This window comes from Macrosteles quadrilineatus, unplaced genomic scaffold (assembly GCF_028750875.1).
Source record: "Macrosteles quadrilineatus isolate MER2022 unplaced genomic scaffold, UCM_ALF_1.0 Scaffold_6__1_contigs__length_79288215, whole genome shotgun sequence".
Taxonomy (NCBI): Eukaryota; Metazoa; Arthropoda; class Insecta; order Hemiptera; family Cicadellidae; genus Macrosteles; species Macrosteles quadrilineatus.
The window spans coordinates 25,128,249-25,251,507 of NW_026542599.1; the positions used below are offsets into that span (position 1 = coordinate 25,128,249).

At 34.9% G+C, this 123,259-nt stretch overlaps 1 protein-coding gene across 1 annotated transcript; it reads left to right on the forward strand.

Moving 5' to 3' along the window:
- Positions 1–5,393: 5,393 nt before the first annotated feature.
- On the forward strand, positions 5,394–79,224 carry LOC128997407 (retinal homeobox protein Rx1-like). Its single transcript, XM_054423045.1, has 3 exons — positions 5,394–5,583; positions 54,084–54,400; positions 78,827–79,224. Exons 1-3 carry the CDS (start codon positions 5,394–5,396, stop codon positions 79,211–79,213), a joined length of 894 nt encoding a protein of 297 aa, XP_054279020.1. The 3' UTR covers positions 79,214–79,224.
- Positions 79,225–123,259: the final 44,035 nt, after the last annotated feature.

Here is a 123,259-nt window from a genome sequence, read left to right on the forward strand (position 1 = left end):
ACCTTTGTACTGTACCGGCTCACCCCTTGCTTTGCTGGATACGTTCCGCGGCAGTGGATATACGGGCAGTTAGTCTATGCGGACGGGATAATGCAAGATTAAAAGGTGCCGCCAACCTATAAAAAAAATGCTTTTATACTTTTATTTATGTTTTGGGGATAACAAAGATACCTTAGTGCTCTTTATCAATGTAAAGAGGAAATTCTAAGGAATACAAAAAAAATAAAAATAAAATAATGTTATACTGCCCTAGGATAATAACACTTGTTTCCGAGTCAAAACGAATTATTTCATACCCATTTACTTTCAAAGATTTTGTTTGGTGTATACAACTTCAAATGTATAATAAATTAAATATGTTGCTTGTAGATCTATAAAGCGTGATTTACCTAGGTACATCAATGTGGTCGACATGATCACTAAACCAAGCCTAGACTATTTCTAATAAATTTTCATTAACTATTCCGTCCCTGTATACCATCTGAATATGGTTAAACATCAAACTGAAGGACCAACTGTTATTAATTTACAGTTCAAATTTAAAACCGGTATAAAGAAATTTGTTCAGCATTTTGGATCTTTAACAGTAAACTGTATAAATCTAACACAGGAGATAAAGCCCTATTAAATCACTTTTTTAGTTACCATCTCCTCTAGTTAATAAGCTTTAAAATTATATCTCAGTCGAAAAATCGGTTAAATAGGACAGCTGGAAATGGTATTAAGGAGAAAACCCCGTTGTTACTGACTAAGATTACTTGTTTTTCGCTGTCTTAAAATTATGTTTACATACATTTTTGCTAGTGTCAAACCATCAGTATTTAAAAGTCTATGGTCAGACATAGATGTATACATTAAAAGGGTAAATGTAAATGTTTATTAACACAATAATGTTAATGTTTAAGACGCATTTAAGTACGAATCCACGATCAAATTCAAGTAGGAATCCTCTGATCAAAACATTTCTTGATCTTAAAGTCATGACATATATTTTTAATAATAAAATCTATCGTATTGATTGGTGGGACGTTTGAAACATTTTTTAAAATCTTTTAATTTTGAGTCATATGTCTGTTGCTACACAAAGGTTGTAAATAGAATCAGCTGTTTTGGTTAAATATGCAGGTAAAAAAGATATTTACCATTACATGGCCACTTTCAAGGGCTGTAGGACGGAACTGGATTTTTGCCAGCCTTGTGACCAACTCCAATCCAATCTATTTAGTGGCCAAATACCCCATATTCAAATAAAAAAATCTAATATTCGTTGACGAAAAAAAGTTTGTCCGTCTATGCGCTTGTTATAGAAATCAATCTCTGTAATAATAGAGATCGATGGTTATAGATTATAGGATTACTATAGACAATAAAAAATAAGAACTACACATATAAGACATCGGTACATAAAAACAGGAACAATAATTGAGGTCTAAAAAAACATTTAAACTAGCGTTATATTAAATTGCTCTGTAAAGTTATATTACTTGATGACTTGAAACAGAATAATATCATAACCTACATAATCTATTTTTGTTTGAGTTGACGAATACATAATTCTTACAGAAAGTCTCTTAGCAGAATCGTAGGTCCATTTATTTGCAAATTAAACTCAGTTTTCTCGTTTGGATTGATATAAATGGCAATTTTAGAAACTGCTAATTGACAATCAAGACTCAGCTAATTCAATTGCATTTCAATCACTATCCAAGACAGAGAGCAGAGGGACAAAAGATTGCTTTACTTTCCAATTTTTGTTCTGAGATTAAAACCCCTTAGATAAACAGCTGTTGTATAAATGGATTTTACAAAATTAACAAGAATTGTCCATATTACTTTTAATTTGTAAGATTTTATGTTTATATAAGTCACTTGATTGAACAAGAGTTATTAAAACGTAAATGTAAAAAGCAAGCCAACAGAGCCCTTTTCCGAAAGCTGATGAAATAATTAATAATATTTATATTATTATTTGATTATTGATCTACTTACAAAACACAAAAATAGCTCGTATTCTGATAACTACCTTACAACATTCCGTAATTAAACATTTTAATTACTTTGGCTTGCGAATGGGTAATTTTAAGTATATTTGAAAACCCAAGAGCAATAAAACTTTCTGTCGAATACAATTATTCTAATTTCGTGGTACTGTAATATATTTTTGAAGAAACGGCCTAAACCATGGTCTCATTACTCGCCGATAATGGGAATTGTGTTTTTTATGAATGTCGTTTTACTGCTTTTGTCTTATTTTTTATAGTAAAATCTTGTAAAACTTGTATCTATGGATGTGATGACTTATACTGTATGAATATGACAGCCAAATGGCCAAAAAAAACTTTAATTAGTAGGTCGATTTTTTATGAGGTCATCCAACCAACTAAAAAGTTTATGAAATGAGTTCTTCCCATAATACAAGTTAGTGTTTTCCAACTAATCAATTAGTATTGCCCAGTGTGGCATTTACTGGTTCTCCAAATACTTTTTTCAGATGAAATGTATGTAATTCAATATTTGGTGGATTTCCATTTTGTAAGCTCTTCCAAAATAAACCTTTATCCAAACGCCCCTTTTGCCAAATAATAATGATTTAACAAGCCTAGAGGTCGTCCAGTGGTCGAAAACTCGACCAAAATATGTAATGTACAGACTTGTAAATTTTCACCCAACGCTGTAAATAAAACATACCATTGGAAATTCTTCATTTTTTTTAATTTCTGTTTATATTTCGTTGCTATTTCGTCGCCAGTATAGCAACCCTTAAGGCGCATAGTAATTTTTTTGTAATTTTGAATTCATTCTTTGTGCTTAAAGAGATTCTGCACTTCTACAAAAATAAATCTTTCTAACAGTATCCATAGCTTTTCCCTGTGATGCATTTGAGCTGAGAAAAACAGGGTCTTAAATCTAAATATTACTAGAACAGGGGGAAATAACAACTTGTTGGTTGGCTTTTGTAGTCTAGAACGAGACATCGACTTCTTTAACTTCTAGTTGGCGTTTGATAGACGTGGTGTGTGTATAAGGGGGGGGGGGAGGAGTGGAAGGGGGCAATTCAATTTGTAACTCATTTCACGAAGCTTAGTGAATATTGTTTAACAGATTATTAAATGACAATGGATAAACTAATTTCGCCCTTCTCGATTGAAGCGAAGGAGGAATAAATTACTAGTTTTTCGTATAAAGGAAATTCGTGCAGAAAAAGGAATTGGGTATTGAAGTAAAAATAGCATTGTGAGAGTAGACATACTCAATCCTGTCCTAAAATGTTGTAGTTTTATAAATGATCACTAAGACAATAATACGATTAAATGAAGTAGCCTGACACCATGTAAGATTTTTAGAAATCATAAACAAAGTTTTTATTTAGTTAATGTTTGAAAAAGTCTTAACTTTAGACTTTCTTATGAATTATATTTGATTTAAAAGCTAGTGATAACGTTATATTAGTAGAGTGAGTTAATACTTTCATTAAAAATCATGAAATGTTAAATAAAGCTGTATTTATGGATATTTTAAATCAACACTTCACGTGGACTTTTTTGTAGGTTTTCTGTTTATTTTTATAAAATCACGAATTTAAATAAGGACGTTAATAAATATGAGTGTACTTAGTGTACACTACCAAAGACGAGTTGATTTATTTCGATTTCAAATCTATGACATAGCATTACTATTTCTTCAAAAATTTTGTAATCAAAAGTAAACATCAAAAATTGAACATACCCAGAGAGGTCTATAAATTTGGATTCTAACACTCTTATAATAATAAGTACTCGGAAAACAAATCATGAGATGAATGTTCTATATAATTTATCAAAATAATCAGTTTATTGTATCAAACGCATATGGTATATTTTCTACAACACTTAGTTGACATAACCATACGATATAACTAACCACGAATGTATGATTATTGTTTAGTGATGATAAGGATGAACATACAATTAATTCTGGACAAACACGTGCCGTAACATCAAAAGAGATAATTATTCCGTTATAACGTAGGTTCTGCAATCATCGTGGAAAATCTTGTTATTTCTCCAAACATTAATCTTGTCATCTCTTTCTGTTTTTATGATTTGTATTGCCTTTACTTTCCTCGTTTTGGGCAAAATGGGCTTAAATAATTGATTTTTTTGTCCATTTGCTAAAAATATGGAAAGTTAGATTGATGGATGGATTAAAAAATAGATGAGGATAAAGCACAGACAAACGAATTAGGCAGAATAATTGTGAATGAATGGATATATTGTTAGGTTGGATAGATTTATACATTAATCATTTGTTATAAAAACAAACACATTGACGTAACTTGCTATGTGAGGCCGATTGAAGAACAAAAAGTTAAAAAATTAATGCATACTAATACAGTATACCATTACTCCTGAAGCAAGCATAGATTTAAGACAGGTTAATAATACAGTTAACAATAACAACAAAAATGTGTCATTTGTATAATCCCAGTAGCTATAGTACTGTTTGTACCATAATTGAATATTTAAATTTTTTACTTTATATTGAACTTAATGTAGATACAATCTTTGTACACTGTATTGCTTTTAAATTTTTGTGACAATTTAATTATTGGGATACCATACATTGGACGTTTTTAATAGGTAAACAATATTTAACTTGCTACCAAAAAGTATTAAGACTTTTTGTAATTACAAGGTAGACAATTTTTAAAAAAATTTATTTCCACGGCAAGCAGCCAACTTACAGAAAGACAAGTTCATTTAAAAGATTGCTTGACGTTTACATAATAACATGACAAATAATACAGACATTAATAGATTACAGGCCCATTTCGAAATAAATACATGCATTTACAAGCAAAATAAATGCAGTAGACGGACTATTGCTTTTTCATTTCATTCAATCATTTCATGCATTCATTTGCATCCAAAAGAATAAGTTACGTATTTTAATATATATTTTTTCAGTAATTACTATAAAAATCTGTGATTACAAAATACACACGAGAAACAGTAATAATTTAAGCACTTAACTTATCACGCTAACCGTCACGTCAACAACATAATCACTTCCCGCAAGTTTAAACATAAAACAACGAGCCAGTACATAATTGTCGGGCGAGTAGATAGTTTAATTACATAACCGCGTCAAACGTCAGCCTGTAGCCTGTGGTGGGGGCGTGTAATAGGCTGACAGTATAATAGGTCGCGGTTCAGCCTCATTTTCTCGAATGTGGGCTTTTAAAAGCACAAGCTCCCGTTCGGGTGGTTGTTGCTTCCATTATTGCATTCCCAAACACCCCCCACCCCGTCGTCATGGTAACGCCTTCTCCCCCCACTCGACGTGCGGTGTGCGCTGATTGGTCCGCGCTAGCTCCTCCCCCTCCACGCCGCGGCCGCTAGTCGCCAGTCAGCATGGATACGGACAGTGGTGAGGAAGGCAGGCGACACGACCTGGACATGCTACTTCAACAGCACCGTGCGGCCGTCACGGCGTTCGGGCTGTCGTTGCAGAAGAACCAGGCGGCGCCAAAGCATCACACGATAGAGAGTATACTAGGACTTCGCCCCGGCGGGTCCGAGAACCAGGGGACGGAGAGTAGTGGTGAGTTAATCACTGTCAATGTAGTTATGTACGTATTGAATAATCATTGCGAGCTGTAAAACAATCCAGAAAGAACAGAAAATGTCACTTTGTAGAAGTGATCTTAGGACCTCGAGGTACTTTCTTTTAGTTAACCTATGTAGATGGTAATAGCATAGCATAATAAGCAATAAAACACCAAAGTGTGTAATAGGTATAACAAATAATATTACAATGCAACTTAAATCTATATCAAATCACATAGCTTAGCGACTTTGAATAAGTTCCGGTTGGGCATAAGAATGTAAAAATGCACTTGCCTATTTAGTAAACACAGTTCATAGTACGCCAAGTGGAAGTCAAATAATTAATACATAAAAAACTAACTACTCAATATTCAAAAATGTTTCAATTACATTCACGCAAGTTAAGTAAGCAAAAAAAGAGAGCCGTGACCTCTTTGGAGAATAAATATTTCAAAAATGTTTCTTGTTCATTTTATAACTTGAGTTAATTTCTTTTCTTTTTCTTAATATATTTTTGTAAAACACATACATACCCTACTTGTCATTTGTTTTCTCAGCAAATCAACGTTTCAAAAAATCACACAGTTAAATTTTAGATAAATACTCCCAATAAATTCAATAAAAGAAACAATAATTGAGGATAACTTACATGTAAACCTGTAGAACCTAGAAATGAAACGCTTTTAGTAAACACAATGACATAAGTCAAAAATTAAATTGCTTTAGTGGAGAAAACTTGATTACATTTGTCATTTTCATCATCCTTTGAAGTATTTGCGCCGACAGATTACAAATATATCAATTAAGAGAGCTGTTTAGTTACGATGGTATATTAAAATGTATATTAAAACCATTGTAATGACAAAGGCGTTAGAAATATTATAGTATATGAGATCCCGCATGTCCCGCTACGGAGAGCGCTTGAATTTACCGTACCGATTTCAAAGGGATTTAAACCATGAATGATTCTTCTCAATAAGCAATCTTTAGGTGGAAGGACAATAGTTTGTGTACTTAATAATAACCTAAACATTTTAGATTTTAGTCAGTACTCAGGAGGAGATATTTATGTCCTATCTTTCTGATAGATCCCCGTATGTGAGGGATTTGCAATAGACGGTTCAACAGTGATTGTTAGGTTAGGTTAGGTAGGTTGGTAATTTTTGAATTGATCTTTGGATTTCTTTATTAGCCAAATAAATTTTTTTCAAATATTGCTGGTGTATGATTAAGATTGAAAGGGGGTTGCATCTAAATATTACATTATTGGGTAAAAGATAAGTGTTAAATACGCTTTTCTGGTTTAATCCCCCGGCTTGCCATCTATCTATCTGCAACGGATACATAAGCGTAAACATAGTAAAGCTATAAACTTGTCTGATATATTATCACATACCTTCAGCATTTGTTGAATTAATTAATTTTAACACACCAATCCCAACATAACCTGGTTCACTAAGTAACACACAAAAAATGTTTAAGACGAACCGGTTTCAAACACCGAGCTAGAGATACAACTGGATATAGCGCTGAATGAGAATTGATAAGTTGGCCACCATTTGTACTAAGGGATTTGTACATTGTAGACCAACTTAGTACATTAGACTAGGGGAAACGGATATTGTGGGATTGTGGATACATAAAGATCCCCCCCATTTGGTAACAATCTAACATACTTTTACAGCGTCTAGATTTTCTAGCATCAATGCTACATGCTAGCAGTCGTTTCATTTTCCCACCTAGTTGCAGGTACACGAAACTAATATCTTAAGGTGTCTGATAAATGAAAAAAATTGGTAATATTGTGAATCTCCGATCCACTTAAAAATTAAATTAATCACTACGCATTTTCAATTTGTTCGTTGAGAGTCGTGGTTGTAATGTTTAAAAATATTTGTAAAACAACTAGTGTTTTGAATTAATATTGATGTGAACTTGTGAAAGGGATGTCTAGCATTTACCAGCCGTCAAACGTATGTCAAGGTGACTAAAATGATTACTATAAACCCTTTATGTTATCACAAAATAAGAAAAAGTTCATGTTAATGGTCAATATGGTGATACAATTCCCATTTCTCATATAAGCCATACAAACGCTCAAAACTTGAATGTTTACTTTAAATATTAATATTAATCTTAAAAACCAAAACGAATAAGCCGTTTAGAGGGTTTTAGGTTTTATAAATTTTACCGCAATATTTATTAATATGTACTTTCTAAATATTTGCCACTGCAATACCATAAAATACAACACCCAACAATACAAAACTAAGCACTGTTAAAAATAAATCCAACCCTTTTCAGGCGATAAAGACAATTGTGTAAATAATATAAACATTATCAAGGTATGTGAAGGAGTAAGCAGACTTTTAATTACTAAAAGGAATACGAGAAGAAGATTAAATGTATGTATATCTTACAATATGACTGAGATAAAGCCATTTTATATTTTAAATTTAAATATATTTTGAAAAGTGGCTGTGATATTATGATATATCGCTCTTTATCCATGCAATGTTTTCAACATTTTGTCTGGCGAGGTTCAGTCTATTTTAATTTATGAATATTTAATGACCGATACGTTTAAAATCTTCATGCTATTTATTGTAAAGAAAAAGACAGCGGTTGAAGTTTAATTGTTTATGAATACATTTTGATCTAATTTGGCAAGTGTAATCCTATTTGTTTGATGCTATGCTGTTAACATTTTATAAAAATGCTTGGTTTTTACTCCATGTGGCATAAAACCTGAATAATCGTTGATTCCATTGTTTTTTAAAATCCGAATAGGTCTTACTTGTTTTTTTTTTTTTTTTTTTTTTTGTAAAATTGTAAGAAAACATTTTATTAAGAGCCTACTCAGGAAAATAGAAATTCGCTTCGTGTGCAGTTTTTCCCGTTGGGACATTATTTTAAATATGTGGGTATAAATGGTTTTGTACTTTTTTAATGGAAAACAATCTGATCTCCAGTCTTGTTACTATATAACATCGACTTTTAGTTAGAGTTAGATAATGACAAAATGTATGTAGGTTTTTAATCGATATAGCATGGGATCGAACCAGATACCTTTAGATTTGAAGGTGAGCACTAACCACTACACTGCTGGATGTCTCTTCCTGAAATAAAATTTCATTAATTTGTTTTCATTAAGATTCAACTAAAAGCTCGGGTTGTTCCTCAAAACAATTGGCGGAGATTTAACTAACAATGCGTTTTTCAAAGGTTTATTGCGGACATTTTCCATCACGAATGTAAAAAAACAATACACAACGTTTCGGGATCTGAAATCTGATCCCGTCCTCAGGTGAAAAAAACTTAACTAACACATTACAACTAACAATACACAAACGCCCAACCTAAGGCCCCTATTACACGAGGTAGCCTGGCGACGTCGCCAGCGGCAGTAGCTGGCGACGCACTGGCCACCAAACCTATAACCAGTTGAGTAGCCAGAATTTTACCGCCGTGGCGCCGTTGTTGTGAGTGCTTGTCTTGCACTTGTACTTGTTATGAGCGGTGTTTACAGTGAATAATGAGTGATTATAAGTATCTTCTCCTTCTGTTACTTCTGAAGAAAAGGAGGCAAAGGAAGAGAAAAATGTACGTTCATCCAATGCAAGTGAGTGCAAGAGAATCAAAAGGGTTTATATTACACCCTTTTTGATGAGCTCTGTGCGGACAATAAAAAATGTTTCAATTATTTTCGTATGTCACAATCCAGTTTCTTCGAGTCATAAAGGATGAAATAGACATTTTATCAACTGAAGTGAACAATTCACACACTCACAACACAACAGAACGCAACACAACAGTGTGCAAGTACCCCCGTGATATGAACTAACCGAGTGGCGACGTGATACTGGCGACCTAGTGTAATAAGCTCCATATGCTACAACGCAGCGTCGCCAATATGGGTAGCCAGTGGCTACCACAGTGGCGACGGGGCTCGGTAGCCAGTCGGTCGCCAAAGTGTGGCTGCGTCGCTGGCTACCCTCGTGTAATAACATCCATAAGAATCAATGCCCCATGACAAGCTGAGTAGCCAGTTTGGTCGCTGGCGACGTCGCCAGGCTACCTCGTGTAATAGGGGTCTAAGTTGGAATACACTACAGAAGGTAGCAGTCAAAAAACATGCACCCTTCACTACCCTCCCCCCCCCCTCATGCACCCTTGACTGCTACCTTCTGTAGTGTATTCCAACTTAGGTTGGGCGTTTGTGTATTGTTAGTTGTAATGTGTTAGTTAAGTTTTTTTCACCTGAGGACGGGATCAGATTTCAGATCCCGAAACGTTGTGTATTGTTTTTTTACATTCGTGATGGAAAATGTCCGCAATAAACCTTTGAACAACATTAACTCACCATCACCAACAATGAACTTCAAACAAAGAATGCGTTTTTACAGGTAACTATTCGTGCCTTTTTTATTTTTTAAAGTTTAACTAGTGCTCGTCCAGTGGTCGAAAACTCGACCAAAAATATGTAATGTACGCCCATTGACTATTGGATACTGAAGTAGACATCCCATCTATATGGACCAGCTGTCGCCATTTTTTCATTAAAAACATGTAGTTGTGTGAGCCAGTCACAGAATGTGTCTCTAAAGTTCTATTTTCTGCCTTATTTCTTTTTGTTGACAAAGCAGATGGGTCATAACAGTTGCTATAGCTCAAAAAGTCATTCAAAAAGTTTGACTTGGTATAAAGCATCGTGTATTCGACAGCAGAGCAATCTGTTGGTAGCTCAAATCAACTACGATGAACTTAATTTAAAAACTGGCGAGAACTTTAACATGGGGATGGAATGTCTAGTTGTAAGTCAAAGGTACATGCTTCTCTATCTTCACTTCACGCTGTAAATAAAACATGTGATTGTAATTTCTTAAATTTGTTTTGATTTTCTGTTTATATTTCCTTGTTATTTCATCACCAGCATGGCAACCCATAAAGCCCATGTTATTTTTTTTAATTTCAAATTAATTTTTTGTGCTTGTATTTGATCCTATTTTAGTTTTGTAAGGGGTTCTGCACATCTACAGGGAATTATCTTTCTAATAGTATGCGTAGATTTTCCCTGCGATACACACGAGCTGAGAAAAAAAAACTTCTAAAGAAACATGCTTGCCTATTAATATATAGATTGAAGAATTTGAACCGAGTTATACGATGTCAATTATTAGTGACTTTTATTGTTGAATTGCCGGCTTTTGAACTAAGTCAAACCAAAGGGACAACTTATGGTGGTATGTTTATTTCGAACATTAAATGTCATAATACAAAAACCAAAAGAGAAAAATATAATTATGTCATCGTCATGTTAAGTTTAAATTAAAAATCGGAAACAAGGTGTTCATATAAATAGGATGTTTACTTCAGTATTCCAAAGTCAATGACGAAACCTAATAGAATTCACCAACTATTTAAAAAATACAAAATCTACCAAAATAGGTTGTTTTCCACAAACATTGTTCGGTCAGCCGGGAAGCTGGTGGAGTTAGTCTAAGTAAGACCTATATTAATTAATACCGATTGATCCCTGTGAAGTGCTAATGAAGTTAATAAACAAGTTGATGTCAGACCGCTCCAATAGCTTGATAATTAATTCCCGTACCGTCAGCCCCCCCCCCCTGTGTACCCAACTACTACAGTTTGGCTGATATTATAGTTTATAATCACTTTATGTAATAAACTTTGGTGTGTTTTAATTAACTTTTAGTTTGTATGGATATACTGTTTGTTAAAAATATACAGTACGTATAGATTTTTAACCACGCGTTTATATAATTTTGGTGGGTAAATATAATTATTTCATTATGTATTCTTTGTGTTGGCTATGGTATTTTTTGATAAAATAATAGTACTAATCAAAATTATATTATACAATATATATTATTGAATTCAGCGTATTCAATGGATTTCTAAACATGCATCACATTTCAGCTAAACAACGTAACCTCAAGGACTTAAACTTGGAAAAACAAACTTTGGTCTTATTTGTGTAATTTACAATTGACAAAATTGGTACAGTAGCTAAGTTAGCATTTAGGTTTTTTTTAACAGTCATCGAAATAAATGTAGCTACTGTATTATGCTTTTCAATGCATTGCTTGCAAATTGTAGTCGTACAACTGCACGACAAATTTTGAGCAAGTTTGGATGATGCTTTGGTTATCTTACTACATCACACCCTTTCCAAACTTTGTGAAGGTGTTCTGTCTGTGATAATCAGATTTCAAAAGCATTATCAGTTATAGTAAGAGAAATTCGCTAATATGACCTAATTAACTTGATCTTAATACAAAATCCAAGAATAGATGATGTTAGATTTGTATGATCCTGACTCACTATGGTGCGCGTTTTAATCCAAAGGTAATGGATGAATTTTGAATTAATAGTAGAACAATTTTATGACTAGATCAGCTGTTTTACCCCAGAATAATTTATTAGAAGCGCAATGATCAATGACAGTAAAGTCTAGTTTTGAACCATAAATAAAAAAAAATACTTTGACTTTCATCAGGATTGAACCAGCGACCTTCTGACCAGATCACTCAGCTACCCAACGGTTTCAATCCAACTGAAAAAGTTTGTAAATTAATAAGTCAAGTGGCAAGCTATTACAGTATTTAACGGTCCTAAAGGGCAAACTAAATCATCAAGAACATCATAATACAACATATAACCCTGGGAATGTTATAATGCTCTTAGGGAGTGTTGCAACGAATCATGCTGTACCGCAGCATCAACCACGAAACTGTAGATTATTGCGAAGCTGGTCGGGTGTCAAAACTGCAATGGCGTCGAGGGGAGAATGAAGAGAAGGGCTGTTGAAGGGCAACTAGGGTGTGAGCGCAGCACACCTAGGGCGCAGGGGGGCTGCAGGGCTGCTGCTACAGGGCTTGTATCCATTTATAGTTTTCACAACGAACATGGTACTACTGAGTGAATAAAAGTATAATGTGTTTGTAGAATCCCATAGTAGACAAAAGTATTTCGTAGCGTCATAGACTTTGGATACTGCAAGTAGAATTCATACAGTCTGGTGATATTTTGTATTTGTGGTTGGGTACGCCTATGTATTTTTTAACTTTTTCGATTATAAACCACCCGACTTCTAGTCTTGTTACTACATAAAGTGGACTTTTTGTTAGCATATGGCAACATTAGAGTGTCCCTTGCACATATGTATTTCTGTTGCCAAGGGTATAGATTGGATTATTCATTGAAAACCCAATGACAAATTGAATCTGGGGTTTCAATCAATATCTGGAATTGAACCAGATACCTTCAGATTTGAAGGCGAATACTATAACCACTGTTACCAACGATTTAACTATTTCTTAGTAACATTACATGGAAGTGATGTAAGGTGTTTAGACTTTGAATGCAGCTACACGTATCAACCTGTTGTAAAATAATCTGGGTTTTGTACTCGAATGTAAAAATATTTGTTTAGGTATATTTCTTAAGGTATATTGGTGTATTTACCCAAAGGTTTATGAGTAGACATTATTGAAATGTTTCTAGCTGACAAAACATCGACACCCATTTCTCATACTGTACACTTTGGACCTTACAATTGAAGGTATTATATTAAAGCCATCGGGGAAACGATTGTATCTACGATAGTGTAAAAATGTTATAATATCCAAGTATAAAGAACCAGAGCCTACAAGACATAATCCAGTAAATAGTTATTGAAGCCAAAAACTACATATAGCAAAACATGTATAATTTTCTGAAACAGTATACATTTGTTGTACATTTCTTCTACTAATCTCACTTTATCAGTGATGATAATGACAATTAAATAATGTTCTGTACATAAATTAAACCGATTTTCAGACTTTAACTACCTTACGTGGCCTTTAATTACAAAAGAACAGCCAGTAACACTAAAAACCAAATTTCACCCACATCAAAAACCTAAAACAGCAAACTCAAAATTCTATAAATAATTTGATCAATAAACGTTTTCCCTCCCTTAGACCCTTACTACTCGTCTGAAAATACCATCCGCAATTCGGCGAAACACATTGATTCAGGCAAATCTTCTCTCACAAACATCAGCTTAATAAAACATCAAAATGCTTACATCACAACCTCATAAAAGACTTTGGACCGTTTCTGCCCCAGGCAGTCGTGTCACGTGACTAAGGGGGGTAAAGGGGGGGGGGTAAATTACCCTGGCTCAGTGATTCCATTTAATTAAGTCCTGATACATTCGAAATCAAAGTGGCTGCGCGAGTAAATAAGAAACATTATTACAGAACGAATTTCTTCCCCCTGTCCCGTCTCTGCTGTTAATTTATTTCACTTTTCTTATTTACTTTACCGCTCGCTCGGCCACGATGCTAGAGATTGCCTTTGCTGAGCAAATCTGTAAAGAGTCGATTTAGACTGATTTTCGAATTTACAAACTAGCTTTGTAAGGGATGTATGTTTTTTAACTCCACCAAATGTGTTTTCCTACACCTGACAAAGTGGGCTTCCTTGAACTGATAATAGCACAAGAAGTATCTAATTGCTGCATTTACTTACTTTTACCGCACTCATTTTTCCGCACTCCTGTATTCCAACTAAACAACACAAAACAGTGTGCTTTTATTAGCCTCGTAAGCACAATTTACTTAACATAAGAGAGGAAAATGGTTAGTTGACATTGGTGCACGCTTGATTTGAGTGCACTAATGTCAACTAACCATTTTCCTCTCTCATTTTAAGTAAATTGTAAATTGTGCTACTGTTTGGTAATAATAATATATCAGACAAAATCATACTGTTAAATGGGCACTTTCTTCTGCACATAGATGGACAAGACCATGTCAACTTTTGTATACAGTTCTATTACCTATCTCAGAGCCCCTTACGGGACCAAAGTAGTGCGCTGAAGCCTACTTAGATAGTTAGTAGGCTTAGTTCTTATTGTGTCTTATAATTATAACGGCGCAGTTTTACTTTCTGGCATTAATATTGATGGAAAATACTGATAAAGTCAAGTCATCAAACGTTTAATGTTTAATGGTTTATGGATCTTTATTTCGGTCGAAATAGATTTAAAATTGTAAAATGATAAGAAACAAATTAATTGTAAACATCGAATCGCACTGTAATGAGTGGAATCATTCCTTAAAACTGTTTTCGGATAACTAAAAAAACTATAAGGTAGTAGTTAAATCCATCATTGTGACAAATATTTTTCATATAAATAGCATAATACATTCAAGTGATTTACAGTAAAATACCGGTTTTCACACATAAACCTTTTTAACAAAGCCAAACTAAAGTGGCAGCATTTTATTAAATAATATCAGTATGTAAAAATTAATCTATATCAATCCCAGTCGTAAATACTAAAAGAGCAATATTTAATCAATTATTCAATTTATCTACGAAAAACAATGTACTGTAATAACCAAATATATCTTATAAGATATTTTACTTCACAACAACTACCTCAGTATGACAAACTGATAACTATTTCAACACGAAATTAACCTAAGTAAACCAATAATGTAATAATTAATTACGTAATTACTCCGATGTAATTACCCATGTTTGATCTGCACCACGACGCCTAGTGAAGACAATGTTGCCAATTTACGCGGTATAATACAATCTAGGGTTGTACCACGATGGTCTAGGGGGGGGGGTACCACGGTGGTCTAGGGGGGGAGGTTATCAACTACAAATTGCCCGTGTACCCGTCACTTGCCACGCGAATGAAAAACTACCAGAGCTTAATTGCCAAGCGAGTAATGGACACGAAACTCTAACCGTTAATAAGTAAATAAACCATTTTTCTCGAGCAGTTTGCGTTTTTAAAACTCCACGGCAAATTGGGCGCTAAGTACGGTAGCAATACAGTTTTGTCAAAGCAGTATTTTGTGGATAAATATTGAAGTTTGCACTGTTTTGGAGGTTCTAGTGTCATGTGATAGCGCACAGTGGGAAATAAAATTTATAATTATAGAATATGTAGATAGTCCACATTGAACTAAGTTTTTGTTAGTTTTTGCGATTGTTTATGTTATGGAGTTTGGTAAAGTGTGGGTATTTAAATGAAATGCTACATAATTCACACTGGAAACTAGGTATGGAGTACCTTTTTTAATTCAACACTGTAAAATAAATATAAATCATGATATCATATCACCGAGCCAAGGCGACCCTAGACAACTTGTCGTGCAGACAGGTCAAGATTACAGAAAAAGCTGCAGAAAGGGAATTGACTGTAATAAGCCCTTCTTAAATTGTGACTTTTATTTACAACCACATGACTAAATATATGTCGTTTATACTTTATCCTGCTGGAACTAATATAATATTTATACCACTGCAGAAGCGGTTTTGGTTAAGCTCCCTGTTTCTAAAGGTTCTTTAACTGCAGTTACATCTCTGTGAGTTATTCCAGTTATGAAAAATGTATTAAAGATATAATTATATAATTAAAGGTTCTTTAACTGCAGTTACATCTCTGTGAATTATTCCAGTTATGAAAAATGTATTAAAGATATAATTATATAATCAAATTACGGGTGTACAAATTAAAAAAATTGATATATTTTATTATTTTTACTTGTACTAGAGGTCGTCCAGTGGACGAAAATTCGACCAAAAATATGTAATGTACGTACACTCATTGACTATTGGATACTGAAGTAGACATTCCATCTATATGGACCAGCTGTCACAATTTTTTATATAAAAAAAGAACATGTAGTTGTGTGAGCCAGTCACGGAATGTGTGTCTAAAATCATATTGTCTACCTTATTTTTGTTGCTGACAAAGTTGATGGGTCGTAACAGTTGCTATAGCTCATAATAAGTCATTCCATAAGTTTGATTTAGTAAAAAACATCGTGTATTCGACAGAAATTAGTCATTTAGATCAGCGCAATCAGTTGGTGGCTCACATCAACGACGATAAATTGAATTTAAAAACTGGCTACAACTTTAACATGGGGATGTAAGTCAAAGGAGTATGTATCTATGGTCAAAGGTACAGACTTCTCTATTTTTAACCCACACTGTAAATAAAACATGTGATTGTAATTTGTTCATATGTTGTGATTTTCTGTTTATTGAGCGGAGCGAGCGAAGCGAGCGAAGCTCTTATACGTCGACTCTTATGCATTTCGTAATACGCAAACTCCTCCTAGACGGATGAATCAATCGTTTTCAAATTTGGCATGGTGATAGAGACCATATCGGTGAGTGCCAACATCTATATAGCGTTAAAAATGTCTCTCAGGAATCCGCCCCACTGGGTCTCAAAGTTTCAATGTAATCCTTATGGAAGCAGTATTTGACACATAAACAAAAACATATGATCAGCTGTTGACTTTTGAATGCAGTAGATAAAGAAATAGCTGATAGCATTAATCCACAGATATTAGAACAGAAACGGTATGGATCATAAATATAATCAAATGACGACACTAGCTTGAGGTCCGTGACGTAGGAAGTGCTAAAAAGGAAGTACTAAAGGTGAGCAGTCTGGAATGTGGAAACTATTTATGACGATGATTTAGGTATATGCATTCATAAAATTCCATTGGATGGGAGGAAGACGGGTCCGCGACGTAGGAGGTGGTGAAGGAAGTACTAAAGGTGAGCGGTCTGGAGTGTGGAAACTGTTTATAGCGATTAGATTTAGGTATCTGCATTCCTAAAATTCTATGGGAAGGGAGGAAAACGGGTCCACGACGTAAGAAGTGGTAAAGGAAGTACTAAAGGTGAGCAGTGTGGAGTGTGGAAACTGTTTATGACGATTAGATTTAGGTATCTGCATTCCAAAAATTATAAGGGAAGGGAGGAAAACAGGTCCGCGACGTAGGAAGTGATGAATGATGTAGTCAAGGCAAGCTGTCCGGAGTGTGGGAACTGCTTATGACAATTAATCCTGTGATACTATGGGAAAGGAGGGAAACAGGTCCGCGACGTAGGAAGTGGTGAAAGAAGTAGTAAAGGCGAGCAGTCCGGAGTGTGGGAACTGTTTATGACGATTAGATTGAGGTATCTGCAATCATAAAATGCTATGGGAAGGGTGGAAAACGGGTCCGCGACGTAGGAAGTGATGAAGGAAGTAGTCAAGGCGAGCTGTCCGGAATGTGGGAACTGTTTATGACGATTAGATTAAGATATCTGCAATCATAAAATGCTGTGGGATTTTAGGAAAACAGGTCCACGATAGGAAGTGGTGAAGAAAGTAGTCAAGGCAAGCTGTCCGGAGTGTGGGAACTGTTTACGACGATTAGATCAAGGTATCTGCAATCCTAAAATGCTATGGGAAGGGAGGAAAACGGGTCCGCGACGTAGGAAGTGATGAAGGAAGTAGTAAAGGCGAGCAGTCCGGAGTTTGGGAACTGTTTATGACCATTAGATTAAGGTATTTCCAATCCTATGATGCTATGGGAAGGGAGGGAAACAGGTCCGCGACGTAGGAAGTGGTGAAGGAAGTAGTAAAGGCGTGCAGTCCGGAGTGTGGGAACTGTTTATGACGATTATATTAAGGTATCTGCAATCCTAAAATGCTATGGGAAGGGAGGAAAACGGGTCCGCGACGTAGGAAGTGATGAAGGAAGTAGTCAAGGCGTGCTGTCTGGAGTGTGGGAACTGTGTATGACGATTAGATTAAGATATCTGCAATCATAAAATGCTGTGGGAAGTTAGGAAAACAGGTCCACGATGTAGGAAGTGGTGAAGGAAGTAGTAAAGGCGTGCAGTCCGGAGTGTGGGAACTGTTTATGACGAGTATATTAAGGTATCTGCAATCCTAAAATGCAATGGGAAGGGAGGTAAGCAGGTCCGTGACGTAGGAAGTGGTGAAGGAAGTAGTAAATGCGAGCAGTCTGGAGTATGGGAACAGTTTATGACAATTAGATTAAGGAATATGCAATCCTAAAATGCTATGGGAAGGGAGAGAAAAGGTCCGAGACGTATGAAGTGGTGAAGGCAGTAGTCAAGGTGAGCTGTCCGGAGTGTGGGATCTGTTTATAACGATTAGATTAAAGTATCTACAATCTTAAAATTCTATGGGAAGAGAGGGAAACAGGTCCGCGACGTAAGAAGAGGTGAAGGAAGTAGTAAGGTGAGCAGTGTGGAGTGTGGGAACTGGAAACCGTTTGTAGCAGTTAGATTAATGTATCTGCAATGCTGAAATGCTATGAGAAGGGATGGAAGCATCCCCAAAATGGTGAAAGAAGTAGTAAAGGCTAGCAGTGCTGAGTGTGGGGAAGGTTTGTGGCAATTAGATTAACGTATCTACAATACTAAATTGCTATGGGAAGTGATGAAAACAGGTCCACTATGTAGGAAATGGTTTAGAAAGTAGTAAAGTATGAGCATTGTGTGAAAACCGTCTGTGGCAGTTATATTGATGTATCTTTAATCCGAAAATGCTATGAGAAGGGAAGGAAACAAGTCTATGACGTAGGAAATGGTGAAGGAAGTACCGGTAGTAAGGCTTGCTGTGCAGAGTGTGGGAACTGTCTTTGGCAATTTGGCCTACATTAATGTATCTGCAATCCTAAAATGCTATGGGAAGAGAGGGAAATAGGTCTACGACGTAGGGGGTGGTGAAGGAAGTAGTAAAGGTGAGCGTGTTGAGTTTGGGAATGGATTAATGTATCTGCAATGCTAAAACGCTATGGGAAGAGACTGTAGACTGTAGGTTAAAATAATTACGAAGGACGAATCTATACATATTTCGATACATGCAATCGTTTACAATAGAAATTTACAACTGAGTTGAAAACATCTGATTTTTACTCCATAGAGGATAAAAACTATTGTACTTCCTAAAGAGTAAAAATGCTACTTTAGACCCGCAACGCATGCATTAAAAACGACTGGTATTACTGCAGTATGACCAAAACAATATAATATAAACCCTTGATGACTCCGCTCAATTTTGTGGATGCCTCTGCGAACGCCACCTAGTTGAGCGAAGCTCTTAACGTCGACTTTTATGCATTTCGTAATACGCAAACTCCTCCTAGACGGCTGAATCAATCGTTTTCAAATTTTGGATGGTGATAAAGACCATATCGGTGAGTGCCAACATCTATATGGCGTTAAAAATAACTCTCAGGAATCCGCCCCACTGGGTCTCATAGTTTCAATGTAATCCTTATGGAATCAGTATTTGACACATAAACAAAGACATATGATCAGCTGTTGACTTTTAAATGCAGTAGATAAAGAAATAGCTGATAGCATTATTCCACAGATATTAGAACAGAAACGGTATGAATCATAAATATAATCAAATGACGACACTAGCTTGAGGTCCGTGACGTAGGAAGTGCTAAAGGAAGTACTAAAGGTGAGCAGTCTGGAGTGTGGAAACTGTTTATGGCGATTAGATTTAGGTATCTGCATTCCAAAAATTATAAGGGAAGGGAGGAAAACGGGTCCGTGACGTAGGAAGTGGTGAAGGAAGTAGAAAAATCGAGCAGTCCGGAGTGTGGGAACTGTTTATGACGATTAGATTAAGGTATCTGCAATCATAAAATGCTATGGGAAGGGAGGATAACGGGCCCGCGACGTAGGAAGTGATGATGAAAGTAGTAAAGGCGAGCAGTCCGGAGGTTTGGAACTGTTTATGACGATTATATTAAAGTATCTGCAATCATAAAATGCTATGGGAAGGAAGGTAAACAGGTCCGTGACGTAGGAAGTGGTGAATGAAGTAGTAAAGGCAAGCAGTCCGGAGTGTGGGAACTGTTTATGACGATTAGAATAATGTATCTGCAATCATAAAATGCTATGGGAAGGGAGGAAAACGGGTCCGCGACGTAGGAATTGGTGATGGAAGTAGTAAAGGCGACCAGTCTGGACTGTGGGAACTGTTCATGACGATTAGATTAAGGTATCAACAAACATAAAATGCTATAGGAAGGGAGGAAAATGGGTCCGCGACGTAGGAAGTGATGAAGGAAGTAGTCAAGGCGAGCTGTCCGGAGTGTGGGAACTGTTTTTGACGTTTAGATTTAGGTATCTGTAATCATAAAATGCTATGGGAAGGGAGGTAAAAAGGTCCTTGACGTAGGAAGTGGTGAAGGAAGTAGTAAATGCGAGCAGTCCGGAGTGTAGAAACTGTTTATGACTATTAGACTAAGGTATTTGCAATCCTATGATGCTACGGGAAGGGAGGGAAACAGATCCATGACGTAGGAAGTGGTGAAGGAAGTAGTAAAGGCGAGCAGTCTGGAGTGTGGGAACTGTTCATGACGATTAGATTAAGGTATCAACAAACATAAAATGCTATGGGAAGGGAGGAACACGGGTCCGCGACGTAGGAATGATGAAGGAAGTAGTCAAGGCGAGCTGTCCGGAGTGTGGGAACTGTTTATGACAATAAGATTAAGGTATCTGCAATCCTTAAATGCTATGGGAAGGGAGGTAAACAGGTCCGTGACGTAGGAAGTGGTGAAGGAAGTAGTAAAGGCGAGCAGTCTGGAGTGTGGGAACTGTTTATGGCCATTAGATTGAGGTATCAACAAACATAAAATGCTATGGGATGGGAGGAAAACGGGTCCGCGACGTGATGAAGTAAGTAGTCAAGGCGAGCTGTCCGGAGTGTGGGAACTGTTTTTGACTATTAGATTAAGGTATCTGCAATCATAAAATGCTATGGAAAGGGAGGGAAACAGGTCCGTGGCGTAGGAAGTGGTGATGGAAGTAGTAAAGGCGAGCAGTCCGGAGTGTTGGAACTTTTTATGACGATTAGATTAATGTATCTGCAATCATAAAATGCTATGGGAAGGGAGGTAAACAGGTCCGCGACGTAGGAAGTGGTGAAGTGGTAAAGGTGAGCAGTGTTGAGTGTGGGAATGGATTAATGTATCTGCAATGCTAAAATGCTATGGGAAGAGACTGTATACTGTGGACTGTAGACTGTAGGTTAAAATTATTACGATGCACGAATCGATACATATTTTCGATACATGCAATCGTTTACGATCGAAATTTACAACTGAGTTGAGAACAATGGTTGAGAACAGCAGATTTTTACTCCATAGAGGATAACAACTATTTTTACTTCCTAAAGAGTAAAAATGCTACTTTAGACCCGCAACGCATGCATTAAAAACGACTGGTATTACTGCAGTATGACCAAAACAATATAATATAAGCCCTTGATGACTCCGCTCAATTTTGTGGATGCCTCTGCGAACGCCACCTAGTATTTCGTTGTTATTTGGTCACCAGCATGGCAACCCATAAGGCCATGTAAATTTTTTTTTTAATTTCAAATTAATTTTTTGTGATTATATTTGAGCCTATTTAAATTTTTAAAGGGATTCTGCACATCTACAGGAAAATATATTTCTAACAGTATGCGTAGATTTTCCCTGCGATACACACGAGCTGAGAAAGAAGGTTTTAAAGAAACATGCTTGCCTATTAATATATAGATGGATAGATACAGACTATATTGTATACATTGTACAAACTTAATAATAATTGTATAAACTTAAATTTAAAGTGAGGCATGGGACTCGCAACATACAATACTATATTGTATTGTATACAGTTTAAGACAGCTGTTACTTCAAACAAAGTCCCGTACTACAGTTAATTTGTTTAAAGTTCAATAATTAAGTCATCTACGGTTTCGAAAATATAAAAATAAACTACTTAGATTTCTCAATATCGAAACGATCTCCTGATTACCCAGCATGCACTACAACCACTCAATATCCTGTTAATAAATCAGTAGTTCACAATAAAAAGTAAAACACTGAATGAAGGTAAAATGTTGACGAACTCTTTTATTAAGTTTGTTTCCAACAAAAATTAAATAACATCTGTTCCAATAAAACATTTCTGTCTGTGATTGATGTGAAACTGGCGTCGATTTTTATGAACCTAATTTAATTGATTTTAATTAAATCTGCGCAAAGGTTGACAAATATGGATTGTAAACGTTGTTCAGGTTTTCTCTCTACAATTTAAAATTCAATTTAAAATTAACTTTTAAAGTTAGTAGGATATACAGTTTTAATGATCATCAAATCAATAAGAAATTGTTAATACAATAATATACTAGTAAGAAGCATGAAAACCTTTGTAGCCTATTGTACTATAAATCATAGCCAATTAGAGTCATGATATATAAAATGTCATTAAAAGTTTAGCGTAGTGAACAAATCAATTATAAAGTAATAATACGAGTAAATTTCTATAGAATGTGTTCAAAAACTGAACCTTAGTTTACTGCCAATGGCTTAGTTACTTAAAATAAAAAAATCCACCATATAATAACAGCATGGTAAATGTCCTTACATATTTAACACCCCACTTTACACGAACCAATTCACGTCTAAATAAAACAAAACGACAAATTTAAAACTGTTTTCCATCGTAAATAATTGTAGTTGAGAAGAATTAAAATACGAAATCCACTATTGTAATGAATAAAAAATGACTGTACTGTGCCAAATACTTCGACCCCATCTGCAATCTAACTTCGTTCCCATCTACATCATTAAGCGCATTAGAGTACTAGTAAATTTTCCTTTCGTATTTATTTAACGCAATTTTCTAACGTAACTAAAATTATGCGCCAATGAACCTCTGAAAATGATGCGCCAATGAAAATTATGAGCCTAAGCTACCTAAATATAGAACGATACATTTAAAACGATTCTTCCAACATGAGCGATTTGAAACGAATTATTGTTTAGATAACATCACCCGATGCAAACTCGCTGTTTGAGTTTTCAGAAAACGAATTGAACGAGATGGATTTCTGTTTACAAAGAAGAACGAGCAGATTATTGCTCGGGTAATTGTTTCAATTATTGCTCCTTGTGCCATTTGTATGTAAATTGCATTTTTGTGTTCGCAAATCCAAAGGACCCCGCAAACAACCCGATTTGCATTTCCCTTGTCCAAATAAATAGATTGCATTTGATCACTTTGCAAAACTCGTCCGAATTTCCTCCTGGTTTAATGGTCAGATGGTTTCAATTGAATATTTGGTAAACAAGGGGAAAGGGGTAATGTGTCTTAAATAGACGGGTTAGTGAGTGGATATGGTTGTCGTTTAATCATAAGGAAAAAGGCGATTCGATCGAAAGAATTGTCAATAGACTTTTTGAATAGTCGAAACTGTACTCATCTATCTGTTAGTATTAAGTTTTTAAGGTAATGCATGAAAACAGCTGATCTTAGTCAAAACCCCCGTTTCATTATTTCAATACTTTTCAATACACTCTTCAACATTAACATTATTGTCGTCAATCAACTATAGTTTTATCAACGAATAATAAAACTGTTCTAACGTCCGTGGTTTTTATACATAAATTTAATCATGAAACTACCGGGCAACTAATTATCCAACTCCTATAAAAATCATGAAATATGTTTTATACTTATTTGTTACAATTATTAGCCCATCCTCTAACTAATGGTTTAGTACGTGTTTATTTCACAATGTAGGCCATTGTTAAATTAACATTGTTAACATTGTTTTTCAATCAATTATTTTAGTATCTAGATTTCAGTGCTATGCTCGAAGAAAACATGTTGCATATTATACGTCGCAAATATTTTTATTCTACTCTTATGTCATCAGAGGAAAATCAGTAGTTTATATTTAGTCTGTGAGTTTACAGTCGGTAAAATACATTAAATAAAACGTAAACTGAATAGCACAATCCACATGACCCGGGGTTTGCTGAATTTGAGCCCGGGACCTCAGGGACCGTGGTAGTCCTGCGCCCTACTACTAGACCGGCTCGCACCCCATCCACATAGGTAGTGGGTAAAACTATCTAGCAAAGTAAGATGTGAACTGGTACAGTACAAGAAAACATACCTCGAAATAATCTTCATCCAATCCATTCGGAAGACAAAGAAAATAGAGAATGGGTTTAGTCTGGCCGTACTTATTTTTATGTTTAAAAATATTGACTATACTACTCAAGTGTGCTGCAAAGACGCGACGCTCTAGTCAATGCTTGTATGCAAACAATCTTGCTCGAGGTCACGTAATATATCACGTGACCCAACGACCCAGCTCACGTGACCAAGTAGCGTGACTCCAGCAGGAAAACTGCTCTATCAGGTTATTACTACTGTTGTCAAACACCGCATAAGCTGTAAATTCCGTTACTTTGCACACTGTAATCGCAAGTGTTACTTTTGTCCTAACTAGGTCTAACTTAACTGTCTGTGTCTCACGTTACTAGGTGGGAAAAGATCGCGTTTTTATTTGCATTTGCTCATCCACCTAAGTTTTGTAGGACGCTAGGTTCTAGCCTGGGATCGTTTTTCACTTTACTTCAGGCTAGATTAGGCGTCATAGGGGTTAGGCATTATCACTTGGATAAAATCCATTAGTGATTTTGCAGGTTTTGAACCCGGGACCTCGAGTGTAGGGGCCACCGGTCGTAAATTCAGGGGTTATATTTATATAATATAAACAAACCTAACCTAACCAAACTTCTATATGCGGATTAGGGCTAGAGTTGGCCGGGTTCTCCGTTTCCCCGAGACCTTAGGGAGCGTAGTCAAATCAAATCAAATCAAATCATTTATTTAGCCAAAATTTTAACAAAACAAGTTGCATTAGCTAAGTCACATTATTTTTAAAAGATGCCTTACATAGATCTACAATATATACAGGTATTTACAAAATGGCTTACATTATACTACAAATTACATCAAAGACTTATAAATCAACATTTACAGTCGCATTCCTAGAGCTGATATGATTTATGAATTCCTGGACGCTGTAAGAGGTAAAATTTATCAAAAGAGATTTTAATCGTTTTTTAAATTTTGGAAGGTTTGGTTCTAGCTTAAGAGAAAGTAGAAGAGAATTGAAAAGTTTCGCCCTTATCTAGTATCCTTGCTGAGATTTTCTTAAACCATGTTGAGAATAAATATCTATGGTCAGATAATAACAGACTCAAGAGCAAAATTGTGTTTTATTACCGATATGTTGATGACACGATTGTCCTGTTTAATGGTACAAAAAGACAACTAAAAATGCTTGGCTCATTCCTTAACAGCATACATAACAATCTAAAATTCACGTTGGAAGAAGAAAAAAACAAGTCATTAAACTTTTTGGACCTCACAATATCTAGATCAACAGATAAATTTCAATTTAAAATATACAGGAAACCGACCACATCATCCCAGACAATTCACATCAACTCACATCATCCTCTAAGTCATAAAATGGCAGCATACCACAGTTTCGTTAGCCGATTGCTATCTATCCCTATGAACGATAACGACTACAATGAAGAAATAAATACCATCAAGTTCATCGCAGTCTCTAAGGCCGGGGCCACACGACGCGGATCATCCGCGCGGACGGACCACGCGGATGATCCGCGTGGTCCGACAACACATTGAATCAAATGAGAGTGGCCACACGGGGCGATCCTAAGCCGCCTGGGCGGATTGTCCGCGCCATGTCGCGGATTGTCCGCGCGATCATAAGCCGCGTTGGAGGGGTAGTCTTATGAGAGTGGCCACACGATACGGATTGTCCGCGCGGTTGGAGCTCATTTTCAAGCATTTGTAGTGGTTTTTTTTTGTTTGTACTTGTACATTTCCGTTTATAGTTGTAAAATGTTCGGTACAGACAAATCAATAGAACTTGTTAAAGATAATGTGGGATTTCTCATGTTGTACATTTCTCATGAGTATATCTTCCTTAGTTATATGCGGTCAAAGCAATTGAAGTAGCTCGTCAAACGATGCGATAGTAACAAAAAAAGACTCCAAACTATGGTTTCGCATGTGCTCGTTAGAGGTTTGGAACACAAATGGTTTATCGGTTATGAAATGATGGACCCAATGATATCGGATTGCCTTAGGCTCTAGCTCACCACACGCTTCTAATGCACAAACTAACATACGTGTTTTTTTCCATGACTACAACGAGAACGAGTGAATTAAACCATGTTAGAATCTCAGTACGTAGGCTGGGAAACCTCAACCGGAAGCGGTTCATCCGCTCCGTGTGGCCGGGACATCGTCGCGCGGCTTATGATCGTACGATCATAAGCCGCGCGGACGATCCGCCACGTGTGGCCCCGGCCTAACGGCTATAGAAGTGATATGGTCGATAAACTAATACATAAACATAAAAACAAAAATAAAGCTTCAACCATGAATTCTGAAAAAATAGTTTTTACTTCAACAGAATACGGCATTAGTCTAAACAACACTCTAAAAAATGAGCTGTCGAAAAACAATGTCAAATTATCTTTTAGAACCTCAAACAAATTGTCATCCCTCCTAAAAGAAAAAAGAAAATCCTCATCTGATAAAAATGAACTAACAGGTGTTTACAAAATTAATTGTGACACTTGCCCCAGTTTTTATATAGGTCAAACTGCGCGATCTTTCAAAGCACGTTTCAAAGAGCACCTGCCAAAGAAGTCCACACAGAAACAAAATTCCGCATTTGCTGAGCATCTAATTACAAACAATCATTCATACACTTCAATAGACAATAATTTAGAAATTCTACAAATCCACAAAACTAAAGGCAGACATTTAAATGTAATAGAAGAGTACGAAATCTACAAAGCTGGCAAGGAAAATCCCCAACACATTTTAAACGAAAAAGCCTCTTTTGAAAGTAATTTTTTATATGAAACAGCAGTCGGCATTGAAAGAATAGTAACAACACACAAAGGACCTGATAAGAACTGGAGGAGGGGGAGGGGGATGGCAGATCGACAAGACGGCAGTGACGACAGTCTGGACTAGCAACTTAATGTACGCGTACCGTCCGCCGCGCAGTTAATTTGTGGCCACACGTGTGTTTGTAAATAATGTATATATGTGTTGTTTCTCGTGACGTATTTATGGACTGTATGACGACCTCTTCGGAGTGATATTTATGTTCCTTCATCGCCTGATGATGGCCCCACAGCTGGGCTGAAACCGGTCGCCGCTCATCGGTGACATTGATCACATTGACGGATTAAAGGTATTTTAACCTCTAGATTAATTGACTAGTTTTATTCCATTGTACTGTAAGTGTCTTTTGAAAAATGTCGTGGAATGTTTAGGGATTGGTAATGTGTGTGAGTTTCGCAAAGTGTAGTGGTTTTTGACAGAAACGTTAAATTGAGCAAGTTCTTGTTTTACAAATGTTAAGGATTCAAGAATATAAATGGATGGAAATGTCAAAATTTTTGAATGAGCAAAATATTTACGGCATGATTTACGCTTTTGCAAAGAGAAAATAGTCCTCATAGCCATTTTTTTTAAGTTTAAACAAAATGTTGGTCTGCTGGCACTCACATCCCAAAATAGGAACGGCGTATGCTAAGTGGGGATAAATGAGCCCATAGTATGCAGTCAGCAGTACCTCCAGATTTTCATTGTTCTTGAGGTTACGCAAAACGAAAATACCAGAGCTAAGTTTCTTTGCAATGTGTTTCATATGGCCATGATAACTAAGTCTCTCGTCCAAGATCAATCCAAGAAACTTGACATTTGGTGTTGGATGAACTTCGGTTTCGTCGAGAAGGAGACTCAATCCATTTGAGCGATTTGATAAGCGGAAGTTAATGAAAAAACTAATTTGTCCTAAATTGAGAAAATCAGAGCTAGAAATCGAAAGAGAGGTGTCGTCGGCGAACAATGATAGATTTGAGGATGTTGTGCAGGAAGAAAGGTTGTTAATAAAAATTAGAAAAAGGACTGGTCCCAGGACGGAGCCTTGAGGAACCCCCCTTGCAACAGAATTCTCAGCAGAAGGGTAGGATCTAACACACCCAGCCTCATCTGCTCTTATCTCAGATGCCCAGATCTCTGCCCTTATCTCTACATATTGACTCCTGTCACAAAGAAATGACCTGACCCAATCCAAAGCCAATCCTCTCACGCCCACATTGTTCATTCTTTTGAGCAATAAGTTATGGTCTACCATGTCAAAGGCTTTGCTTAAGTCAAAAAATAAACCAGCAGAATAGTTTGCAGCATCTAATTCACAAACCACCTTGTTTATTAATTTAAACATCGCTGAAGTGGTAGATTTGCCCTTTGTAAATCCATGCTGGTTTTCGGATATGATATTATTTGTCCTGAAAAAATCCCACAGCCTTATCACCATGATTTTTTCAAATATCTTTGAAAACACAGACACTACTGATATGGGCCTATAGCTATTGCAAAGCGTTGGATCTCCTTTTTTGAGTATAGGCCTGACCACTGACACCTTCAGCGCTTGGGGAAACGATCCACTAGAGAATGAAGTGTTAATTAAATGACATAGGGGTTTTATCAGATATGGTGCAATCTTTTTAAGTAAATACGGAGATATTTCATCAGCCCCTGAAGACTTTTTATTTTTTAGACATTTAATGACACTTAAAATTTCCTTTTCGCTAGTTGGACGTAAAAAGAGTGAACCAACAGGTCTTTTGTTAATATCTGTATTATTGGATGAAGTATGTCTTAAGTATTTACCCGTATCTGAAAAGAAGTTGTTAAGCTGATTGGAAATGCATTTGGGGTCTCTGATGACTTCGCCACTATCATTTTTGAGAATTATTTCTAGTCTTGCGCTCTACTACTGGACCAGCTCACACCCCATCCACATAAGTAGTGGGTAAAACTATCTAGCAAAGCATTATGTGAACTGGTACAGTACAAGAACGTGCTGTATTGACCTATTATAATTATTATAGCTCTGGCAGGACGCAAATCCATGATATCTTCACCTTGTTTTCGTCGACAGTCGCTCTACCGACTAACCACTGGATAAACTAATAAAGAAACGAAATTTATGTTTTGGTTAGTATTATATTAACGTGTTTTGAATTTCAAGTTTAAAATTGAGTTCGTTGTTGCAGGTAGACGTATAATATTTTTGCACAATCTAAAGGCTATTTCGGAGTGTTTCATATATGGTTGGGTTTGAGTGTTCTGACGCTGAATGAATGTGTGTCTACATTGTTCGATTGTATATTTCACAATGCTTTACTAGTTCATCAAAAGATTAAAAAACAATAAAAAAAGTATGAATAACCACTACAGTTGTGTTAACGTTGACGAAGAATTAGGTTAAAACGGAAAAAAATAGTTATCCAGAATATAGCTTCTAACTAGCGTGTTTCTTTACTCTCATTATCGGTGTTCGCCAAAAGGTGGTTAACTAAAACGAATAATACATGAGCGTACAAACTAACAACACACTAATCAAGGTTAATTGTCAATTATAGCGTATTAGTTTGGTCACGCACACCACGGGACGTTGAAGTAGGTTGTGTACGTGTGTGTGTTTGTATGTGTGTGTATTTAGATTGAAGGGTGCGTGTAGAGTCGAGTGAGATGTTATCAAAACACCATAAAACACGTGATAACTGTGACACGGCCCCAAACAAGCCATAACTTTCACCCTGCTTCTATAGTTTCTTGATTTTGGATCCTATGATTAAGGAGATTTGTATGTTTAGAGGGTAAGTTCTGTGTCAAATCATGTGTTCGTAGTACTTTAATACTGAACTAAAAAAACTTGGACTTCGATTTGACGATGATTCTCACTAAGTGCAGAACAGAAGTTTATAGCTTGGTTGAAAGAGAAATTATAAAACTAATTTAACTCCCAAAATTTAAAATCTTGTATTCATTTCTCAAACCATGACACTGTACTAGTTTTCAAACTTTTCCACGCAACGGCACATTCAAAATTGATTACAATTTAATTTCAACATACAAATACTCGCATCCTTTTAATACTACATTGTATTATTTAGTTGAGAATTAAAGAATATATTACACATAAAATGGCTAAGTAATACAAATTTCTAAATAAATCTATGAGATAAAGGCTAACATACACACTCGCAAAACAAAGTAACACAGGATTGTACAAAGGTATAAATATAACTTTAGGTATTAATAATGTAGTATAAAAATGATTGTAAAAGAACAAAAACTTTACAGATGTTTGTTAAAAGTTTTGAATCAATTTACGTTGAATCAGAAACTATTATATAATATTGTACATCATGTACATTATATTGATAATTTTGTATTGACTTTAGCTGTTTACGGGATCCTTGCCAATATTCAATATGAATTTGATTTGTATAAAAAAAATAATGCAATTGGTACGAAAATGAGTAATATATGAGAAAACTCGGTTTATTTACTTTAGTATGGACAGTACAACGTTTTCCAAATAAAATACTGAACTTAAAGAGTTTACAACTGAATTTTAACATTGCAAACATGCAGTCAATTTACACTGAATGACGTTTTCACCTTACCTCGTTTTACAAACATAATACCACAAGACAAAGCCAATTTGAGAGGGTTTTGTAGGAGGGATTTACATCAAGACAAGTTTCTTGCGAAGCCTTTTAAATCCGCTGCTGCTTCGTCTTTCTTCCAGAAAATTGCCGAGCATTTCAACATTGCGTTGATTACCAATGGTGTATGTTATTCAGATTTTAATAAACAGTATTCTCATTTAGGAGTAGGATATTGTTTTTTAATATTGACCGAAAATAGTTAGGGAATCGGTTGCAGCATCCTTCTAGCTAAAATTTATTTATTTTTTTTAATTCATACTTAATTGTGTTTTATTTACTAATTCACGTTCAAATAGCATTTGGATTTTAAAAATGGTTCGTTTTGTTATTTCATTACTAACTTATTCATAAATTAAATATTGGCAACACCATTTTTGTCGGACATAAAAAACTATCAAACGAGGTTACAGGTTAATTTTACAATAGGAAGAGTAAATCTACTTTCATTAGTAAGCGTTAACATTGGACTAATGATAATTTATTTGTACAACAAGTTTTCATAAAATCTAAATTTATTATGTTACCACACGTCACGCTGAAAATACCTCATAGAGAAAATTGCTCACCGTTATAGTTCCGACAAAACTTTCACACTGTTGTTCCCTTCTAAAATGTCACCAAATTTCATCAATGTAATGACAACCAGTAAATGGGGACCGAGCCATGGATTGGTATAGCTTAATTCCATTGTACCTCTATATCAAGTAATCTCAGTATAATCTTTGCTCAATAGTAACAACTGATGTTTTTTTCCTTTTTACTGTATTTTGTAAATTGCTGGTAGACTGTGGATGGCTTGTTATAAACACATATTGGCACATATATATCTATAAGTCTTTTGTTTACTGTTTCCTTCTTATTTTAATCAACCAACATGATTACTTGGCCACCCATAAGGCCACCCAATGTTAAAACAATTTACTTTAAATTTTATTTTTTACGGAATTAGATTTTTTGGCAGTTTTAATTGCAATAAACACGTTTCAGGCAAGATATAAATTATTTACAATAACGAAATCGTCAAAGCAGTTTTCGAGACCTTTGTACAAGCATACAAGCAAACATTGCTCATATAATCTACGAACACTTAACACTATAACACAAACCCCAACAATAGCCTACAGATTCTGCAGCATCATTTAATCACTATCCCTGGTAGGGGATACGTTGCCAAACCCGAACAACGACGACCCTAGGGAACACTTGGCTAATACAGTCCTTCTAATTGAGTCACGGGCTTTTCGAATAAGAGGCTTTTTGTTTGGCATTAGTGGGGCTCTGACAGGTGACGTTCCCCACTTTATTTCCCTAAGCTTTAAAAGGACCGACACAATTTTGACACTGATTTGAAGCGGGTGCCCGCGGATAACGTTTTGTTATTTTGACGGCGTCACCGTTTATAGATAAGATTTCGACTCGTATCGATGGATGTTTAAATATAGGGGTAGATCTTGGAAAATGTTAGCCTCTGGATCACCTTTAGAAAAAAATTTAAACATGCCTGAAGTAATGTCAAGTGGTCCTGTTTAGTTTTTTTTATCTAAGCTACCATAGGTTTTGAACCTATTAGTTTATTTTCCAGCTAAAACCAATTGAATAACCCTGATCTGGAAAGTCGAAAACTTTATTTAAAATACTTTGTCTAGATGGGAGTTTTTCACGTGTTTATGAGTATTTGCAGCCAGTGATGAATAAACAGACTATCTTTTCATGTATTTTAAATCTTTTATTTAGGGCGATTTGTGGTGAATGCTTTACACATGTTTTTAACATAATTTTTACTAACAGGTAAAAATCAGGTTGAGTTACTGAAACACTTGAAAAGCGTGTAAATAGCTATACCATTTCATTACAGCTAAACAAATTAAACTCATAAACGCATCATTAATTGTCCATGTATATCTACTAACTACAACGTGAATTAAACACAAAAACAAATTAAACATCCACACGAGTATAACGATGAACTAATTTGAAACTCTAGAAAACTAATTTAGCCTTTTAGAGTTACCACTATAAAAGTTTTAATTGCCACAAAGAGATATTGTGGTGTCAAAGTAAATTAAACCGTCGATAAATTGGCATAAGCAGACCTAGCTAAATAATAATCAACCGAACTAGTTAATGCAGCCAATGAACATAAGCCTTCGGCTAGCCAATGATTGGCTTTTATTGCAGTTTGTAGACCATCTGTAATGCAATTAGGGTAATTATTGCCAACTTGATTAGTATTGTACTCTGTCTATGTTTATGCAGCTAAATAATGTGGCTAAATTGAGTTTATTGTGAATTTATCATTCGATGCAGTATGGGAAGTGTGTCAAATGAGTTTTTGAAAGTTTTTTATTTTTTATCTTTCGACATAGAACGGTTTAAGAGTCTTTGGAGTCTAGCGGCCATCTTGGGTTATTTCAAACCGCTGTTGAATGATTAATCCAAAAATATATTTTCCAAAAACCAAAGTGATTTTTTATGTAAATATCTAGTGCACTGTGAGAGCAGAAATTGTCATCCTTCTTGTAATTGTTATGAGTAAAAACGTTTAGGCTCCAAGGACTCCTCAGATTATGTAGACTCAATCAAATATCAATGTGTTACTGTTAAATTTCGTCATTGTATAACCTTTAATAACAGCACAGTTTTCGTTCACTTTGAAAATTTCATGTCTACAGATTAATAAAATGCTTTAGGGTTTCTCGTATCAAATATAAGCTTGTAACCTGTACACATCGTCATTATTTAAACACGATTAAAAAGGTGTTGCATGTTACACATTTTTAACAGGGTATATGTAATATTGATTAAAGGTTGTCCCAAAACTACCTAGATTCAAGGGTTGTAACGCTTATTACACATTCGTTGTTAACGCTGTTAATGATCATTAGATAATGATCGATAATAATGATATGATGGTTTATGGTTTTTTAATAAAATAATTCTATTCAACATACATTACACTATACTTGCAACAATCTATGTACCCAGTCTACACTTAACTAACTTATTTTACTGAATTCTCAACGATTTTCATTGCATTTTTGTTTAATAAATATAATTTTAGGAGTGGTTATACGTTATTGGGAACATTCAACGAAGAGGGTGAGATTTAAACTTGTAGTTTTTTCTCCACATGCGTGCCTCGATCCCATAATCCCGTGCGTGGGTTCTGGTTGATTTTTATGAAATATGATGCATAAGTGCCATTTGAGAATGTCTACTTATTTCCTCCCCTTGCATGTGGTTGAACACAAGTGGAGATGCGAGCGGATTACTGTAAAGCATGTTATTGCGTAGCCGTGCATTTCAGTAGACCTACTAGATTCATGTTAAGACAGATATTTTAGTTCAATCAATTCAACTTTTCGATAAGTTAAAAGCCACAATTGTAACTATTACACCGAAGTACTGTACCGAGAAATACGCTCTATGAAATCTCCCCTTAACAATCTTCTGCAGAGCAGCATGACTCTGTGTGAGAAATAATTACGTGAAAATTTAGTATAAAACCCTTAACAATAAAAAAAAATCATTAGAAAAACTTTGGACCTTCGTAACTACGAAGAGTTATCAATACAAACCAAGAACTGACTTTTTACTTAGTTTCAATAGTTTTCAATAGTTCGAAACAACTAACCTACTGTTTTGGAATATGAAGTCGGATTTAAAACAATTCTCTGTCAATTAAAACCCACATTGTAAATAACTTCACAACTGTTCTACAAAAGAAAATTGGACCTACAAACCATCCTCGGTTGGATCTCCGCTGCTATAAAGAATTACTATCCGTATCTTAATTTTAAATGTTCAATAGTTTTTTTTTTTTAAATTGAGCTATCAATTAATGATGCTATCTAACAGAAAGTTGTAAATAGTATGTTTGTAAAAAGACTACGGTTTAGCACTTTCCACTCACAAAGAAACGCGAACAAATTGTAATCGCTTTTAAACAAACACAAAAAAAGTAGTTACAAATAGGCCAAACTACTATCAAAAGAAGACCGTAACTAAAACACTCCCTTGTGGAGCTCCGCAGTTATTTGTGGGGACATATCAAGTGTCGACTATGACTAATAACAATGCTCATAACGCTACTGACTCACGGACACGTGCCGGCTCACACGACACGGAATATTAATTCGTCCCATCGACCAAACGTCTGTTCTGTTCACTTCATTTCGTCGATTCACCCTAATTGGGTTCGATTTGTCGCATGTTATTCGGTCGTGTGCTCCAAACACTGCCTCGGGGCTACTTTCAGATGTGTCGCTTCGTTTCCGAGGGTAGTTTATTAGTTACTGGCTACAATGGGTTGAACGTCCATGTTTTGCTATAGTTAGGATCGTTCTACCTGTATTAAATGAAGTTTTTGTGTGTTTATTAGCTGAGACTGGACACCATTAGAAGATACTTTAACACTAAACACTAGAGTGAAATTCAAAATTGACCAGTTTTGATCCACGTAATCAAACAAGCTTGACAGTTTTTGATTTCCTTCGTTGCAGTGTTGACACTCATTGTTGAACAGCTGTTTGACATTGCTTGAACCATAAAATAACATTATTTCAACTGCGCACGATCTTACCTACAGTTTTAATTGAACTAAAGTTTAAGGAATGACTTTTAATATTAAACAATAAGTCGAGTGTTCTACAAGGGGTATTTGGTTTTGGTAACGTTGTACAGTGGAACCTCGATAAGAAGACCCTCGATAATAAGTCAAGTCTCTTGATAACAAGTGTATTTTTTAAATCCCCTTGAATTTATTTTACCTCTAAACACATGTTATTGCAAACCTCAATAAGAAGTCAACCTTGATAACCAGTCTCATTTTAATATCCCCACGAGAGTCTTGTTATCAAGGTTCTACTGTAGAATCAGTTAGACAATAATTTGACTTAGTTTTTAACAATTATTTGTTCACTTAGTTATTGTTAATTACTATATGGTTCAACTACTGGGTAGGCAACTAGAAATCGTCTAAAGTTCGACCTACCCTCTCCTACTCTATCCTTCTTACTCTTTCGTTACTTTTATTTATTGTTACACCAAGACTGTTTCTTAGTAGGTTTTTGATGGTTCGAAACTGAACCAAACTATCCCTGATCATTGAGATTTGATAATGATCCTGACTGATGAAACAGCTGGTCTTCGTAAATAACAAATATACACAGATCATCTCACACTCGTCCTTCACACATATTTGGGTTGAAATACGCGCCTAAGTGGCGTCCCCATCTCAATTGATAATGATAATGAAGTAATCATGATGGCAACACCTCAAAAATTCAATTATATTTAAACTTTTATTGATTCCAAACCACAATCAGAATAAAGGTTAGGATCTCAAAAGTTTCGAGTGAAGACAAACGGAGACAGGGTCACGCAAAGACGCTGTCTTGTCGTTTAAATGGCGCCTGTTTACAAACTAGACGTCACGATAGAGACTTTGACAAGTTGAAAACCGCGAGACATTTGCTAACTTTGGATAATACGAAAGAGTGACTGATCATGAAATGGTCAGCCATGAGCTGTCGTTGTCTTGGATTGTTTTCCCAAGTGTGTGGACAATCAGTTGAATCCAATATATCGTAGCAAAGATAAAACATTGTGGTCGTGGCGATCGTACAACTTTTGTCACTAGTTTAGCTGAGCAAACATGACAACCTTCTTTATTAAGGAAGGTTAAATTAAAGATCCATTAATCCACGAACACATATTGAACATGATCTAGCTAGACAGAGAGAGTGGATGGCACATTGAAAGATTTGGTAATCTCCGGTCAAGTAGGTTTGTCTAACCTAAATACTCCTAAAGTAACATCTCTTCTAAGGAAGTTGTGGTATTCATGTTAACCCGATAGGCAGGGTATAGTCTTTGGTTATTCCATCCCGGACCCGTTCAGGCTTTACTAACTAGGTCAGCAGTCCCTCTACGACAATTTTCAGCTGGCACGGACCGGCTTTTCATACTTTTGCTAATCCTTGAGCACATACCAATTTTCTAAGCATGTCAATAGACTGTAGTGCTGACCAGGTACTGGACAACTAGTCTTCTTAGGAACATTCAGTGTCTAAACAATAGTTTAGCAAGTTTCTTTTCTGCATGTCGTCCGCTCTTTTTGGCTGTTCCAGTACGTGTTAGAAAATGATTACCGTAGACCCCTAATATAACAAATACTGTGTATCCTTAATATAACAAATATGTCTAGCTTAGTGCATGACATGGCTCTGAAAGTCATTACTCCAAAAAGCATCTGAAAATTAAGCTATACTTTATAATGCACTGCTCCAACAATATAAGGAACAATTGATAAGGAACTGCTCAGGAAAAAATGCTCTAAAAAGAATGCTGGAATGAGACACTGATCCCAAAAATGCATCAGTAAGGCCATTCTCCGAAATAATATTCTGGGTAGACGCTGCTCAAAAAGGTACTGCTTTGAAAATATTTTCGCAGCAGTGGCTTACGATATGTCTCTCGGAGCAAAGCTTGAATGTCCTAGCATAACTTTATATACTCACACAACTTAGTAAAATCATGCCTTGATCCCACTACATTGTATCAAGTTGCACCAAGGTAACAAGCTCACACAAAGCCCATTGTATAATTGAGCGGAGTGAGCGAGGCACTAAGTAACTTCATTAACCCGTCACGCGACCTGATGGCCGCCTCGCGTGCCTTCCCGCCAAATTGATTCCCGCCGCCGCGCGATGTTTGAATAGCTTTAATGCTGGTCCAAACTTGTTATGGCCTGCTTGGATTTATAGCCGTAACCGGAGCTGATAAGTCAAACTTTACTGCGCGGTTGTTGCTTCGTGTTTCATTGGGTGTTGTAAAAATGTTACCTCGGTACTTTTTACTTTACAGGGGTTGAAAAGTGTTTTATGATTCAGTTTCTTTATGTTAGAGTTGAGGTGTTTTGTAATATGATTGGATGGTATTGAAAGGATCTTTTGTAACATAGGTATATTTTATCCTATATTTTAAGTAAACATCACCACAAATCTATAAGTGGTATGATTATTTGTATTACATACGCATACCGAACAATCGATGATCATTATGTGTTTTATCTACGTAATTATAATTTTTTAGTTTTTTTTTTTTTTTAAGGGAAAGGTCTTAACAGTGGTCTTGTTACTGTTTAGTCAACATTTTTTATGGCACCATTACTTAATAGCCCTGTGACAAATGTCTTCTAGGTGGAGGCTCGACTTCGCTAGAATCGAACCAGAGACCTTCACATTAAAAGACGAGCATTGCAGTCGGAGCAGACAGTAAACTTAGCTGTAAGAAGATCAGAAACTACACTTTAGTTGTCATCTTTTCCTGTGATACATTAAGTAATGTAAAGTGAATAATAGGCCTACGGCAAAAATCGAGATTAAAAGAAAATAATCACTATACAAGACAGTCTACCAAAATATTGATCACCTTCCTTACCTAACTTATGCAAACTATATAACTAAACTTCATTCAATAATTTATTTTTAGTTAATTTTGCTAGCCGAAAATCAATACCAAACACCCACTTTAATGAGCAAATTCCATCAAAGCCACTATCACATTGGGAGTCAGACTCAAAGCGGGTGTGGTGGCAGCAATGTCCGGCGTCAACAGTTTTTCAGCTGCACAGTTGGCCAAACTGTAATGGCTGTGATTGAGCTGGTAATTGCTTGCTAACCTGTTTACTCCGTGCAAAGCGTTCATTGGCTACTCTGCACTATCACGACTCCACTGTCTGTTGTTTGCCCAAACTGATTGCAGCCCAGACAAATTGACCTGACGAGCTCTAAAGGCCTCAGAACACCGAACAATTGAAAGGAGATTGTTATTAGCTGTGGTGTTATGTGATAATATGTGGTAACCGACAAGTAATGAGGGTTAGTAGCACTGTTTTGTACTGTTTGTTCTTAAAATTATTCTTATTAGACATTACTTATTGGGTAGTTGTATAGTTCATAACTATTTATTTTTAGATCTCCATACTATTTTTACGAAACGAGTATCAGTATCGTTTAAGTCAGTACTGAAGGTGGAAATAAGAATATTATTATTTTTAGTTATGGGTTTTGTCAATATAGGATTTCAATGCATATCCCAAACCAAATACATAAAAATCCTACATGCGCGGCGCCAAATTTATAAAAGAGGATTTACTATAACAAGATTATCTGCGTAATGTTTGCTACAACAGAGGTTGTGTATATTCTTGTAGTTCTTTTTACTTTCTCCCCCTATACCATAGTATATGGAGAAAGTATTGTTTTCGTCAAAATTTTCGAGTTTGAGTTTTGAGTGGATATATTCGTTTTGGGTCCCCCTGGACCCAAAAAAGTGGTTTTCGAAGTGATGTATGTGTGTGTGTGTGTGTGTGTGTGTGTGTGCGTACGTTTGCATATCATTGTCGGGACACACGCCTGCATTTGGCCAGACAGTCGGGCTAACACACGATTGTCGGGACTCACACACGTCCCGACAAGCAAAGAATGCCTAAAACGTTGTAATCGGGTCCCAGAAACACTTAGAAAATTTTATTTTAAATGTCCCGACAGTCAATGTACGCCCCCGGAGTCAGTGATGTCTATCTTAGTCGGGCCCCATATCTCACACGTACGGTGGCGCGGCAGTGGTGATTTGCGGAACTAATGAAGTGTGTGGTTGTCCCGACATTCACTTCAAATGCAGGTTTCATGTTGAAGAGATGCAATGTTGCCAGTTCGAAGTTCCAACCGTTTTTTGCATCATCTAGTGCTGACTGCTGGTGGTCGTGTCGTGGAGTGGAGCGGACTTGACCTTGCATGTTGCGGTTGCTCCTCTGACAGCGTTGTAGTTGGAGCTGTTGTCTGCCTAATGGAGATATATTTTCTTCTACTGTAGTAACTCTCAACTCACTGAAGTTAGTTGAGGTTATGTTATTGTCATTGTTTATGTCGGTGAGGAATTTAATCACTTTTAGTCAGTTATTCCGATTATTCCCGTACAAAAAGATCACCAAATACTGAAAAACTATCAGTGGAATAAAATAATCAAATCAATTCAGTTATTTACGTTTATGGCAAATCATACAATTGATAGGCTAAGTAATTTATAGAACCAATTTAGTTAAACTTAGGCCTTGCTAACTTGCAATTAATTTAATTAATTTGTAATTAATTCCAATTAGTGTTGTAATTAATTTTCTATAGTTAAAATATTTATTATATCTTACCATATATTTGTTATATAAAATATTGGGTACAGTTTCTTAACTTAACTGGGCCATGCTAATATATATTGAAACTATCAATTCGATTAGTAAACCTTGATCGACTTGTTCACTGTCGGTAAGTTTGGTTGGTTAGGTTAGATTATTACAGTTTCATTTTTAAACTTATATAAATAGGTTAAATATATTCATTACTAAGAGATATTCTCAATTGATGGTTTCAATCGATATTACCGTAGCCCAGTTAAGAAACTGTACCCATAATATTAAATAGCCTATATTTATATTTAGGAGGGTTCTATTTAACTTACATGTTGTTTTCTTATTTATTTTAATAGGTACAGGGATGTATTTAAATGAAATATGTTAAGTTAAAAAAAAATCATGAAAAATAATTAATCTTATGCCAAGCTATTTACCTATAATAAAATCTATACCTCATTGAAAGACTGGTCACCCGCGATCGGGTGTCTCAGCGCAATACCCGACAAAGCTTCATTTCCCGAAGGTGAGGTTGGAAGTAGGAAAGAGAGGTTTTTCGTACTTTGGGCCTAAAATGTACAATGACCTCCCCTGTGACCCAAAGATGCTGGGTGTGCCAGCTTTTAGATCCAGACTAAAGAAAATTTATTTTTGTAAATAGCTAAAATCTTGTAAATAGGGGGATCAGTATTTTGTTTTGTCTTTAGTTTTAAGTTAGGATTAGTTAATTGACAAGAGTCATCCTGTAAAACAGTTTGTACTGATGAGCGCTTGCTAATAAAAGGCATTTTTATTTATTTATTTAATTAGGTAGCCCAAGTGAAACTATTGAAGTGTTTTACTTATTTATTTATTTTACATTCCAACGGAGGGCTCCATTTTGATATTTGGTACAATTCAGTGTATTAACAAACAAGCCTTACTTAAAGCTACATATACAATAAAGTTGAGTGAAAAAAAAAACAATCAAAATAAACTAATAAGAAACAAAAAAGAGAAACGGCAACAAGATGGGAAAAAGACAGCGGTTGCAAAAAAAAATCTATACTGTAAAAGCGTTACAAAGAATAACAATAACAAATTTGATTTGAATAGATAACAATAATAGGTAACAAAAAATAAAGTTCAAATTCGTTAACAATACATTAACAAAGAAAAACGGTGTAGAGTTATGAAAAAAATAGGGTTTTAAACAAGATAACAGTAGAAAGATAACAATGATAACTGAATTATTGAAACAATGTTAAATGTTACTAAGTTAAATTACTTCTTGATCAGCATTGTACGTGTTATTAAATTTACAATAAGTAAATAAAAGAAACATCTTATAACACTTAAAACATACAGGGTGAGTTTTAAATGAGTCCCCCCCTACTTTTTTCTACATTTCTCAAGATATCAACTCCGGACCACGTCAGATCATTGTGGAGTAGTAAGTACTTCATTTTTACTGGGTATAGATTTTTGGCCGCCATCTTGGATCCGTCATATTGGATACAAAGTTTTGTTTTCAAATTTAAAGGTAGGGTTGTGATCCATCATTACAAATTAAATTTTACGCTGATTACAATGCCACAATTTGTTTAAAAAAATCCTGATCCATTCTAAAGTTATGAGTACTTTTTATAACTATATTTTTAACCCATTTTAACGTTGTGCATTTACAAACCAAGACCATATAATAAAAAAATAGTGCTGGATAAAGATAAGTAACACCACCAGTCATTGTAGACCTATTTTCACTTGGCTATGACGGATGTATATTTTTCGGCCGCCATCTTGGATCCACCATTTTAAATGTGATAAATTATTTTAAATATGAAGGCGGTGTTATGACCCATCATTTTGAATAAATTTTTTATGTTGAACTCAATGCCGCAATCCGTTTTTCATTTTCATATTTAGTTTATGAAATATTGACATTGCAAATAAAATAATTATATTTTTTCATCAAGAAAGCTTGATAACAAAAAATGGATTCCGGCATTGAGTTCGGCATAAAAAAGTAATTCAAAATGATGGGTCACAACACCACCTTCATATTTAAAATAATTAATCACATTTCAAAATGGCGGATCCAAGATGGAGGCCGAAAAAAATACATCCATCATAGCCAAGTGAAAATAGGTCGACAATGAGTGGTGGTGTTACTTATCTTTATCTAGCACTATGGATCAAGATTTTTTAAACGAATTGTGGTTACAACCCTGCCTTTAAATTTGAAAAAAACTTTGTATCTAATATGGCGGATCCAAGATGGCGGCCAAAAATTTATACCCAGCCAAAATGAAGTACTTACTACTCCACAATGATCTGACGTGTTCCGGAGTTGATATCTTAAGAAATGTAGAAAAAGTAGGGAGGGGGGGGGAACTCATTTAAAACTCACCCTATTTACTAATTATTCTGTCTATTTTCTTGGCTATTCTATATACTGGTGCTGACCATCTGACGTGTAGTTTACAAGGGTTCTGATGGGTATGTTTGGCTTGTGAACATTTGGTAAGCCTTTGAATTTTGGTGCGTAGGGGGCTGTTACTTTGAGTTGTCTTTTTATTTTTTTCACAAAGTAGGTGTTTCGATCTGTTAATGTTAGAATTTATTTCTTTAAGAAATTTGGGGGTAGGGTAATTTTTTACAATTTCAATATTGTTTTTGGCTATGAACTGGTTTATTTTCATATCATAATCACTTTCGTACATTATGACAGTTGTATTTCCCTTGTCAGCTTGGTTACTATTGCGTGGTTCTCAGTTAGTTTTTTTTATATATTCTTAGCTATTGGATGGTCTTGGTTTTCATGACGTTTTACATTTTGTCTAATTTTGGGGACTATGTATCTGGTTAATGTGTCATTTACTAAAACTCTATGTATTTATGACTTCGTTAACTAGATTCTTCACGTTTGGGGGAGCTTAGCTATAGATGGTCTTGGTTTTTATGACGTTTTGCATTTTGTCTAATTTTGGGGACTATGTACAGTAACGGGTTAGTTTGTCATTTAATAAAACTATACATAATTGTATTTATGACTTCGTTAACTACGTTTTTCACGTTTGGGGGAGGTGGCAGACAAAGTTTAAGTCCTTTATTCAGAAGGTTAGTCTCTTTGTCTTCAAATGATATGTCAGTTTTGTTTAAAAGTTTTGGGAAAAACTCATGTTTGCATTCAGTATTGTTGTTAGTGTTAAATTTGTTGTATTTGTCGATAAGCTTTGTTAATTTGTTCTTCTGACTTTGTTTTTTCTTGCTGATTATATTATTCAGTTTGTCATTAATATTTTCTATTAGACCTATTGTGTTCTCAGGACCTAACATGTTGGCTAGATAAGTATGTGTTCAATATAGTTCCTGATGTCTTTTTTTGCCATAAAGTGATTATGTATTTCTCCTGTAATCCATAATGTCTCTGCTTTTAATTTTGCAATTTGTGCTGATTTTGAGTTATTGTTAATGGTCACTTTAACGCAGTTAGGCACAACTTTGTTCTTCAAGCATTGTTTGTTAAATTTGATGTTCTCGATAGTGTTCAGTAACTTTAACTTTAGGTTTTTGTAATCGTATGAATATTTTATTTGCTCGCAAATTGACCAGAGTTCATTTCCCTACTACCGGATATTGAAGCTTTAAATAATAATAAATAATAAAATAAATAATAATAATAGAATAAATTTGTTACCTCGTTGTGTGTTACCTGTGTAAACAAGGCAACAAGTTTATCTTATTTTATTATTTAAATCTTCAATATCCATTAGTAGGAAAATGAACTCTGAGTGGTTTTATGACTGTTTTGGTCATATAATGAAAAGGTCATTTATTAAAAAAATTTAGCTAGTTTCATACATTTGAATGGCTGAACTTTTTATGATGAGTTTTTAAATTCTTCCAACACATTTTTTACAACTCACATTATGAAACTTAGAGTAGTAGGCAACAATTGTAGGCCTATACAGGGTGAGTTTTAATTGCCCCCCCCCCCCCAACTTTTTTCTACATTTTTTTCAAATATCAATCCCAGACCACTTTCAAACATTATTGGGTAGTAAGTACTTCATTTTGACCAGGTGGTCATTTCCGGCCGCCATCTTTGATCCGCCATATTGAATGCAAAATATTTTTTTCAAATGTAAAGGTGGGGTTGTGACCCATTATTTCGAACTAAATTTTTACCCTGATTACAATGCCACAAATCGTTTTTAAAAATCTTGATCCATTCTAAAGTTATGAGGGCTTTTTATAACTTTATTTTTAGCCCATTTTAACATTGTGCATTTACAAAAAAATATTTTGCATCCAATATGGCGGATCTAAGATGGCGGCCGGAAATGACTACCTTGTCAAAATGAAGTACTTACAACCCAATAATGTTTGGAAGTGGTCTGGGATTGATATTTGAAAAAATGTAGAAAAAAGTTGGGGGGGGGGGGCAATTAAAACTCACCCTGTATATTCTATTATAACTTTTGTATTACTTATTTAATTTGTTAATAGTTAAATGAGGCATGTCTATTCACTAATAGAGTCAACCCCTCTTAACCAACATCGCATTAACCGATAATCGGATTATCCGCCATTGATTGTAAAATATTACAGTTTTTTTTAACCAACCTTGCTTCGTGAGCAGTTCGGTTTAACAACCACTTTTTAGGAATCTCGGGGATTTCCGCTCCCACGCTTATCTCCACAGGATGTGCCTAAGAATAGTTTTTTTTTGTATTCATCCCAAAAATATTGCATGTTGCCAGTTTGTTATCAAGCACAAGCATATTTGATTTGTTATCTGTGCGGCAAAATCATAGAGTGTGTTACAATTTTTATAGCTAATTAACTGATCGCTAGAGTAAACGAAAAATGCAACTTGTATAGAGGGCAGGGGATGAAGGCTAACAACTCCAAGGTCAAGATAGTTTCTGTGACTGGAGCCTCCAGTGAGAGGCCATAAATCATCCTGTGTGTCGTAGCAAAATGGTGTCTAGTTTCTTCAATTTCGACAATAAGTTCTGTACTGTATTACGATAGATTTCTAAATCATAAATTAATATTATCCTAGAGTACCAAAGTTATTAAAATAAGCTTTTTCTATTGACTCTTGCCTACAAGTATAATTTATACCACTTAAAGTATTTGACTTAACCGTGTTTTGTGTTTATTTGTGATTTTTCTATCAATTCAAACAAAAGAGGTAAGTGTAGTTTACTTTATAAATAATAATGTAATTACAACTTCGAAATAATGGGATTGCCCGTTTTAACCAACTTTTTGCGTTATCCGACTTAGTCCGGTCCCATTAGGGTCGAGTAAGACGGGTCTACTGTATACTGCAATTTGGTAATTTAAATAAGCTAAAGGACTGTTGTCTTGCTCAAATACAGGACATTTTTTATCTTTGCCCGACTGTCATTTTTTACCAAGCTGTTATTTTGAGCCCAAAATAATGCGGAACTGTATTCTACTAATAAAGAACTTCAAGCTTATGTGCATTGACCTATGCTTTCATAATGACTTTCTTCCGGCTTCTAGCGGGCGCACAAATCACAGGAATCTTTGAACAGCTGTAATTTTTTACTGCATTGTCCGCTTGGATTGAGTTTGTGGCATTGTGAATTTTGTCTGACTCCTGATGGGCCCCCATCAAAGTAGCACTAAAAAGTGAACATAACATTAAAAAAATATTTATAAAAATGCATTACACAGTTCCGGGACTTTTCAAACACACAGTATATATAACTAGAGGTCGTCCGAAAACTAGACTAAAATTAAATAATCTACAGACTTCTCTATTTTCACCCAATAAACATGCGATTGTAATTTCTACCATTAGTTTTGATTTTCTGTTTATGTATTTTGTGGTTATTTCATCATCAGCATGGCAACCCATAAGGACCACGTTTTTTAAAATTTGTTTTTCGATTGATACCAATTTAGCAGTGTTGGCGTATTCCATCCCAGCGCAAGCAATCGTTAGGAACGTTCGCGATAAACAACACAAAACCCAGTATCAACAACAGTCAACAGCGACGTCAAAGCGACATTTTCTTCACGATTCCAAGGACAAACGCCGATACCATAACAGCTGTGGCGTTTCCAGTAGTTACGTACGAATGACATCAATATACACTAAGACCAATACCAAAATAACAGCAACGACGTTTTCATTAGTTAACACCGATATAGATCACAATAGAACACACAAAAGCTGATGCCAATTACAGCGTCGGTGTTTCTTTTCGGCGGTAACAAGTTGTAAACGATTGCGATAGGCATAAAAGAAGATCAAAGATAAAAGAAGATAAGAACATAAAATATGTAACAATAGCGGCAAAATTTACTGCAGCTACGAGTTTGCTCAAGAACGGAATTTATGTGGAGTTTTCTGTTTACTTACGGGACACTCTATACATGTATAAAATGACACACTTACAGAACGATTTTAAACATAAATTTTTCCCTAACATAATACTGTATAGACAGCAATAAAAGATGCTGCATGTCGATAAGCGTTAAGCAAAAACACGTCTATGACGTAAGGACGTTGGGGGAGGGGGTTGATCTTAAACGTTGCGAAATAGAATGCAACGTGAGGCCGACAGTCCACTCATGAAAGCGCGCGGGGGGTGCGTAGCCTTGGCGCTGAGAAACCAGGCGATGTGGCAACGTTGGAATGACTCATCAGCAGTTGGTTCACACAGAAAGTGTCAAGTTCTTGATTTATATGTTTGTCGGGCAGACACACACACTTTTACTATTGTCGGGGCTATTAACACACTTGTATGTTTATCGGGACATCCCGACAGTCAATTTTAAGGTTTTTTGACATTTAAATGGAGTGTAAGGAAAATCTACCTTTACGTAGTTAATGTACGAACAGCAGTGGGTACATAATGCTGTTTGGTTCAAAAGTCCCGACAACTGTGTTTTATACAGGTGTCCCGACAAAGATTTGTAACCGGGGATGTGTGTGTGTGTGTGTGTGTGTGTCTGTGTGTCTGGATGTGTACAGAGCTAGAGACCACACCTGTGGTCCAATTTCGATGAAATTTGGTATGTAGGTTCTAATCCATGGTATCTCCAGGCGTTTTTTTCATTTTTTTGAAATTTTTATTTTTAATGGGGATTTTCCCATAAAAACCCATAAAAAACCGGAAAAATCGGATTTTCTCGAAAATGGCCCGAACGATTTTGATAAAAATTTAGTATGTTGTAGCCCTTTAAATTCTGAATAAAATAGTACAAATTCCATATCTGTAAAAATTCCGGTTCAAAAGTTATGGTCAAATATTTTATTTTCCCATAAAAACCCCATAAAATAACAAAAAAAGGATTTTTGAAAAAAATCCGGTTTTGATTTAACATAGTATGTTATAGTCTTTACAGTTTTGATAGTTTTTTTTAATTTTTTAGAATTTTTTTTATGGGGATTTTCTCATAAAACCCCATAAAATAACGGAAAAATATGATCTTCCCAAAAATGGCCCGAACGATTTTGATAAAAAATTAGTATGTTATAGTCCTTTATATTCGGAACAAAATGGTACAAATCCCATTTCTGTAAAAATTACGGTTCAAAAGTTATTGTAAAATATGTCATTTCCCCATAAAATCCCTATAAAATAACAGAAAAATCGGATTTTCCCAAAAATGGCCCGAATGATTTTGATAAAAAATTAGCATGTTATAGTCCTTTAAATTGTGAACAAAATTGTACAAATCCCATTTGCGTATATTTACTCTCACCACTTACATATGATAAAGGTTTTTGACAAACTTATGGGAGAAAGTATGTGTCAGAATGCTGATACCGTTTATTATGTTATACTATCTGCTGTACCCATGCTTTGCAACGGGGGGGGGGGTTCAATAGTGCTGCACTCTGTTGTTTAAACCCTGTAACGTGTTAATGCTATTGAATATCATAGAACCAAACTTGTAGGTTTATTTGAAACATTTGTTAATATTCTTTGCTTCTTTTTAAATAAGGATAACATGGGAAACTCTGGAGCCCCACAGGATTTCAAGAATGGGAAACGATAGAAATATGTATACAACATCAACAACTTCCCAAATTTTCATTTTAATCACATTACAGGTTTGGTAACGCTTAAAAAGGACAAACTACATACATGGGATTTTCTCGTGTATAGATGTGCGAAATCCGAGAACGTCTATTTCAGATTAAAAACCAGTCTCATCACTAAACGCATGATGAAATAAAATAGTATACGAATAGTAAAAACAAAATACCTTCCAACCGGAACATCTTTCGAGAAAACTTAATTAAGTACTAAGTTTAGTAAGTATTTTTCATTTATACATCTAAAAATTCTATTACCTTAGTCAAAAATACACTCCAATAAAGACATCCAATACTCAATCAAACAGTTAGTATTTAAACCGGAATCGTAGCTGCCATTCAAACACCCCAATCCGTCTTTCGATTTGAAAGACAAACCACTTAACCAACAAAAGAATAAACCGACTAATAAAAGCCATTCGACACGTCAAGCGATCATTAATCCGTGGCATTTAAGAGTAAATTAAACAGGTCTACTGTATTGTTTCTGGGTGGAAAGGACGCCGGAGATCGTATCGGAGCCGTTAGTACGTCAGGCCGCCGCGCCGCGCTAGTGTAGCGTTATTAACTAAATTATGCCGGAATACATTAACCGTTCAATCAAATCCCGACTGAGCCGGTAGAGTAGGCGGCTGTTCATTTAATTGACGACAGCTCCACAGATTACGGACTTAGCTCCGCGTTCTGTGTCGATTCTACGGCTTAATATACGGCTGGAGATATGTGTTGTCGTCAAATACCGGAAAAGCGGTTTAGGCGACTGTCACTCCCAATCCTGCGTCGCGGTTCGAATTTGTCTCACGTGGAAGAGGAATTAGGGATAAATGTGAAAGACTTGATGACGAAGGTGTAAAGGTCGTTTAGTTTAGAAAAGTTTACATTTAAAGTTTGTGTAGTCATTTTTTTTGAAAATTTGAACAATTTTGCAATTAATGTGTTCTGGTTTAATTTCAGCTCCATCGTAAACTCAATTATATAATATTGGTCAGAACAAACAAAACGACGAATATGATTGGGATAACTGTTTTTTTTTCTTTTTAGATATTTGACAAAACTGAAACAGTTAAAATGCTAGAACACAGATTGATGTGTTCATGTTCTGCCTTAGTTTAACTTGGGGAGCTTCCCTAGGACATCTAGTTCACCGATAGCAAAACCCAAATTTGTATGTTTCTCCTTAAAATTGTAAAAATTGGCTTTATCTATTATTCTAATTCCGTAAGGAATTTCTTGTGCACAGCAAAACTCTTTTATTTATTAACCGATTTTGATGTTTGATGTGTCAAATTAAAGGGAATTATCTGTAGAAGTCATGGAATAATTTTTGTTACGCTCAGTTCAATGTGCTTCGCCCCATCGGACTTTAAAGTTTCCATGTATTTTTAAATATAAGTGAAAATTTAGTTAAGTTTATCAAACATATGATTCATTTCCTTTTAAAAACATCTGTCTTCATAAAAATAATCTCTTTCCCTTATATCATTTTAATATTTACTTTTTATGTTTATTTATCAGTTTACTTTCAAATATAATGATGACTGATGAAATGGATAGATCACCTTTATGGCCAATGTTTAAAAATATTTCACTTGCTAAAAACATGAGAGCTAATACAAGAGAATCAATATTTGCTGAATATCTTTTACGAATAGGGAATGGCCATGAGAGCTATCATAATGATCTTGGTGATTCATTGATGCGTCTTCCACCACAATTGTGAATGAAAATATCATTGACAAAATCTTGCTTTAAAAGACTTGCGACTAAAGATGCTTTAAAAAAGACCAAAAATCATGCAATACTTTCACCAAAGAATGAACATTGTGACGAAATTAATAATAAAATAGTTGAGCAATTAAATGATGACAGTCGAGTTTACTATTCAGTGGACACTTTGATTCAAGAAGAGGGAGACCAGTTACACGTACCTGATGAATTTCTTCACACTTTACCACCAAGGGGTTTACCTCCTCGCAAATTATGCCTTTAAAAAGGTGTAATTGTAATTTTACCAAGGATCCACAAATATCCACAAAAAGGGCTGGTTAATGGAACCAGATTAATGGTGAAGAGATGAATAACAAAGTCCGAAATCTTGAAATTGTTACTGGAAGTTCGGCTGGAAACGAGTGTTACTGCCCCAATTAAGCGTAGAACCATCAGAAGGAAATTTTCCCCTAAAATTCAAACGTCGACAGTTCCTATGTCGAATCGCTTTTGCCATAACAAAAAAAATATTATGGGAAGAGTTTCTCATTTGACATTTTAAAAGTAAGATGACAATTTTAACTGGTCTGTAAGTCAGTATTCTGTAAGCCTACTCTGTTAGAACCTTTATTAAAACCGAATCGAGCTTAACATTTTTATTTATTGTAATTAAAAGTTTAGCTTTTAAAAGTTTTTTTTCTTTTTTTCGTAGTGATAAGTTAAAAGGTTATTTATATTTGTTTAATGATATTGAAATATAGTTAATATTATTAACTGGAAACAACTAGTTGTAAAGCTAAACGATACGGTAACATACCATGGTGAGAACACGGATTATATAAATTGTATATCTATATGTTTATCACAGTAGTTGACGTTTAAACAAATCATAAACAGTAAACTGAGCTGTTACGATTTTAAAACGTTTATCTTAACAAATGGATCCAACATCTCTTCTATGTGGATTCTTTTCCCCGAAATCCATTTCACAGACCTTTTATTACGATCTTCCGTAATGCATTAAGAACCAACCGAAAAAACCAAAACAAAAAACTTAGTTAATTTGAGTGGGACAAAAAGTGGGGCAGATGATATGTTTGCGCAGGTAGTTGTAATGGGGCCGCGAGAGTTAATAAAATGTTTAATCTGGCGTGGTGGGCGGGGCCGCGCTAATGCATCAATTAAACAAGTCACTGCGCATGCCTAGTGTCTGCGACGGCGCGATGCTTTTAAGATAAGACGTCTAGATCTGAGAGGAGGGACCGGCCTAATTGACTGTGCCTGTTGTCGATACAACGTATACACGTGTTAATTATGCTCAACTCCCGCGCACCGCGCTCTGGTGGATGTGTCGTGTTAATTTAAACTGGACAAGCCAAGTAAAAATGGATTAAGTCAATAATGTACATAGCAGTAAGTTTAAGTATAACAACTTAAACCTATGCATCCAAAGAGAGTGCTTTGGTATTATACCAACCACAATATGATAATTATAACCTAACCTAACCCAACCTAAGGGTGGATTATGTTTTAGGTTAGGTTAGGAAGATTTTGTTAGTTAAACTAATTAAAATATCATTTGGAAGTTGATCCATAGTTGTGGTCAGTGTATTACCAAAGTACCCCAAAGAGCTATACAAATTTGTAAATGAGCTGTACAATTTTAAATTTTGTTGATGTTCCAAACAGTGTAATGCTAGTTTCCAAATAACCGATCTATTTTTATTGCTTTCTTTGCTTGACAGTAAATACAATTAAACTGTCATATATTTAGTATCTGTATCATCATTTTGACCAAATAAGTCCCTTTTGTAAATGTGCCTTTACAAAATTAGTATCTTTACTCGAGCTTGTTAACTGGGTAAACAATAATTTTTGTTTATAAATAAGTAAAATACATTATTCCTAACTGATTTTATGGTATGATACCAATTTGGAATTAACATTAAAATGCTTGTGAACTATGTCGATTGTAGAATCTCCATTTACATATGAATAACATAGTAATTGACATCGCGTCATGTTTTATGGATCAATTTGGATTAATTTAGATCAATTCTAAATATAACTTGGCCTGAGTGAGTTTTAAAATCATTTAAAAAACGTACGGAACATAATTATTTAAAGTAAATAATTGTAATAATGGGCAAAGCAGATTTTAAAATAGTTTTCTGTTTTAATTATTCGAGAAGATTCTAAATTTAAATCCTTTAGTAGCACGATAATTGCTTAAATACAATGTAAAACAAACCTAGTTGAACAGAACTTGAATCAAAATAATTTACCGAAGCCTAATGGATCCCACCACTTTACTCATCGATCAATTTACTTTTCGAGTCAGAAAATCTAGGTTCCAATAAAGCATGTCCTCCAAACGCCCTCAGTTAATTTGTCTGGGCTGCAATCAGTTTAGGCAAACAACAGACAGTGGGACAGTGGAGTCGTGATAGTGCAGAGTAGCCAATGAACGCTTTGCACGGAGTAAACAGGTTAGCAAGCAATTACCAGCTCAATCACAGCCATTACAGTTTGGCCAACTGTGCAGCTGAAAAACTGTTGACGCCGGACATTGCTGCCACCACACCCGCTTTGAGTCTGACTCCCAATGTGATAGTGGCTTTGAGCTATTTTCTTGTTGTGTTGATTGGTCGTTTCTAACCTGTGTTATTCAGTGTGAGTGGTGTTTGAATTAAATTAGTTCGATTCTGAGAAGATATGGTTTGTGTATATTTTAAAGTGAATATTGTCAATGATAACTCTTTATTGCATGTATATTGTTTATGTAAGTTTTAATAGGTATTTACGTTTTTTTTATGCTAGTTAATTGTTGTATACAGTATTAAAGTATAAGGATTCAATGTGTGTGTGTGTGTGTGGTGAATTTGGATTTTCTTTTAAATAATCCCAATATCAACCAAGAATATTGAAGCAAACCTAACTAGTGTAAACTCTTATTTACTTAACCCTGATGTGTTGTTCATTAATATAACAACGCTATTGACTTTTCCCAGGATTGAACCAACAGCCTTCAAACAACCATTATAATATAATCTCATACTTCACATAATAAAGCAATCGTGGTTTCGGAATAAAACATTTACATTTTGCGCCGCAAACAATAGAACAAAGTCGACACCTCCAGATTGAGTAAAAATTTCGAAAGGTGTCAATCCGTAGGGTCGTAACCTTAGATAATTGAAGTATAATTAATCCTTCCAGGATGTCATATTTGCTGACAAGTCCATTAGCAAAACCCACTGTCGCAGCGCGCGCCGCCTTGCCGCCGCGAGTGACTTTGACATAGGACAGACTGAGCCGACGTGCACGATAGAGAGATAGATTTAGGTTGGCAAGCTTATATTATGGAGCTGATGGAAAGTTTACATAAAGGCAAAGGTCAGTAGGAGCCATCGATGGTAGGAGCACATGACGTAATAAAACGTATAAGATGAAAATCATTCAGTTAAGTTGATCGATCATAAGTCATCTTTTAAATGGTTCCTAGGGTTGATTGAATTGCATCATTGAAGGGTGAGATATTTTAACAAATTCCGATATAGGGAATTAATATATTATTTCAGGCCTCATCGTAAGACTAGAACCCGGGACCTACATATTGGTTCATTTTCATGTATGCATGGGCTGTAATGAAGTAGACTGCAAACGATCAATGATGAAAACCAAATCAGTTGTATGGAGAGTTTTGACTATTACTAAAAAATATAAGGAATTAAAAACTTAAACATCACCTTACCCATGACTCAAGCTTCCACAATAGTGAACCAACCTCCGAAACACACCTCTCACAAACTGATTCTCATAACAAAATACACGAAACTAATAAAATCAACACACTTTCTTAGGTCAGCTCAATGACAAACATTAACATTTTTAAACATTTGGCATACTTGCAAAAGATTGTCAAACACTCCCATCATGAAACACCTTACGATTTCAAAATTTGTTTGCAATCTATATATGAAAGGGTTTCACCCATAATTTATTGATCTTATAGCTAAAAAATATACAAGTGATCCTTAAGAAAGAGTAACATAATAAGTTTGTGCTGAATCAAATTGTTATGACGGTTTGGTGAAAAATTCAACCGCAGCACGACTATGATACCTTCAGATTAGACTCCTAAAAATAATTCTACTAATGATGTTGTGTGTAAAATAGAAAATCTTCAATTTTAACTAATCTTTCAATCATTCCAGGCGAGAACAGCTGCAACTCCTCGGACGCGCCTCTCACAGTCAACACAGACCTAGACCGGAGGTATCGCGAGGACAGTGACGACGACGGGGGCGGAGTCCTCGGGAACCCAGGAGACCAGGGGTCCGGAGTGTCCAGCAGCCGAGGGGGTGGAGCCCCCATGTCACCGGACAAGAAGAAACATCGGAGGAACCGTACGACGTTCACCACCTACCAGCTGCACGAGCTGGAGCGGGCCTTTGAGAAGTCTCACTACCCTGATGTGTACAGCCGAGAGGAGTTAGCGATGAAAGTCAATCTGCCAGAGGTCCGAGTACAGGTGAGTGAGAAGGAAAAGTTTATGTACTAACTTAACACCCTAGGACGTTAAGTGGTAGTCTGTATCCGTTTACGTTACTTCAGGCTAGGGCAGAGGGTTGGGACAGTATCTTCTGAAGGGTTGGAGCGAACCTGCCAGAGGTCCTTGCCAAGGTGAGTGAGAGGAAGAAGAAGGAAATGTGTAAGTACTCTGAGGATGCAAAGCTATAGTCTATAACAGTTTACGTTACTTCAGGCTAAGGTTGAGAGAGTATTTGCCAGAGAGTTGGAGCGAACCTGCCAGAGGCCCTCGCCCAGGTGAGTGAGAGGAAGAAGAAGGATAAAGTTTAAGTATTACCTTTACACACTAGGACGCTAAGTGCTAGTCTGGAAACATTTACTTTACTTCAGCTAGAGGGTTGGGGTTGGGTTGGTATTACTTCGATCATTGAGCATTGACTACCAATACTCCAGGTCACTCTCCAAAGGAAGATGTTAGGGTGTGTGCACCAGTACATACAGTTGATGGTGTTATTCCATCCGATATTTTCTCTACATGCCAACAGCATTTTCTTTATGAGAGGTTTTGTACGATCATTTAAGGATTTTGAAAGTCGTACTACTATTAGTAGGAGCTGATACGAACCTTTTTTATTATACAAATTAAAAATTAATTTAAGTTCACAAGTATTATATAAATTAGATTATAGGAGAGTATATTTATATTACCTCACTCATTTTCAAATAATGATGAAAAATAAACAAAAGAAATGCTGTATGCAAAGTTGTATTACTTAAGATACATATTAAATTATGTCACATCACGGTATGAATGTAGACTATTAGGAAATAGTTTAATAAAAACTTGCTTCCCAGACAAAAGACAAAATAAGACAAATTCAAACTGCAAAATTATGCAAGATAAAAGGAACACTAACTTTAAACACATAACACGAGGTAAACTAATTCAAGTCATATCCACCGATATAGCATGTCGTCATGTCTCTCTCTATTTTAAAACAAGTCACAGCAAAAAAAGACGCGAAGGAAAAACGAACAGAGATTTAAATAATTCAAAAATATTCCGGAGACATTAGAGGTAAGCGGTGCAGGGCTCCGAACTCCGAATGGGTTCGGTACACCGAAAAGATGTCTCCGATTTCCATATCTCGGTCCCGGTACACTATAAGTCTCCGTTAATATTTATACTGATTTGTCATGTAACATTTTTCAACCGGGCGTATTTTTGTATGTAGCTTGATTCGATGGCAATATAAATCTGAAGGGCTCGATATGTGAAGGGCTCTGCACGCTACGGCGCCACTTCACATAAACAAGACTTTTTATCCCCCTTTGTGACAATTAGGTGGGATTATTTAGGTTGTGGGGAATAGCGGTTGATACGATTTTATTCCTTGGATGGTCGTCTGTCCCGTTAAAAAAACAAAACATAAAGTCTGCATTCGTTTTCACCACTTACCGTTTGTCATCTTCCCCTTCTTTAATTTTATTTCAGCTTTCTCCTTAGAGTCTTTATGCGACGGGACGTTTCTGTTTTAACTACCAGAAGCTCTGATGAGTCAGCGTTTGCATGTTTAGGTCGGATTTTTATTCGTAGCATTGGTTTCACTGGAGGAAATTGTGGAGTTTATTATGTCTGAGCGGTTTCGCCGTGACATTGTAGGCATTTAAAGTAATGTAGAAAACAACCTTCACAATTGCTTATAGATTTTTATCCATTGACTGCAAAACACCACTTCAGTTTTTGGATGGGCTTAATGGACACAAAATATTTGTCAGCTGTTGGCTTAGTGCAAACGTAAAATACTTTTGATTTGGGAAAACGTAATAAAAGAAACACAACTGACCCCCCTCGGTACATATACAGTTAACAGTCTTCAAGTTTTTTAAATGTATATTTTTGTGTACAAACAGCAAAGGATAGAAAGTTCTGTTAAGTCCTGTTACTGTGATTGAAAAGTTATGATCCAATCATGCTTTCTCATTCAATTTTAGCGTTGTTTGTCCAAACAGGGACTATTTCGTTGCATTTAAAATGTAAAGACATTTTATAAAATATTCAATTTTTGGAGTAAATTGTTGTGGTTCACTTTGTATTTCACCAGTATCGAGAATTTTGCAAAGCTTTTTGTTTAAATTGTTAAAACATTTCAATCAGAAAATTAGGGAAACTACGTCAAAGAAATGAATTAAAACAAGTAATTAAAAATACAAACATACAATCGACTATTCAATAGTCAAAGATACAACTAAATGCATGTTGAATATCAGAATAATAGAGTGGTCATTCCGACATCAATAATCACTACTAATTTTTCAATTCGATTCTATAAATATCCATCTTTACACCGCCTCAAACCCGTCGTGGAACGAGAAAAACGCAATTGGCATTCAATAAACCCGGCTCGCCGACATGTAAGGAAATCTTTCTCTAATGCTAAGCGGATTGGCGAAATTGCATCAATAAGTTGCGGCGACGTTTGCGAAAACTCGCGATTTGATTCGTGAAGAAAATAATTTCGTATAATCGCGTATCGAAGCACCCAGGGTTAGGGTTTAGGGTGGGTTTGGGCGCGAGGGGGGGGAGGGGTACAACCCACCCCTCGACAAAAGATAAACGATAAATACAAATGCTGATATTTTTCCCGACCCCGACTTGTCGGGGGTTGCTCACCGCATTTTATGCTCTCCTCTTCGCATAAGACCATATTCCAATCAATTCGGTTTATTTTTGCCCGACCCCGATTCCTGACTGTCTTCTCGTATTACCACCCTAATTTAAAGTTTGCATGCTCCAAACGATGTTACGGGTTTTAATGCAGGGATTCGTAAATGTTTGTGTTGTAAGTTTTTATTTGGAGGTTGGGGTGGATTTTTATTGACCATATTCAGTGAATGTTATAGTTTTTCTGTGATACAAACCGATTCTAAACAGACAATTTAATGAATTAATTTTTTTTTTTAATTTACGAATTATGTAGCCTGTTTATTTTAAATGGCTCAGTTAGTAATTTTCTAAATCGTTTTTGAGTACCTTGTATTTGATATAAAAATCTCAAATGCCCAAAAAATGTGTACTGTATACAATTTGAACTAAACTATTAAAATCGATCGTTACTACAAATTAATATGAATATATCAAGTAATAATTATCCTATACTTAAAAAATTACTTAAAATTTCGAATAAACTAAATTATCCGCATTGCGATAATACATGAGGTTTTGAATAGTTAAAATGCGTTGCTAGAAGCTCTGTAAGACGTCGTGATACTGTTCCAGTTAGTATTTTGCGTTTCTAGGTGATAAAATACGAGTAGCTCTCGTTCAACTAAAGTAATGAAAGGTTCCGTTCATTATAGACAAGCAAGAAAATATCATGATATTCCTTTCTGAATTTACTCATATGTATTTCGTTCAACTTTAACGTAGTCCATAACTTTTTCAAAAATTATCTCCATAGCAGGATTATTTTGCATACATAGCTCTCACACAATGAAAGCATAGGACTGTTCTGTCTGACTGAGGGCTTAAAATCATATCTATATGGTTTTTACCATTAAAAATGTTCCGTAATTGCTCGCTCAAATACAACCTGTTATTCAAAATTCATAAAAATCCGTGTTGAATAATTAAATGAAAATATTTCTATCCCACTAAAGTCAAACAATCCAAAACTTTCAAGGGTCAAGCATATGGATTTTTTAATTCTTATTTTTGTTTTGTCATTATTCTTGTTATCATGATGTTGTTGATCAATACTTAGTACTGTTGTTTCTGTGTGGAATGAACACTCTTATTTGCTGCTCTTGTGTCTGCCAATACGTAATATTTTGTAAAATGGTGGTTGATATAAATAACGAAAAAATAACTGTATAAACTGTAATATAATTAAAGTCGGTACCTCGCTAGTTAGTTCGATGCAGGAATCCATAACAGCGAGGATTCGGGTCCTGATGGTCTACCTAATTTCATCAGTAGTTTTATCTTGTGCTGTACTACATAATAAAGAATATGTAGTTCACCTCTTGCTTTCATGGATACATTCACGCACAGGCCCCAAAAATAAGTGAACGTGAAAAGTCCGTATTAAAAGATACCTGCTGGATACAAACAGAAAGTACTTGCTAATTAATCAAATCACATTTTCCCTTACATCCACTCTTCAGCAGTTTCCATTTTGATGGAAAGTTGTCAATTCACTCTCCACCACTCTCCCTCCGGGCCCAGCCAATATTCCGATGGTCCACCCTCACACTCGCCGTCAACTGTAATTGGGTTCCCGCTGGAACGTCGGGGCTACAATTTGAAAGTCAAATTCGTTTTTATGATTGAACAATAGAAAACGGCGGAGTTAAGCGACGGGTAAGGTCGTGAAATGGCTTGTTACAGTCAATTCAGACGTGGAAATTCGATTTGGGCGGTGCATTTCTCCTCTTGATGTTTTTCTATTGTGCTTTTCTTTCCATTACCACCCCTCCACACACGCCCCAAAACCAAAACACCCTCTGCGATCGTTTTTGATTCCAATATTCCCCACCACAGGCCCTACGTCTGCGCACTATTATTTTTGTTTGTAAAATTTATTTTTTATGTTTTGTATATTTATGTTCAATAAAGTACTGAAAGCTGTGTTAATATTTAATAAGACGATAACCTACCAATAAACTCGCAAGCCGTGATAGTAGGCTAATATTGAAAGTTCAAATTGCAATACTGAAACTTGTTTTACCGGTTGGATCATTCATACACACGTTCACGTAACTAATAATTATCTGTCATACGTCCAAACGTTGCATGAATCATATGTGACATGCAGATATGACTTTACAAAAACTAGCTAAAATAAAATAAAAAAAAAAAACTTGAAACAGACCACGGTGTCCTAAATTGACATTGCTCTGCTCGATAAGAGACAAAAACTTAAAAAATGTACAAATAAAAAAAAACTTAACTAAAATTTAAATAAGCAAGTAAATGATTAATACATAAATTGTTTATAATGTTCAAAAAGCTACTTTTGATTTCTGTAACCCAGTTGTTAAAGAAATAAATTCTCTTTAAGAAAACATAGAATAATGGACAACACATTTGATTAATTTGAAGTATAGCCCACGTGTATAGCTTAAATCAGAAATTGATTTGTTAGCCTTGCTATCCTGCTGAATTAAATGTGTATTATATTTGTCTATGATAAAACTTATTATACGAAATAATTAAAATCTTTAGATGTATTATCAATGGTTTTAGTCATTGACTCTCCTTTACTATTCGTTGAGGGAGCCTTCCTGGCATTTTATAAAACAACTTGCGTCATTTACTATTTCAATGACAGTAACAATTAACGAAAATTAGCATAATATTTACGATATGGCATAAACAGCTCCCGTCACATACAAAATACTCAATATACTAAAATACATGTGTAAGTACGCACTGCGCTAGCCCTAGCGACAGCGTGCTACAAAAAGTTGTAACGTAATCAGTTCGTCAATAAAAGCAATTCGGCTTGTAAAGTTAGCCGGGCATTAATAATTCAAGCGTCATGCTAGGGCGCAAAATAAAACGGTCCTATTGGCAATAAATACTTTCCACACGCGAGCCGTAATTAATTTAATTATCAGGAATCCGCCCACCGATAAGGCGAAGTGGTCGGTGATTTTAATGCGGCTTAGCACGCAACACTGTTTGACCAGAAAACTTATAATTTCTATGTAAATACGAAAAACAAGCGAAGTGCTCTTTAAAGGGCCAATTATTTAGGTTTATCGCTCTCCTAAGAGGCCCAATTGCCGTTAACCCTCTTTTATTAAAGTTATTTCGGCGTGGAATTCGAAATGGAGTTATAATGGCGGGAATGTTTTGATATCGGAGTTGCGTTTTCGGCCAACTTGCCGTGATATATTACCCGGTGGAGATCTTAATAAAGCGTACTTTTGGTTAATTAATTCGAACGCGGGTCACGCAATTGAATAGTTTGTTCAACTGGTTGAAGTTTAGCCCATGTCACTGTTCGCCTGTTGTACAATAATGTTTAGTAGAAAATATTACAAACGCAGCAAATCTGCAGTCAAAGCGAATTTCCTTTTGTCGGATTTTATTTTTACTTAATTAAAATATTTCTATGAAAAAGTCATGTTAATTATCTATTTAAATAGGTTTACGGCTATGGGGAAGGAAAAGTTGTTTTCCCACATGTTAACATATAGGATTAAATAAATTCTTATGCTTAATCTTATTAAAATAATCATAAACAAGTAAACTACAGCGGTTAACTTTCTCTCGATAAAAGTAATATTACGAAATTTTAAATTTACATTTTTTTGTGAATTTCCTTTGTGACCTTAAACGTACAATACTGCTTCAGCTTCAATATACAAAATTATTTTTTTTGAGCTCTACACGATGACTGCAATCAAAATAAGACATTTTCTCGGTTAAGGGTGCAAATTAAAATACCAAAATTGTTTGAGTTGTCGTGTTTATAGACACACATATATTATACTACTTATATAACAATTTGAACGAAAGGTGTCCTTTTAACCTCTGAGGACATTAAAATGAAAAAAGTAAAACGGTTCTGAGTCCAATTATTTCCGTGCCACCTAAGGTCAGTAAAGACATTTGTTAAAAAGGGGATGATAGTTTATCTATAATAATACAATTAGTCATAATTAATTCTTATTTGTTTAACTTCTGTGTTTTTATGGATTTTTTTTGTATAAAGGTCTTGTGTTTTTTTTTAATTTCCACAAAAGTAGATTAATCCATTTAATTATTAGTTTAGGGTCTACCACTATGTTTTATTATTGTTACATTTATGATTTAGGAAAATGGTTTGTTCTGAATGTACAAGAAAAAAGAACCCTTCAAAGAACTATTCTCAATTCAATTTGGTAAAAGATTTCTCTCTGCTAATTAAAGAAAAAACTTTCGTAGGGCCAAACGTGATAAAAATATCCAGCCCTGTCTTAATATATTGTATAACTGTAGCCTTGAAATATTTTACAACAAATGTAAATAAATCAACCAAAATCCACTCACTCGCCATATGATAAACATTGTATGTGTTTATTCTTATTTTCGAGTTCATAGCGAGAGTACTGTAATGTCATAATTACGCTATATCTGTTTGTTATGAGTTCGTGCCCATGTCCACATTACTGTTCATGGTTATTGCTACATAGCGTTTCTATTAATACTGTAGATTCACATGCAACCTTTTTCGCATTTAAATGTTTTCGTGGTGGTTTGCATTTATTTATGTAGAATCTAGAAACAACCCAAATTTTTTGTTTTGGTTTAGTTAATTAAATTCGCTTACTGCTTTTAGTAGCGGGTCTTGCTCGATGCTGTGCGAGTCCTATTCACTTGAAGGATTTGTCATTTTTCTTATTTCTTGGAAGGTAGACGCACATAGTAGTGGACGTCATGTTCCTACTTCAAACATGCGCTGTAAGCAATACAGTGTGATGTACAGTAGCACTATTGTTTGACTGTTATCACAATTTCGTTTCTTGATTATTTACCCTCTATAATTGCAAGTTTTCTTTAAACCACCGTAATAATGTGTAACCACACATTAGGTTACCCCTAATTGCAGTGAATAAAATTAACAGCCCAAAAGAAATTGTGAAAAATTGACAAAAAAGCTATCTCAAGTTAGTAAATTAGTATACTAAGCCAACCATTCCCTGTTACTTATTAAATAACTAATAAGAAAACAAAAGGTCGTTAAACGTTCCAGAAAAAGAAACTGTTGAAGAACTCCTGATCGATACTAATGTTTTCGCAGCCGCGCAGTTTTGGAGGAGGAGTGGGGGTAACTACCCACTTAGTGGGCCGTTAACATTATTGTTATAAGAACTTCAATTAAGCAGGAGCGTTTTGCAGTTACATTTAACCCGGCTGAACGCGATATAAACGGATAAGGGGTGATTATACTCAAGTTTAGGTGCGGAGGGGGAGGGGGGAGAACGAAAACACAGCCCAAAGACAGACGGATCCTGACAAGGGTAATCCTGCGAAGAAATACACTCAGCTAATTTAAAGAGCCGACGGATCGCGGGAAAATCCCAAATTGAGGGAAAATAAGGGAAAGAGACGATGTCTGACATGATAAAGAGATCAACCGAAAGTCCCCCCCCCCCTTGAGAATGTGGGAACTCACACACCGGGTGTAATGGGGGGCGCGACGGCGCGGAAAATTCTTTGTTTCGCGGGAAATACTTTTGGCGCGAAAAGAACGCCTTCGTTATCTTATTAGGAAAACCTTTCGAGAGAGACGGGGTAAGTCGATGTCGATTTCCGATTGAATCGCGACCGATGTAATGGTAATTCGCGCTAAATGAGAACTCTAATGAGTTTAGATCGAGTGTTTGTGCTTTTATCGACCTTCTTATTAAAACACCTAATTTGCTTCATTTGAAATTTAAATCGACCCTTCGCATTCAATGATGTTTGACGTAGACGCAGATTCAATTTAAGGTCTGGGATTTCGTCAGTAATGTAAAATGAGGTAATTTTATGTAGGTGTTAGTAAAAATCGACTAGTTTATAAAAATCGTTTTTGAAGCACTAAAGACTTTTTAATTAAGTCTTTATGTACTATTACTGTTGTATCAGTATATACCTTTTTACTTTGACAAATAGAGTTAGACGTGTTTTTTGTTTTTCTAATCCCACATGGAGATATAACTTTTTATACATTTTTTCCAAACTATATATTGCCAGACAGTATTTAATTTTGTAATAATTATTAGTATGTCTACTAAACCAGAATGACAGTTTCTACCGTTACAAAAAGATTGATACAGCATCAGTTTCCATATATATTACGGTATAAACTGAACCCCACGGAGTTATTTCTATATCCTGTCTACACAATTTGTCATGTAGCTGTTATTTGTCAAGCTGTTGACATCACAACCCTCCTTTGAACACAAGATAAATAACGTGAAGTACATTCAGTGTCTTTCAAAACGTTATCATTGTTTAATATGAGATAAATTTAATGGTTTAAAAAATTAAAATCGCAAAAAACATTAGGTAATTATAATTTGCTAGATTTTGATTGGTGTGATAGAATGGTAGGCCTATCAAAACATTGCCAAAGAAAATATAATTTAACCACTCAATCGATTTTTACATGTCATTATTCGAGCTATAACGAACACATATCATGTTGAACAGAATATTTTACGGTAAAATTATGATTACAGTTATTAATATTGGCTTCATTTTATTTTCTGATCAATGCGATTAAACAATATTGTACGTAATATTAAAATTGGAAATTTGAGTGTATGGGGTTTTCAAAAATTTGAAAGTGATGGACTATCTCGGGTCGGATCTTCATATGGTCGCCATTTCAGATTAAATTATTAAAAGTATCTTGGTACCTTCCACAAAATTTTATCAAAACAGTTTCTCTGTACCCGATGTTCCACTCACCTATTGCTACGCAAATGGTTCCTCGCAAATACATCTATGTAGAGTCACAATCAAAAATGTAAGGTTAAAAGTAGTCGATGATTACTTCCGGTATCTAAAGTTGATGATTGTGACATTTTCTGATAACAACAATTCAGGAGTCAATCACAATGTATACTGAACCACACAAAATCAAGCGCCACCCCTACCAAGGCGCTAGCCAATACGGACGCAGATATAATTCGAGCCGTCAACAGATTAATAGATAGTGAATAATCAACCGGCAGGTCGGCCCGCTTCGTTAGCGCTTCATAATCAACATTGATTAAAACTTTGATTAATAACCACCAAATTGAATGTTAAATTCATTACTGGCGCGCTCGCATAATGGAATAAATTGAGGATTCACCCCTACCCCTCCCCCGTCCACGGTCCTCATGAAGGTAAACTTGGACGTAGAATAATCTTGTTAAAGGGCGGAATCAACCCCCCCCCACCGTCGCTTTGGGCTCATATTTTCACCGAATTGAAAATGGCGAATAATATGAGTACTAATGGACAGGACTTTCTTGATTTTCAACATGTTTTGATATATCAGAGTCTTTTATGTGGAACCACGTTTTGTCCTTTAAGATTTACTTCTTGGTAACCTATTCGTTCTATTTTGAAACAATTTCTAACGGTTGTATGTTTTATATTGAAGAAATATTTTTGCTACTTACGTATTATACCGACTGCACCAATAAATAAGATATTAAACCGATAAATATGATTTTAATTAGTTAAAATAACAGAATTTTCCCAACCTAACCCAACCTAAAACATAGTCCACCCTTAGGTTAGGTTAGGTTATAATTATTAGGTGTGGTTGGTATAGTACGCAAGTACCTATTTTTTTTACTGAGGGGAAGTTATTGATGGTCCGTCATTTACGGTGAACCTAGGATTTAATAGTTCACCAGTTCAATATAAGAATTGAGGACAACGCTGTTTTGAATGTAACAAATAATTAGTCTCAATCAAATTACGATATGGGTTGTACTAAAGAAACAGAAATAAATTAGTAATTATTGTACAATTGATAAAAATGTTTATTAAAGTACTATAACTGACAAAAAACCATTTCATCCCGAGAATGAGTAATACTGTAGCAATAATTACTTTACTTATATTACATTTTTGATAGTTTTGGAAGAAAAGAACAAAAATTGATTCGTAAAATGTTGTTGATGTACAAAGAGGACAGGTTTCCAAAGCTCCATGAAAATGGCGATTTTAACAAACACAATTCACCGATAGAATGAAATTGTGTTTTAATCATAGTTTGAACTAAATAAAAACAATCTTTTTAATTAAATGACCTAGGAAGATGAAAAGAAAATATTTAATTACGAACAATTTCATAAAACATTCCTAATTTCGATGATAATTAATTCCGTAATGAGAGCAAATTGCTTTACATCAACAAATGACAATTTTTTAATTACTTGCCCTGTTTACTCCGAATAATATTTTTAATTTGTTTCCTAATAATGAAGGGCAAAAACTCATTTATAAACCCCTGAAACAGACGAGATATATTTGCATCAAAATTATAACTGGGAGGGACCTGTAAAATAGACATTGCCATAGTTAAAAATGAATTAACTTGTTGTGTAAAATGTATAAAAATCAAAATGTGAAGAAAGCTTAATTGTATCTTATAGATTTATTTATTTAGGTTACAATGCAAAATAATTGTATCAATACATAAACACACTATTAATAATCACAGTCAGTTAGCCAATTAAATTAATAACTCATTTCATAGGTTTTATTTAACCGTGTCATAATCTATAGGGAAACTTTTCCTTTTCCCAAAGTTCAACAAATAAGATTTTATTTCCTAAATTTATTTGGTCCTGGCATCCACAAACTGACTCAATACATTATACAAAATAATCTTTCCCAAAAACTAAACGAGTTACTATCAGGAGTAACGTAACTACAATTGGAAAATTGGTACTTACGTATTATACCGACCACGCCTAATAATTATAACATAACCTAACCTAGACTAACCTAAACTAAGGATGGTTTGGTTAGGTTAGGAAGATTTTGTTATTAAAAATAATTGAAATCTTATTTGGAAGCTGATTTTTAATACGTAAGTACCGGAATATGTAAGCAAATAAAATATCACAAATACTTACACCAAGAATAGGTCAACAAAATTTTCAAACTAAAAAACATATTTTCAAGTTGTAAAAGTAAATTAACTAAAATTTAAAAAATTAACTAACCTATTCCTCACAACTTTTACATTGATACCACTTACAACTAAATGCCCTCATTCACTTATTTCCTCAGGGCCATAAGTACAAGAAAATTGAAAGAGAAGGGTTATTTTCCGGGAAACACACGATTAGCCATGGACATTGACATGGGAACTGCCGAGTGTCTGGTACATCCATCAGTTAGACACAACCCTTTAACTCGATCAGCCCCTTGGGCAATTACCCCCCCCCCTTGTAAAACAGGGGTACACGTTGTGAGGTTCAACTTCAACGTGACAGTGACATCGCATGCTGGGTGTTTCGCAAGGCAGTGCACTGGGACCAGTGCTCTTTTTGGTGTAAGTCTACATGAAAAGGAAAGTATTGTAAAATGTACACGTACCGTATGTGATTGAGTCACCTTAAAATTTGTTTATGTTTTAATATTACAGTATTTTCGAACCTCTCCAATAAGAAATTGCTTTTATCTTCTAGGTATGTGATGATGTAACCCTTTAGATTTTTAATTTTCACTTGCTAGGGTGTGAAGGTAACACATAAAACATACATTTAGAGGTACACACATATTATATTGAAAATTTACGGTATTTTGGAGGTGATGAAAGTTAACCTTTACAACAAAAACAACCCAGCCCCCCATCCCCATGCCCACCCATGCTTACATTTCCAAAATTGGTTTTTTTAAATTAGTTGAGTAAAGCTTGAGTTTGATTAAACTTTAAACTAAGAGTGCTTCTTTTTTATTCTACCTTTATACACTAAAGTCTGATTTGAGTAGACCTAACGTGGCATATGTATAAAGTTATTCTTTTAATTTTATAAGTTTATAAAAATATTATAACGATAACTAGAAATAATTGTTTGCATGAATGAGATGTTTAAAAAATCCATACTGATTTGTACAAAAAAAGTTTATTTGTAATGATACTTTTACTCGGGAAGCCTAACAACTAACATTTCACCTTACTTTTCTTAGTAATTTTTTTCAAGACACTTGGTCACTAAATTTTACAAATGTCCTCTTTAATTAAACACAGTTACATTTATATAACACATCAACTACCCCAACATCTCATATTGTAATTCCACTCAACAATTCATATTGCAATTCAGTTTTACATCAATCTACCCATCAGAGGACACAAAGCCAAATCCTAAAACGAAAAATGTATATTAACAATGAAACAATAATGGCCAAAATTGCAGCCCGGACGGTTTGATTAACTTTTATCCAATGGCGGAACGAAGGGAGCGCAGTTAATGAAAAACTTTATAGATATGACACCGCAGGGCTATTGGCCGTAATTGAAAAAACTTCCATCTAAATGTAATAACAACAGGTACACTGGCTGGAGTAATTATTTAACATGTTGGTTTCGCCATGTGAAAGGAACGTTGTGTTATTGGATTTAGAAAATCTGGCTCTGGTTTTATATACGTTGTGGAGTTCGCTGTATCGCTGTCAACAGTAAAAAGAAAATTTAACATAAGTTTGAGTAGGAAAATTATCGTATTGTGTGAGAACTTATTCCGGTTTCTTATACTTTTTTACAAAATGGCGTTTACTTCCGTAGTATTTGTATGAAGTTGTCGTAACAAATTATACAAATATGTAAGTAAACAAGTTTACACGGCGTAAAAAAGTTTTTAACTCAGCAGAGGGATATTTTTCAAATGTGTGCGTGTTAAAGTACTAAGGTAGATGATAAAGCCAGGGTTTACATTACCCGTTTAGGATAGAATGTTTTAATAAAACCTTTTACCTACAACAGTTTTTAAAGTAGCCGTTTGTTTGTACATACACTGTGCACCTACCGTCCACCCACGGTGTGTGTACGCTTTAAGTATAGTGATGGTGGCCCTAACTTTGCCTGTGTAAATAAATGATTTTTCATTTCATTTCATTTCATTACTCTTACTTAACAACACGGGTAACGGACCAATAAGGTTCAAGGATTGAGAGAGAAGAAGTAAACTTGTAATGCTTCAAACGTTAACTAATCAGCTGTTTAGACCAATTTAATTATTAATGAGTGGTGCAAGAGGTTGTAAACGAAAACAATCTCTCTTATAAGTCATGAGTAGTGATTGTTAGTAATTAAAAAACTGTCGTAGGTAAAGTAGTGTATGCAACTCGCGTGAATAGTCCGCGTAAACTACTATAAATTAAGTTATCTGTATCTCTATACCTGCTCTATACATACAAGTTTGCATTTTATTAGAATCCTAACTATTTTTAAATTTAAAAACCAACCTTTAGTCTTAAAAATCTTAACTAATATTCCCAAACCACTCAAAACAACTGCAAGTAGGTCCACAATCTACATTTCTATATTTAAGATATATTTTTAACTTTCGTCCTAATAAATCCTATCAAATTTGCATCAATTCTCGTATATTGTTTATTCACATTTCCTCAAAACACCACAAACATTCGAGTTCACTTTGAAACTCACTCGGATAGGCCGACTCATTTATACGTCATCAACAAGCACAGAGGTTGCAAGTGACAAAGGTACAAGGTCCAATCTAGAAGCGATTCTATCAAGTGATCAAGTGAGCCAGACCAAATGAAGACGATCTGCATGAGTAAGGGAGCAGAACGCAGCGACAAGTGACGTATTGATTATGGCTGTTTGTGCGGAGGGCAATAGGGGCTAATTATTGTCCCAATGCGCCTGTCCCCGTCAGTAATTGTGATTTGCTCCTGTTTGCTCGTGTTTGCGCGTGTTTGCGCCTGTTTGCGCGTGTTTGCGCCGCGTGCACGACGACACGCCAGCTGTAATGAGAGAATCTCAAACCGGATGTCATTGTGCGTCAAGACCGGATGGCAAATTATGGTTGCGAAACGCGGGTGTCTATGTGGCTGATTATGAAGGGTGTATATTTTGCTGGATGTGTTTAACATTCCTCACAATAGAATTAAAACTTAAGTAATTATTGTTTACTATTTTGTTGTTTGGTTGACGATGCACTACAGTTGTGGATTCAAATTTCGAGATTTTACCCATAGCCTTCTCCCATTGGCTTGTCAACAACCTTTATCATAGGTCATAGCGGTGGGAGTAGCTATGATGTTTTATGGAAAAAAATCACAAACGTTGCAAAAGCTTTTGAATTAACCGTCATTTTTACAGCGATGGGACCATGGGGGCTGTACAGTGTTAAAAAAAATTCTAACTTACTAAATTTTAATCTAAATCATTTGGGCTATTTCTGAGAGGATTCAAGTTTTCCGTTATTTTACCCCACGGAGTAAAAAAAAAATTCAAAAAAATACAGCAAAGGTGGAGATACCGTGAATTAGCACCCACTTGCCATATTTAATAAAATTTGGACTACATGTGTACTAAGTAGCTCTATACACACCCTCACACAGACATAACTTCGAAAACGACTTTTTTGAGTCCAAAAGATATATCCACCCCGAAACTCAAACTCGAAAATATTGGCAGAACAATACTATCTCCATAATACCAAAAGGTACAGAAGAGTAAATCAAACAAAACGTATACATTGATTACTACACCATAGCGAATGTCCTGATTGCTGCAGTAGTCAGTCCTCCGTTTACTATAGCGGTGCCGTGGCGGCGTCCTCTACTCGGTACCTCGTCCTCCGCCAACCCTCTCAAGTTTCACCCCTGAGACCCTGGAGTATAGCTTTAATACCTTCTCAGGTTACCGCTGTCGACAACCTTAATTAGTACACTCGCTGTGGGAAAACACTGATTAAATGGATCATATTTACAAGCCACGACACGACATGCCGCACTTAATTGGAGTTGGGCTTTTGTTGTGTTTTGTGAAAATATTAATTGGAATAACAAAAGATGATTTTATTTTTTTATCAGTGCACTTTATTGACATTTTTTATGGGAAAGGCACAAACCACTGGGTTTTTCTACGGTCTAACGACGTCATTATATTTATATATATAATTCTAATGTAAATTTAAAATCTCTCAACGACAAATGAATTTTTTGTTTCGTAATTGATCTCGCTTGGAATCAAAGCAGCGACATTTCCATTATGATTAATGGAGATGCATTACAACAGAATGTTTATAGGCCTATGTACATGTCTCATTATTATTCGGTTACAAAATGTAAACCCTTTTAATTTATTGAGCTTTCTTGCTCTTTTAAGGCCGTACTAAGTTGAACTAACACTTTTTATTTGTCTGAAACGGCACGTTTATAACACTTGATGCAAAATGTTTTGGGTAATTCAGATCGGAATTATATGAAATTAAAAACGGTCAACAATAAAACACTAATGTTTACGGTTAACCGGCAATAATAGATTCAATTGTAATTAATCTTACTGTTTAATCTATATTTTTTATTATGTGTTTACAAAGTCCGCGCGTGCCCCTCTCAGACACAGCTCAAGAGGGTGAGTTTCTCCAACTTTCAATAGACATGGGTTTTCAATTGAACCGGTCTGAAGGGGTCCAAACAAACCGACTACAATATCCGAGCCTAAGGGACCTTCGCACAAAAAGTAAACAATACCTTTTGTGAGCGGTGTTAAAATAGCAAATACTCCATCAGCCTTCGGCTAAGCCGCGTGTAAGACGGCTTTCTTTCTATCTGAATCTGTTGACGAATTACGTTGGAGTTAGCTGATAAATATACGTCTGCAAGTATTCTGTTGCAATTGTTGTCATTTATGAGGTTTTTGTAGATTTCTGAAAATTTTTACGTGTGAAAATGTATTTAAGAAGCTTATATACGAGTATGTTTTGTTAGGGTAAGAAATTAATGTAATACAGGATAAATATACATTTCTGTGGTGCAATAATTATAACCTATTTGAAAATTCTTAGTTTGATTGATTGAAAGTAAATATTAAACATAAATCTTCTAAACATGGTTTTTTATATTTACCGAATAAAGCAATCAGTACATATTACCACTGACGATTCGTTGTAAAAATGTATAGACCTCCGCCTAATACATCTGGGCATACTAAAGTTTATTTATATTACATATTTAACACTTTTAAGCCGAATGGTGTGTAAAGTCCAGCAATGATGTAAGGGAGCGGTTTAAAGATTCAATAATGTATTGAAAGATCCAGAAATAAATCTAAATGAGTACGCTTCGCAGAAAATGATCAATCTTTCCGACGGCCGAATTAAAATCCTTGTTTTAACATACACATTAGGTACTTGTGAAGGAAGGCCTAAACATTTCATTCGAAATAGCACGAAAATTCCGGTAATCATAATTAGTCTTTATTCCCCTTAAACGCATCAAGTCTTCAATAGAGAGTCCAGCTGGGACGTGAGTTGCTATCATCAGGCCAATCTCAGCGGTTGGAGAGCGGAATTGGATCAAAACCCGTCAGATTCGCCAATAAGCCCCCCACAGAGCCACGAATGGATTCCGTAAACAACTTTGATAACCGAGCTGATAAGTTTTGTGACTTAAATCGTACCGGAAACTCTGATTCAGCAAATACACGTTTCCGGCGGATGAAGTTCCAATTGCTGATCCTTTCCTATCTTCTTCCCTCAGATTTATAAGAAGGTTGTAAAAGGTTTGGAGTGACGCTGACGTCATGATTGAAAAAAACATAACCAAGCTTATGTGTAAATAAAAATTACATTAAAATGAAATGTTACTTATCGACTTCGTTGGAAAATTTTACTCATATATAAAAAATATAGTAAAACACTTGGTAAGATTGGAAGTTTACTCTGGCGATGCTGTACATTATGTATAGAGAGGTTGAGAGTGTGAAGGAATAAACAATTTCATTCAGGTAAACTGTAATATTTAATCTTAGCAGATGGTTAACAGGGTCCAACTCCACGCGGTGGTCACTTTTCCCTTTTAGTGTATAGTCAAACTCCCAAATGTAATGTTACACGTTTATTTGTTCATAACTGTACTTTATTCATGTGACAGGTTAGGTTGGGTTAGGTTAATGATTACTTATTAACTTATTTTTATGTATTAACTAAGACATTGGAACATATAAACACCGCACGGAGTTGGACAGTCGGTTTTGACAGATTTTTGACCAACGCGCGGAGTTGGGGTAAGCCCGGCCAACAACGACAATAAGAATTAATGTGGTCTTTACTTTGATATGTAAATGTAATTTTTAATACGTAAACAAAAACATAATTGTTTTTTCCACCTTCATGTAGAAGTAAGATGGACCAAGGCTGGTTCAGGTAACGTAAAAACGTATTGGTCTTAGAATGTACAACATACAGTTAATATAGACTCAATTTTATCGAACTCGCTTCCCTAACCATTGTAGTAGCATTTATCTTTGGCTATTCCGATTAACGGCAAAAAAAGTTTTTTATTTGCAGCCGAGTTGTTTCTGTGCTTGCATTCAAGTCTTAAGGTGGTAAAAAACAATTACCTTGACACCCGTTGGCATTTCCAACTACTGTACTTCTACTAATTTATTTCCAATATCGTTACTAAGCCTTTCATTACATCTTAACCTGATTTTAATGCCAGGTTACGTAATTTCCACATTTTCTCCCATTTTAGAGTAAATTTTATATTAAAGGACACTTTTTTTTAATAAACATTTTTTCTTGCTCAACAAGTTTTGCAAATCGGAAATTACCAGAGAAAATTCCAAAGCACACTTATGTTCCGACTTCTGTTCATCTTACATATACCAGGTAAGACAGGACACAGCCATTCCTCCTCAATCCCCGGCACGGCGTATCGCTCGAAAGGACATCTCCGTTTCATGGGCCTCGCTTTCAACGCCCTTTCAAAACATATCCAGTTACAATGCCAGATTAGGGACATATGTTCCTTCGGCAGATTTCGCTGCAAGATAAGCCCTTGAATGCGCGACCGGTGCGCGAACCCTTGCAGCCCTTAACCACTCCGATAATCATCTTAATGGGATAATTATTATCAATTTAGGGTAGGTTATATGGGCCGACCCTTCGTCGTTTGTTCCCTAAAGTAAATCCATAACGGTTTTGTGTTGTTGGATTTAGTCATGTTTATCTTGATAAGGGATGGGTTAAATTGATTCAATAAATTCAAGGGTGTTGTTCTTTAGTTGGAAGTCGAGGAATTGTTTTGTTTTATTCAGCGTCAATTAAGTATTGCTCCTTAAATAAGTGGGTTTATTTTGACCATTGGAACCCGAAGTAAATGTTACTTTAGTACATTTTTAAATGCGTTTAGTTGTGTCATATTTTGTGCTAAATAGTCCATACATTATGTGTATTTGTACTATTCTATTGTGACAACGTTTTAACGGATTTGGCACCATACAAACTACTCGTAAAGTTTACAATATATTAGAATCCTATTTCATCGAATATTATAAAATTATAAATAACAGAGTTTTACCGATGTGGTATCAGGTATGGTAAGTAATCAACTTTACTCGTATCCGTAACCTAACGGGTGAAATACAGTATCAAACTTTGTATTATCGTAGAAAAACATTACACACGCCTAAACTTTAATTTAAATTATGTTTGACCATGAATGTGCACTCAAAAGTCGAGTTAATCATTAAAATAATCTATTAATCGCAACGTCAACCAAATTTAACACATTTTCCACACCATGACAACCTTTATAACCTCTTACAAACTCATAAAACTAATAAAAACGCAATCAAAAGCACAATGGAAAAAGTCCACTCTGAGCTTTAAGAAAACGCAATAAAACAAATCAACGTAAAAAAGTTAAGAAATTAACTTAATTGGGATTCTTAAAAGCTGAGCTAAACTCGTTAAACGTCTTGAAAAACAGTCTTGATTAGGTTTGTGTTGACGTTCCCCCACCCCTACTTCCCCCTCCACTGCTACGTTAGCCAATCAGGAGGCTGGATACCGGCGGCCCAAATTGATTAACAACTTATCTAATAATTGACAATTTGGCTGCCTCTGGCCTTAGACGCGCGCATCTCGGTCCCAAAAGGCAGGGAAAGGCGCACGAGTCATTATGTTAATGTTTGATTTTGAAACGTGAATAATAGTTATTTACTACATTATATTGAGGAAAATATGTGGATGCTAGAACTTGCTTTAAGATGTATTTTTTTACTTTATCGAAGAGTATTTTTGTATGACGTTTCAATATCCTGTTGCGTACCAGGGTGGCAAACTGGTCGGGATTGCAATCCCTGACGTCCCGGGTACGAATCCTGCCAAATACCAATATATGTTTTATGTTGACCATAGTGGCATTTTTACACGAGAGCCATATGGGACCGTTACAATGTACAGGATTCGGAAATTAAAATTTTATAGAAAGCGGTCCAAACTCATGTGCTGTGGATGTTGGGGGGAATTGAACCCGCCTTTCCCGCACCAAAGTCCGAGTCGCTAACCACCAGGCTAGCAACACACACTATTTTTTATAATTGCTCTTCTTTTAGTTATTTGATGATCTCACGATCACCAATGTCTGAAATAATTTTAAACCAGTTCTGGACTAGAAACAAGGTGGAACAAAAAAAACTATATTATGTTTTTAACCCAAAAAATAAGAAGTAGTTTGAGATTTCACCGTAGAAAATATAACTATATTAACCACATTAAATGTCAACAGACTAACAAAATGTACTCTAATTTTACCTTCCTACAGTTCTAAAACATAGTATAACCGGATGATGAGTTAATTAAAATATTTTTAGTTTTTTAAAATTTGAAATTCAACCAACTACGTCAACGACGCTTAAAAATAACAAAGAATAGCTACAAAACAGTTAATTAATCATTCCGTAACATTATTCTCCGAAACAAGTGAACATTGTATACGTAATAAGGAAAGAAATGGGTTAAACCAAAACTCGTCCGAGAAACTGAATCACGTCGCCGCAACCTTTCTCGTCCTTTTATTAAATCTTCAATTTTTCATATGAAACTCATTTTCCAGAGCCTCACAATAGCTTTAACAAAGTAATGTCATAAGACGAGGCGGGCCGGAGGCGGGGGAGCAGAAATTGAAGCGAGACTTTGAAATTTCCTGTTCTTTGGCGACCTGTCAACGACGAGCTCACTTTGTTATGCCTTACTAAGCCAATTTGTCCCCTTGCCGACCGTACTTTACTAATACACCAATTAACTTTTGTGTACTTTAAGTCGCAACTTTTGCTATACCTAACTTTCTCTGCCAATTTCCGCACCGTTCAGATATCTTTTAAAGTTGGTCAAAATTGATTAGGATTTCATTTAAAAACATTGGTAAAGTAATTTTAAATTGTTTCACATGATTGATTTTTACTAGCATGGGCTATAATGCTAACAACGAAATCGAAGTTCCCTGTGCTAATTCAGACGTTTTGCCGTGTTCCAGGGCTGAAATCCCGCAAATAGCTATGTGGACATGTGGTGTTGCCACACTAGTAGGACTAGCTTTAAGTAGGTGTGTTATACGTTACCAGGCTAAATCCTGTCTTCTGGTATGTAAAGATAGGTCCAGAAAAAGACGGAATGGATTCAAAAGTAAAATTCTGAATGTGCTTGATAAACTCGATATTCGTCTTAGTGGCATGTGTCAGAGCACTTAAATTCTAAAAACTCTTAAAAAATAATCTAATAATAATACTAACAATAATAATATAAAACGCCTCATAAAACACAGTAATTTTCGTCAAAAAATCTACTCTATTTCAAAGTCACCATTCGTTTTCATATTTCGTTTGGAAAGTCAAATTTTAATTCAATACATCACAAAAATCGCCCACCTAAATTTATGTTGTATTCGAATAAAATAGTGATTCCATGCAAAACTGTTAAACAAAAAGAGTATTTTCAACGATACAATCACAGAATGAACAATTCAGCAACAGTGAAAAACATAATGATTGAAAACAAACTCCACCGATTCAACATAATAATCGTAAAACTTCCAGTTACACGTGAATTACAAATATTACAATGGCTTTCGATCAATGATGAATTGTTTATATTGTAAATTGCGTTTCGTTTAGGAACAAAACTATCCATTAACGCTATACACACACTACACAGTCGAACGTAATTAAAAACAATTCGAGAGCAATTGGAAAACAAATTCGCTAATTCACTAACTAGGAGCGGGACCGTACCATGAAATTACACAAATCTACGATCAGTTTAAAGTCCTGTAAAGAATATGCATCCAGAATAACTTATGAGTGTGTACGTATGTTAGCTATTCAGTTTAGGCCACTTAAGTACTTTCTAACACAAGAATTGTTTAAAAAGTGATTGTAAATGTACTACGAAAAATGTATTTAGAAACAAATAATTGTACACTTACATTAATATGATCTGGATTAGTGTTTTGCTTAGGACAAATATTAATTACGCAGGGAGTTTCTGAAAATAATTTTGTTTAATTGTAATAATGGATTAATACTTTTTTGGTTTATTTTTTTATTAGAAACTGGTTATCACTAATGGCTATATGCTATATGAAAACGTCGTAACTGTTTTTTTTTCTCAGTACATCTGAAATAATTTGTAAAAATTTCTTAACTCTAAAAAAACAATAATACTATTCATGTCTGATTTGGTATTTAGAACAGTCTCACTTGGGGGTCTTCCTATACCAAATTCCACTGATCAAATACAACCAAAAACATTCTTGTTCAACTTAAGCTGTTGGCAAAATTAAGAAATTAACAAACAATAGTTACTTAATACTTCATAACCATGAAATATCTCGTTGCGAATAGATTGAAACCAACCTATTATAGATAAATGGAATTCAAAAACTATCAACAAACACAACTGCAAACAGAGCAATCCAACAGATAAATTAACATGACAACTTAAATGTATTAGAAAGTTGGGAAGGGTTCCAGGGATATAGTAATTAACAAGCGAGCAAGGAGGGCGAGAGGGGGTCTTTAATGAGTTACGCGGCTTATAGCAACACTATGTGTGCATCTTTAATAGGGTTTGTTAATCTAATGCGCTTGCGCACTTGAAATTGATGTGGAAGACGAAATTACGCTCTTCACAGTTAACCCGTTTGTTCTACGCGCATCTTATAATTACTAAAGTTGGCGATTCGGCTCCGCATCAAATGTGTCATTAACATCGCTTCGCTCATTAACCCTGCTGAAACTCTCTTCACATTTTTAATTGACTTTGTGAACCCCGTCGTTGATTTTTCCGTTTATTGTCTTCCACGAACTTTTAACTCCATAATGAGTTTAGTTAAATTTTTAATGACCTGTCTAACCGTATTTTCTCTAAGCTTTTGTGTGTTTGAGGGCTTTTAATGATGCAAAACCCGGGTTTAAGATTGCTTTTGGACTTGAGGTCAATTTTGCTTTGTATTGGGTTGGGGTCTTATTGCTTTTTACTTCGTTAGTATATAAAATAAACTAAAACTTATACATGCATACTGTATAGAGGAGTGACGTAGGCCTTTAGCAAGTTTTGAGATTTAGATTCAAGCGTAAACATTCTATAAAAATACTGTATGTAACAAGTAAAAGTCATTGACCAACGTCTATTTCAGTTCATTATTTTGTTCATCCAATCGTCAATAAGTAACTGATGGTTCAAATATGTTCAATAAAAAGGCAGTCAATTTTGGTAGTTTAACGATTACAAATCCACATAGAATAATAAAAACAAATAGGCATGAAAAGTTTATTAACTTTGATATCACATTTGAGTAAAATAGAGAAAAAATTTTACACAATTACATTTCAATTTATAGTAATAAATTGCAGAATATTGATAAATCTTATACTTGTCCAGCATTACACATCTCCAGATACATGTTGAGACAACTCTCGAATTGAAGTTTGCCGAATCCAAAAGTGATTTCCTTCGCGTAGGATCGATAGAGTCAAAGGTTTAATTAATTTAGCAGCTAAGTGGCATAGTGTGTTTTGCCTCACAAACATAATAACATCAGCAAACAACGAATAATTACGTTCAGCTTTCTAATAGGTTCTGTTGTCACGGCCAACTTTAGAGTTTATCAAGCATTATAGCGGGCTAAACAATTACATTGTAATTAATATGATAATTCAATATTGCTTTAACCCGTCTTTTATTAGCCTTTGTGTTTAGAGCTTTGCAATTAATAACGTTACTGTCGTGTCGTAGGATTAAAGTAATATTTTGTACTTTGAGAGTTTCCTCTTGGTGAATGCTATATTGTAGTGAGGATGTTTCACTATGGTATTGTGTATAGTTAGTATTATTATTAATTTTATTTTATTCTACGAAGTTTTTGATCTCAAAGTTTACGATTGTGGATAATTTACACTCACATGTTGAAGGAATCAGGAGGGGATTGGTCCAAATACCAACCAACTCCCTTTAGAGAATTTCTACCCACGCATTTAACCGTAGACTTACTTCTTATACACGGAGATCATTTACGACACCAGCTCATCATGGTATTTTTGTAAGTTGAAGAGGACAGTTTGTTACTGATTAAGATCAGCTGGTTATTCCAGGATCATTATATGCCCGATTTTCAAGTAGAGCTCTGTCCGGGTTCGAACTGTAAAAATAGTTTGACTTTTCTCAAGATCAAACTTGACACTTGTTTGAAACCAGGTGAAAACTATATCAACTTCAGAATACAACCTCACTCTCTTTTAAGAATATCTGCTTACACTCTTTCACTAAAACTTTAGAATACAAAGCAAACTCTTTAACTAAATCTTCAGAATACAACCCACACTCGCCGAATCTTCAGAATACCATAGATAAAAGGAGTAGACAGAGAATACTAACCCGCACTCTTTTTCAGGTTTGGTTCCAAAACCGACGGGCCAAATGGAGACGGCAGGAGAAGATGGAGGCAGCTCGTCTGGGGATCAGCGAGTACCACCAGACGGTAGGGACCCTGGGACGTATGGCAGGGACATCCCTGGCTCTTCCGGTGGACCCATGGCTGGCACCACCGCTGCTCAGCGCTCTGCCCGGGTTCCTGGCGCATCCTCAGACCGGGTACCCCAGCTACCTCACGCCACCGTCTCTGCCCCCCTCCGCCGAGCCGCCGCCTGTCAAGCCGTCCACCCCCTCCCCGGACCCGCACCCACACTCCCAGGACCCCAGGTCGACCAGCATCGCCGCCCTCAGGCTAAAGGCGAAGGAACACGTGGAGAGTATCACCAAAGGACTGCAAATGGTGTAAAGTGCGGTGCTGAACAGGGGGTTGCAATTGAATAAATTATTTACATCTCAACACGATTGAGTTAGGTTTTAAAATAATTAATAAAGTAGATTTTATATTATTTTTGAGTTGGAATTGAATTTAAAAACAATTCTGTAGTCACAGACTACAAAAATGTAGGGCTTTGATGAACAATTTGATTTGATTTGATGATTAATAATCTCAATACCACACTAAATTCTTTGAATATGGATAGAACTAGACATCCCATCCCCATGTTAAAGTTGTTACCAGTTTTAAAATCAAAATGAACGTAGATAAATTAAGCCAACGACAAGATACGCTAATGTCAAGATCTGATTCTCCAGCTTTTAACCAAAGCATACTGAATAAACAAGTTATTAAGCTATAGATTGTGTTATATCAACAATTGAAGGAAAGAAAGATATTTTGGCAGTTGAAAAGGGGCTAATTCACCTATACTCTATTTTAATAAAAATTGGCAACAGCTGGTCTATATCGATGGTATGTCTACTTCCGTATCCAAAATTCAATTGTAAAATAATGCGATACACGATTAGTTAAACCACTGTTTAGTTAGTAATTGAAAATGCTTTTTTTATCAACAACCATTCAATAATGATGTAGAGTTTTCACAACAATCAGAATTGTAATTGAAATTTCAAAAAAATTACCATTTGAAACTGACTACTAAAAAGTAAAGTTTACATAATCTTTAGAAATAAGAATTCTAGCTCAAACCAAAATACAATGTTGTGATTCAGTGCTTCGATAGCTGATGTTTACAATGAGGTCAAAACATCTGCTCAAGTATGAGCAATAATAATAATAAGACACAGTTTTCCTATCATCAGATTAAAATAGAGTTCATGATACATGCTGGACAACGCCATCAACAAGTACAGAATATAAGTTACCATTCAAATTTATTGAACAGCAGTAAGAACATTGTATTTTTTTCTATTTCGGATCTGTAGTCAATATATTTATTTGAAGATTATCGTTTGTTAGAAATTAAGGAACTGCAGTTGTTGAAATCTGAATTTAAGATAATTTTTCTCCATGAAGAAGCCCCCTGTTTAGCTCTACTAAAGTGATGTTATTTATTTAATGTGCCATCTTTGTATAAGTTTCCTTACCATTTTTACAATTAAGAGCAACGCATTCATTGACGTTATTATAGACTTTAATAAACTGTACAGATTGTTTAAGCACTCAAACTTATAGTGACTTTTCTGATAGTAAATACAATATTAGCATTAACTTAAATCAAAGGTGTTAGAGTTTGTTTGTTTGTAAAAATAATACGTAGGCCTATTCTATATTTAAATTATCGAATGCAAATTTTAATTTTTAAATTTATTTGATAACATTTGTAGTAAAATTTAATCTAATATTCTGAATTTGTAAAAATTAGTAGACCTACATATACATAATTTTTATTGAAGTTAGGCCAAACAGAAATTTTAAGATGTGAAACAGTTATTTTTAGCTTGTACATAGCCATTCCAATACCAATACCAGTATTATTATGATCACTCTTTATTTGTGTAAAAAAATATTCTCCTTTGTATGGTAATGTAAATTGTGAATGTATTTGTGAGTAATGTAAATTAAATATTGTCCAATAAAATTCAAAGATACTAACAACAATGACGACCCGTCTAAATATTCAAATATGATAATAACATAACATCCAATTCAAATATTTTTGCTGTAGTAGTTTGAGGACATGGTTTCATATAAATATTCTTTATCTAGTTTTAACATGTTTGAAAACAATATAACTACTACTACAGCTGTGAAATTACATATTTTTGCTTGAATAAATGATCAGCAAAAAGGTATTCTCTATTTTATCATTGTTTACATGACTATTTACATTAGATACTTGTTCAATATTGTACAATGAAATTTAATCATTTAGTTCTTTAACGCTCAACAATATGAAAGTAAAGATTTATATGCATTAATGAATTGTAAATATGCATGTTGTTTGCAATCAACGAATGAAAATTAACACTCTACTTAATCAAAAACTCATAACTTTTTACTTAATACAGACAAAATTTGTTTGAATGAAATATTGAAAATCATTGTGGAATTTACAACTGCTTTACCAATAAAAAACTAATTGTAACATATGTTTCAATTTTCAACATTGTATATAATATAGTGTTTATTGTGTTATTTATGTATAATAAAATATATTACGTACCATTTAATATGTATTGGTTTTATTTTTAACATAACTAAACCTTTTGACAATTTTGAACAATCCTATAGAATTCCAACCCAGTCAAATTTTGCAACTTGTATTTTGTTTTGGGCCGTGTCATGAAGTTGTTTCAATTACAACCTTACACAGAAGATGCAGCTCTACAGGGCTTAGATCCAGTTGTGAAAGCATTAAACAAATTATTCGTTAACTATAGTCTGTATTAAGGAACCTGTATCCTCACCCACCCGTCTATCTGGGGGCTGGCCAATGGTTTAAGGCCTGTTGAAGTCTCAGGCTCGGGTAGAAGAAGGGCCAGGAGACAGGTTCCGACATACAGACTATAGTTGACCGGTTAAGGAGCAGTTTGTGCAAGAAAATGTCACCAAAGAACCAATTTAAAATACAAATATAGCTCTTTTGAAGGTCATATTCACTTTTCAATCACATTTTTCACAGACCAATTTCATCTTTTACCTATGCATGCATGCATACATTTGCACTATAACCATTTAACACACAGATTATAATGCATTATTACCTAATTACCTATGCACCATCAAATATTACCTCGAATTCAGATTTTTTTAAATTATTGCTAATCATACATTTTATGTTTTTGCTACTAAAATATTGATTATATATTATTTGGTAATTGTTGTTTGAACTATATAAAATCATATTTAAGGCTATTTGTCAGTTTGTATAACCTTAATGTATTTCAAAACTGTCCTTTTAAGTTTAATGTACCAACAACACTTTATAAAGTTTTTTATCAAATGATTGTACAGGAACAATACAAAAACCGCAATATTTTCATACTTTTAAAATAGTTTTTACAGCTCATTTAATTAAACATTCGAACCTAGAAAGTGTAGGCCTAGCAAAGAGTACACCTTCAAGACAAGGTCAAACAGAATAATCTTATCTTACTAATAATTATAAATGTGGAAGTTTGTGTGTTTGTTTGTTTGAAGTTCAATCACGCATAAACCACTGGACGGATTGGGCTGAAATTTGGCATGACGATAGCTCACATTCCCGATTAACATATAGGCATATTCTTGTCTCAAAAATCCTTTCGGGCTCCGCCCCAGTGGCTCTGTAGTTTCCCATGTTAACCTTATGAGTATTCATATTTAAAGGGAATTAAAATATTTAGTCAGCTGTTTCAACTAAAGAAGTGGGTTCTATGATATACAAATGCATTAAAAAGTTAAGATTTACCAACAGGGTGTAGCACAATATTTTTTTTTTTTTTTTTTTTTTGCTAAGCAGCAACAACAAACTGTGATACGCAATGAGAACTATCAAAGTAGGATTATTTATGATTATGTTTATGTTTTTGATGTCATAAATAATTTGTGATTTTTTGTGAATTCGTAATAATTTATTTTTCTTTATTGTTTAGTTGAAGTGGTTGAACATTATGGCTATGGTAGATGTGTAATACCATTAGTATACCGTAAATTTAATGAAGAAAATGTTATCAAACTTTTTCCTCCCCATTGCAAACGCAAAGCTTGAGTATAACTGCAATAAGCATTTAACTTATATGCTAACCCCGTACGAAGGACGGATACTCTGCTAGTACTTAAATATAAGGGTTTACACTTTCTGTGTTTGCATTTAACCTGTTCACAATTTTATCAAGTTGAAAACTTATATGCTAACCCCGTACGAAGGACGGATACTCTGCTAGTACTTAAATATAAGGGTTTACACTTTCTGTGTTTGCATTTAACCTGTTCACAATTTTATCAAGTTGAAAACTTATATGCTAACCCCGTACGAAGGACGGATACTCTGCTAGTACTTAAATATAAGGATTTACACTTTCTGTGTTTGCATTTAACCTGTTCACAATTTTATTAAGTTGAAATGTTAACCAGCAATACAGCTGATTGAGTTAAACAGAAAGTTATGAAACTTAGAATGATTTTGTTTATTTAATCAATTTTATTATTCTTTGTTCTACAAAAACTTTATATACTTGGTTCTGTCTTGATTCCTCAACTACCTATGAATCAATTTATCAATTTATCACCCCAAAACCATTTTGTAATATGTGAAAGATACTTTCTAAGTTCTACCAACATTACCTAATAGGTCATTCTTAAAAAGTGTAATCTTGTGGTTATCATTCATATCAGTGCTATTGGACACGATGTGGTCAAATCATTCTATAATGGAGCTTAGGTTGACATTTGGGATTAATTTATGCAAAACTGGAGCTAAATCACATAATTAGAAGTGAAACTGTCGCCTCAGCTAAGAATTATACACCCTATCGGATTTACTTAATATTTCCTGGTACATTTTTTGCAAGGACGATTTTCGTTAGCTCAAATTTTGGGCTTAAGCCTGATATTTTTGGATTTAATAGACTATTTGAGTTTCTAAATAATGCAATAATAGAAAGGGTTATGTAATTGTTGAAACATCAGATATAGTCTTATCGATCTAAAATCATTTCCAAAACTCCCGAGAATACCACCAGCTCTGGAAGGTTAGCTTTAATTAGAATCCTTTATCCTAACAATCGTTGTGCTTAAGATTTACGCTACATGTAGTTAGGTTCGCTCAAATGCAATATTTTCTTGTTTTAATAACAGACATTATTTAATGTTTAAATTTGTAGCATAAATTATAAGCTGTGGTGACTTGAACCTCTTCTAGAATCAACTCTTTCATTAATGTTGGAGTCGTTACGAAATAATAAAATTCTTAGCAATAAAAATGTTTCTGGTGAATCTTAAGCCTTAAAAAGAGACAAAATCTGTCATCAAGGGTTAGTTCCATAATAAACTTTGACATAAATAAATTATTTTTTATTTTATACAGCTCATTACAATTAACTGTGCACCAGAAAATCATCACAATTAGCTTTTGCCCCCCTTCACTCCAAGGACCTTTCTAGCCCAGTACCGCTTTACAAATTACTTCACATCTAAAAAGTTAGTCTAGGCTAAAAGCCTCTGGTGATTGTTGGGATTTGAACCGAGAACTCGTGTAACAAAACCCCACTCCTTCACTATTTCACCTCACAATATAGTGAAACACAGCGTTATGACATCTGATTACTATAGGTTACACTTGCGTTTCATTTCAAACAGGGGTTGCGTTTACGCGGGAAAACTAGACCGTTTTGACAAATAAAAAGTGGCAAATCACCAACACGCGACGGAACAGATGATAATGGCGGGAAATGAATATGTTAGGATAAATAGCGGGTAGCAAATGAGCAATCATATCGCATATAATAGGATTCAACACGCACTAACGTGTCGATCAATGACAAAACAACTGTTTACGTAACAGCTGATTGGGTAAGGGCTGAGTTAGGCTTACAGTAACAGTGTGTTGCGCAAAAATATGTTGAAGGTTACTTTACGTATTGTTGTTTGATAACTCTCAGATACGAAACGCATAGTTAAGGAAGGAGAGAGGCTTTAAATTTAGCTTACGATGGACACAAATTATCTTATATGAATAATATAAAGCTCAAATAATACCACTGACTCATTCATTTATTCACTCACTCATCACGAAATCTCAGAAACCAAGACCTAGGAACCTGAAACTTGGCAGGCATCTTCCTTTTGGGTAGTAGACGCTCATTATAAGAAAGGATTTTACCCTCCGACCTCTGGGCTCCGCCCCAGTGGCTCTGGAGTTTCCTATGTTAACCTTATAAGCCATGGAGGTACTTACGTATTATACGGAGGCCACTTATTTTACAGCGCGCTGCGGCGGTTAGGTTAGGTTGGGTTATCATAAGTTTTTATGACTCATCTCGTATAGTTCGATTCATAACGAAACTAGGAAAGTTCTACAAACATATTTATGATAACCCAACTTAACCCAACCGCCGCAGCGCGCTGTAAAATAAGTGGCCTCCGTATAATACGTAAGTACCGAAATGGAATTAATGAATCTTAACAGCTGTTTCAATTAAACAAGTTGGTTCTGTTCTATGATGTTCAATAGCATTAAAGTTACAAGGATTACCAAGAGGGTGCAGCACTTTCTTTTACATTTATGACAACAGCTAATTTGCAACCTAAAGGTGAGTGAGCGTAGCGAACGAACTTCAACCAGGACGTGATCGAGCCATGCGAACGAGATCATCTTGAAAATTAAGAAGTTAAACGGGGCAAAGCCCGCGGGTTACAGCTAGTATGAATATAAAATCTATTAATTATTATGAAAAAATTAAATATATGTTCAAAGAGGGTGAAATCAAAGTGTCTTTTGCCGACATGACATTCTGCTTATCGCAGCTTGTAACAGCAAACACCACTGGCTTTTCCATGTATCAATATTACTGTGACAGTACTTCACTGTATTAGGAACACAAATAAGCCAAAGTTTTTTTTTTTTTTTTTTTTTTTTATTATATATATATATATATATATATCAGACAGATAACCTCGTCATTAACAAGAACCATTAGTTTCGTCTGTGGCTTCTGATTTAAAAGTGTTTTTGATTTGAAGATAGTTTTCCTTCTACTCCCCATGGATATTCAATTTTGTAAAATGGAAGTTAATCCGTTGAACAATTAAAGGTGTAGATTTTATTTTAGATTTAAGTATGGAGCACGTACGAAAACGAGAGCGTCGACCCAATCAGCATTAAAGGTACAGGTGGCATTAAAGGGAAGTTTAGTTCAAATATAAATCAAAATTATTGGTTTTAATGAGACTAATAAGGTAAAATGAGGGTTATTTGATTATTTAAATAGATTATGGGCTATTTATTTATATATTAGATTAGAACCATACAGCCAACACTCCTGGTGTGGTTTTATAGTTGAAGGATAGACGTACAAGTAGTAGTATGCAATATGAATAGGATAGATTTGTTACAGACTAAGATAATCTGGTTCTTTAGTCAAGAACCTATACTCGAAGCCAACATAAAACAGCTTAATTTAGATTAAGATTATTGTTTTTTAATTTACCCCTCGCTGCAGGAAAATTCGTTCTCATGATAGATTTGTAACCTAATAACTTTGACGACAACTTCACGGTTGCTCAGCTGTTTTGATTGCCAAAATATATTTACCCAAGATTTTTTTAATAGCTCGTCAACCATTTTGTGGTTTTTAAATATGATTAAGTGTTCAATCGAAAATTTGACACATTTCGACACTAATTTCATTTAAATTTAAGCTTCTAAAAATGAGTAGGTAAGATATGACTCAAGAACCTCCATTCAATAAATTCAAGAACATGTTAAAAACAAATTTAAATCAAGTAGCCTACTATAAACTGTTAAAGAAATATATCCCTAGGCCATATGCATTCCCAAGGAGGAAATGAAATCAGTATTATTAAAAAATGAAAAGCAAGAAAAATCAAATAACTTGACGGCATTTCGTTTACGCGATGCCAGTGGGGAGACTCCAAGTGTACAAGTAAGTAAGTATTCTCAGTCATACAAATAATTAGGTTCAAGATTGTATTGGAATTAGACGGTTAATTAAAAAGAGCCCTGGTAAATTAGCCCAAAAAAGAGCTGTAGCTCCTCTTTAGGATGCACTGTTCTTGAGTTATAAGCGAAAAACAAAAAAATGAGCAAAATCGACCTAGTTTTTAGCCTCCCATACACTTAGCTCACATCATAATCCGTCACAAACTCATTTTTAACCTATTTAGGATCTCCAGATCAGATTAAAACGATTTCCAGCTTCCCTCCTGTTGTTAGGAGCTACAACTCTAATTTGCAAGGGATAAAAGGAGCTCAAAATAAAATTCTGACGTGGTTTGGAATTTTGAAGGTGATAATGGTGTAATGAAACGCTCCTCGGATTGTTTTGTAAAATAAGATCAACGCAGTATTTAACACTTTGACAAACCCAGTTTACACTTGTTAAGGCTAAGAAACCGTTTTATTCTTCTTCTGATGTCGTTTAAAAATGATACTTTTAACCTCTAAACAAATCCAACGATTAAAAACTATGCACAGCTAATTTGATGGTTAGAATCCCTCAGTATTTCAGCCCTAGGTTAAAGTCCTGCCGATCTCCAATGACTTTTGCTTTTTAGCGATAGCTCAAGATCTTGTGGCTCAAACCCCTTTTTAATCCGTAAGTCCATTTTATAAAAATAATAAAACTCTCAGATGAAGAGAACTTGCTCTGCATTATAGAACTTACTAACTGCCCAAATTAAAAGCCATAAAATTGCACCTTGAACTCACAAAACTAAATTCTTTGTCTCACGTAACAAAAGACCCTAGTCAAGATTATAGTTACACTCTTCGTTAACCAATCGCCGGTCTTCGTGCTCAACTAAGGCTTATTAGTCTTTTAAAAACCAAGGCATTTTCAATTCTGACATGTTGTTAATGGAATTATGCACGCGATCACGCCACCCTTGATTGAAGGGGGAGGGGCTGGGGGGGGGTTGAGGGGTCGGTTGTGTTACTTACCTACAGTTTATTACTGTGGAAGAATAACATCACCCAGTTTTGTTTGGGTTTTTTTATTAAATTTTTGGGCAACGTTATTGGCATTGTTGAAATTTTTGTAAAAAAAAAAAAACTCAAAGTTTTTTACTTTGTAACTCTGACATTTTGTTAGGTAGCATATCTTATTAAGGTCTTGAATTGATTTTGCTTGGATTTAAAGAGACAACTTTAAAATTTTAGGTGAATACACTACTGGACTCTTTGGGTACCAGAAAACCTCTGCCGATGAAAATTATATGACAAAAATCAATGACTTTTAGATCATTCATCTTTATGTATTGGTAGAAGACGATTGCAATGTTTTAGTCCAGTATGAGTAGAATATGTTTTGTTTACTTTTTATCTCCTCTTCTTTCCTGTGTATTACAATTTAGGGGTGTTGTAGTGTCAAAACCTTGTATGTAGCACTTCAACCAATTCATAATAATAACTTTAGCAGAATCGGAAATGGTTCTGTCATTAGGCTTAATATTCAATAATGACTACATTCTATATTGTAAAAACGTTTTTGTTTATTTTAAAGAGTGTGTGTTAATATATGTAGACCATTTTGTTAAACGAAAATAGCAAGAATTATGACCAACTTCATAACTATTTCAAAGAATCAAAACTACAATATTTATTTATGAAGGCATAAAGTTATAGATAATTAATTGTAAATACTAAAAAACGAAACAGCGGATTTCGCAAACAAGACCAAAATGTTATACTTGATTTTTATTTAATTTTTACCCATAAACCCTTTTTAAAAGTTTGGCTATTTACTCACGGGAAACCGTGTATAAAAGAATTAAAATCGCTTTCAAAATTGTACTGTGTGTTACAATATTATAAAACAACTAAACAAAACTTGTGCTTGTTGCTATTTTAGTAGTTAGTGTCTCGAATCTGCGTGAGAGCATGCCGGGTTCGATTCCCGGCATAAAAAAAAATTGAGGGCTTATACAGCTTATTTTTAACGCATTTGCAATTTTTGTTTATTTTTTACTCTGAAGTATACACAAACAATACAATTATTTACCCGGATCACTTTTTTATTGCGATTTTTTTGACGATTGCATTAATTATTTGTAAGCTGTTGTCATAAATGCACAAAACAATCAAGCTCCACCCTGTTGGTAAACCTTATAACTTTTTAATGCTATAGCTTACCATGGAACCAACTTTTTTAGTTTAAACAGCTGACTAAATTCTTTAATTCGCTTTAAATTTGAATACTCATAAGATTAACATGGGAAACTACAGAGCCACTGGGGAGGAGCCCGAAAGGATATTTGAGATGATAATGGGCCTATATGTTAATCGGGAGTGTGAGCTATCATCATGCCGAATTTCAGCCCAATCCGTCAAGTAGTTAAAGCGTGATCGAACTTCAAACAAACAAACAAACACACAACCTTTCACATTTATAATATTGGTATGAAGTATGATAGTATATTTTTCAACATGCGACAACTAATATAACAAAACATTTACCCCGCCCCAACAAAGACGAACAAAACTCAATGAATCCAGCTAACGCATTCACAACTAGTTGACATAACTTTAATGAGATTCCATTAAAGCGCTCTCGCACGCTACACCGTGAAATAAGCCAGGATCAAAGAAACAGGTAGGCGCAATGTATTGGGAGCCAACGCAAACTTCAACTCATTAACGTGTAACCCGATAAGAGTTTATAGTTATTAAATTCGGCGGCCTTGTGTACTTAGCATGTGAAAGCTTCGCTGAGCTTTTTCATTTAAACTTGCAAGATCAAAGGTGGAGTTTTAATCGCTATCTGGCTGGGGCGGCTGTCCCAAGGCGGAGGAACTAATAAAATGGTAATGGCTGTTTGGGCAGCTTAATCAGGCGTGCTGGGCCGACCCTATTGGAGGTTAGTGCTCTATTAGATCTCACTTACGAGTGATGTTTTAACTCTGCGTTTAGACCTGGATATAGCTCGAGAATACAGTGTTATGGGGATTTTGTGTTTCAAAGTGTACAGTTTCAGTCGTTCAGGGAACTAAATATTAAATGACCCATTCCATACTGCGAAATTATTGCAGTGGATAATTTGAATTAGTTCATTCAATTACTACCATAAATTTGTATGGTTAGGTTATACAATGGTCATAAGTTATAAATACCCCCGCTGCAAACCTGCCGACTAAGCGAATTTCCATTTGCCTGGATTGATTTTCAATTCTATTAAATTAACATTTATGTTGCGAGTACCTAGGTTAGCTGCTACAGGGAAACTAATAGTGTTTTTATATAGTATGAAATAAATCAATCCGCCAAGTTTGATCAAAATATATCCATAAACAAGCCAGCTACAACATTTTACAATATTCTCCATAGGAATAACATAAGAATTTTAAATTTACAATTTTTTGAATTTCCTCCGTAACCATTCACCGTACAAAATACTAAATTATTTGTTTTTCTAAGCTCTTTAAAAAGGTCTGGAGAAAAATTAATAAATTTTGTGTTTTAAGGGTAAAAAATGAGAAAACCCCATTTTTACCCCATAAAAACCCCCGTAAAACTCCGTTCGTATGGTCCGATCATGCTGGTTCGCGAACTCATTCAAGTTTATCCCGCCTGACACCTTCAAACCAAATTTTATCAAAATCGGACAAAAATTACTCAATTTATCGTCCGGACGGACACACATATATATACATATATACAAATTTGAACGAATGGTGTTTTTGGCCTCTGGGGACAACAAAATAAAAAAGTAATTCGGTCCCGGGCCTAGGTCTTACCATGAGACCTACGGTAATAGCTACTTTCCTATAGGGAAATTCGCTAAAATAGAATATATTTAAAATTTCAGACAGGAAGCTCCGGGTTAACAACGCGTATCACAATGTTGTAGGAATTACCAATAAATAAATATGGTGTAATTCAAACTTAAAATTATGGATTTTTTGTAAGTTTTTTTTACTACTAGATGGTTGTGAAAATAGTCATCGAAAGAACCGAATGAAAACATAACTGCATTATTACACTAAAATTTCAACTGTGGACGATTCTGCTGGACATTATATTTAAAAAGCATCATTAACTTTTGGTAACTGAATTACACATTCCATTGAACTTATATGGATTAGATGTGATGTAGCCATTTTTGAACAAAAGGTTGAATCTACTAAAATTAGTGCTTTAAAATTCTATTTCCTCTTGAATTTTTGTTACTGTGATAGTATGTGACACAAACAAACCACACAATTTACTATAAGTTTACAATTTGTCTTAGGTAAACAGTTTGCGTATTTACCTGAAATCGGTAATTGAACCAGCTACTCTGTCAATGCCCAATTCAACTACTTGAATATTAGTTCTAAATTTAGCTACAGCATGGGGAGGTGATGTTATTGTTGTCTCAATGAATGATATTGTTGCACAAACTCTATCACAACGACTATCTACACTTGATCTGTCAGACGTATGGAAAGGGACGTATAGCGTATAGCGTATAGCGTGTAGCGTGTAGTGTCTATTGTAGGAAGGGTAGTGTGTTGGGGTGACAACAAGCTAAAACAACATTATCAGAGTGATAGAATAGAGGCAGCCAGGCGAGCTATAGCAGGCACAAAGGACAATCTGTCCTAATAGAAGGGCGCATAGCTGTCCGAGCATAGGAAGATGAAAACAGATAGTGACATAGTGTTTCTGCATTGGGCTGAAAATATTTCTGATTTAAGTTTTCAAATGTTTAAAGGAAAGTGGAAGATTTAATATTGTTAGTCTCCACCATATAGCTATTGAACCAATTGAAAATTGTCTCGTTTTGTACAAGGATTTTCATACGGATATAACAAGAAAATAGATAAAAATAAATTATCAAAAATTCCCAAAAAAATCACAAATTATTCAGGAAATTTAAAACAGAAATATAACTGTAAACAATCCTACTTCGACAGTTTGTTCTCATTGTGTATCACAGTTTTTGTTGCTACTTAGTTAAAATGAGCTGTTTTCATAAATGCAAAAAATATAGTGCTGCACTCTTTTGGTAAATCTTATAACTTTTTAATGCTTTGTAAATCATAGAACCAACTTTTTTAGTTGAAACAGCTGACTAAATTCTTTAATTCCTTTTAAATTTTCTTTTAAATCCTTTTTTCATCTTTTTTAATCTTTTTAATTCCTTTTAATTGAATATTCATAAGGTTAATATGGGAAACTCCAGAGCCACTGGGGTGGAGCCCGAAAGGGTTTTTGAGAAAAGAATATGCCTATATGTTAATCAGGAATGTGAGCTATCATCATGCCAAATTTCAGCCCAATCCGTCCAGTCGTTAATGCGTGATTGAACTTCAAACGAACAAACAATTCAATAAACAAACAAACACACAAACTTTCACATTTATAATATTAGTAAGATGTGGAAGTTTGTGTTTGTTTGTTTGAAGTTCAATCACGCATTAACTACTGGACGGATTGGGCTGAAATTTGGCATGATGATAGCTCACATTCCCGATTAACATATAGGCATATTCTTTTCTCAAAAATCCTTTCGGGCTCCACCCCAGTGGCTCTGTAGTTCCCCATGTTAACCTTATGAGTATTCATATTTAAAGGGAATTAAATAATTTAGTCAGCTGTTTCAACTAAAAAAGTTGGTTCTATGATTTACAAAGCATTAAAAAGTTATAAGATTTACCAAAAGAGTGCAGCACTATATTTTTTGCATTTATGAAAACAGCTAATTTTAACTAAGCAGCAACAAAAACTGTGATACACAATGAGAACTAACTGTCGAAGTAGGATTGTTTACAGTTATAAAGCTGTCAATGGCTAAAGTTATAAGGCTAATTTAAATTTCCTGAATAATTTGTGATTTTTTTGTGAATTTTTGATAATTTATTTGTATCCATTGTTTAGGTGCAGTAGTAGAACATTAAGGCTATGGTAGATGTGTAATACTATAAAAGACTGTAAATTTAAAGAAGCGTATTTTATCAAACTGTGTCCCACCTCATTGCAAACGCAAGGCTTGAGTATAACTTTAATAAGCATTTTATATTTATATGCCAACCCCGTACGAAGGACGGGTACTCTGCTAGCATTGCACTAAAATAAACTAAAGATTTAATAGACTTTTCAAAAAATAAATGAGAACATATATTACTTTCCTATGTATATTTAATTTATCTCTCATCCTCTAGCCGAATAAATGGACGTATCAATGATTATAGCATTACATAGTATAAATAAGTCAACCCTTCGTATATCATTTCATTTTCATCCAAATGCTGAATTTGTGTCGAAAACGCCGAATGTTTACAGCTGTTGTACGTTAAGCAAATGGTATGATACCAAAAGCTAGAGTAAAATCTTAGCGTCGGCTGCTAAACTTTTTAAAATTTTAAACTTTATTTATAAAAAAACTGGGACCCTAAACTAAAATTATGGCTTCGACATTCCCTAGTTATCAAAACTATCTTTCTTTCAACACAAAAATCATGAAAATCCGTCAAGTGGTTGATTCAGAATCGTGAAATAAAAAAACCCTGTCACGTTTTAATATTATAGGTGTACACATTACTTGGATGTTTTTTTCTTTAGATGGTGAAACTCTTTAAGGTTTTTTAGGGTGGGGCTTTTTCAGCAGCACTTTTTTACTGGTCAGTGTCAGAGTAAAATAATATGTAACTGTTCTGGAGAATTGATACTTATTAAATACACTTTAACAAATGGATAAGCTTTTTGAGGCTTTTAGAATAGAGCCAGTCTCTAGCAAGATAGTTTTCATGCTTCATATAATAATATTATTTCGCTCTGTGGGATTGCAGTGTTGCTTGATTAATAGTGTGATTTTAGTTTTGATTTGATTTTCTTCATTTTAGGTTAAGTTTTGAAATGTAAGATTGTGACATAGTATTATAAATCTTCCCCTTTATTGAGAAATACAAATGGCGATTTTTATTATTTAGTTTTGAAATTCCATTTCTTTTTGGAGAAGCTTAATACAGTTAAAAGAAATAATCCTATTATAAGGCGTTCACCAGAACATTACTATCGAATAAGCATCCATTTATGGCTGCTTATGGAATAGGTTTGCAAGGCCAGTGCGTATGATTTGGTTTTTATCATAAAAAAATTCTAAGTTTCGTTAGACTCAATACTAAAAAAAAAGCTTTAACGCTCTCCTCCGTAGTCTTTCTGTCCCTATATAATTTAGTAGCAGTATATTTTGGATTTTTTTCTTTCGAAACAATGAAGAATAAAGATCTAAACTCCACTATAAAGTGGTAATACGTGTATCTACAGTCAATGGTCTCTCCACCGGACAGTATAGTCATGTCACCTATTGGTTCGCAAGCTGGTCTAATGGTTAAGCTCGGCCCTTCGGTCACCTAAGTCCTAGGTTCAACCCCCACCAATCACCATTGTTAAAAATGTGATAATGCTACAACCGAGGCCTATTCTGAAGTATACAAACCGGATTCGGGCCAGAGCATACACTATGATGTGAAGTTGGGACACACACATTAAATGTGAAACCAAGCTGTATCCGTAGTCAATGCCGCCTCCACCGGTGCCCGCCACGTCCACGTCATGCCATACGTCACAATATTACCCCATATTGATTGTAACATATCATGTCTGATCACCATATAATTAGACACTAATGATGATGCTTTTATAATCATCCACGGAGCAATGTTCGTGCTTGGAACCGATCACTCGTTTTTACACAATAATTGCTACTAAAGTTTTAATCTATAAAAAAAAAGGTAATCGTGTAAGGGGGTTTTTGTTGCTAATTGAAATGTCACACAGTAGTGCGTTTCAGGGAAATTAAGTGTTTATAAAATAGGCCTAGTTGTGTAATTGGAAAAGCTACAAAATCTGTTTGGGATTTTTTTTACGCTTAGCTTTTACAATAGTAGACCACTTATACTTGATGGAACCTTGTACAGTAAACTTCGGTTTACATGTTTAATATGAAGATAGGTCTTCTTACCATCTTCATGGAGAAAATGTTTGTCTTGAACTAAAAGCGTTTTAATAGCTTTAATATTACGATCGATTAAACCTACTCCCTCAATAGATTTCTCATCCTTCTCATCGGCTGAAGACAATTTTATTGTTAGTTCCGTCCGGTGCATTGTACGGGTCGGTTTTGTTTGAGTTGTTTCTTGTTATTTCAGTCATTTAAAAACTCGTACATCCAAATAAATGATCCTATCATATTCAATAACTGGTCCCCTAGTTATACAACCAAAGAGTACAACACAAATTATTAAATCACCCAAAAATAATAGAAACATAATTTCGTTGACACTAGCGATCAGTGTCACCGGACATGAACTAGACACGAAAAAAGAGCTTCAAAATTTACCATGGGAGGAGAAGACGTATTACCATAGTTACCAAGGCTGCTGTCTTAAACAAATTTAAATTGATTCACAACATATGTTTAATCAGGTTCAGTGCCGGCCACTCACACTTCTCTGTATGTAGAGTCTCCAGACACAAGGGGAGTGAATGTGTTAAAAGCTTGATATATAGATATACATGTTGCTTCCATAGTTACAAGTGATTCGTTTATATTTGTTTTCATGGAAACGAACTGCTTTTAGCCTTACATAATAAATATTGGAATTCAATTCAATGTGTTACTACGACAATTTGTAACATTTAGAAAACAATTTGATCATTAATTTCCAATCTTGTTACATATTCGAAATGAGAATGAATGCATCTAGTTTTTTTCATGTGACTCAGAAGAGGTAATAGATACTGGAACCTTCTCACATAATGTACACGATCGATACAATAATCAATGTTGCAGTAGGCTTAATCGTGCTCGTGTGTATGTTATCGCCTAATGAAATTATCGTACTCGTGCCGCATGCTAACAGCTGACTCACTATCTGGTGTCCGTCAAGGCAGGTGAGACAGACCCCTATATAACACGCAGGAACGATTTTACGTAGTTACAATCATGGCACTAGAGTAGTGTAGCGTAGAGGGAACTAAGTTATAGTGTTCTCATAGTAAAAAGATGATTCTCTTTATCGTTCAAAACTGGCCCAACTGTTCTTGATCATTGAGATTTTAATAAATGTTCCTGCTTAAACAAACAGGTGATTTGTCGGTAACAAAGCTAAAAGGTCAGCTCATCATCTACAATATAAAACGATCCTTCGTAACCGATTTTAACGATTGAGAAGTATTTTTAAAGCGTGTAAAAAACTACTATTATAAATCCTGCATTATTACCAATAGAACAGTAACGTTTTCAGCCCGTTCCGATTGGTGAACATCAGTACATAAATCAAGCACCAAAATCTCAAGCAATAAACACCAACCCTTAAACAGCACGGGAGTCTAAATGATGTTATTCAATTTTCGGCAATCAAGTGCCAATAGATAGTTTTCAAAGTGACTTTCCGGACCCGAGGGGATGGTTGTTACGTTCCGGGGGGGGGGGGGGGAGTGCGTGCCCCAAGTCATTACAGGCAGCGTTACCGTCCCATGTTTGTAGACAACTATTCATTTTACGACTTTAGGGTCTGTATGTCACTAAGTGGCGAGGATTTGGTTACCACGAGATATCTTCATTAACCATCTCATCCACCCTGATGTTTGTGACGTTTAGTTGTGCATCTGTTTAGTTAAAGAAGGGGGGGGGGGAAGTAATTTTGTAAACGGTTTATGAGGAAGGTAATTTTTGTTTCAGACGGTGTAGGGAATTATTTGAAAGTCGATACAACGAAAGACATTTCAACGTATAGGATGCGCCACTAGGCTCAGCTAAATAATAACATGCACAGTCATACACTGCTCGGAAAGTGTATTCGGAACAGTGCCATTCGGAACAGTGCCTTTCGGAATTGTGCCTTCTGGATCAAAATCTATAGAATAAGTATATAAGTCAAACAGTATGATGAGTTGGTTGTGTTGGTTGTGTTGAAAAGGTTGAGGTGCTATGGAATTAGGCATGTAGCTACGAAAATTGAAACAACTCGTATGATATGTTGAGATTAGTAATATCATTGACTATATAAAACTAATGTCTCTATCATGTTTGGTTTCTATCAGCCTTTGTTTAGTATTAATTTATTCTTTATTAATTTATTCTTTACTAACAGATGATTAGTTAGTTAGTTTTAAGTTTAATTTTGAACGAACAAAAATCATTCAGGTTTTTGTTAAAATTACTTTTTTTATAGTTTTCTGGTTAGTGATAATTTGTAGATTCTCGGAATATTCAACATGATACTTATAGAGAACCTAAAAAAGTAACGAAAAGTTATTTGCTTGGAAGAAGTTAAACTTCTGCGGAACCAAAGATGTCCCTACGAAAATGTATTAAACTGTATTTTTTATCACTAAATATAAGTTAAGATTGGTGTAAAGTTATTATTTGGAAGAGGTTAAGATGTTATGGAACCGAATATAGCAAAAATGTGACAACGGACGTTTTATTTCTTCTTACGGTAAAAATCCGTTTAATTCCTGTTTGTATTTTACTCGTTTCAAAGATGGCGATGATTAGAAATTAGTGGCAAGTTTATTCGATCAAATCTCGAACAGTTACGTAAGAGATTAATAAATGAAATTGTCATAAATTATAGGGATTTTATGTTATTAAATTATTACCTTGGAAAAAAACACCTTCAATTGTATAATTTGGTTCGTATGTTATAAGGTTAAAGTTAGTTATCAGTATTTTTTGACACCAAAAAAGTTAATATTTGGTGTCATAACTATTCCAATAAAAATAGTATGAGCTTCATTTTTGTATTTAATTTTTTTCTATAAATCGTTTGAAAAAACTCGTTGTTAGGGATATATTATGTTTTGAAAGTGAAGTAGGTTCTGCATTGGACCACAAATATGTTATTTTCTTCTATTTAATCCTCAGCTCCAGAAATAAATTTGTAATATATTTTTAGAAAATTGCATTAAGCAGAAGAGATTTATGTTTTGATATGAGTAACGAGTAAGTAATATTAATTACTTGATTCTAATGTAGTAAGCCTAAACAGACAACCCCCAAGTATTACGTTGCTAAGGGCGAAAACAGACTAGCAGAACGCTCTAGCGGCAATGTTTGGAACTTCAATTTGAAAGTCCCAGCGATTGCCGCTAGGCAGCGTTGCATATCGCTGTCAATATATTTTTCAAAACTACTTGATAAAACTTATTTTTTCGTTCTTATTTACTTCATATATCTGTAACCTATGTAGTAAACTAAAGCAAACTTTATCGAAAAAAAAATAATAAACGGAAACAATAACATCTACGAGGTTAGTTTAAAGTTGAGGATCTGCTGAAAAAAATAATGTGATATATTGGGTCTGTGTTTGTATTCTGCAATCATCCTTCACTCATATCCTATAATCTAAAACAAGTACGTGTACGGACAAACTTTTATTTTCGTCCGAGGGTTTTTAATTTTTTTTTTATTATGGGGTATTTGGTCTTGAGAAATCAATTTGAGTTGGTCACAAGGCTGGAAAAAATCCACTTTCCACCCTACAGCCCTTTAAAGTACCCATTTTATCGTCATACCTTTTTGTAGTTGTATTTAATAAAACAGCTGATACGGGTATGTTTATAGCAATGTATGTATAACGGTGTTTTAAAATGTGTTCTTTGTACCATCCAAAATTTGTTGACATTGACTAACGTACATGATAAATATCTTTTCCTACAGTTACCTAACAATGTACATGTTCTCTCACTGATTTGAGAAAGCAAAGTGGCCAATTCACTCATCAGTGAGACAATGTTAACATTGTCTCACTCTAATTACTTTGTCTCACTCCAGATTTGCAACGTGAAGGCACGAAATAGTGAGCTCGTAACATGCGAGCAACGTCGTATGCGCGCGAAATACGTTGGCAGCACTGGCTGTAAATCAGCTGGTCAGCTGTTGTACTGTTGTATTTGTCACTTCACGTTAAATGTTATATTAAAAGTTCACTTCTGTGTAAAAATAGGTTATGTTTCTTCACCAATTTATTTGTTTTATGGTAACTGTAGGAAAAGTATAATGTGCAACTCGAGTTCAAAGTACAATTGCCTCACTCGAGAAACCATTCCTCACTCGCCTACGGCTCGTGAGTAAGGATGTCTCTCGAGTGAGTCAATTGCTCACTTTTCTCACTAGTTGCACAAATAACTATTAATTTAGCTAAATAACTTATCCAATAAATATAATGTTCAATTCAATCCAAGCAAAGCTCGGTCACCTGGTACTTTGGGTTAAAATACCCGCCTAGTTGGTTGGCGGCCCATCTCAATGATTGAGATTGATTGGTAATTGATAGACACGAAATTCGCGAGTTTAAATTTTAAAATTGTCATTAAATTCTTACTTTTTAATACATCTAATTACCAAACGTAGGAATCGACACAAACATAATTAGGTTTACAAACCACTCGGATATAACGATTGAAGGATATTTCCTCTTAATTTTTTTTCCCGAAATAATAAAGCATGTAATGAATATTAGTCAGTGACAGTAATATTACCTATTGGAATCAGTTTTGGATACAATTTAGCATAATACAATTTTAAACCATGCTCATTGGGTACCGAGAAATTGAAAATACCAAACGCTGTAATTTCACCATATCATTATGTAGAATAGATTAATCCGAATATATTACAAGCTTATAGGCCTACATTACATAATATGTTGAATAACGCTCAACAGTATTTGTAGCATGTTACACATTTAATAAATAGTGCTCATCGCAACAGCCCATCTAAATACACATTAAATAAAATTAGGAGTTGATACGAATGCAAAATGTATTTTCATTATGAAAATGATCCATAAACCTAATAAATCATGAAGAAATGAGATTTTTGAGCTTACATGTTTGACGCTAAAAGTGTATTTCTAAAATATGAAACTTTACTTTCACTTTGAGTTAGTTATTTCACAAATAAATAAAATAGCTTGAAAATCAAAATGCGTCATTTGTCATTTATATGTATAGTATGTATCTAGTAGTAATGGGTTTTGCAAATAGTTTTTGAGCGTTTTTATCTAATATTTTGAAAAATAAAATATTTAAAGTAAAGACTATGTGACAAAACAATTTGCACAGAAAAACTCTCAGTTACTGCAGTTTTAAATTTTAACAAGCTCATATGTCGGTATGCCTGTTTTCTTTACTCCATTAGCAATCAGCTAATATGATACTTTGTTAAATAGTTATCTATAGGCTTTGATGCTACTAAATTGGAATTTATTGCGAACCAGACTCAACATGGGGTTATCGCAATTTAAAGGAATTCGTATTGTACATTAAAAGTAAATCATAAGTGTGAAATTAAGTTTCCATGTGTGATTCCAGTGCCTGAAAATCAACTATTCATAGAATTGTAAAATTTTCAAAGAATAGAAATCCCAAATCCGTAAAAACAAAAAAAAACTTAGACATACAATACAAACTTAGTATGGGCTTGCAAAAATCCCCCGTTAAGACATATTTAAAATAAATTCTCGATAACACTAACCTCATACATATCCAGTAATGGATATAAAAATGAAGTAAAGAAAACAGGGACACCAACGTATAAACATGTTTTTTCGTTAAAAAGTGTCTGATAACGGTAGTTGTAATGATTTGGGTTGCGTTAAAAAAACACCCTGTATGGTTGAGAGGTCTACTTGGAAATCTAGGTGTTGCTCCGAAAGACATAACTCTGGAAGATACTGCTCCAAGACACAAACATATGGTAGACGATTCTCCGAAACAAATACATCTGGAGGCACTGCTCCGAAACAAATACCTCTAGAAGAAAATGCTCCGAAACACATACGTCTGGTAGGCACTGCTCCAAAACATATACACCTGTTAGGCACTGTTTAGAAACACATACCTCTGGGGGTATTGCTCGGAAACAAATACAAAGGCACTGCTCCGGAATACATAACTCTAGAAGGCACCACTCCGCAACACATAACTCTAGAAGGCATTGCTCCAAAACACATACACCTATTTTGCACAAATACCTCTGGAGGCACTACTCCGAAACATATAACTCTGAAATGAAATTCTCCGAAACGTATATCTAGAGCTGTGATTTTTAAATTGACTTTCAGAGCAGAGCCTTAATACCGTAGTTTCGAAAGTCAATGTATCCTACAATGAAAACCTCCTTTATCTAACTTAGACTTGAGTAAATCTCGGTCATTTCATTACAGCCCCGGGCTGAGGGTCGTTGTCAATTATGGGCCAATAAAGTCGCTCCTCACCCCTAGCAAACACAGCGCGCAGCAGAGGATGTTATTAAAAGTGTATCAGCGCCGTGGGGGCGATTAGGAGCGACGCAACTCAAACACAAGACAATTGAGTCGACTCTCTAATGTGGCGTAGAGTCAATATAATTGAGCCGGTTACTGAGTTAGAGTTAGGAGTTAGTTGTCCGAGCCGGAGGCAACTCTAACTCTACATGTTTGGAACAATCAGTTGGGAATTGGGGGTAAATATAACTTTGATTTGGTTACATTTGATCTGAAACAATTCTAAAATAGAGATTTTTTTTGTTTTATGTTTTCTTCCTGTGTTTTGTGTTCTTGTTTAGTTACACCGTTAACATTTTACTTTTTTGTTAGGAAACCGACTAAGCCCTGGTCTTATCTGAAGTCGAATTTTTTTTAGATGACGTCATCAACTACAGTTCAATGGCGAAAAGCAAGTCTAGAATCGACTTCGTTATGATAATATCATCTACAAATTAAAACAAGAGTTTGTCACAGAAAGTGTTAGTTTTTTTTTTCTAAAAACCGTCACGGATTGTCTTCTGAGAACGTAAAATAAAATATTCGTTTGCAACGAGACGATTTTCATAATTAGATTTAAAACTTGTTTTGATGAAGTTACAACTTCAACATAAAAGTATACGCTTATCGATTCTCTTCTGAAAGTGTAAGATAAAATATTCGTTCGCAACATGATGAATTCCATAGTTAAATTTAGAACATTTTTCCGAATAAAACAAAACTCCAACCTAAAGTATACGCTCAGTACTAAGCAGTAATACAAGTCTATACCAAATTCAGATTCCCCTTAGAGCATAACGTACACAGGCATGTCTTCGACTAATTTCGACAAACATAATATTATTGAGTCAATAGTAATACATAGAGTGAGATAAACATTTCAGAACGCATTTACCGACGTATATAGGAGTAATAATTAAAACTCCAACCTATAGAGGCAATTTACAGCAAACATTTGATAGATTTTTACAACATCCAAATACATTTGTGTACGTGATTCGCTTACGTTTGTTCCAAGCACTTATTAACTTCCCACTACCAATCGAATCTTTATTAAACCACCCTCTTTGCCCCTTTCTACCCCTCGGGCCTCGGGGAACCGTAAATACTCAGCCCAGTTTACTCTTCGGATTACTTCATTGGCAGCCGATTTCTTTATTACGTTTAGGTTTGCCCTCGTAGGTACGCGTGTAATGAAACTATAAGAATTTCTCCTACAGTCACCTGACAAAGTGACCTTCCTTGCACTGATTGTAGTGCAGAAAGTTGATAATTGCTGCATCTACTTACTTATGCCACACACTTTTAATTTTTCCGCACAGTAAAATTTAATTTAATTTTTAATTTTTTTTAATTTAATTTTTTGTTATTGAATTTTTTTTGCCACACACCAGTATTTCAACCAAACAACACAGAACAGCGTACTTTTATTAGGCACGTAATACGTGTACGCTTGAAAATAAGGTGGCAGAAGATATTACGTTACGACTACGATCAGCTGGTGCAGCATTTCCCATTTCGTTCAATGTTTGGATTTAACCTAAAAATATGTTGTACAGTGTTTGATAGACTAATTATTTATATGTTTTATAGTAACTGTTGAAAAATATAATGTGTAACACGGGTGCAAACTGCCTTTGCCTCGAGAATCTTTCCACACTCGCCTACGGCTCGTGCGTATACATTTCTCAAGTGTACATCAAAGTGCCACTTCGCCCAGTAGTTAGACTAATAACTATAGTAACCCTGATAACGATTTGTGGGATTTCGGGTCAATACTGGATAGAATAAGTGAAATACGTTTAAAAGGTTAAGGCACAGTAATAATGCTTATCACAAAGGAAATTATTCTTTTATTCCTTTCTTATATAGATTTCTTCTTACCTTGGATTTGACCGTAACATGGTGATTATACGAGTCTATATAACCATAGACGAAATAGTTAAATATTTGTCTGTGATAGAACTTATAATAGTCATGTTTAATCCTCCTAGGGTATAATACGCTACATGGTGGTAGGTACGAATGTACGACATTTTTTGCTGTAGTTGTAGCCTATTAACAACAACAAATATATATGACGAGTCTTTATTTTGTGTTAAAACAATCCATATATGGAATCAAAACACTGTGTCGTGTGCAGTTAGTTAGTTTCGTGATGTTTCAGTCCAGGGAGCCGAAACCCACTGGATTGAGGCTGTTCTAGGACCATCTTCACTATTTCAACACAACAAATTAAACAATTTTCAAGTTTGTTTACTAGTTTAGATTTCTTCAAACTTTCCATTAGGTTTTGTGGTCGTGCAATGTTAGTTTTTGGTAATATTTGGCTTCATTGTAGCTTCTTTGAGCCTATTGAAGAAACTTCTTTCAGTGCACCTTTTCAGTGCTTAATAAATTTACCAAGCTAAAATTTTTGTCATCTTTCTACAAACGACGACTTTTTTTCTCAACTAAAGAGATACAAAATCAGCTGTTTTTGCGTCGAGTGGCAAAGGTGTATAAGTCAGAATTTACTTATGTTCTTGAGGTTACGCTGTGCTACGATGATACAAACCATAACATATCTGATTATGTGTTTATGTTAACATTGTAAAGCATAGGACGTATGGAAAAATGTCTTCCCTTTTCGGACCTCCCTGATGTAGCAAAAAAAAAATAAATAATAATAATAACGATATCGAAAAAAATGATGTATTTTAATAAAGCCACCGATAGAATGTACAGCAGCCAATTACTCATCACTGTGGAAAACTCCAACCTTTAAACCAAGCCAAACCGAAATACAACTTAATGCAAATTTTAGCGTTGTGAAAGACTGAGGGAAACTAGGCCCTATGTTATTCTGGCAGCATTACCTCTGTGAAAGACCCATTTAACTAATATTTTATGAAAGATTTGCTACAGCTACCTCATTATCCAACCTACTTCATTATCCAATCTCAATTAATAATATTCCGTTTGAATTCCACACTAATGTTGTCTCAAAAGTAATGCTAACTACCATCTATGATCCCTCTGCTTCCGTGGTATAAAGTTACCAAACCCCAAACAAGACTTTTCTTGTGCAGCTGTTTGTTGTCAAATTTCGTACCCGATCCCACCTCCGCTCTGTTGATGTCTTTCCACTTGTTAATTTCGGATAATCGCGGCTACCCGGGGCTTAATGGGCCCAAAAAGCCTCATTATTCACAATTTCTGCTCAGAGGCCGCCCGCAGGCGTGAATGCTGTCGGCGCGTCTCAATTTCCCTTTATACAGTTGTCCACCTTGAGATGTTTGGGGCCCGACAGTATTGTGACACCTTCGCAGGCCGGTTCACATGAGGCCAACTGGAGGTACTCATGTGAACCGGGTCTGGAAACTTAGTTAACCAGTGTGTCCGAATGGTAATTATTACTTGACATTGTCAATGAAAGTTCATTCATCACTCAACACTTTATACCATCCATCGGATGGATTTCATCAAAAAATTTAGTTTTGGTACTTTAGAATGTTTAGGCATATACCGGTTAACATGGCTGTAATTCCTGAGGTCCACTCATAACTTTCTTCCGTGTAGAATTCTTTGATGGAGTACAGAGATCGTGTCTTCATTAGTTTCTCAACCTTCTTTTTAAAATGCTTGAGAGGGCGTGACTTTAACTCTCCTGTTCTAGAACTTATGCATGGAATGAAGTATTATAGCTGTATGATTAAACCATAGTGACTTTAGAATACTGAAGAAGACATCCCATCTATGGGACCGATAGGCATTGTTCATAAGAAAATAAATTTGAATAAGCCATTGACACAGTTCGCGACAGTTGAACACTCTACATTCTCCCTTAGTTTCAATTTCCGTAATAGATGTGTTAAAATATGCTTTAGGTGCGTAAGGTGTCCTCTTAGTTTGATATGAATAGAGAGTTGGTATAATATTTGCAAAATAGTAGGCCTAAATGACATCGACGCACTCTGTTAAGTGACTCAATTCAACTATATTCATTTTTATCCTACATTTTTGACATGTGAATGGACTTTTAGTGCCATTCATATATCAATGGTATAGTCAACGATGTAACTGAAACATGAAGAATGTAGGGAATAATTGCCTGCCAAGCATCCCCAGTAGGATATCCCAAATCCACTAACCAGATGTAGTAGTAACAACTATGATTAGAAATATAAATGTGGATTTCTACAGGACCAACATTTTTTTCAAATCGATTTTTAAATCGACTTGGCTACTGAAGCTGGGCAGAGGACAGATCAAGCAAGTAATTTTTTCTACATGAAACAGTTATTTCAGGTAAAATTTCTACTTTCTGGAATCATCGATGACAACTAGGGGAGTCGAATTGGCAACCATTTAGATGTGAGAATGAGATGTCAAGAACAAGGACACTTTTTGGTCTTTGCCAACCAGGAGATGGACCAGGCTCTATAGTAAAATGTACGGGTTACCCAGCTAGGGGCAAGTGGGGCATACACAATAAGCAATAGTTGACGTGCCTGGGCCCAGAATCCACATATTTTCATCAATCAATCAATCCACCTCCTTAAAAAAGGGTATTTCCATACTTAAATTCACCCTTTAGTATTTGTGACCTAACACTTCAGCCTGAAATCGTCATACGTGACCTGCGGTACAACTCTTTACCTGCTCACTCACTATTAGCACTTAGTCCAAAAAATATTTGACAGGTCTATCTACTTGGAAGGAAAAAACTAACAAAAGGCAATATATTTAAAAATGACTCACCCACTCACCACTAACTGCGTTAGGTTAGGTTGCGTTAGATTAGGTTAGGTAAGGTAAGTCAGGTTAGGTTAGGTTAGGTCAGGTTACTAGTAGTTTGCAAAGCATACAGGTCATGGGCCTCTTACTACCTCAGCTGCTCAACCCTTGTCAATTTTTCGCCGGGCCAAAATGTTACTACATTAGCTTATTTGATCAACTGCAAAAGCGAATTGTCACTAATTTTCTAAGAAATTTGAGTTTGGCCGAAATGTTACTGGGCCGAAGTATTACTATACCCAATTTAGGTGAGGTCGGTATAATACTAAAGTACCGTTATGTCTGTTGCAACAATGATTTTTTTCAAAGTCCTTCTGTGACCCCGCCTGGGAGGACCACTGTGAACCAGTCTGTCACTGTTGGCGTATCACGCACCCCCCACTGAGTCGCCAGGTGTGAGCCTCGCATTACACCCTTATTATCCCACCCCCTCCCAGCGTCCCAACACTTATACACTCTTACTATTTCACCCTAAACAGTGCGAGCAAATACCAATTTGTCAACCATTTTATAGCCGCGGTTTTTTATTTGTTCAGGGGCGAAACCATTCCCAACCTCCCTCTCTTTCTCACAACTCTCGCCCTTATTATTATGCCACACTAAATAGTGTAAGCAAATACCATTAGTCCACCATTTTAAATAACATTTTATGGATGTTTTGTCGACAAAATGTAGTTTAAGAGGTGTCAAATCATTCATAGCCCCTTTTCTTTTCCTACTACACTTAAACATTTTTGCTTTAACTCCACCCTATAATGTGAGCAAATACCAACAATTTCTCGACCATTTTGGATATAGTGGAGTTTTTACCGTCGACAAAGGTTGTTTTAGGAGTGTCACACCTTTCACAATAGATCCCTACTTAGGGTTGGTGTGAACTTTCTGGAGTGCCTGTGGTGTTTTTTCTTGTTTTTGTAGCAACGTTTGTCAAACTGTCTCAAAAGGTTTGTCTGTTCAGATGATTACCTTTTTGCTGCGTTAGACCATCGCTCTAAACAGAACAATCTCACACTTCTGAAATGGTACTTTTAACACAATTGACTCTCAATTTTTATTGTATTGTCACATTGTATACGAGGTGAAACGTTTGATTGATTCGAGATTAGTGTTTGAGTATTTTAAAGATTGTAGTGTAAAGTTCAACTATTTCCTTAAATATAAGAAAATATACTTCTTTGACGAATTGAGTTTGACTATCATTTTCGTTTCTTCAATTATAGAAGTATTGAATTGTGTATAGGTTGGTTTGATTTTACTAACAGGTTGAGTAAATTTAGCGATGATTGTAAATTACCCGATTGTTAAGAGGAATGAAGTATAAATAACAATAATAAATAAGTAAATTAGTACCAGTAATTAAGATAATAAGTATATTATCTTCTAAAACAAAATGTACTTGTCTGTAATAACTGTGACACGTGATTTACTATACAGTATACTAATTTATGAGTAACAACATCAAGCTATTAAGATATTGACAAATCTTACTAATATTATAAATCTGAAAATTTGTGAGTTCGTGTGTGTTGCTCAATCACGCATAAACTACTGGACGGATTGGGCTGAAATTTGGCATGATGATAGCTCACATTCCCGATTAACATTAAAGCATATTCTTATCTCAAAAATCCTTTCGGGCTCCGCCCCAGTGGCTCTGTAGTTCCCCATGTTAACCTTATGATTTTTCATATTTAAAAGGAATTAATGAATCTTAACAGCTGTTTCAATTAAACACGTTGGTTCTGTTCTATGATGTTCAATAGCATAAAAGTTACAAGGATTACCAACAGGGTGCAGCATTATTATTTTTTTTATTTATGACAACAGCTAATTTCCAACCAAAAGATGAGTGAGCGTAGCGAACGAACTTCAACCTGGAGGCGAGTTCGCGTAGCGAACGAGCTAACCCGAAGGCAAGTGAGCGCAGCAAACGAGCTCCAACCCAAAGGTGAGTGAGCGTAGCGAACGAACTTCAACCAGGACGTGAATGAGCCATGCGAATAGGCCTACTTATGAAGTTAAACGGGCCAAAGCCCGCGGGTACAGCCAGTCGAAAATAATTTATTGAATGGAGTTAGTAACTGACAACCTCAAAGTGTAAACATAGAAATGTTTTCTGTAGTCCGACTTATATTTTATACAAAAATACCTTCTGGATCATCGCATTTTAATAAATGGTACTGACAAAATGAACAGCATCTATCTATATATTAATAGGCAAGCATGTTTCTTTAAAACCTTTTTTCTCAGCTTGTGTGCATCGTGGGGTAAATCTGCGCATACCGTTAGAAAGCAATTTTCCTGTAGGTGTGCAGAATCCCTTTATAAATTTAAATAGGCTCAAAGATAAGCACAAAAAATGAGTTTGAAAATTTGAAAAAAATAACATGGATTTTATGCGTTGCCATGCTGGTGACGAAATAACAACGAAATATAAACAGAAAATCAAAACAAATGGAAGAAACTCCAATCACATGTTTTATATACAGTGTGGGGTGAAAATAGAGAAGTGAGTACATTACATATTTTTGGTCGAGTTTCGACCACTGGACGACCTCTCGTTCTTAATAAATACAAAGTTAGTAGAAATCTCACTAATTTCTAAACCCAGCCTTCACGTAAATTTGGGTTTGAAATCACCCAACCGTGCTAGTATCTGTCAAGGAAATTATGTTTTAAAAACAATCCATTGCAGCTAATTTATTACTAGGAACCACTAATCGTACATAGTATGTTTTCCCTCTAAAATATTCAACTTAACACAACAGGTAGAACCTTAACCATCAAATCATCTCAGACAATCCACATTCAAACTTTGCATTCCATTTAACTACAAATAACCACTATTCCTAGTTATCCTGCTAAAAACATTTGATCAATAACAACAGGTAGGATTTTAACAATCAAATTACAAAAACTAATTCCACCGACCACCGATCTCCGCGGAAACGAGATTTAATAACAAACCGTCCACTAATAGAGTGCACTCGAACAAAAACACGGTAGTTCATTATTCGGTGATTTAATTTTTCCCGATAAAAACAAAACAAAAATCGGCCTGGCGGGTGATTTGAGGGCGGGCCAAACCGAGACATTGAAGTGCTCTCGACTCAAAAATCGGGCTCACCGATCACTAAAACAGCTCGCTAATTAATCATCTCGGCTCGTTGGATGAGAACCCTCGACTGCGGAATTAAAGGGATTTATTTTGTTTTGGCGGAGACAGAGAGAGCGGCGACGTGGATGATGTGATCGCTGACTCGCGCCCCCGGCTGGTCGTGATCCGTGGGAACCGGCAGAGTGACGTCCGGCGACTCACCTGCCCGACCGAGAACGTTCAACAGCAATCTTAGAAGAAAACTACTGAATGCTACGGAATAATTGAACGTTTGCTAAAATTCTTTGTGGTGAATCATTGTGTCATCGGTAAATGATGTTAAAGTTTCTATCCTAACGCTGTTGTACATCTATATGATTTTATCCATTGACGTCTCATTGGAAAGAGCGTGTCGCGTAGATTTGCAAACTTACCTTACATTTTTGAAAAAGTCCCTTGGGTTCTGCCCCAGTGGCTTTGAAAGTGTCCATGTTATCCTTATGAAGAACATAATTGTTTACATTTTGATCAGCTGTATAATTTTATTGCTGTTATTTACTTTTCAATTCAATGAAACACATTGAGTACATTTATTTACTATTTAAGTTTGTGTAAACATAACCCCCAAGACGGATCGTGGTTGTATTTTAAATTTGTGTATTTATCGTTGTTTTGTGTCGCTATGATGGATTGTGTTAGCATGATTGTAACTTAAATTTGTGCATTTATCGTTGTTTTGTGTAGCTATAATTTGTTTATTATTTGTTGTTTATTTCTTTTAAATGTCTCCGACGCAACGACAACGAAACATAGACAGGAGGAGCAATCGTGATAACGACCGCAGCTACAGAAAGAACAGTGGCGCGTAATAGGCTTAACAAATAAGACATCACAGTCTGAACCTGAACCTGGACAACTTCAACTATTTGGTTACAAATGCGCCCTTACACTACCCCAAAACGACTTTTCGTTCTCAATTGGCCCTCTATTAATGACCTGTGTTGCCTGTACAGCGAGGCATTTTGAGAAGGAGAGAACCGTCCGGAATGCTTTAGGTTTATCAATAACGAAGATAAACAGGGTCTGAGTTACACAACGGTGATATTTGAGTTGACTCTTTTAAACTCATTGTAAATATGACTGTTATTCAATCTGAAATAACTCCTGTAATACTTTGTAATTGCTCGAATTCGAGCAACACGTACACTAGTAATAAATATATCGTGTTGAAATTATTTCGAATTGTTCCTTGACAAATTGACTTACAGCTTTGCATGGCTGATTTAAATAGTAGCTTCAAAGAATAATGGAGACCATATTGTAAGTCCTTGTTCTAGCTCGAGTCAGAGCTATTTCGATGACAGCTAATATCAAAGAATATAATTGAACCAAATGCTTTAATTTAGAGCAAGGGAACAACGATCAGCTGTTTTCTTTTTTCTTAAACAGTTCTAAATTTCCCCATTGCTTGTGCCAGTGTTAATTAAACATTTATTTTTGTACTCATAATTTAAATCAGATTTTGAATTAAGCTCAGCTGCCCTTTTTTTCATTGGCATTTAGCATACGGTAGTTTTATGTCAAATAAAAGCCCCAGATGGAATTAGTTTACTTCGAATGCCTCAGTTCAGGGATTAAGTTTTAGTGGGAGAGGGTTAGCCTAAGTGAAATAATCAGTATTTGATCGGAACTATCTTCCCCGATATCGAGTAATCTTAATCTTTGCTCAGTAGTTACAACTGATGTTTTTCCCTTTTTACTGTATTTTGTAATTTGTTAGTGTACTTTAGATGGCTCGTTAAAAACACATGTGAGTAGTGACTATTTTGTTTACCTTTTCCTTGTTATTTCGTTCAACCAACACTTAGTAGCCCATATGGTTACTGTTAAATTTTTAAATTTTCAAATGACTTGTGTAGCGAAATAAGAATTTTTCTGAGGTAATAGCTGTTACCAATCACGTTTTAGGGCTATAAGTCCCTAATTCCAAACTTTAGTCAAAATCCTAAAGCTTAATTACATTATAAATGCCTTCTCCCTAAACGAGTTTGAATAAATTCTTTCAACCAATACTTAAAAAATATCCCACATAAACTAAAAAAAAAAAAAAAAAAAAAAAAAAAAAAAAAAAAAAAAAAAATGGCACAAATCCATTTGCTGCTATAAGACGTAATGGAAGTGCGACTTAAAACAATCTTTGAAGAGGCCATTTGCCCGTTGTTACCCTGCATGATTCGATTCCTTCGCCCATTAAAACCCCCTTACAACACTCGCAGTCGCTTTTATTGTAATGCAACTTCACTTCGTGAAACTTAAAGTGTAAAACCTTTATAAACAGTTCTAAACGTTTATACATGTTTTGGCTGTTTTTATAACAATCTTGGACAAATATGTGTTTTATTGGCGTGTTTATTGAATTGTTATTGGTTTAGTTGTGTAGATTATTGCAATAACTATGCCTATGTGATACAAAAATATTTAAATCATAATTTGTTTTTAAAAATTGTAATGTGAGATGACTGTGAAAACACTTTAGAAAATCATCAAAGTAGCTTTCGTAATTGCCATTTTAAGATGTATTCAGTTTGGTGTCTTTCTGGTTTAGTGGTTTTAAGATTTCTTGCTCCTTCTTTCCCATTATCTATTCATTCAGTTAAAATGACATTGGTGTCGACACTAACAACGAATAGATATTCCCTTATAATGGCCAGAGATTTTAAAGATATTATCATAATCCATTTTGTAAATGTTCTGTCTAGGCCTATTATGCTTGTTCAAAAGATTTTAAAGTATTTTTTCTCACACCCAAGTATGGAGATTCGCATCCCAACCCTCACTCTTGGAAAGTGAAGCAGGATACACCCATGGCGCATGGCGGGTCTGCTGAGAGACCTCTTCCCTGAAGGAGAGTCCAAATTTTACCAATAGTTAGAGGAACTATAGTTAGAATGAAAGGAGTCTAACTTAGCTAGCATACATACATCGATATGTTTATGGTCTAACAATAGTTCTACTCGATGGAAGAGCCTCTGAAGAAGGTACTGGGCTCATGTAAGACAAGAACCTTGTGCACCATACAGCACGTCATTACCCTGAAAACAGTATCAAATTACATACCCCCCCCCCCCTCCCACGTGATAAATGTCCAAACAATTTTCAACCAAAATGAAACTAATGCAGGTTTTTTTAATCAATTTAAACTGACAACAAATAAATAAATCTGAAGCACAGTGTTGAAATTTACTGATATCAATAGTATTTAATAACCATTGTAATAGACAAGCCAAGTAAAGGGGTGGTTCTGATCAGTTCGCAGGGTAGTTTTGAGGGGGGGGGCAGAAAATGTGCCTCGGTGGTGCGGACCACTACCCTCACACGTCTAACCAGCCGCATTGTGAGCGATTTGAGCCCGATTTTGTAACCCCACCAACCCAATCATGCACTTGTTAGTCAATCTACCCCTTAGTCTTCTACCCTTTACCCTTCTGGGCTGAAATGAGAACAGTTGTAGTACGTGTGGTAAAGTTCGTTGTTTCCTCCGTATTAGATTTTAGACTAATTCTGCAGATTCATCAACAAAATTTTAACATTTTAGCTTCTTCATGCGTAGGCTTTCGCTGCCGGTGTCATTGCAATTCACGGTGATAGAAATCTCACTTCTTCACAGTAAAGGCGAAACGTGTGATAGGGATCTACAACTGACGATGCGGTTTACGCCGAAATCCATCACCATGGATTTCAATTGTTTATATAGTGGGGAGGCAAATATAGTAAAATATGTAAAATTCCAAAGTTGGCTCACCCCGAAAGGTAACCGGTGAACACTATGCTAGATGATATTATATCGTAGTAGAGCAGATATTTTGACCGGTGTTCACTCTGTATGAGTGGGACTCTCTTTTCTGGACGCCATTTTCTAAAATGGCGGATGTCACTGTTTGATCTTTGTATAACTCGAGCAAAAATGATCCGATTTTGATCAAATTTGGTATAAACGTTTAAACTTACATTTATTCAAATGAGTTCGCGAATCAGCATGACCGGACCATGGGAGCGGGGGTTTATGGGGGGTTTTATGGGGTAAAAATGGGATTTTCTTATTTTTTCCCCCCAAAGCACAGAATTTTCCAATTTCTCTCTAAACCATTTTAAAGAACTTAAAAAAACAAATAATTTAGTATATTAATGTTTTTATGTACCCTTATTGGTTACGGAGAAAATTCAAAAAAAGTGTTAATTTAAAATTCCCATGTTATTCTTACGGAGGATATTGTCAACTCTTGTAGTTTGCTTGTTTATGGATATATTTTGATCAAACTTGGTAAACTTATTTATTTATACTAAGCTATTAATATTCTACTAACATTCACACTTTATTAGCCTCCCTGTAGCAGCAAACCTAGGTACTCGTTAAACCTAATGCTTTCAATTCAACTAATTTAAAAACAAATCAGGCAAATGGAAATTCGCTTAGTCTGCAGGTTTGCTGTGATGGGGGTATTTATTCTTGACATTTCTTCCTAAACCTACTGGTTCAGGAGATTTAAAAAGCAGTTAGTTAAAGTTAGGATTTCCTCAATGATAAATGCATTGATCCGTTTTAACTGTCACCCTAATGTATCCCGTTGGGCCTTCGCACTTTTCTATATATACAATTTATCTTCTATTTTAAAAATAATGGACCCCAATACAATCAGACATTAAATTAACTTTTATTTAATTATTATCAGTTATTACAACAATATTTCTTTAAACATAAATAATGATATTTCTTCTCATTAAACATGAAAACACTAGCAAAAGGTTCTTTGTGCAGGGTCTAACTCACCTTTTAGTAAAAATATAAGAGAATATATATTCAAGAGTTATACTATTTCCTCCTCATTGTCCTTATTTGAATATATATTCTTACATTTCTCTAGAGAACATCCACACACTTTGAGACATACAAACAGCTCGTTCAGTGCGGATGTACTACAGATTGTTCTCGATCTAAGTGTGTGTGTACAATAAACAAGCTACCATGTCTCAAAGTGGTTTCCTGCTACAGGGAGGCTAATAAAGTGTGAATGTTAGTAGAATATTAATAGCTTAGTATAAATAAATAAGTTTACCAAGTTTGATAAAAATATATCCATAAACAAGCAAACTACAAGAGTTGACAATATCCTCCATAAGAATAACATGGGAATTTTAAATTAACACTTTTTTGAATTTTTTCCGTAACCAATAAGGGTACATAAAAACATTAATATACTAAATTATTTGTTTTTTTAAGTTCTTTAAAATGGTTTGGAGAGAAATTGGAAAATTCTGTGTTTTGGGGGCAATAAATAAGAAAATCCCATTTTTACCCCATAAAACCCCCAATAAACCCCCGCTCCCATGGTTCGATCATGCTGATTCGCGAACTCATTTGAATAAATGTAAGTTTAAACGTTTATACCAAATTTGATCAAAATCGGATCATTTTTGCTCGAGTTATACAAAGATCAAACAGTGACATCCGCCATTTTGGAAAATGGCGTCCAGAAAAGAGAGTCCCACTCATACAGAGTGAACACCGGTCAAAATATCATCTCTACTACTATATAATATCATCTAGCATAGTGTTCACCGGTTACCTTTCGGGGTGAGCCAACTTTGGAATTTTGGCCATTCGCCTCCTCACTAATAGAAGTTTAGAGAACGCATAGATTGCTCTTGCCGACGATTTATGATTCATTACATTACAATTATCAATTGAAATGGGAACTCAATTGAGCGTATGCCATATATGAATGAAGGATAAGTGTAGAATGGGATGAGATGGTCTTTGTAGATTTGTACTGACTGCAAGATCAGCTGTTTAGCAATTGATTAAAAACCCCCAAGAACAGCTGGATTAAGTATCGAATCATAAAAAATCCCACATTTCCCAGGGAAGAACCGGCGATCTTCTGATCACGCATATTCACTCAATTATCCCACCGATCCCTTTAAGGATTAATTCAAGGACAGAGCTATTTTCTTTAATTTGTAAACATTTTTTGTCCGATTTTATTTTATCTAAGGCTGTTTTTCATTGTTTAGGTAAACATGTAAACATCCATGTTGAGGTAAACATCCTTGAACTATTTAGCCTAATCTTAATGTGTATTAGTACAGCGATTTCTCTTCCTAACTTGCTTACAATATTTTAAACGCCCTTTCCGACTCTTATACCATAGAGTGCACGTCAATGCGTATCAATCTAATCAAGACGAATTCGCTTGTTTCAACAGCTGATAGTGATGATGTATCTTTTAATTAACTTACTGGAACACCTTATCACTTGTGACAGTTTCTGCGATAAGATCATTAACCAATCAATAACTGTCTGGCGGTTATTACATTATTGTCGGTTAACTTTCATTTAGTACATACACGTCTAGATAGTGTGTGTAGTGGCTTTACAATCGATAACCTTTGGTGAATTTCCTACAGATAATAATTTATCGGTATGATTAACATGAATGTATGTGGGCCACCGTATTCCATTTCTATGTTACAATTACAGGTAGTTTTGTAAGATATTGGTTTACTAGGACCACCGGTACAGTGCTTATGTGAAATAGAACTACAAAAAATTTAAAATTTAATTGATATAAAAGCAACTTACAATAAATTCCAGCATCCGTTATGTCCCCATGTATGAACAGCGACCAACGATTATGACTGCAAAATAAGGACCCCTATGAGAGGTTTATTCTAAAATGGTATCTTTAAAAAAAATATACATTTACTGTATGTAACATTTACTTACTTCTAAGGCGATGCATAAACTTATTTTGTCTATAAAGTCAAGGTTATGAAATAGCTTTTGCTATACATTCTTGTATTAGCACAGTGGCGGCTCCAAGAACTGAAAGTTGTGCTGGCTTAAGGCTATTTAATGCTAAATGTTTAGTTTTGCGTAGAAAATTAAAATTCCCTTGGAGATTATATGACCTAACAGAATTAGCATTATACATTTGTCTTAGTTTATCTCAAAAAAGTAGTTTGATATGCAAGAGGAAAATGCTATAACGCTTGACTAGTAGGAATGAAAACCATGAGGCACAATAATTGTTATTAATTAACTTTTAAAATATGTTAATGTTTTAATTCACGGTTAAGAAAATTAATTAATGTTTTTATAGGGTCTGATCAACTAACTAGTTAGGTTTTGTTCCTTAGACTAATCTTAATAGTCAACACTGAAAAGAAGGATATTCCTGATCCTCTTACCTCTTAATGACCTTGATTCTTTTATGAAATGAAAAATTAGCTTCTTTATACAATAGCCCTTTTATTCAACGGGGTTATTTTCGTTAACAATGGGTGTTAGGGCTTACCCATTAATTAGAAATGATTTTTTATTGCTGAACTTAACTCTTGAAAATGTTCTAAAATAGAACAATCCAGAATTTTTTTTCGAGATACACAGACCTTTTTCTTAACCTAAGAAACATATAATATGTTTTCTTAATATTGATCTTAAGCTTTGAGGGGCTTTGAATCTGCGGGTGGCGATATTATTTTACCTCATTCACCATTTGGGTCTGATTATGATTGGAGTGTCCTGTAGAAAGAGATCACCTCTTATCATATGTTATATGTATTTACCATCTTGTGAGCCAAAATTATTATGTAAGTGTAAATATATATTTAAAGTGTTGTTAGACGTTTTTTTATTTACTTTCTGTAATATCATATGCGTAAAAGAAACTGAATAAAGGTGAGATTTGAACTTGGGTCTCAACGAATCACTTTACTACTAAAAGAACGTTGAATACTGAACCATACAAGGCGTGGACACGTTTCTCTATACTTAAATTGTGATCCTTAATAGATTCTGTTATGTTTTATATTTTGTTTCAGTTTTTTAACGGTGTAATTCCTTTATGGTGTGTTTTAGGTGGTGTATGAAAATAAAATAAATGGTAACAGTATATGATTAAGTACCAACCACCGCTAAATAGATCCTTTATATTAATTAGCAATCATGTTTTCCCAGCTATTTGAGATTTGCTTCCTATAATCAATGAGGGGTGTGTTTTACAGTAAATTGAAAGAACCGCGTTATTATCCTCTACATTCTCATCCCGTTGCGAAGCGCGGTCAGAGCAACTAGTAATCTTTATTCAGTATTCAAACACACACATCTTATACCCTGTGGTAGTGTGATTTCTCTACTGTTGTCATATTTACTATTGGTTTATGTCTGTCTTCTACCTCGCCTACACCCTAATAACACACGATTGCCACTAAATGCAAGCCAAAAAGAAAGCAAGACGTAGTTAAGAGAACAACGGCACTATTAAGCCGTTACTTTAAAAGCATAAGCGTGCATTTGCACAATTGCGAGAAAATGTGTTTTAAGGGGTAAAAGAAATCAAAGACCGCCCGAAGTGCGAGGGTAGCTCTTAAGAAATGGAATTTTCTGTTGTTCTTTAGGCAATAATGATGGTGACAAGCGAGCAAAACAATTTGTGGTGTTTTTCTACGACTTTTACGGTGTACAAGTAGTTTCAAGAGTTTAAAAGCATTATACTTTATACAAGCGTTTACCATTGTTGCAGAATGTTATTTATTTTGATAAAACTAAGAGAAAATGTGAACGAAATATATTGTTTGGGGAAATGATAGTTTTATTACATTGACACATAATGTGTTTAATTAATTGATTCTTTACAACTAATTAATTTGTTAATTGATGAAAGGAGCCGTATAAATCGTGAACAATTGAACTATGCCATCTTTGGTTTTCCAAAAAAATTTAAAAAGGAGATTTGAATTTTGATGATAATAAAAAACGTAGGTTATTTACCATTTTTTGCAGCAATTTTATAGTACGATATTATATTTTAGAACCACGTATTTTACTTTCTCCACCCATACATAGTATATGGAGAAAGTATTGTTTCCTTCAACATTTTCAAGTTTTAGTTTTGAGTGGATATATCCATTTTTGGTCCCCCTGAACCCAAAGTGGTTTTCGAAGTGATATCTGTGTGTGTGTCTGTATGTGTGGATGTGTACAGAGCTACAGACCACTCTTGTAGTCCATCTGGGTACTAATCCATGGTATCTCCAGGCGTTTTTTTTCATTTTCCCCCACAAAAAGCCATAAAATAACGGAAAATCAGATTTTCTCGAAAATAGCTCAAACAATTATGGACAAATAATTAGTATTTTATATTCCTTTAGATTATGAACAAAATGGTACAAATCACATTTCCGTAAAATTACGATTCAAACGTTATTGTAACTTATGTTATTTTCCCATATAAAATCACCAAAAATCATATTTTAGAAAAACCCTGGTTCTGAATAAAATTAATGTGTTATGGTCCTTATCCTAAACAAAATAATGCAACCACCATTACTGTAACAATTACGATTCAAAAGTTATTGCAACTTTTGTGATTTTTCCTACAAAATAATCATAGTTACTGCCACCACTTACCATACATGATAAAAAATTGTTGAAAAGCTTATGGGAGAAAGTATGTGTCAGATTTCTGATACCGTTTATTATATATAGGATTCAAATTTTACTTACAATCTTCAGACTTTTTGTTTATACTTGTACACCCAAACTATTTTTAAATCGTAATGACGAAGTAGGTAAAGTCCTTTGTTTAAGGGTACTTAAACTTAAGTAACCATCCCATCTATTTGACCTTGACCAGATGTAGGTAGTTAATTTTTAACTCAAAAATTAACATAATTGAACGAACCTCCCATGTAGTAACTGCAGTTTGCAGTTAAATTTTCTAATTTTATATTTTGAACCAAGAAAATTGCTATGCACAAATAGGATAACTACCACTGTTTCCAATATTTGAGCCTTTAACTTTGTTATCATTAAAGACATTATTCACTAACACTCTGACGGATCACTCCTCTTATTTTCCTAAAACGTATAACCTAATGGAAAGAGTAATTTAAACTGTATTCACCAGCAACGAAGTGTACCTATAAAAAGGGTGGCCGATTAGAAAAGAAATGCGTATATTGTCTGCTATTTAACAAAATATTGTGCATATGTAAGGGCAGTCTAACATCAGTTTTTTTTTTTATTTGGTTTTATTTCCTAAAATTTTATTTTTAAATTGATATATTAAAATTTAGGCAATTTGTTTTGTAATTCCTAAAATATAAATAAAAGTATGATCGCATTGGTGAGTTTTACAATGTAATTTCTTTTTTCTCATGATTTCCCGAAACACTAACTTTTTAAACTTTAGGAGCACATATCTAAAAAACGATCAGAGATACAAGGACCAGATTTTCGCCCAATGTTTGTACAACAACTTACTAGTTCCGTACACAGGGATTTTGTATTATTTTGCAATGCAACCTAAATTATGGCATCTTTTAGTAAAAAAAATTCAAAATTGCAATATTTTTTATAATTTTGTATAAACAAGTTTTTAAGAAAAAGTTTTATATATTGTTAAACCACTGGGTAAGAAACTAGCCAATGAGTTTATATTTAAAATAAAACAAACCCTGTGACTCTATACCAATAGTTTATTAGATATATGTCCCAAAGTTAACATTACGTTCCTTGTGGAAGTTGGACTGCCCGTAAAGTAACAGCTGAAAGAACAGCTTCTATTCGATCAAAACCCAACGATTGAAGCTTCCTCCCCTTCTTAACTCGCACAACCCTTTCTAGCTGTTATAATTTTCATTTCCATCTATAATTGTCTCATATCCATCGGCTGAAGAAAGGGTTGCCACGAATTGTTCGAGACAATTTCGTTTTCATTTTCCTCCGAGCGATCTAATCGGAATCAGAATCTTCAGACTATTACCGTATCTACATTATGAATTTGAAGGAGTTTTTTCTTCAAAATTTATCTATTGAAATTAAAAAAATATACTGTTTTGTAACTGAGATGAAGGATTTTGGATAGTGTTTGAAAACCCCTATTTTGTATTGCTTTTATGTACTTGGCGATAAAATACGCTATTAGGCTTGGAGAATGTATGAAGTTGTACTATTTACAACACCCTATAACCTAAATACAACAATGGCTAAAAATATTTTGAGTAATTCTTTTTATTTCACTCTTTAAAGTTTCTACGTTATGGGCATTTTCAGCTGTTTTTAGGGATGGGCCTTGCTCTAATCCAATTCTACATGACCTTTTGTTAAACAACTTAATTATTGACAAAACACATACTAAATTAACGTTTCAGTAATATAAAAGTGGTAACAGTACAATTTTTGAAAACTAACTCCCGTCCTCCTAATTTTTTTTTATGTTTTAAGGATCAGTTTCGTGTTTATACACTACACGGTATGTTGTACAAACATTCATTTAAATTGATTCAAATGCAAATTATACGAGTCTAATAAATTAAATAAAGGGTATAATGCATTAAATGTATTCCTAAGACAGTTAATTGGACGTTGCTCACCCGACAAAGTAGCCATTTTAGAAACAAACGTGTTGCAAACAAATCAATCAATAACTAAAATCAATAAAATTATGTTTCCTATCCCTCACAATGCTAAAGACAATCCTAAAGAATAATGATGGAGTCATTATACTGCATTTGGACCCACAAATACTTCAATACTTTTTAATCCTTATAATTTAAATGGTGACCATACGTTGGTAGGTATTTTAAGCCAAGTATGAATGGATATGAATGTATAAGTGGCGCGATCTTGTAGTCTTTTAACTAGCCCAATGGCAACGGACCTAATATAGTGGAATCCGAATCACATTTTTGCCTTGAAATTTACGAATTGGTCTAATTATCAGGATAGTACTGCGGATAGTCGTAGTACTCACCAGTGTGTTAATCCACACCAGAGAGTATCGCATCCACAGATCATGCCTGTAAATATCCACAATTCGTGACCTAGTAAGCTAGATTACAGGACGACGCCACGGTTTAATATTATAGAATCTAAAATTTCATATCTCAGAAACTTTTTAGTTTTAGCTTTTTTAACTTTAGCCTTTTAGTCCATCAGTTAAACTAACTCCTGAATAAATATTTGTACAACAATTCATTTACTTAGTAATGTTATGAAAATCTGTATTGATATTTCTAGTCCCCTTCCAATAGCTTGATCAATCTTACCTTACTAATAAAAATGCAGGTTCTACTATAGTTTTTCATATGTTTTTTATAAGTATTAATCCTACTACTTCAATATAACAGATAATTTAACTCAGAGTTTAAATGCTAATGGTCATTTGCTACTCAAGTAATATGTGATAACACAAAACCAATATGGAATAACCACTCTTAATTCTCCGGTCTGTAATACGACATGAGTTTATTACATTGTTTATTACATTGTGTAAGCGCCTTAGACTGACGTTCGTCTATTGTTCGTTGCTGATCTTTTTGGCAAACTGGACCACAAAAGAGCGATCTGCTTACTCCACGATTCTCCCGTGAATTATGAAATGAGCTTTTCAATCACCCTTCATCGCATTGTCTAAAGCTCTCGCGATTCTCAATAACGAATAAATCGCTGAGGCTGTCATTGAATGTAACCGTGTGAGTATTTATAGAACTGTTGTCTTGTGGTGTTTAGGATCAGTTTTAATGAGGATTTATACGGATTGTCTTTTGTCATAGACATCTGTTTAAACAAAAATCGTTAGGGCCTAGATAGTTTTGATTAGCCTATTTCAATGGTATAAAATACACTTGAAAACTGTTTAAAATAAATAACGTTTGTAGGATATTTAATAAAATACAGGGTGTTTCCAAATTGTCTGGATATATTTTGTGAACTTGTTCCATGGGCTAAGACAAACATAAAAAAAACAAACAAGTATATGGGGTTTAAAATGTCTAGATTTCTGTCTGTCCGTCTGTTTGTGAATTTTATAATTTTTTTATATCTTAGGTATTTTTCTAGATAGAAATATCAAAATGTATATAAATGTGTAGTTTAGAAGTTAATAAAGATCTTAAAATATTTCGTTACAATATCTCAAGCCATTTCAATAGGGCAAGAATTAAAATGGCTCGAGATATTGGAACGACATATTTTAAGTTCTTTATACCTTCTAAACTACATATTTACACCAATTATTAAGTATCTATTTTGAATATTGCCTAAGCTGTAAAATAAATTTAAAAAATCTCAAACACACCGACAGAGCGAAATCTAGGCATTTTAGGCCGGTACTTGTATGGCATTTATGTTTAATGTAAGACTAAATTACTTACTTAATTCCCGTCACAGCTCAATAAGAAACATGTCACTATTCAGGACGTAGTAGTTATATATCGATGTTCAGGACATGTTTCGGTGTTAAACCACCATCGTCAGCTTCAGGTACATACTGTATGTAGAGTTGATCAGTTGTTAACATCGTCAGAAGATAAACACAGTACGGACACGAATAAATACATAAAACAATTAAACATTTAACATTTACATACAATACATAAATTCATTTTTATGTATTTATTCGTGTCCGTAGGCTACTGTGTTTATCTTCTGACGATGTTAACAACTGATCAACTCTACACTATGTACCTGAAGCTGACGATGGTGTTTTAACACCGAAACATGTCCTGAATAGACATATTTTATTGAGCTGTGACGGGAATTACGTAAGTAATTTAGTCTTACATTATGTCCAACAGCTCAGGGGCTACACACATGGATTTAAATTGCATTTATGTTTGTCTTAGCCCAAGGAACAAGTCCACAAAATATATCCAGACAATTGGAAACACCCTGTATAATAAACAAGGGTAGGGTCATACATGGAATATTCAATAGCCTATATAGTTTACTGTACAATAAAGTACCTTAAATTGGTGTAAATACCTGCTTCATTGTAATCCTTATGTCGCCGGTGTCGCAACTAGTAAAATCTTCGAAGTCATCTTCAGGCGTCAAGGATGTCAAAAGGGTGATCACTAAGAAGGGCATCAATTCACAAAGAGTACAAACACACGAACACTGACATTGAAATGGTAACGTGGCACATTTAGAACAATTTAATATAGGCTACTAGTACTTTTATTCACGTCATCCGGAGACTATCTGTCGAACAAATAAAGATTTCTAACGTACTAAAACTTTTATTTTGAGAATAATGTTACTTACTGAATTATAAGTCAAAACAAACACAACTAACAATAACAGATGTTCTTAAATTATAAAATCAACATTTAAAGAATAACAACATATGACACTAACAAAAATCAAATAAATA

Coding starts and splice junctions, on each gene's coding strand:
- LOC128997407 (XM_054423045.1), top strand. CDS start 5,394: ATGGATACGGACAGTGGTGAGGAAGGCAGGCGACACGACCTGGACATG. Junction 5,584..54,083: donor CCAGGGGACGGAGAGTAGTG/GTGAGTTAATCA, acceptor CAATCATTCCAG/GCGAGAACAGCTGCAACTCC. Junction 54,401..78,826: donor TGCCAGAGGTCCGAGTACAG/GTGAGTGAGAAG, acceptor ACTCTTTTTCAG/GTTTGGTTCCAAAACCGACG.